Source organism: Mauremys mutica, chromosome 3, assembly GCF_020497125.1.
Source record: "Mauremys mutica isolate MM-2020 ecotype Southern chromosome 3, ASM2049712v1, whole genome shotgun sequence".
Lineage (NCBI taxonomy): Eukaryota > Metazoa > Chordata > Testudines > Geoemydidae > Mauremys > Mauremys mutica.
In genome coordinates, this window is record NC_059074.1 from 13,359,256 (window position 1) to 13,503,434 (window position 144,179).

The 144,179-nt window shown below is 44.4% G+C and overlaps 2 protein-coding genes and 3 long non-coding RNA genes across 5 annotated transcripts; all 5 read right to left on the reverse strand.

Moving 5' to 3' along the window:
- Positions 1-23,374: 23,374 nt before the first annotated feature.
- LOC123366061 (gallinacin-2-like) lies at positions 23,375-28,572 on the reverse strand. Its single transcript, XM_045009153.1, has 5 exons — positions 28,463-28,572; positions 26,320-26,407; positions 24,892-25,015; positions 23,799-23,847; positions 23,375-23,478 (listed from the first exon to the last, which is right to left on the reverse strand). Exons 2-5 carry the CDS (start codon positions 26,375-26,377, stop codon positions 23,455-23,457), a joined length of 255 nt encoding a protein of 84 aa, XP_044865088.1. The 5' UTR covers positions 26,378-26,407; positions 28,463-28,572; the 3' UTR covers positions 23,375-23,454.
- A 7,540-nt stretch (positions 28,573-36,112) lies between these two features.
- On the reverse strand, positions 36,113-44,185 carry LOC123365783. Its single transcript, XR_006577751.1, has 4 exons — positions 43,614-44,185; positions 41,519-41,606; positions 37,659-37,782; positions 36,113-36,228 (listed from the first exon to the last, which is right to left on the reverse strand). It is a non-coding gene; the product is annotated as an uncharacterized LOC123365783 (long non-coding RNA).
- Positions 44,186-52,365: 8,180 nt separating this feature from the next.
- LOC123366115 lies at positions 52,366-59,927 on the reverse strand. Its single transcript, XR_006577933.1, has 4 exons — positions 59,865-59,927; positions 57,770-57,857; positions 53,912-54,035; positions 52,366-52,481 (listed from the first exon to the last, which is right to left on the reverse strand). It is a non-coding gene; the product is annotated as an uncharacterized LOC123366115 (long non-coding RNA).
- Positions 59,928-68,673: 8,746 nt separating this feature from the next.
- On the reverse strand, positions 68,674-75,542 carry LOC123366063. Its single transcript, XR_006577901.1, has 4 exons — positions 75,480-75,542; positions 74,114-74,201; positions 70,254-70,377; positions 68,674-68,822 (listed from the first exon to the last, which is right to left on the reverse strand). It is a non-coding gene; the product is annotated as an uncharacterized LOC123366063 (long non-coding RNA).
- A 55,343-nt stretch (positions 75,543-130,885) lies between these two features.
- Positions 130,886-134,678, reverse strand: LOC123366107 (antimicrobial peptide THP2-like). The gene is made up of 4 exons (XM_045009224.1): positions 134,621-134,678; positions 133,145-133,268; positions 131,225-131,273; positions 130,886-130,948 (listed from the first exon to the last, which is right to left on the reverse strand). The coding sequence occupies exons 1-4, from the start codon at positions 134,676-134,678 to the stop codon at positions 130,886-130,888; spliced, it is 294 nt and encodes a 97-aa protein (XP_044865159.1).
- Between the last annotated feature and the right edge of the window lie 9,501 nt (positions 134,679-144,179).

Sequence of the window (144,179 nt, forward strand, 5' to 3'; positions counted from 1 at the left end):
CAGAAGAGTAGAAAAGTGTTAATGGTCTGCCAATAGGTAACAAGGACAGGTGGGATGATTTGGGTAAGGATTAGCCTGACATCAGTTTCCGGAAAAATAATGGAAAGCTGACTCAATTAAATAAGGATTAAAGATTCCGAATATACTTAACGTCGCTCAGCGGGGCTTTTAGGACTTTAGATCTTGATAAGCAAACCTAGTTTACTTTTAGATGACATTACCTGTTTAGTTTGAGAAATGTAACTGTGAAGGTGTATCAATTATTATTGGAAAGAGTTTGACTTAGCACTGCACAAGTTTCTGACTAAAAACCTAGCACCATAGAACCTCATTAAACACACATTTAATGTACAACCTAAAATAGTTGTCAATGGGGAATCATCATTGTATGTAGGTGTCTCCAGTGACTTGATTAAAGTGTATAAGTGCAGTAACAGGGCAATAATACCAGGTTCTCAAGGACTCTTTAATCTAGCATAGAGGGCAGAACAAGAACCAATGGCTGAAAGCTAAAGCAAGACAATTTGAAGTCAGAAATAAGACACAGATTTTTAACAGTGAGTGTGACTAACCATTGGATCATCGGCCAAAGAAAATAGTGTATTCTCCATCTCTTGGTATCCTCAAATCAAGGCTGGATGCCTTTCTGGATGAATACAGTTGTAACTGGGGGCAATTCTATGGCACGAGGTCAAATAAGATGATCAAATGGTCCCTTCTGGCCAGGGGCGGCTCTAGGATTTCTGCTGCCCCAAGCAGGGCGGCACGCCGCGGGGGGCGCTCTGGCGGTCGCCGGTCCCGCGGCTGCAGTGAACCTCCCACAGATGTGCCTACGGAGGGTCCGCTGGTCCTGCGGCTCCGGTGGGTCCATGCTTGGCGCACTGGGGTCTGGAGCCAGCCCTGCTTCTGGCCTTAGAGCCTGTGAAATTCTGTGAACAAAATGGCTGCTGTCTAGAGAAACTCAATATTTATATGGCTTTAAAGCTGTAATGCTACAGCTTAATGATGAAATAAAACCTAAGAGTTTGGAGGTTACTGACACCTGAGGCTGGATGTAAGTTTGCATGTGTGCAGGGAAGGTAAAAAATTAAATAAGGTGAAGTATTTTAAAAATGGTTAACTCAAAACTGGCAGAACACTGTAACCAGACATGTGACCTGTCCTCACTCAGGGTCCTTCCTGACCAATCCCATGTGACAAATATTTGAGTGGAAACAAATTCATTAAAATTGCAGACAGACCAGCACAGTGCAGCATTTCACCAGAACTGTAGCTGGATGTAAGTCGTGCCTTTGTCCAGAATAGATTTTATAGGCAGCCAGTTCACCTGCTTAGATCCATATGACTATAGCTCTTAAAACTCTGTAACAGAATGTTGCAGTAGGGAAAATGTATTCCATGTGCCATTGTTAACCAGGAACATCTCCACCCACCACAGAGTGACTGGGCAATTCCTCCTTTTGATTTAAAATTCATATTCATATTAGCCCTTTTCTATGGAAAAACATCCACAAATCTGATTCTCTTTTCTTTGTACAGGCAAATTCGTGACTGATTGTCTAGGCAGGATCTCTGGGAATCTGGCAGACAACCACTTGCTTCTAAAATCCTCAGACCCTGCTTCAATGGACTCCTGAAGTGCTGTTTATCTGGGCTGTAAAGAACCTTGTGAGCTGGAGAAATTCCAGAAAGGAGCCCTTGTATCACCATATAAGTTTTGTTACTCTCCTTTTAATAAAAGTAAGTTGGTTTGAAATAATCGTGCTGAAGTGTGTGTATGTTGCTTTTTCCATCATTTATCTCCTTTAGAAAGCCATTTAGTTTTTAAATTAAATATAAAACATCCTAAAAACATGCCTATCACATGTTAGTTCCAGACCTGGGTGTTTGCAGACCATGGTGCACACATCTCTGAAGGTGTCAGTGGGCTCTCTATAGCTTAGCATTGTTACAAATCCTTTCACTTTGTGGTGTCAGAGGCAGGGCTGGCTCCAGGCACCAGCGAAGGAAGCAGGTTCTTGGGGCGGCCAATACAAAGGCACCTCCAGGTCTTTGTCAGGAATTCGGCAGTGGGTCTCTCAGTCCCAAGAGGGAGCAAAGGACCCACCGCCAAGTTGTTGCCGAAGAATGAAGCAGCGTGACTGAGCTGCCGCCAAAGTGCCGCCGATCGGCTTTATCTTTTTTTTTTTTTGGCTGCTTGGGGTGGCACAAAAGCTGGAGCTGACCCTGGTCAGAGGGGCTGGGTTCAGTCACAACTTGAGTGTTCGATGGAGCTCCATGGCACCTAGTCCCTCCCCCCCCCCCCGCCTCTGTTCCAAAACCTTGTCTTCTACATTGAGGAGAAAAGGTAAATTGGGCCAAACTGCGTTCACGTCTCATGCCTGAATCTCTTCCCTGTTACACTGACTGCTGTAAATCAGGAGACACTCCACAGAACCCCTCATAGTTACACTAGCATAAAACTGGTGTAATTGAAATCAGAATCAAGCACATGATTGTCCTTAAAAAAATGACAAATTCCAAAAGGTAAAGATTTCTGGTATTTCAGTTGGTTACATGATATCCCACAATTCATTTCTCAATCCACCTTCAAGTTTCCCTGAAACTCATCTCTGCCATTGGATCATAGATCAGAAATCTCAGGCAGATGTTTTAAGAACATAAGAATTTAACCCTGTAGATGTGCAGGAATTACATTTTGAAAATTGATCACAGCCTTAATTCGTCTGAGACTGTCGCCATTCAGTGGTTGTCTACATTGTCCCTAAAATCCAGCAGGCTGAGCTGTGAGACAGCAAGTTCTCACTTGAAGGATGATGCTCAACTAGAGGGAGCATCTTTCTGATGCTACTGTTGTGGAGTTGTTGAGAGTCAGGAGTGTCAGTGAAAGACACTTTGGACAGGTTGCTAGATCATGGATGATGAGCCCTTGACCTCTCTGTTTCCCAACCATGCAAAGCTTATCCTTCTAAGGAGCCTTTCCATTGGGGCTTGAGGTGTCATCTCCAGCTAAGTTAGATGCACCTGCACTAGTTCTGCTTCAGCTAGGGCACAAAAAGTAGAAATGTAGCTGTGGCAGCACTAGCGGTGGAACTGGCTGGATAACTGGAGTGTGATCCCTTCTGAAACCCTAAACACATACTCAAGGTGGCTAGACAAAGTTGCATCTCTGCCTCCAGTGTAGCCATTCACTTAAGAACACTTGGCAATAGGAGGAGGTGGGGATCAGGTGTAGAGGATCTGGGCAGCCTGGAGTTGTTGAAGCTGTTCTTAGAGTGTAAGGAAAGTTCGATAGCTCAGGAGGTGGGTCTAACTTCAAAGGGAGCTCAGAGGCTGTGGCCATGTCAGATTGAAATTGACTTCTTCTCCAGGTTACATCTCAGGTGTCTTGCTGGCTTGAGGGCTTTACAGCAAACTCAGTGGGTACATTATCTAGGAAGCTTTCCTGTGTAAGTTGGTGTGGACCTCGCCAGACACACCTAACGGCTTTGTGTGATGGAATTATCAAATGTGTGGCTGAGCGGCTCAGCATTGCTGTAATGTGTTGCGATTTCAGCCAAGCTCTTACTACAGCATCGTGTGAACTCTGACCCCAAAAAGGTGAAATCCTGCTTAGCTCATTCACTCAAGTTTTCCCTTTGGCATCTGGCAGACATGTGGGACAGGCCCCCATCTCCAGGTAGCACAAGATGGGATTGGATAATGCTTTTGGGAGCTCATCTGATCAACTATAATAGCTGAAACATTTCCCTTCTGTAAACTTGTTCTAGTATTTTCATAGAAATCATTATCCTGATTCATATCTCCATTATGACACGGTCACACCAGTGTAATGATGATGGCTTCAGGGGAGTCACCCCTGGTTTATACCCATCAGCGTAACTAGGAGCAGACTCAGGCTTTAACCCTTAAAGCAGCTTGGCCTGAATCCTTCTGTTCTCCTCAATGTGGCCTTGTTTTGGGAAGGACTCATGTGCACAGTCCTATGTGCACATGAAACCCCCCCCCCCCAGGATCCCATGTGCACAGTGAAAGGTTTAGAGGTTTGGGGCAGCCATTTTAAGTACTGTGAGTGGAAACTGATGGCTGTAGCCATGTCTGGGTGCCTTGGCACAAGAGAAAGAGTCCTGGGGGTTGGGAGGTTTCAGGACAGCGGGACGAGTGTAGGTGCCACACAGATCTCTGGCAAGGACTACACACTATACGGTCAGGCTGTGACTGAATCCAGCTCTCATAACCACACACATGAAATGGATTTGTAAAAGCCGTAAGGAATACATGAAGATCTGCCCACATGAGATCATTGAAGCATACAGAGATGTGCAGAGCATGGGCTATAAATATCTTTGTGTGGCATTAACAAGCAATAGGGACTTTGTAAGGGTATTTCATTTTATTTCTAATTTTAAAAATATAAAAGAAATAGATTTGTAACGAGAAAAACAGCTCCCACCTCTACCTCCTCCACCCACCACAACACACAAGTACAAGTTTCAGCAATGTGATCTTACACCAACTTCCTTTATTAAAAGGAGAGTAACAGATTTCTTATGGGTGATGCAAGGGCCTCTTTTGCGAATTTCTCTGTTCACTAATTTCTCTGCTGCCCAAATAAACAGTGCTTCTGACTTCCATTGAAGCAGGAGTCAGTGATTTTAGAAGTGAGTGTGTGTCTTCCAGATTCCCACGCATCCTGTCAGGACAATTAGCCATGCCTTCATCTGTAGAAAGAAAAGAGACACTCAGAGGTTTTGTGGCCATCCATAAGAAAGAGGATAATAAAACATTTGATAACAAATGCAAAACAGAACAGGATTTGCCCAATCCCTGATTGCTGAGTGCAGATATTGCTGGTTAACTTCAGAGCAGGGAATTCAGTGTCCCAAAAGCTTCCTTCATAATTCCATTAAAAATTCAGTTGAAATTTGAAATTATATATGAAAATTATGACAAAAACTACTCGGTAGAAGAAGATGAACCCCCATCCCCATACAGTTGTTCTCTCAAACACACCTTTGTCCACAGGTGAAGAGAAAATGAAAAATACTTATTTAGGTGATGAATAACTAAGTCAGAGAAAGCCGGGAAACTCCAATTCTGCCTCAAGATTGACCCTATTCTTGCGACAGTTCCATGCTAGCAGCCCTGCCTGGTGATAGTAGGGATCTCTGGGCATGCTCAGTGAGCCGGCCAGGAGAGAAACCCTGCAGCTGGTAACATGGTCATTCTAGCATAGGTTCCTGGTTCCCATGCTCTGGGACTAAGGGGCTCCCAGCTTTATAACACTGGCCACAAGCTACTGCTCTGGTGTTTCAGTGGGTGGGAAAATCTCTCACCCTCCCAACTGTTTCTCTGGGACCTGTCTCTGTTGTAGCATTAATTTGACCTTGCTGGGTGTCCTTTGTGGTTGTTGGGACATCCAGCAGGTAACAAGAGAATGACAAGGTTCAGACAGTGGCCAGGAAAGAGACTGAGAATGACTCTGTGGCCTAGTGGTTCGGACACTCACCTGGGAGTGGAGCAGCTCAAGATCCAGTCCCTGCTCCAATGGCTAGTCAATTATTCATAGAAAGTGGAAAAACTTCAACAGAGCCCCACCCTAACACCATGCCATGGCTAGGGCACTTTCTGCAGTGCAGGAAGCCCAAGGTCAAATCCCCTCTCTACATCAGGCAGTGAGGGAGTTGAACCTGGGGTTTCTACAGCCCCCATAAGTCCCTAACCCCTGAGTTAAAGGCCGTGGAGGGCAAGAGTACTGCATCCCTTCCTCATCTGGCCATGTTGTGACAGGCATCTAATTCCCCCTCAAAACAACAACAAAAGTTGGCCAAAGTATTTGTGTCAAATTCATGACTAGTTTCAGGTTGACTAAAACTGACTTTTTTGGCGAACAAACTATTCGTCCAAAAATATTTTGCCCAGCTCTCCTTCTGTGCTGATCCAGTGAGGGTGAGAGCCTGTTACAGTTGCCTCAAAGAACTGGGCTCCTCAATCTGTAGAAGCTCCTGCATTTTACTTTGGAGGTCCCTGCTTCCAGTGGGTGAGGAAGATACCTGTGGTCACACATTTTGTTTGACAGCACTCCAATCCCGCAAACTCTTACACAAGAGAGATGCAAACACCATTTTGCTTCTTTACAGATAGAGAACAGAAATATTAACTGAACACTTCTGCCTTTTCTCCGTCATTGTTATTATTTTACCTTCTCCATGAGCCTGTACCATTGTTGGAATCGCTTCCTAAAATACTTAAGAAACTCCTTGTTGTTCTTGGCCCTGCGAGCCATGGAGTTTTCCCCAATGGCCTTAGCTTCCTTTATCATATTTCTGCACTTCATTGCTTCTAATTTATATTGAGGGCTACCTACTTCCCCTGTTTCCCCTTTGTTTTCTATTTTTTTAATGTAGCCTTAATTTCTATGCAGACACATACAGAGGAGACAAACACCTCACATTCCATCCAGGCGACTTTACTTTTGTTCTTCCTGGTTGATTTCCCTATGCTAAAATGAAAAAAAAACAATGCAGACAATGGGTTGTTTCTGGTCCCAATCCTGGTCCAAATATGCTGCTCTGACCATATGGGAGATGTCAAAGGACTACAAGGGGCTTGGGGAGAATGCTTCCGAAACATGAGTAGCACACGGATGCCATAATTGGTCTACACCAGAGGTAGGCAACCTATGGCACGGGTGCCGAAGGCTGCACACGTGCTGATTTTCAGTGGCACTCACACTGCCCGGGTCCTGGCCACCGGTCCAGGGGGCTCTGCATTTTAATTCAATTGTAAATTAAGCTTCTTAAACATTTAAAAAACCTTATTTACTTTACATACAACAATAGTTTAGTTCTATATTATAGACTTATAGAAAGAGACCTTCTAAACACATTAACATGTATGACTGGCACGCCAAACCTTCAATTAGAGTGAATAAATGAAGACTTGGCCCAGCACTTCGGAAAGGTTGCCGACCCCTGGTCCACACTGTTCTTTCAGCAGGCATTGGTGTTGGGGTGGTGCTGACGAGATTGCTGCAGGCTGTTAGGTGTAAGGGAGCAATCTCTGTAGCACTGAGCACTGCAGAGAATCTGGGCTACACCAAGCCGTGAAGTACCCCATAGGCAGCCTCAGTAAGGCAGTTGTAGGTAGGAGCAGCCACTGGGATGGGTCTAAGATCTGCTGGAGCTACTCCAGCCCCCAGGCAGCCTAGAATCTGGGCATCACAAAAGTACCGAAAAGCTTCCTTTGCTGCCTGTTCCTAGGTAGAGCCATATGTACTGCACCTCCAGGAGCACTGAACCATGGCTTGGATATACGAAGAAGAGGAAGGAATATTTCCGTTCACACTACAATGTCTGCCTTGGGGAATGCTGAGCTCATCTGAAACAACCAACATCTGCTACAAATCACGTTGCATATTTTATAAAATTCGGGGTGGCATAGCAGAGTGTAACCGCAAAGTGTCTATGTTACGCTCTGTTGCCCTGAGTCCAGGAGCATCATGTGGAAATAAACTCTTCATTACCATTCAGCAGGGCAGGGGTAAAGAAGAGCTGTGTGTTTTTCTTTAACTGGAGGTAGCTGTGTTTTCACAAAACTATCCCAACGCCACAGAGGGGATTCCAAGCCTTAAACTGATACATTTCTGTACATACTGTCCTGACCTCTGATAATGGCATCTCCAAGAGTGAAGCCAAGCATGCAGATGTGGCAGAGTCTTTCTGAGAGAAAATGGGCCAATACAGTGAGCTGAGGGTCTGCCATTTTACAGATTGGGTCCTATTCCCAGCTGGGTAACCTCTCAGTGGGGAATGAGGCCTGGCTTTATAATTTGCATTGTGGAGGCCAGGGAACAGAATAATTAACACTAGTCAGCAGAAAAAGACACATTTTAAGTCATGGTCTCCTGGCTCCCAGCCAAGTGTACCTTCCCCCGGGAGAAAGGGTATTTCGAAAGGATTTGACCTGACTTTATTTTGTCCGTGACCCATCTGAATGTTCTGTTCTGTGTGGCCTGTGATATGGAGAGCACATGCAGTGCAGATAGAATGTCAGGTGGTTTAAGCAGTAAGCCGTAGCAAGCTCCAGTGAGGAAAAGACCAAGGGGAAATGGTGATGTGTCCAAATTCAATCTAATCTGAATGGATTTTCAGGGAGGTAGCAGAGTCACCTCCCTGACCTCAGGACTATTCCCCTGCCAAATTTCATACATCTGTTCCAAACAATGGAGGTGCTAGAGCTCAGAAGAAAAATAATCAGAAAAATGTTTATAATGGAAGGTGTTGGGCAGCCATAGAATAGGTTCTGAGATGTTCTCTGTATTGTCCCTTATTTTCAATTGCATCTTACAGATGCACTCTGTAACAGCAAGAAGACAACAGCAAAGAGCAGGTAAAGGATCTTCATGGCTGGCGATCAGCCTGGAATTCAGTGTCAGTGGAGAGAAGAGACACCAAGACAGACAGGAGACAGAATCTGTGTATTTATAGGAAACTGGAGATTGTGATATGCTGAACTCTAGAAATATTGATTAATCCAAATAATATTTATAATATATCTATTCTGCAATCTCTTAATGATCATTATCTAGACAGCACAATAGATGTTCTAGGAGCATGTCAGGGAATTCAGTGATGTGAAGGGAGATATATTTTTAAAACCGATGTTTTGCAAGTCTTTTTAATTTGCCAGTTACATATATTAGGTTTCTCACGGCCCTTTGGATCTCTGTTCCATTGCCAAAGCACAGTCTGGAGAATTATTTCAGGGTTATGAGTTTTATTAGTCACAATAGAACAAAGTAATTTGATGCATTTTTTGGTTGACCACAAGTAATATTGATAATAATTACTGGAGTATGAGACAAAATAACTCTGCCCTCTGTACACCAACCTGACTAGTCTCTACACTTCCTTTGCTAGATAGAAAGATGGCTACATACATTATGAGATCTCTTTGGAACTGGCCATCCAACAGATGATTAGGCCAAGTGTCCTACAGGCCTTATAATATTTCAGTGGGATTCTCTTTACAGATTTTCACTTTTCCTCAGCTTCATAACATATAAATTGAGGGTATCACATTCTTTAGTGTAAACTAATGCCTTGTTATAACTTTTTTAATGATTAGTTTTATATATAATTTCTATTTAAAATACACAACACTGTCCAAAATGCTTACAATATTTCTTATAATGAGGACAATGAAATTTCCTCAGACAGCAGGGCTCTGTTGCCAAATACCCAAGATAGATTATAGTTTTCTATTTAGTTTCTAAAATTGTGCATTATGTTGCCATAACAAGTAAAAGTTGATCTACTGTGTCTCTATTATGAAATTCTAGGCATAAAGCAAATAATACAGAAGAAACTGATAAAAGATGAAGTTACTTCAAAACTTAGTAAGAATTTGCGGTTAGCTTAGCTAGCGACGGTTGCTGTTACTCAATCTAACTCCTCTGTGAACCACAGATGCTGCATCTGATATTTGAGATGTTTTAAGAACTTAGGCCAAAATGATTCCAAGGATTCTGGCCTATGCCTGGATGTATAGGACATTATTATCAATAATAAAAACCATAGGTTGTGTGTCACCATTACAGCTGACAAACCCTGGTTTGGAGGCAAATTATAATCTAGAGTGAAATACTGGCCACATGGAAGTCAATGATAGTTTTCTTATTCACTTCCATGGGGCCAGAATCACATCCTGAACATCTATACCAATTAAACATCATCACCTGGGTAGAAAATGTATTTAAGTGAATGGAAAGAGTCTCTTTGACTGCAGTGAGCTTCGGATGAGACCCCATTGTGCAGAAATGCCAAGATAGAGAGGTAACAGAGAGGCCCTGTATTTATGGCGCCGGGAATTGTGATACATTGACTGAAGAAATTTTGTTTTGATCCATGTGATATTTAAAATGTTTGCTTCAATCTGTTAATAATAGTGATTATTATCTATACTGCAGCAGAGTATGTTAGAATGTGAGAGAAATGAAATTTACACGTGCTTGCTGTCTTGAGGAAGTTACAATATGAATACGTACACCTGGCAAACATCTACAGCCTGGTCCAAAACCCTTTGTAGTCAATGAAAATGGTCCCACTGGCCTCAATAATTTTAGGAAAGGCCCCTAGTGCAGACTAAAATTCCAGCAAACAGCTCTTGCTGGAAAGTAATTTGGAAGAAGGAGTTTTGTGTATCAGTTTTATACCATTTTTATCAAGGGGGGGGGTTGTTTGTTGTTTCTTTTTTGCTTTGTTTTTTCTGTTTTTATGCATGCAAACAATAACAAGATTTCCTATCCTTTTAAAAACTGAAAAGAAAGTTCATGATGAAGCCAGAACAGAAACCAAAAAAGGGCTTTGCTGCATGGGAAATGTAGTGGCATAATTCTACCAGTATAATTCTACTGCTATTGTGATACTGGTACTACACCCTGTGTGGATACTGTCATTCCCCAGCAAGAGGGCCTTTTCCCCAGCAAGAGGGCCATCTGGAAGGGGTGTAAGGCAAACTAGAAAAATGCACTCTCAGGGTCGGTGCAACCATTTAGGCGACCTAGGCAGTCGCCTAGGGCGCTGGGATTTGGGGGGCGCCATTTTCTTCGGCAGCGACCGTGGCGGCTGGATCTTCAGCCGCCCTGGTCGCCGTCGGCATTTAGGCGGAGGGAACTGGGGCAGGGGAGCACGGGGAGGGCCGCCTGCAGCACGTAAGGGGGGGTGGAGGGGCGGCACGCAGGGGAACTCCCTGCCCCAGCTCACTCCTGCCTCGCCTCCTCCCGCATGCCATGGCTGCTTCACTTCTCCTGCCTCCCAGGCTTGTGGTGCCTAAGCTGATTGGCGCCGCAAGCTTGGGAGGCGGGAGAAGTGAAGCAGCCACGGCGTGCTCGGGGTGCTTGTGCTCGTGCTCGTGCACGGAGCAGGGGTGAGTGCCTTAGGGCGGAGTGTGGGGAGCTGCCGCGGGGGGGGGGCGCCTCAGGATGGGGGCGCGGGGGGGGAGGGCACAAGGTGGAAGTTTCTCCTAGGGTGCGAAACATCCTTGCACCGGCCCTGGGCACTCTTATTGCAGCATAAGTGTCCCCATAAGGATTTATATCAGTGTTACTATAGCAGTAGAATTATACCAGTATAGATATTCCAGTCAATTTCTCCATATAGACTACACCTTATATTCTTTAAGCAAGAACAAGAGCTTTAGGGACCCAGCCTGGCCTTAGGCCAGGTCTATTCATAAAATGTAGGTTGACCTAGGTACATCACTCAGGGGTGAGAAAAATTCACACAGCAGAGCAACACAGTTAAGCCAATCTGAACCCCAGTGTAGACAGTGCTAGGCCAATGAAAGAATTCTTCTGTAGAACTACCTACCGCCTCTCACAGAGATGGAGTTACTACAGTGGTAGAAGAATCTCTTCCATTGCTGTGGTTAGTGGCCACATTATGGTGCTACAGCAGTGCAGCTGTTTTCATCTTCTCAGGGAAACTCTCTTTTCTTAAAGGCTGATCCTCCACATGTGTGCTGACTCGAGCTACCATACTGATCAGGGCTTTGTTGTTAGAGGTCCTAGGTGCAAAGTCTTCCTTTGCCAGAGATTGCCAGTCTGGGAAAAACAAGCCAGACCATCTAAGTGTATCCACTAGGATGGTAGTTCCATTGTTTGGCCTTCAGACCCAGGCAGTCTTAATGGCTTGAAGTCACAGGCTTTGAGGCTCTTGGGAGTGTGCTAAGACTGTCTTCTCCCCCTGATATTGCCACCCTCCATCCTAGGCAGAAAGCACATGTTGGAGTTCAGATCAACATTCATTACCAGGCACCCCCAGATTCATCTCCATGGAGTTTGAAACTTGTGCTCACTCGAGGTCCAGGTCAAATAAATGGGGGAGAGCAGCTGTATCTCTGCTAGGGGCCAAATTTCACCTAGTGAAAGAGATCTGCTAGTTTTTAAGGACTAGACTCTGCCATATTGACATTAAGCATCTCCTTACTCCACGTTTTCCTATTACTATTGATGGCACAAGAATTACTCAGTGTGAAGGAAGGTGGGAGGGTCTGGACCTGTCTCTAGTCATTGTGCCTCATGCATTTCTTGTGCTACCATTCTGGCTCTGGGAGCAACCCTAGCAAATCCCAGCCTGTCCAAGAAGAGTGGATGCCACCAAATTCATATCCTCCACATCGCAGCTTATTATGGCATGAGCCTGCAGTGACACTACTGGGTGCAGTAAGCACTGGTTGGACATTAGGAATAGCCCATTAAAGCCCATTACTTCCTGCGGGCTCCTGCTCACCATGCAGAGAATAGACGCAAGCAGAAGGAAATTCCTTCTAACCAGGGCTTTGAACCAACGAAATTTGAACCCTGCCACTGAGCTTCCAACCTTCCTTCCCATGGTCAGATTTCCTATCCTCCTTATCACCTTGAGTCCATCTCTCCTGTTTCTTCTGAGCAGGCCCTTTACATCCCCCAGTCCAGCTTTCATGGCATTGCTGCTACTGTATCTCAGCTGGCTAGATCAAAGCTAGTTTGTGTGTGTGTCGATGTGCTGCAGTCACACCTCCGATTGCAGGGCAGACGTAGCCTGAGAGTGGGAGACTTGTGAAATTCCACCCCAGGACACCTCAGTGCCCAAGGCCTAATGCCTGAGTGGGACATTCAGAGACTAGCAAGGGGACAGAGGTGCAAGCAGCCCTGTATCTTGACATCCATCTGTTGTCCACAATTCAGGAATGATGTTGATAAACTGGAGACTGTGCAGTGAAGACCCACAAGAATGATTAAAGAATTGGAAAAAATGCCTTAAAGTGATAGTCTTAAGGAGCTCAATCTAGTTAGTTAAAGAAGAAGGTTAAGGGATCAGTTAATCGCAGTTTTAAAGTTCCTTTATGGGTAAGAAAAAAATCATAATGGGCTCTAGATTCTAGCAGACAAATGTTTGACAAGATCCAATGTCTTGAACTTGACAGTAGATGAACTCAGACTGGAAACACAGTGTAAATTTTTAACAGGCTAATTAAATGTTAGAACAATGTACCAAATGTGGTGCTGAATTCTTCATCATTCAGTCTCAGCAGTGACTGCTGTCCTAGCTACACAGGTGTAAAACTGGCACCTGGGAGATCAGAGTCAGACCCATGATTTCCCATAGAAGACTAGAATAATTTTACAAAATGGAAATATCTCAACCAATTGCCTGATCCCAAAAGCCTGTCCAATGTGGGCCTGTTCCAAGTATCTTCCAGTGTGCCCCTGGGATCACTTGAGTGAGCTGAGCAGGATTGGACCCTTTCAGGGTGAGAGTTCACAAGATGCTGTAGTCAGTGATTTGCTGAAATCCCATAACGTTACACCAATGACGTGCTGCTCAGCCGCTCATTTGGTAATTCTACCACACAAAGCCGTCAGATGTGTCTGACAAATCCTGTTCATTCCATGTCCTGCTCCTGTCCATGGTTCCAGTATCCCCTCCATAGAGACTCTTTTCTTTTACCCTTTGATCTACCAGGGTAAAAGTGACTTCTGGGATAGGAATTCCCAGGATCACTCTCCTTCCCTTTGTTAAAATGCTAGCCAGGAAGGATGGTTTTTGGATCAGTCACTAGAGGAGATTGAGAAAGTCAGGGCTGAGATCCAAGCTCAGCCATAGACTCCATGTGTGACTTTGGGCAAGTCACTCTGGGCCAGATTTGTAAAGGGCCAAAGGAGAAATCTGGGCCCTTTGTTTCTCTGGGCTGCAGCTCTTCCAGTGTCAAACAGGCTTAATAATACTTCATCTACCTCATCTATTTTGATTGTAAGCCGTTTGGAGTGGAGACCATCTTTTCCTGGGTACATGTACAGTGCCCAGCACAATGGGGATCTGATCCAGGTTGAGGCCGCTAAGCAGGAGGACACCAATAATAGTTGAAAATAAAATGTGAGCAAAAAGTAGCCCCGTGCTGCATAACAACAATCAGTCATTGACCACATCCACCTGCATCATGGCAGACTCTTGGGACAGGCCCACAGAACAAGCTCACAGAGGAAAACTTATCAGATAATGTACCCACTGTGTTTGGCACAGGGTCGAATTCATAGCTGTTGCTCCAAAGCCCTCAAGCCAGCGTGAGACACCCAACATGTATCCTATGGAAGAAGTCAATTCTATCAGTTCCACTTGACATGCCCACCACTTCAAAGCACCCTCCAGAGTCTTCACTGAATGGACAACCCTCACACCCACTTCCCCAGCTACCAACTTCTGCCTGCTCCCGAACAGCCTCAACCACCCCTCAGATGCCCAAACCATCTTAATCCCAACCCCTCCTCCTCCTAATGCCAAGTGTCCCTAAAGCTACGTCTACACTGCAAGCAGAGCTGTAATTTCAGCTAGCCACTAGAAGGAGGCATATAGGGTTTCAGACGGGATCATACTCGGGTTGCTAGCCTGTTCCGCCACTTGCGCTGCCATGGCTACACTTCTATTTGTGGTGCACAAGCTCAATCAGAGCTTCTGAGAGCTGGAAATGCCACCTCCACCTCCAGTGTAGACACAGCCTTAGAGGATATGAGAGCTGACAAACTGTGTACAACTGGGAAAGGGAGAGGTCATGGACTCATAATCCATAATCTATCTACTCTTCTAAAGCTTGGCCTGATTTCCTCTGTTCTCCTGCTTGTGGACAATGAAGTTTCAGAGCAAAAGGAAGGTCTAGGTAACAATGGAGCACCAGGAGTGAGTTACCCACACATAGTACAGTCAAGATGGGACTGAACCCAGTTCATGTGATACCAGAAACAGATAGTATTTGCAACAACTGCAAGTAAAAATGTACCCATAAGAGCACATTGAAATCTACTGAGATAAGTGCATCGTGGTTTATAAATACCCTTGAGTGGTATTAACATATGATTGGGGAGTTTTAGGATATTTCATTTTATTTTATGTTTATGTAGCACCCCTCTCCACCTGGTTACCTCCTTTAATGCCAATCTGCTTACAGGTTTTGATGGGCAGGTCTGGGTTCTTTTGGATTCCACCACCCACTCAGCAGGGTGTATCTTCTTTCTTTTGTTTTCTATGAAATTATTTGGCGATGTCTCCACCCCCCTCGCTCCTTCCTGGCAGGGTCACCAGGGCAGCTTGGGTGGAAAAATCTACCTACAGAGTAATCCCCACTTACTTGCCAGATAGTTGGAGACTTCCAAGAAATAACACAAACACATAAAAATATATTCAACACAAAAAAAAATTACATTAAACAGGAGACAAATACAACATAACAGGGTGAAACACTATTTTTAGGATCACCGGTGCCCACACTGAAAATACTCATGACTTGATGTAGCAAATGTAAAATTAGTGTCCTGTTGGTATGCGTACTTTGCTGGGGCCCTTGATGGTCTATAACAACAAAATTCTTCTCTGCAGTGGTTTAGCCGTGTGGCTGACTGGGTTCAGTACAGCCCAAAGGACCCACAAGTGGGAGGAGGTGGTAAATCTCTCCACAGGTGTAATATGCAGCAGGTTATAAAATCCTCAAACCCTCACTCCCTGGCTTGAGGACACAGATCAGGGAGTAGGGGGTCCCCAAAACAAATTCCGTGATTAACTAACTAAAAGCTGGTGCACTTGCAAACTCCATGAATGATCCCCAGGTTTGAAGATGACGCTGGACTCCTCAGTCACTGCAGAGGGGCTGCTGTCTGCTGGCAGGGATCCTCCTCAGGCAGGAATCAGGCTGCGTGGGTCCCAGGATTTCCCCTCACCACAAAGGGGTGCAGGGCTCAAGGTGTAGGTTATACAACTACACGAACATCCAAACTGTAGCCTCCTACCCCAGCCTCCAGTCACACACTCAGCAGGCCGCTTCCTTGGACTAGCAGAACTGACCATGTGGGGACTGGTCTTACCTAGGGAGCTGGAGGGCGAACTCAGCCTGGCTGGGGAAATTTCCCAGCAAACGCTACTGTCATAAGTAGTTAGTTAAGGGTTAAGGTCTACCTGTAAAGGGTTAACACAGACCTGGTGAAACACCTGACCAAAGGACCAATCAGGGAAGAGAATTTGAAAATCCCAGAGAGCGGGAACTTGGGTCTCTGTGTTCTTTGTTCTGAGTTCTTAGCCGTCTGGACCTACACCAGCACAGACGCTTAACCAAGTCTGCTCATCTTTCTGAACTAATTTCTTCTATTCAAGCTAGTGAGTATTAGAAGTACTGGGTAATTGCATATAAGAATCCTGTGTCTGCAATTCTGTGTGTTTGCATTGATTATTCGTAATTTTGCCTGTATTGTTTGTACTGAGGAAAAGGGAGAAATTTCTCCAGGGATTAATAAGATTAGACCCTATGAATGTCTATCTTGGATTCATAGAGATTGTGTATTTTTTTTCTCTTCTTTCTTTTATTCTTTTAATAAACTCTTTTAAGTTCAGGACTTGGTTAAGTTCCTTACCTGTGGATTCAGGGGAAGGAAGCTAGGCGCCACTCTGTGGAGACAAGGATTGTCTCCAAGCAGAGAGAGAGCAGGAGAGGGAGGGGGGAAGTGGGCTGCTTCCCTGTGTGTAGAGATTCAAGGGGTTTGAATCTGGGTTCCCCAGGGGAAGCTTGGGGGACAGGCAGTGCGTCAGACACGTTAACCTGACTGGTGGCAGCGAGAAGGAATCCTACCCTAAGGGTTAGGGTGGGGGGAGAATACCTGCGGGTCCCCATCTTTGAACCCACAAGCTCAAAGTGGGGGTGAGATCCCAGGACATGGTGGCAGCGGAGTTTCGAATCCATTGTTAGAAGGAGTTTTTTCAGCTGGGCTACGCTGAAGGAAGCTATTCTCTTCTTCTAGAGCAGGAAAGCAACCTGAGAGAAGAGGTAGTTTACTAGTCTTCTGTTTCTAAGTGGTATTGTTAGAAGCAGTTCCAGCAGTTTGGCTGGAGGGAATTAAGTTTCCAGCAGGCTTTGTTGAAAGCAGTTTTCTTTCGGGTGGCATAGAAAAGCACCTTGGAGGAAAAGAAAGTGTGTGCATTCCTTGGGTGGGGGGAAGTGCCCTCACAGGTTTGCTGGGCAGATAGGATTCTCAAGCCAGAGGTTTTTAGCTCTGGTTGCAAGGAGGTGTGTCCCTCCTTTGTGTGATCAGGATTCCTTGGGTGGGGGGAGTGCTCCTCCGAGCTCATCCCGTCCAACAGGGAAAACAGGTTTGGTGAGGAGAGAAAGCTCCTGAAGCCAGTTTTTTTGTCCTGTGACTTTTGAAATGCAGAAGCCAGGAAGCTGAGATTTTCACTAGTCTTTTCTCGCAGAGAGACAGAGAGTTTTTTAGATTTTCCCTGTTGCTCAGTACAGAACAATAGAGAGTTGCAACACACAATTTGCTATACACAGGATTAATTACCCTTTCTCTACTCAAGTTATCATAAACAGGGAGGGGGTGTCCAGCACCCCAAGGCACAGATATGACGGAAACAAGTGACCAACTAGAGCTTGCTCGATTGCAAATAAAAATCCTGGAAGCCAAAGAGAGAGAACACCAGATGGCCATGGCAGCCATGAAGGCAGACCAGAAAGCCAGAGAGGCAGACCACATCAGACAAATGGAATTAAGAGAGAAATATCTGGAAATCCAGAGGCAGGCTCTGGAAGTAGAACAGGCTAAGCAGCATAATCCACCACCCCGTCCACCTACTGATCACACTTTTCGGAAAAAATTTCCCGCCTACAAGGCAGGGGATGATGTTGAGGCCTTTTTAGAAAACTTTGAGAGGGCCTGTATTGGATACCATCTTCCTAAAGACCAATACATGATGGAGCTGCGGTCACAGCTCAGCGGACAATTATCCCTTGTGGCAGCTGAAATGCCTAGAGACCAGATGGACGACTTTCCACTGTTCCTAACCAAGGCCAGACTCAGAATGGGCATCACCCCTGATCACGCCCGTCAGCGTTTCAGAGCCCAGAAATGGAAACCAGAGATGTCATTTCCAGAGCACGCTGCTTACCTGGAAAGACACTATTTCTCCTGGATATCAGGATCCAAGGTTGAGGAGCTAGACGACCTACACCTCCTGATATTGATGGAGCAGTTCCTAGATGGTGTTCCTGAGAACATTAGACGCTACATCCAAGATGGTAAACCTAAAACTCTCACTGAGGCAGGAGAGATTGGAGCCAGATGGATGGCATCGGTAGACAACACGAAAGCTACTGCCAAAGGGAGCGATTCACACAAGGTACCCACCGAGACTAAACCGTACCATCGAGGGCCAATCAAGCCCACACCTACAACCCAAGCACAGTCACACCCTACCTCTTCTTCTGCCTCACCAGTTTCCAGTAAACCAACACCACCCCGTGACCCATCAAGTGGGCGATGTTTTGGATGCAATGAACTGGGGCATATCAGAGCCAAATGCCCAAAGAACCTGAACCGGGTCCAACTCCTTGCACCTGCACACCAAGGAAACCCGGAATTAGATATCTCTCAAATACCCATATGCTTTAGGGAAACTTTGAGAGTGGACGGAAAGGAAGTTATCGCATGGAGAGACACTGCAGCACATGTGTCAGCTATCCACCGAACCTTCGTGGACCCCAAATTCATCAACCCGAAAACCAAAGTGACAGTTCGCCCCTTCATGTCAAAACCTGTAACATTACCTACAGTGCGTTTACCTGTCCAGTACAAGGGCTGGTCAGGGACGTGGACTTTTGCTGTCTATGACAATTATTCTGTCCCCATGATACTGGGCAACCACTTGGCCCATCACGTTGAACCGCCAGAAACAGAGGGAGTGGTTACACGCAGCCAAGCCAGACGAGCTGCTGCACCCATACCTGTTCCTGAGCCATCCACCAAGACCCCGTCTGTGTTACCAGAGACCCAGACAGAGGTGGTGGAACCGGATCCCATGCCAACACCTACAGCAGCCATACTACATCCAGTCCCAGAACCGGAACTGGAAGAGCAACCAGCGCCAGCACCGGCGCCAGCGATTACAACTCCACCGCCAGAGGGCGACAATGGGCCTGAACTGGAAAAACCAGCACACAAGCCTACCCTAGAGGCTCAGCCGGAGCCTGAAATAACACCTCGTGGACCAGCGGAGAGCGGTTCACAGTCAACAGAAACAATCTCATCACCTACATCACTTCCAGAGGAACTGGTGTCTCCCGCCTCAAGGGAACAGTTCCAGACAGAGCAGGAAGCTGATGACAGCCTCAAGAAAGCATGGGCGGCGGCACGCAGCAACCCACTGCCTCTCGGCTCCACTAACCGATCCCGGTTCGTTGTAGACCAAGGACTTTTATACAAGGAAAGTCTTTCTGGTGGACACCAGGAGGGCTGGCATCCTCAAAAACGGTTGCTAGTTCCGACGAAGTACCGGGAAAAGCTCTTAAGCTTAGCCCATGATCATCCCAGTGGCCATGCTGGGGTGAACCGAAGCAAAGACAGGTTGGGAAGGTCCTTCGACTGGGAGGGGATGGGCAAGGACGTTGCCAAGTATGTCCGGTCTTGTGAGGTATGCCAAAAGGTAGGAAAACCTCAAGACCAGGTCAAGGCCCCTCTCCAGCCACTTCCCATAATTGAGGTCCCATTTCAGCGAGTAGCTGTGGATATTATGGGTCCTTTCCCAAAAAAGACCCCCAGAGGAAAGCAGTACATACTGACTTTTGTGGACTTTGCTACCAGATGGCCGGAAGCAGTAGCTCTAGGCAACACCAGGGCTCAAACGGTGTGCCAGGCCTTAACTGACATTTTTACCAGGGTGGGTTGGCCCTCTGAGATTCTTACAGATTCGGGAACAAATTTCCTATCAGGAACCATGAAAGACCTGTGGGAAACTCATGGGGTGCATCATTTGGTTGCCACCCCGTACCACCACCAAACTAATGGCCTAGTGGAAAGGTTTAATGGAACATTAGGGGCCATGATCCGCAAATTCGTCAATGAACACTCCAATAATTGGGATCTAGTGTTACAGCAGTTGCTGTTTGCCTACAGGGCTGTTCCACATCCCAGTTTAGGATTCTCACCATTCGAGCTGGTATATGGCCATGAGGTTAAGGGGCCATTACAGCTGGTAAAGCAGCAATGGGAGGGGTTTACACCTCCTCCAGGGACTAACATTCTGGACTTTGTAAGCAACCTTCAAAACACCCTCCGAGACTCTTGGGCCCTTGCTCGAGAGAACTTAAGAGATGCTCAAGCAGAGCAAAAGGTCTGGTATGATCGACATGCCAAGGAGCGGTCCTTCAAGGTTGGAGACCAGGTCATGGTCTTGAAGGCGCAACAGGCCCATAAGATGGAAGCGTCCTGGGAAGGGCCATACATGGTCCAGGAGCGCCTGGGAGCTGTTAACTACCTCATAACATTCCCTGATTCCTCTTTAAAGCCTAAAGTGTTTCATGTTAACTCTCTAAAGCCCTTTTATCCCAGAGAATTACAGGTCTGTCACTTTACAGTTCAGGAAGGAGATGACACCGAGTGGCCTGAAGGTGTCTACTACGAAGGTAAAAGAAATGGTGGTGTGGAAGAGGTGACCCTCACCACAACCCTGCAACGTCTGCAGCGTCAACAGATCAAGGAGCTGTGCACTCACTTCGCGCCCTTGTTCTCAGCCAACCCAGGACGGACTGAGCAAACCTGCCACTCCATTGACACAGGTAATGCTCACCCGATTAGGACCCCACCCTACAGGGTGTCACCTCATGCCAAAGTTGCTATTAAACAGGAGATTGACAACATGTTGGAGATGGGTATCATCCGCCCTTCTACCAGTGCATGGGCATCTCCAGTGGTTCTGGTTCCCAAACCAGATGGGGAAATACGCTTTTGTGTGGACTACCGTAAGCTCAATGCTGTAACTCGTCCAGACAACTATCCAATGCCACGCACTGATGAGCTATTGGAAAAGTTGGGACGTGCCCAGTTCATCTCTACCATTGATTTAACCAAGGGATACTGGCAGGTACCACTAGATGAACCCGCCAGGGAAAAATCTGCCTTCATCACCCATGCAGGGGTGTATGAGTTTACTGTGCTTCCATTCGGACTGCGGAATGCACCTGCCACCTTCCAAAGGCTGGTGGATGGTCTACTAGCAGGATTGGAAGACTGTGCAGTTGCATACCTCGATGATGTGGCCATTTTCTCTGATTCATGGCCTGAACACCTAGAACATTTAAAAATGGTTTTTGAGCGCATCAGGCAGGCAGGACTAACTGTTAAGGCCAAAAAGTGTCAAATAGGCCAAAACAGAGTGACTTACCTAGGACACCAGGTGGGTCAAGGAACCATCAACCCCCTACAGGCCAAGGTGCAGGCTATCCAACAGTGGCCTGTCCCAAGGTCAAAGAAACAGGTCCAATCCTTCTTAGGTTTGGCCGGATATTACAGGCGATTTGTACCACACTACAGCCAAATCGCTGCTCCACTAACTGATCTGACCAGGAAAACCCAGCCAAATGCAGTTAAGTGGACTGATGAGTGTCAGGAAGCCTTTATCCAGCTTAAGGCGATGCTCATGTCTGACCCTGTATTAAGGGCCCCGGACTTTGACAAACCCTTCCTAGTTACCACCGATGCATCTGAACGTGGGGTAGGAGCGGTACTAATGCAGGAAGGACCGGATCACAACTTCCATCCTGTCGTGTTTCTCAGCAAGAAGCTGTCTGAGAGGGAAAGCCACTGGTCCGTCAGTGAAAAAGAGTGTTACGCCATTGTGTATGCCTTGGAAAAGCTACGCCCATACCTTTGGGGACGGCAGTTCCAGCTACAAACCGATCATGCTGCACTAAAGTGGCTTCATACTAACAAGGGAAACAACAAAAAACTTATCAGATGGAGTTTAGCTCTCCAAGACTTTGATTTTGAAATTCAACACATTTCAGGAGCTTCCAACAAAGTTGCTGATGCACTCTCTCGTGACAGTTTCCCAGAATCTAGTGGCTAAAAAGTGTTCTTTACATGTTATATGCTTAGTAGTATATGTAATAGTGCATGTGGTTATTACTCTGTTGGTTTTGCAGTTTAGGAGGAAATCACCGCCAGTGCTCCCACTGTTGGTGATTTGGGGGGCGTGTCATAAGTAGTTAGTTAAGGGTTAAGGTCTACCTGTAAAGGGTTAACACAGACCTGGTGAAACACCTGACCAAAGGACCAATCAGGGAAGAGAATTTGAAAATCCCAGAGAGCGGGAACTTGGGTCTCTGTGTTCTTTGTTCTGAGTTCTTAGCCGTCTGGACCTACACCAGCACAGACGCTTAACCAAGTCTGCTCATCTTTCTGAACTAATTTCTTCTATTCAAGCTAGTGAGTATTAGAAGTACTGGGTAATTGCATATAAGAATCCTGTGTCTGCAATTCTGTGTGTTTGCATTGATTATTCGTAATTTTGCCTGTATTGTTTGTACTGAGGAAAAGGGAGAAATTTCTCCAGGGATTAATAAGATTAGACCCTATGAATGTCTATCTTGGATTCATAGAGATTGTGTATTTTTTTTCTCTTCTTTCTTTTATTCTTTTAATAAACTCTTTTAAGTTCAGGACTTGGTTAAGTTCCTTACCTGTGGATTCAGGGGAAGGAAGCTAGGCGCCACTCTGTGGAGACAAGGATTGTCTCCAAGCAGAGAGAGAGCAGGAGAGGGAGGGGGGAAGTGGGCTGCTTCCCTGTGTGTAGAGATTCAAGGGGTTTGAATCTGGGTTCCCCAGGGGAAGCTTGGGGGACAGGCAGTGCGTCAGACACGTTAACCTGACTGGTGGCAGCGAGAAGGAATCCTACCCTAAGGGTTAGGGTGGGGGGAGAATACCTGCGGGTCCCCATCTTTGAACCCACAAGCTCAAAGTGGGGGTGAGATCCCATGACAGCTACAAATTGGGAATCATCAGCGGGGAAGGAAAAGCCCAGCTGAGGGATCTGCTGTCAGGTCCCTCGAGGCCTGTTCTCAGGGGGAACCCTGCCTGCAGGCCTGGGACTCACTAGCTCCCCACACAGCCAGTCCTGCCCTTGCCCTGGCTGGCTCAGGACTGACTCCAAATTGGCTTCTCCCCTTTCCTGAACAAACTGGGAGGGGGAGCTCACTCCCTATTGGTTGCCAGGCAGACTCTGTTTGCGCCTTGGCTCCCCCTCCCTGAGCTGCCAGCAGACAGAGCTCCAGGAATCTAGGTAATCTCCTTGGGGGTTACATTTAATTTTAGAAAGATAAATCAGATGGATTTCAAAAGGAAAAGAATGATAGAAACAGCTCCCTTGCCTCCCACCAGCACACACACACACTTCAGCATGATGCTCTCACAACAGCTTGCTTTTATTAAAAGGAGGTAACAAATCTTATATGGGTACTGAAAGGGCTCCCTTCTAAATATCTCCAGCTCACAAGGTTCTTTACAGCCCAAATGAACAGCAGCACGTCAGGGTTCCATTGAAGCAGGGTCTGATGATTTTGGAAGTAACTGGCTGTGTGCCAGATTCCCAGAGATCCTGCCTAGACAGTCAATGAGAAAACCTCCTGTACAAAGAAAAGAGAATCAGATTTTTTGACGTTTTCCTACAGAACAAGGACAATATGATGCTTCATTTCAAATTGAATGGCATGGGAGTAATTACCCATTCACTGAATGGTGAATGAAGAGGTTCTTGGTTAACCCAAGCACAGGGAATCCATTGTCCCTACTGCAACACTCTGTTACAGCTGTGGTTCTCAACCGGGGGTCAGGGCCCCGTAGGGGGGCCACGAGCAGGTTTCAGGGGGTCCACCAAAATAAACAGGGCTTCAGCCCCAGGTGACAGGCCACAGGGAAGGAATGCCACCTACACTCCCTGACTCACCTCAGAGGGCCTCCGAGCCTGTGGGGTATCACCAGCAACAAATTTCCCACTGAGTCAGTAAAAGAAAAATAATATTCAGTTTTTCATTGTTGTACTTATATTATCCTTTTCTTTTTTATATTATATGTGTGTGTGTTTAACTATGTAACTATCAATTTAATAGATCTTTTAATCTACTGAAGATGCAGAAAACCACTTGTGCACAGGTGGGTGGTGGAGTTTTTATAGCATGTTTGGGAGAGGAGGGGGGCTTCACACACATCGGTGAAAACCCCGTGTTACAGAGTTTCTAAGTGGATAGTTATATGTATCCAAATGGGAGAACTAGCTGCCTATACAAACCACACTATAGAAAAGCACAATTCACACTCATATAAACACTTGTTCTATTGAACACACCTTGTCTACAGCTGAAGCTAAAATAAGACATACTTACTTTGGTGACAGAAAATTAAGTCTGAAAAAAATACAGGAAACTCCAATTCCACCTGAAGTCTGACTTTGTTCTGCAGCAGTTCAATGCTAGCAGCGCTGCCTGGTGAGATCATGGATCTCTGGGAACACTCAGTGAATTGGCCAAGAGATCAGCACTGCAGCTGGTCGCAAGGCCACTCCAGCCTAGGTTCCTGGCTCCCACTCTGCAGGCCCAAGAGGAGGTGCCAGTATCACATCTCTTTTCCTCAATCTGGCATTTTAGTAGGCTGGAAAGACTCTCACCCTCCCACGTTTCTCTATGACATGTTCCTGCTGCAGCATTAATTTGACCAGCAGAACAGCCTCTATAACATATGGCACATGCAGTCAGCAACAAACAGAACAGGAATAGGACTGGCTGCAGATCTGCAAGGTGGCCGAATAACTTTACGGAAGAACTTTCATGCTTAAAACATTCACATTCATTCTGAACAATGTTAACATTGTCATCACCAAGATTTTTATAATTACCTCCCCTGGTTTGCAAAAGGGGGGAAACACAGGGCTAAGAGCTGAGATGCTTTAAGGACAGAAGGATTCATCAGCTCCTAAATGAAAAGAGAGTACTGAGCAGTTCTGCTCACACTGCAGGGTCTCCCTTATGGAACGCTGAGCTTACCTTCGACAGCAATGGCCAAAAAAGCATTTGTCAAGGTATATAGTATTGGTGGGACATCGCCAAAAGTTACATTCACCCCCAAGGCGTCTACACCCTTTTTGGGTCACCAGAGCATGGGAGAAACCTGACAAAGAAAAAGAGCCTTAATCATCATTCTGCAATGCAGGGTAAATTACAGTTGTGATTCCAAGAAGACAGGCATTTCTCATTCACTGAGACCTGACCAAGTCTGCCCAATTATCTTCCAGTGAAAAAGTTGATCACAGCTTCAGTACAATTTCAGTGGTTGTTCAATGGCAGCCTCTAAGAAGAGAATGGAGTGATTTAATTAAACATTGGCATTGACTTTCCCGCTGCAGATTTTAGAACCACAGCTCTGAGCATGGGCATCCTTCATTGCCCCATGCCTTAAAGGGATGGAAAGCAAGGGGCTGCCTGCATCTCTAACTTCCTTTGTGCCTGGGATTTGGTTTGCATTCCCTCAGTTTCTGACAGTGATGTGCCAGGCAGTATCATCAATGCAATTTGGCTAAGTAGAGTTGAACTGCCTCAGCGGTGGGTTGCATGACTACAAAGATTTGAAAGAGATTGGCTTGAGGGAGTCCCTTCCAGGTCTGAACGCCTGCCCGTCTCTGAGATTCTACAGAGATTTTCTTCACAAGACACACTCAGGAATTGGTACTTCATGACCAATTGCCAGTGTTTCATTATACCCGATTGACCTGCTATTTTGAAAAGGCAGCCCCAATGTGCACAGCCAAATCTTTTAGAATATTTAGTTTAGAACATTTAGGATAGAAACTGCACCCCTACATGATGCACTGTCATGGTTGCAACCACTGTCCCAAACCCAGATGACATCATTTCTCAAAACAAAGCCAAGCATGTTGTTGTGGAAGGTTTTGAGACCCAGTGGGGCTAAGACACTGAGATGAATGGCTGCCATTTTGGAGATCTGAGTTCTGTGCCCAGCAACATAACCTCTGACTAGGACATGAGATCTGATTCATAAGAAGTCAGGTGGTGAAAAGCACAGAATTATTAACTCAAGTCAGAAGCAGAAGTTATATTTCAATACATGGTTTGGTTCCTAGCCCTGTGCATCTTCTCCCAGAACCAAAGGTATATCAGTATCACATCCAGATTCTGTGATTGCCTGTTATAAGAAGGGTACATGGTGTGCAGATAGAATGGGGAGTGGATCAAGCAGGAAGCCTCAGCAAGATCTGAAGAAAACAATAAGGGGACATGGATTTTTTTTGTTTGGACTGGTCATAATTCAGTCAAATCTGAATGTTTTTCTTGGTGACAGGTGCAGGAGTGCCTAAGAAAAGGTAAGAATTTTTTCTACTTGAAAGTGTTAGACAACGTTAGTACAGGCTCCCCAATTTCCCTTTTTATCATTGCTTGTTTTCTTTTACATCTTACCTGGGGCATCCATGAGCACCAAGAAGACAACAGCAAAGAGCAGGTAAAGAATCTTCATGGCTGAAGGTCGGCCAGGAACTGAGCGTCACTGGAGAGAAGAGACACCAAGATAGAGAGGTGACAGAGGACACTGGGACACTGGGGAATGTGACATGCTGAGCTGTACAGATATTGCTTTAATCAAAATAATATTTTAATGTGTGTTCTGATTATTATCCACACACCACCATAGGTGACCTAGGAGGATTTCAGAGAAATACAATTTTATGAGCCAAGATACCTTTTAACAATAGATGTTTTATAAATAATTTTAAGTCACCAATTACTTGCATTGAATTTCTCATGGAAATCTCTTTTTCTTTAGCCAAAGTACAGAGTGGAGAATTATTGCACATTTATGTGTTTTATTGCCCAAAATAGAATAGAAAACAATTAAGAAATTACAGAGAGCAAAATAAAGGTGTTTGGATGCTCATGTTTATGAAAATTCTACAAATTAATTAATCATGTGATGTTACAATTTACCAAAAAGATGATAAATCACATCAATTCATTTAAGGTGTTATATCAATCTTATTACCTAGGAAAACCTTATCCTGGTTCTTTACTATACTGGGGAGGTGACTTTGCTATCAACATTGAAGGAGGAATGCTTAAATGAAGATTCTTATTCATTTTGGATCAGTCTGTTTGACAATGAAATCATGGGAGTGCCTGTGTCACTCCAACCAAAGGAATCAGACAGATTACTTAAGTACTAAGACTGACAATTCAATTAGTTCTCACACATTAAGTCCTAGACATATAATGCAGATAATGGTTTAAATCAGCTAATATCAATGTAACTCAAATTTGGCCCAGATGTTCCTCCATCATGATGGGGAAGGGCAGGTGGCCAAATTTGAGTGAGTGGCATTGTGACACTGTATAATTACTGAATTCCTAGAAGGCTCAATGCTCCCACCTAGAAAATGTGTCTTGCCCCTTCCCTCTCTGAAATTGGAATAGTTGTCATTTTGCAACTATTCCAATTTCTCTGGAATTTTACCAGTAACCTTTGGGCTTAGGCCACTTTTACTAAACATTCAAATAGTGGAACAATGTTTCCTTTACCAGCCAATTCAAAGCTTCTTCCTCTTTCTGTCAGTGTAGAGTGGAGAATTATTGCACAATTACAACTTTATATGATTAACACGGCACTTTAAAGCAATACGAAAATAAGAAAGAAGAAGAAAGGTGGTTAGATTATCATCTTTATGCTATATTCCGGCACTCACGGAGATGGAGGAGGGAACCGGCCCCACTCCTCACTATCTGTACCTGCACTTACAGAGCCCAGGGCTGACAGTGCTTGGAAGCCCTGAAGCAGCACAAAAAAGGCTTCTGTCTCATGCAGAGACAGTCCCTCTTTCTGCATCTGTCCTTCCTTCCTTCCCCTTTTCTCTCCTCCACCCTCCTGTCTGCCTCCTTTCATTCCCTGCCCTCCTGCCTGCTCTCTGTCACTGAACTCCTCTTCCGTCTCCACTGTCCTTTCTCTCCCTCAACCCTTCTCCTTTCAGTCTTCACCTTAAACTTCTTCTCTGTTTCTTTCTTGCCTGTTATCTCTCTCTCTCTCTCCCACACCTTTTCTCTTCTCCGCTACCTTCTCCATCATCCCCCATCCACTCCCTTGTTCTTTGTCCTTATTCTTAACTACAGAAATATTTCCAAATTGTAGGTCCCAGAGGCTTAAGGTTAGTTCATCAATGGGTGATTAACTAACACAGGGCTGCAGGGGGGACACACTGTGAATTTGGATATCTAGGATTTCCCAGTAAAAGGAACTTGGATAACTGGAATTATTCTGTAGATGGTTTTCACTCAGATATCTTTTAAATAACCAACTTTTCATTGTGAGTAAATGTAACGTGTAGCTTTTTACTTCTCCATTCAAAGTGGCATGAAGGCATGTTCTCCAGCTCACCCTCTCAGAATCCTAAGTGGTTTCTCGAGATACCTAGAAATTTCACTCAGGTAGTTCACTCACTCAGGGGGTTATGACAACTGTGTTCTTCTCTTTCTGGATCTCACAGCCATCTTCCTAGACAGGATTTAAAGGAAGAATTAAAAGGGTGATTATGAGAGAAGTTACTATAATACTTACCAGAGAGGGGGTGCTCTCTGAAGCTAGGTGATGACAGTCCTGCTCACAGTCTCCTTTGTCCAGATATTTCAGCTTCAGGGAGTGACACTTTGACCAAACCAGCCTGTTTTATACAGTTACTGAAGGTTTGTTTTCTTGGCAAAGCTGCTGTCGGCCAATCAGAAAGTGACTCCTGCTTCTGGGGGAGAATTGAATTGTCCAGCCACAATGTGGACGTTGGAATTCTTGCAGCTCTGTCTGTGGAAAATTCCATCGTCTTTGTGCAAAACATCTTGTGCCATCCCAGATTTTGTAAGACACGTTAGGCCTCTGTGGTTTGTGCAAAATGTCTTGGGACATATAACGAACTCCTGCTGGTTGAGCTCTGATCAGCAACTTACTTCTGCAGGCCACTTCCCGGGGGCCACCCTGCACTGTGGTGCTTGGCCAACTTGACACAATTTCATGTCAAACCGTCAGTCTCAAGAATAATAGTCAAAAGTACAGACACAAACTGTGCCTACTGCTGCTAAGCACCTCACAGGGTTTGTCTCATTCACATGATTCTGGTAGGAGAGAAAAAGATGTGATTGGGCTTCACACTCTGCCTAGGAAAATGTAAGAAAAGATTCTATGACTGATATCAGAAGTACAGAGCTGCTTGCACCTCTGTGCTCTCACTGTTCTGAGTGTCCCCCTCAGGCATTAGGCCTGGAGCACTGTCCTGTCCTAGAATGGAATTTTACAAGTCTCCCACTCTCAGGATATGTCTGCCCTGCAATCGGAGATCTGATTGCAGCACATCTACAAACACCTGAACTAGCTTTGGTCTAGCCACCCGAGGTAAGAATAGCAGTGATGCCACAGAAGCTGAAGCTTGCAACTCAGATATGTATCCAGGGCCCTAGAAAGACTTTTGCAGCCCATGCTGCTGTCCAAGCTGCCGTGGCTTCACTACTATTGTTATAGTTTATCCGACAGCTAAAAAAAGCTAGCTCAGGTACATCTAAATGGGCTGCAGACACACCTCTGACTGTAGTGCAGACATACCCTGTGACCAGGGTTTATGTACAATGCCCCATCTACACCAACCACTTCTTACCATGCAGGTCTGGCTCACTAGTGCCATTTGCCTTTGGGAGCATGTCACAAGAGATATACACTGGCAAAAAACCATCTGAGAACAAGTGGATCTATTTAGCAAGTGTAAGAAAGAATTAGAGAAAATGATCTAAGACAACCAAGAGCCAACACACATGTTTAAACTCATCTAACCTTATGCTTCACTGCATGTAATGTTAGGCGGGCTTCTCTCCTGAGTGCCTGGTCCAGGTTTATGTGTCTCTTTGGACGGGGTTTTGGAGCAGGGGTGACCTGTCCATCTAATCCCTCAGTCATTACACCCTACTGCAGTTGTCTGTCGTGGGTGGAGGGAGGCAGCAGTCACCTCTTTCTCCACAGAAACAGGACGGGGACACTGGACGCTTCCATGCCCAGTGGGGACACAAGAAACAGACACATCTGCCTGGCTGGCCATCTCAGTCCTCATTTTTCCACAGAGTTGCTGGTTTCCCTCCAGCTGCTGACTGGAACCCAACCATGTGCCTTTAATTGCAGCCTGGCTGTAGCCCTGATGACCACACCAGGGTTTGGGAGGAGCTGGAGACTGTGCGTATCACAGTTCAGCTTTTCTGGAGACCAGGCTCTAGGTCCCTTCAAAGTGGGAGGGTCCCACAGCTCTGGCTGCAGCCCAAGTCTGGAAGTCTACACCACAGTTAAACAGCTCCTTAGTCTGACCCTCGGGAGCCTGAGTCTCTTGACACAGGCCATCAACTGGTGTCTAATTGCAGTGTAGACATACCTTAGACCAGTGGTTATCAAACGTATTGGTGATCCCTCTGAGTGTGACCCCCCCCTTATAAATGAAAAACATTTTTTAATATATGTAACACCATTATAAATGCTGGAGGCAAAGCGGGGTTTGGGGTGGAGGCTGACAGCTCACGACCCCCCACATAATAACCTCGTGACCCCCTGAGAGTGCCGACCCCCAGTTTGAGAACCCCTCCCTCAGACGTAACAGCCCACAGCAATATCTCGAGTACCACCCCAAACCAGTGCCTGGCACAGGGACAATAGAGACCAGTTATGGCAGCTGTATCCCCCTCATGCTTTGGGAAACTTCTTCCCGAGTCTCTTGTGGTGTGGTATCTCCCATAGAATGCCGGAGCAGCACACTGGGGCAGGGTCTGGGGCTGGAAACAACCAGTTGTCTGCACTGTGTTTTCATTTTAGCATAGGAAAATCCGTCAGGGAAAACAAAAGTAAAATCTCTAGGGTAGACTGTAGCGTGTTTGTCTCCCCTATAGCTGCGAGTACAAGATGTCAAAACAACAATTAGAAAATAAGAAATAAAATAGAAAACGAATTGAAATGGGGAAGTAGATAGTAATCACTATCAACTAGAAATAATGAAGAGCACAAGTATGCTCAAGGAAGCTAAAGCCATCTGGGAACAGTCCTTCTCTGGCAGGGCCAAAGATGACAATGACAAGGTTGTGGAGTTTTTTTTGTTTTTGGGGGGGGGGGGTTGTTTGTTTGTTTAGTGTTTCAGCAACAAAAGAAATTCTAACAATGGTCCAGGTCCATTTCTCCCTGGAGATGGAAAAATAATTTTGAATGATGCAGAAAAAGGCAGAAGTGTTCAACAAATATTTCTTTTCTAGAAAGGAGAAGGATGGTGCCTGCATATCACATGGGGATGAGGTAGTACATTAGTAACGAAGGAAGATGTTAAAAATCATCTGCTATAGAAATACATTTAACTGATGATAAAATTGGTGGATGAGACAAAGTTTGGTGTAGTGGTAAATACGTTTGAGGACAGGGTAGTCACTCTGAGTGATTTGGTTTGCTTGGTCAGTTGAGCCCAATTTAAAAAAATGCAATTTAATACAATCAAATGCCAGGTCATATGTCTAGCAAGAAGGAAAGCAATACAGGCCTACAGAATGGGGACTGTATCCTGGAAAGCAGTGATTGGTGTTGGTCCTGCTTTGAGCAGGGGGTTGGACTAGATGACTTCCTGAGGTCCTTTCCAACCCTAATCTTCTATTATTCTATGATTCTAAAAAGGAATAGCGAAGCAATGTGACGCGAACTCCCAGTGCGATGCTGTGGCAGAAAGGGCTAATGTGATCCTTCCATGTATAAACAGGTGAGTAGGGACTTGGAGTAGGGAGGTGAAATTCTTGTGTATTGTGCACTGATATCCCAAAAGCCTGTCCAATGTGGGCCTGTTCCTAGAGTCTTCCAGTGTGCCCAGGGGATCATTTGAGTGAGCTGAGCAGGATTGGGCCCTTTTGGGGTAAGAGTTCACAAGATACTTTGCTGAAATCCCAGCTCGTCACATTGGTGATGAGCCATTCAGCACTGATCCTCCACATCGAAAGGATTAAAAATAAGCTGCCTGAAATTTTGGATGCATGGTCCAATAGCTGAGGGTAATTTCAGGAACCTTTGGGGTGGGATCAGTTACAGCTGTTGGGAGATCATGTGACTAAATGAACTGCAGAAATCTTTTTCTTTTGTAAAATTGTTCTTGTCTTTTATGAACAGTCAGGAGCTTGATTCTGAGCTCACTTACTCCAGTTTACACTAGTAGAACTACGATGACTTCAGTAGAGTTACTCTTGGTTTATCAAAGTCAGTGTAACACTGTAAGATCTTAGAGTCACCTTGGCCTGATTTTGTTCTTTTTTCTCGTTGTGGACAATGACGTTTTAGAGCAGAAGAAAGGGCTGGGTGAATGGAGCACTGTGGTGAGGGCCATACACTGTACAATCAAGCTGTGACTGAACGCGGCTCCTCTGACACCACAAACTGGTAGGTTACGTAATAACTGTATGAAATAAAGATCGGCTCAAAAGAGTTAACTGAAAAACATGCAGAGATGTGGAGACCATGGTCTATCAATACCCTGGTGTGGTATTAACATGTCAAAGGGACTTTTTAATTTAATTTACTTCAATTTTATTTTATTTTAATTTTTTAAAAAATAGATGAGATGGATTTCTAAAGGAGAAGAATGCTAGAAACAGCCCCTTGCCTCCCACCAACACACACACACACTTCAGCATGATGATCTCACATCAATTTGCTTTTATTAAAAGAAGAGTAACAAAACTTATATGGTGACACAAGGGCTCCCTTCTGGAATTTCTCCAGCTCAAAAGGTTCTTTCAAGCCCAGATGATCAGCACTTCAGGATTGCACTGAAGCAGGATCCAATGATTTTAGAAGCAAGTGGCTCGCTGCCACAATCCCAGAGATCCTGCCTAAACAATTAGTCACTCCATATACGCCTGCATGAAGAATGAAGACTCACATTTTTTGCTGTTTCCCATAGAACAAGAAGAATATGATGTTGGATTTCAAATCAAATGTCAGGGGACGAATTGCCCATTCACTGAATGATGTGTGAAGTGGGTTTGGGTTAACTCCAGCACAGCGAATCCATCGCCCCTACTGCAACATTCTATTATAGTGTTTTAACAGACATAATATCTAAACTGCTGAACTGGCTGGCTACAAAAAAGCAATAGTTTAGAAAAGCACAACTCACACCCTTGTACAGTTGTTCTATCAAACACACCTTGTCTACAGCTGAAACTAAAATGACAGATCGGTATTTAGATGATAGATAACTCTTAAAGAATGCAGGGAAATTCTAATTCTACCTGAAGCGTGACTCAGATCTGGTGGCAGTTCAGTGCTAGCAGCCCTGCCTGGTGATAGCACGGATCTCTGGATATGCTCAGTGAATTGGCTAAGAGAGCAGGGCACCCTAACCTAGGTCCCTGGCTCCCACTCTGCAGGCCCAAGGAGCTCACAGCTTCACATCTCTTGCCCCAATCTGCCTCTCTGGTGTTTTCATGGGTGGGAAAGTCTCTCACCCTCCCATCTCTTTCTCTAGGACTTGTTCCTGCTGCAACATTAATGTGACCAGCTGAGCAGGCTCTATAATTTATGGCACGTACAGTCAGAAAGAAGCAGATCAGGAATAGGGCGGGCTGCAGATTTGCAATGTGGCCAAGTTAACTTTACAGAGGGACCTTCATGCTTAAACCAATTCAAATTCATTCAGAACAATGTCATTACTGATGTCACCCAAATTTTTAAAATTACCTGCCCTGGTTTGCAAAAGGGGGAAAATAAAGGCCTAAGAGCTGAGCAGCTATAAGGATTCATCAGCTCTTAAATGGAAGGAGCATAATAAATATTTCTGTTCGTGCCGGAGCGTTGCCCTTTTGGAATGTTGAACTTACCTTTGACAGCAAATGCCACTTTGATAGCACCTGCCAAGGTATTTAGTATTGCAGGGACATTGCCTGGGGAAACAGTCACCCACAATTTGACTTTCTCCACAGAGACAGGACAGGGACACTGGACATTTCCCTGCCCAGCGGGGACACAAGAAACAGACACGCCAGCCTGGCTGGCCAGCTCAGTCCTCTTCTTTCCCCACAGGTGCTGATGCTCCACATGGATCCCCTCCAGCTTCAGAGAGGAACCCAAGCATCTGCCCTTAATTGGCACGTGGCTGCAGCGCTGATGACCACGCCTGGATTTGGGAGGGGCTGGAGAATGAGGCTGTCACAGTTCAGGATGGACGAACTTCTCCAGATAAAATAACAATCGCCCCCTGCACAAACAATTATAAATGCCTCCTCTTCCACTTCCTCTGCCAAAAAACCTCACCTTGGCCTCCTTTTAGAATCAACTGGATGTTGCAGCGAAACCTGGCTAAAATTTGAGGAAGATTCACCTGCCCCCCTAATGCTCTAATGCCCTGCAGTTATTTAACCCAGGTTAAATTCTTCCATCAACCTAGATGCGTATACATCAGGGTTAGTCGGCATAATTACAGTGCTCACAGTTGTTTGTTTTTCACACCCCAGAGCTCTGTAGCTATGTCAACCCAAATTTTCAGTGTAGACAAGGCCTATAGTGGGATAATTACACAGGTATAGATATGCCAGTAAATCTCGTATGTAGAAAAGGCCTTAATTCGGTGTGTTCTTCTCCCTGTACATGCTGAATCATTGTGAAATTCCATCTCTGGACAGGTCAGAGCCTGAGGCCTAATGCCTGAGGGGGGACCAAAAGACCCATGAGGGGTCAGAGGTGCCAGCAGTCCCATAACTCTGACATCCATCATAGAACTTTTTGAATTTTTCTTACATTTTCCTAGCCAGACTGTGAGCCCCATCACTTCTGAGTCTTTCCTCCTTGAATCATGTGACTGAGACGAACCTTGAGAGGTGATTTCAGCAGCATCCCCCATTGGCTTTGCCGGGCATGAGACATCAACAGGTCGTGTCTTTACTGTCATAGTTATGGTGAGGATTTGCATGGCAAAAAAGCATGGAAAACATCACAGCTTGGCTCTAGTGAAATCTGTTCTATTTATCACATTAGTTTTACAACTCCCACAGGTTCATGGCACTCAGGATTATCTATGGTATTAACTTGATTTTTGGTTTTTAAAAGAATATGAAAACTCCATGTTATTATAGAAAAACAGCAGGAAAAAACCCAAAACCAAAATCAATCAACAAACAAACATATAACCCTCCACCTTGTACACACATAGAATACTGATAAAATGCTACAAAATAGATGCACACAACCCCGTTTCTGCCTAGTCACTCTCCAGACAGTGCTGTTTGCTGCAATTTTTATCTGCACTAAGCATCTCTCCAAAGCCCGTTGAAGCCACTGGGAGACTTTCCATTGACTACAAACAACTTTGGACCAGGCTGTAGATGTTTGCCAGGTATAAATATTCATATTGTAACTTCTTCAAGACAGCAGGGACCTGTAAATTTCATTTTTCATGTCACATTCTCTGGTGCTGGATAGATAATAATCATTATACTTATAAACAGCATGCAACTGACATTTTAAATATCACTTGGATCAAAACAAGAGTTCCTCAGCTCAATACTTCATCATCTCTGTGCCCTAAATACAGATGCTCTCTGGCTCCTCTCTATCTTTATCTATTTTTGTCATCTTAAATTTGCACTATGAAAAGGTGGAAGTATGCATACCAACAGAAAGAGTCTACCTTTTCATGTTCTCTGTATGTATAAATATCTCCTGTCTGTGTGTTCCATTCTATGCATCTGAAGAAGTGAGCTGTAGCTCACCAAAGCTCATGCTGAAATAAATGTGTTAGTCTCTAAGGTGCCACAAGTACGCCTGTTCTTTTTGCGGATACAGACTAACACGGCTGCTACTCTGAAACCAGAAACAGCTAGTATTTGCAACAACTGGAAGAAATAAAAATCTACCCATAAGAGCACATTGAAATCTACCGAGATATGAGAATCATGGTTTATAAATACCCTTGAGTAGTATTAACATATGATTGGGAATTTTTAGGGTATATAATTTTATTTTATGTTTAAATTTAGAAAGATAAATCAGATGGATTTCAAAAGGACAAGAATGATAGAAACAGCCCCCTTGCCTCCCACCAACACACACACACACACACACACTTCAGCATGATGCTCTCACACCAGCTTGTTTTTATTGAAAGGAGAATAACAAATCTTATATGGGCTCCATTTTAAATTTCTCCAGCTCACAAAGTTCTTTACAGCCCAAGTGAACAGCAACACTTCAGGGTTCCATTGAAGCAGGGTCTGATGATTTTAGAAGCAAGTGGCTGTCTCCGCGATTCCCTGAGATCCTGCTTAGACAATCAGCCAATAGGTCTGTACAAAGAAAAGAGAATCAGATTTTTTGATGTTTTCCTATAGAACAAGGACAATATGATGCTTCATTTCAAATCGAATGGCATGGGAGTAATTACCCATTCACTGAATGGTGAATGAAGAGGTTCTTGGTTAACCCAAGCACAGGGAATCCATTGTCCCTACTGCAACACTCTGTTACAGCCGTGGTTCTAAACCAGGGGATCAGGGCCCTGTAGGGGGGCCACGAGCAGGTTTCAGGGGGTCCACCAAAATAAACAGGGCTTCAGCCCCAGGTGGCAGGCCTCAGGGAGGGAATGCCACCTACACTCCCTGACTCACCTCAGAGGGCCACCCAGCCAGTGGGTTATCACCAGCAACAATTTTCCCACTGAGTCAGTAAAACAAAAATAATATTCAGCTTTTCATTGTTGTACCTATGTTATCCTTTTCTTTTTTATATTACAGTATATACTGTATGTGTGTGTCTTGAATTGTATAACTATCAATTTAATACAGCTTTTAATCTACTGAAGATGCAGAAAATCAGTTGTGCACAGGTGGGTGGTGGAGTTTTTATAGCATGTTTGGGGGAAGGAGGAGGGCTTCACCCACATTGGTGAAAACCCCGTGTTACAGAGTTTCTAAGTAGATAGCTTTATGTATCCAAATGAAAGAACTAGCTGCCTATACAGACCACACTATAGAAAAGCACAATTCATACCCATGTAAAGACTTGTTCTATTGAACACACCTTGCCTACAGCTGAAGCTAAAATGAGACATACTTACTTAGGTGATAGAAAATTAAGTCTGAAAAAAATACAGGAAACTCCAATTCTACTTGAAGTCAGACTCTTTTCCGCAGCAGTTTAATGCTAGCAGCGCTGCCTGGTGAGATCATGGATCTCTAGGAACACTCAGTGAATTGGCCAAGAGATCAGCACTGCAGCTGGTCGCAAGGCCACTCCAGCCTAGGTCCCTGGCTCCCACTCTGCAGGCCCAAGAGGAGGTGCCAGTATCACATCTCTTGCCCTCAAACTGGCATTTTAGTAGGCTGGAAACACTCTCACCCTCCCAATCGTTTCTCTACAACCTGTTCCTGCTGCAGCATTAATTTGACCAGTTGAACAGCCTCTATAACATATGGCACATACAGTCAGCAACAAACAGAACAGGAATAGGACTGGCTGCAGATCTGCAAGGTGGCCGAATTAACTTTACAGAAGAACCTTCATGCTTAAAACATTCACATTCATTCTGAACAATGTTAACATTGTCGTCACCAAGATTTTTATAATTACCTCCCCTGGTTTGCAAAAGGGGGGAAATACAGGGCTAAGAGCTGAGATGCTTTAAGGACAGACGGATTCATCAGCTCCTAAATGAAAAGAGAGTACTGAGCAGTTCTGCTCACACTGCAGGGTCTCCCTTATGGAACGCTGAGCTTACCTTTGACAGCAATGGCCAAAATAGCATTTGTCAAGGTACATAGCATTGGTGGGACATCGCCAAAAGTAACATTCACCCCAAAGGCGTCTACACCCTTTTTGGGTCACCACAGCATGGGAGAAACCTGACAAAGAAAAAGAGCCTTAATCATCATTCTGCAATTCAGGGTAAATTACAGGTGTGATTCCAAGAAGACAGGCATTTCTCATTCACTGAGACCTGACCAAGTCTGCCCAATTATCTTCCAGTGAAAAAGTTGATCACAGCTTCAGTACAATTTCAGTGGTTGTTCAATGTTGAATGGCAGCCTCTAAGAAGAGAATGGAGTGATTTAATTAAACATTGGCATTGACTTTCCAGCTGCAGATTTTAGAACCACAGCTCTGAGCATGGGCATCCTTCATTTCCCCATTCCTTTAAGGGATGGAAAGCAAGGGGCTGCCTGCATCTCTAACTTCCTTTGTGCCTGGGGTTTGGTTTGCATTCCCTCAGTTTCTGACAGTGATGTTCCAGGCAATATCATCAATGCAATTTGGCTAAGTAGAGTTGAACTGCCTCAGCGGTGCGTTCATAGAATCATAGAATCTCAGGGTTGGAAGGGACCTCAGGAGGTCATCTAGTCCAACCCCCTGCTCAAAGCACGACCAAACCCAACTAAATCATCCCAGCCAGGGCTTTGTCAAGCCTGACCTTAAAAACCTCTAAGGAAGGAGATTCCACTACCACCCTAGGTAACCCATTCCAGTTCTTCACCACCCTACTAGTGAAAATTTTTTTCCTAATGTCCAACCTAAACCTCCCCCTCTGCAACTTGAGACCATTACTCCTTGTTCTGTCATCTTCTATCACTGAGAACAATCTAGATCCATCCTCTTTGGAACCCCCTTTCAGGTAGTTGAAAGCAGCTATCAAATCCCCCCTCATTCTTCTCTTCTGCAGACTAAACAATCCCAGTTCCCTCAGCCTCTCCTCATAAGTCATGTGCTCCAGCCCCCTAATCATTTTTGTTGCCCTCCGCTGGACTCTCTCCAATTTATCCACATCCTTCTTGTAGTGTGGGGCCCAAAACTGGACACAGTACTCCAAATGAGGCCTCACCAGTGCTGAGTAGAGGGGAATGATCACATCCCTCGATCTGCTGGAAATGCCCCTACTTATACAACCCAAAATGCCATTAGCCTTCTTGGCAACAAGGGCACACTGTTGACTCATATTCAGCTTTTCGTCCACCGTAACCCCTAGGTCCTTTTCTGCAGAACTGCTGCTCAGCCATTCGGTCCCTAGTCTATAGCAGTGCATGGGATTCTTCCATCCTAAGTGCAGGACTCTGCACTTGTCCTTGTTGAACCTCATCATATTTCTTTTGGCCCAATCCTCTAATTTGTCTAGGTCCCTCTGTATCCTATCCCTACCCTCCAGCGTATCAACCACTCCTCCCAGTTTAGTGTCATCTGCAAACTTGCTAAGGGTGCAGTCCACACCATCCTCCAGATCGTTAATGAAGATATTGAATAAAGCCGGCCCCAGCACCGACCCTTGGGGCACTCCACTTGATACCGGCTGCCAGCTAGACATGGAACCATTGATCACTACCCGTTGAGCCCGACCATCTAGCCAGTTTTCTATCCACCTTACTGTCCATTCATCCAGCCCAGACTTCTTTAACTTGCTGGCAAGAATACTGTGGGAGACTGTATCAAAAGCTTTGCTAAAGTCCAGAAATAGCACATCCATTGCTTTCCCCTCATCCACAGAGCCAGTTATCTCATCATAGAAGGCAATTAGGTTAGTCAGGCATGCCTTGCCCTTGGTGAATCCATGCTGACTGTTCCTGATCACTTTCCCCTCCTTTAAGTGGTTCAGGATTGATTCCTTGAGGACCTGTTCCATGATTTTTCCAGGGACTGAGGTGAGACTAACTGGCCTGTAGTTCCCTGGATCTTCCTTCTTCCCTTTTTTAAAGATGGGCACTACATTAGCTTTTTTCCAGTCGTCCGGGACCTCCCCCGCTTGCCATGATTTTTCAAAGATAATGGCCAATGGCTCTGCAGTCTCATCGGCCAACTCCTTTAGCACCCTCGGATGCAGCGCATCCGGCCCCATGGACTTGTGCTCGTCCAGCTTTCCTAAATAGTCCCGAACTACTTCTTTCTCCACAGAGAGCTGGTCACCTCCTCCCCATACCGTGCTGCAGAGTGCAGCTGTCTGGGAGCTGACCTTGTCTGTGAAGACAGAGGCAAAAAAAGCATTTAGTACACTAGCTTTCTCCACATCCTCTGTCACTAGGGTCCCTCCCTCATTCAGCAAGGGGCCCACACTTGCCTTGACTTTCTTCTTGTTGCTAACATACCTAAAGAAACCCTTCTTGTTACTCCTAACATCTCCGGCTAGCTGCAACTCCAAGTGTGATTTGGCCTTCTTAATTTCACACCTGCATGCCTGAGCAATACTTTTATACTCCTCCCTGGTTATTTGTCCAATCTTCCACTTCTTGTAAGCTGTTTTCTTGTGTTTAAGACGAGCAAGGATTTCACTGTTAAGCCAAGCTGGTCGCCTGCCATATTTACTTTTCTTCCTACACATTGGGATGGTTTGCTCCTGCAACCTCAATAAGGTTTCTTTAAAATACAGCCAGCTTTCCTCGACTCCTTTCCCCGTCATGTTATTCTCCCAGGGGACCTTGCCCATCAGTTCCCTGAGGGAGTCAAAGTCTGCTTTTCTGAAGTCCAGGGTCTCTGTTCTACTGCTTTCCTTTTTTCCTTGTGTCAGGATCCTGAACTCGACCATCTCATGGTCACTGCCTCCCAGGTTCCCATCCACTATTGCTTCCTCTACTATTTCTTCCCTGTTTGGGAGCAGCAGGTCAAGAAGAGCTTTTCCCCTAGTTGGTTCCTCCAGCACTTGCACCAGGAAATTGTCCCCTACACTTTCCAGAAACTTCCTGGATTGTCTGTGCACTGCTGCATGATTACAAAGATTTGAAAGAGATTGGCTTGAGAGAGTCCCTTCCAGGTCTGAACGCCTGCCCGTCTCTGAGATTCTACAGAGATTTTCTTCACAAGACGCACTCAGGAATTGGTACTTCATGACCAATTGCCAGTGTTTCATTATACCCGATTGACCTGCTGTTTTGAAAAGGCAGCCCCAATGTGCACAGCCAAATCTTTTAGAATATTTAATTTAGAACATTTGTTGTGTTTTCACAAAACTATCTACAGCCAATGGATAGAAACCGAACCCCTACATGATGCATTGTCATGGCTGCAAACACTGTCCCAAACCCAGATGACATCATTTCTCAAAACAAAGCCAAACATGTTGTTGTGGAAGGTTTTGAGACCCAGTGGAGCTAAGACACGGAGATGAATGGCTGCCATTTTGGAGATCTGAGTTCTGTGCCCAGCAACATAACCTCTGATTAGGACATGAGACCTGATTCATAAGAAGTCAGGTGGTGAAAAGCACAGAATTATTAACACAAGTCAGCAGCAGAAATTATATTTCAATTCATGGTCTAGTTCCTAGCCCTGTGCATCTTCTCCCAGAACCAAAGGTATATCAGTATCACATCCAGATTCTGTGATTGCCTGTTATAAGAAGGGTACATGGTGTGCAGATAGAATGGGGAGTGGCTCAAGCAGGAAGCCTCAGCAAGATCTGAAGAAAACAATAAGGGGACATGGAACTTTTTTGTTTGGACTGGTCATAATTCAGTCAAATCTGAATGTTTTTTCTTGGTGACAGGTGCAGGAGTGCCTAAGAAAAAGTAAGAACTTTTTCTACTTGAAAGTGTTAGACAACTTTAGTACAGGCTCCCCAGTTTCCCTTTTTATCATTGCTTGTTTTCTTTTACATCTTACCTGGGGCATCCATGAGCACCAAGAAGACAACAGCAAAGAGCAGGTAAAGAATCTTCATGGCTGAAGGTCGGCCAGGAACTGAGAGTCACTGGAGAGAAGAGACACCAAGATAGAGAGGTGACAGAGGACACTGAGACACTGGGGAATGTGACATGCTGAGCTGTACAGATATTGCTTTAATCAAAATAATATTTTAATGTGTGTTCTGATTATTATCCACACACCACCATAGGTGACCTAGGAGGATTTCAGAGAAATACAATTTTATGAGGCAAGATACCTTTTAACAATAGATGTTTTATAAATAATTTTAATTCACCAATTACTTGCATTGAATTTCTCATGGAAATCTCTTTTTCTTTAGCCAAAGTACAGAGTGGAGAATTATTGCACATTTACATGTTTTATTGCCCAAAATAGAATAGAAAACAATTAAGAAATTATAGAGAGCAAAATAAAGGTGTTTGGATGCTCATGTTTATGAAAATTCTACAAATTAATTAATCATGTAATGTTACAATTTATCTCAATCTTGTTACCTAGGAAAACCTTATCCTGGTTCTTTACTATACTGGGGAGGTGACTTTGCTATCAACATTGAAGTAGGAATGCTTAAATGCAGATTCTTATTCATTTTGGAGCAGTCTGTTTGACAATGTAATCATGGGAGTGCCTGTGCCACTCCAACCAAAGGAATCAGACAGATTACTTAAGTACTAAGACTGACAATTCAATTAGTTCTCACACATTAAGCCCTAGACATATAATGCAGATAATGGTTTAAATCAGCTAACACCAATGTAACTCAAATTTGGCCCAGATGTTCCTCCATCATGATGGGGAAGGGCAGCTGGGCCAAATTTGAGTCAGTGGCATTGTGACACTGTATAATTACTGAATTCCTAGGAGGCTCAATGCTCCCACCTAGAAAATGTGTCTTGCCCTCCCCCTCTGAGAACCTCTCATTTAGCAACTAGTCCAATTTCTCTGGAATTTTACCAGTAACCTTTGGGCTTAGGCCACTTTTGCTAAACATTCAAATAGTGGAAACAATGTTTCCTTTACCAGCCAATTCAAAGCTTCTTCCTCTTTCTGTCAGTGTAGAGTGGAGAATTATTGCACAATTACAACTTTATAGGATTAACACGGCACTTAAAAGCAATAAGAAATTACAGAAAGAAGAAGAAAGGTGATTAGATTATCATCTTTATGCTATATTCCGGCACTCACGGAGATGGAGGAGGGAACCGGCCCCACTCCTCACTATCTGTACCTGCGCTTACAGAGCCCAGGGCTGACAGTGCTTGGAAGCACTGAAGCAGCACAAAAAAGGCTTCTGTCTCATGCAGAGACAGTCCCTCTTCCTGCATCTGTCCTTCCTTCCTTCCCCTTTTCTCTCCTCCACCCTCCTGTCTGCCTCCTTTCATTCCCTGCCCTCCTGCCTGCTCTCTGTCGCTGAACTCCTCTTCTGTCTCCACTGTCCTTTCTTTCCCTCAACCCTTCTCCTTTCAGTCTTCACCTTAAACTTCTTCTCTGTTTCTTTCTTGCCTGTTATCTCTCTCTCTCTCCCACACCTTTTCTCTTCTCCGCTACCTTCTCCATCATCCCCCATCCACTCCCTTGTTCTTTGTCCTTATTCTTAACTACAGAAATATTTCCAAATTGTAGGTCCCAGAGGCTTAAGGTTAGTTCATCAATGGGTGATTAACTAACACAGGGCTGCAGGGGGGACACACTGTGAATTTGGATATCTAGGGTTTCCCAGTAAAAGGAACTTGGATAACTGGAATTATTCTGTAGATGGTTTTAACTCAGGTATCTTTTAAATAACCAACTTTTCATTGTGAGTAAATGTAACGTGTAGCTTTTTACTTCTCCATTCAAAGTGGCATGAAGGCATGTTCTCCAGCTCAGCCTCTCAGAATCCTAAGTGGTTTCTCGAGATACCTAGAAATTTCACTCAGGTAGTTCACTCACTCAAGGGGTTATGACAACTGTGTTCTTCTCTTTCTGGATCTCACAGCCATCTTCCTAGACAGGACTTTAAAGGAAGAATTAAAAGGGTGATTATGAGAGAAGTTACTATAATACTTACCAGAGAGGGGGTGCTCTCTGAAGCTAGGTGATGACAGTCCTGCTCACAGTCTCCTTTGTCCAGATATGTCAGCTTCAGGGAGTGACACTTTGACCAAACCAGCCTGTTTTATACAGTTACTGAAGGCTTGTTTTCTTGGCAAAGCTGCTGTCGGCCAATCAGAAAGTGACTCCTGCTTCTGGGGGAGAATTGAATTGTCCAGCCACAATGTGGACGTTGGAATTCTTGCAGCTCTGTCTGTGGAAAATTCCATGGTCTTTGTGCAAAACATCTTGTGCCATCCCAGATTTTGTAAGACACATTAGGCCTCTGTGGTTTGTGCAAAATGTCTTGGGACATATAACGAACTCCTGCTGGTTGAGCTCTGATCAGCAACTTACTTCTGCAGGCCACTTCCCGGGGGCCACCCTGCACTGTGGTGCTTGGCCAACTTGACACAATTTCATGTCAAACCCTCAGTCTCAAGAATAATAGTCAAAAGTACAGACACAAACTGTGCCTACTGCTGCTAAGCACCTCACAGGGTTTGTCTCATTCACATGATTCAGGTAGGAGAGAAGAAGATGTGATTGGGCTTCACACTCTGCCTAGGAAAATGTAAGAAAAATTGAAAAGATTCTATGACTGATATCAGAAGTACAGAGCTGCTTGCACCTCTGTGCTCTCACTGTTCTCTGAGTGTCCCCCTCAGGCATTAGGCCTGGAGCACTGTCCTGTCCTAGAATGGAATTTTACAAGTCTCCCACTCTCAGGAGATGTCTGCCCTGCAATCAGAGATCTGATTGCAGCACATCTACAAACACCTGAACTAACTTTGGTCTAATCACCCGAGGTAAGAATAGCAGTGATGCCACAGAAGCTGAAGCTTGCAACTCAGATATGTATCCAGGGCCCTGGAAAGACTTTTGCAGCCCATGCTGCTGTCCAAGCTGCCGTGGCTTCACTGCTATTGTTATAGTTTTTCCAACAGCTAAAAAAAGCTAGCTCAGGTCAGTGATGAGCTGCCAAAATCTTAACAACGGGTTCCCTATAAAAAGTTCTGATTTAACAACGGGTTCCCTATAAAAAGTTCTGATTTAAGGGATGTGCGACAGCATGTATTTTTTGTACCAATAGGGTTACCATACGTCCATATTTTCCCAGGAGGTGATTAAGAACCGAAAAGCCTGACATGTCCAGGAAAATACAGATGTATTTTAACCCTACCTAAAGTTCTTTTTTAAAAAGATGGGGCTGAACTAGAAATGAGCTCCGTTTCACATGTGTGGGTGGTGATTAGGGACAGTCTCAATTTTTGGGTCTTTTTCTTATATAGGCTCCTATTACCCCTCACCCCCGTCCCGATTTTTCACACTTGCTGTCTGGTCACTCTAGGGTGTGCACATGTGTGGGTCCCAGCTGCTCCCTGCCCCCCCTCATTAAAGCAGGTGTGCAGGGTTACTGCCCTGGGAACTGCAGGGCACCAGTGGATGTGGGGCTGGCTGCAGATAGGGGCGTGGGGCAGGGCTAGCTGGAGGCAGAGAGTGACACGGGCTGGCTGTGGGCAGGTGATGCAGACGGGCGGGCTGCGGGTGGCTGCGGGCAGGGGGTGGCTGCGGGCGGCTGTGGGCAGAGGCTGGCTGGGGGCAGGGGGTGGCTGTGGCAGGGGCTGGCTGGGGGCAGGGGCTGGCTGTGGCTGGCTGCAGGCAGAGGGCGGCTGCGGGCAGGGGGTGGGGCGGGGGGAGGCAGGGGGTGGCTGGGGGCAGGGAAGGCGGGGGAGGGGCGCAGACACTCACACGGGGGGGGGGGCTGGGAGCAGCAGGAGGCAGCCGGGGACTCACGGGGCAGCAGCCGGAGCCCCAGGGCCAGAGGTCCAAAGAGCAGGAGCAGCAACAGGGCCAGGAGGCAGCTCACATGGCTCTCGCAGCACAGCGCAGCGCCCCCCGGCGGCCGGGAGGAGGAATTACAGGCTTCCCAGGCAGAGCCCATCAAAGCTTCCCTGGCAGGGAAGCCAGTTAACAAGCGGTTCTAAAACCGCTTCTAAATTTAACAACGGGTTCGCGCGAACCCGTGCAAACCGGCTCCAGCTCACCCCTGGCTCAGGTACATCTAAATGGGCTGCAGACACACCTCTGACTGTAGTGCAGACATACCCTGTGACCAGGGTTTATGTACAATGCCCCATCTACACCAACCACTTATTACCATGCAGGTCTGGCTCACTAGTGCCATTTGCCTTTGGGAGCATGTCACAAGAGCTATACACTGGCAAAAAACCAGCTGAGAACAAGTGGATCTATTTAGCAAGTGTAAGAAAGAATTAGAGAAAATGATCTTAAGACAACCAAGAGCCAACACACGTTTAAACTCATCTAACCTTATGCTTCACTGCATGTAATGTTAGGCGGGCTTCTCTCCTGAGTGCCTGGTCCAGGTTTATATGTCTCTTTGGACGGGGTTTTGGAGCAGGGGTGACCTGTCCATCTAATCTCTCAGTCATTACACCCTACTGCAGTTGTCTGTCGTGGGTGGAGGGAGGCAGCAGTCACCTCTTTCTCCACAGAGACAGGACGGGAACACTGGACGCTTCCATGCCCAGTGGGGACACAAGAAACAGACACATCTGCCTGGCTGGCCATCTCAGTCCTCATTTTTCCACAGAGTTGCTGGTTTCCCTCCAGCTGCTGACTGGAACCCAACCATGTGCCTTTAATTGCAGCCTGGCTGTAGCCCTGATGACCACACCGGGGTTTGGGAGGAGCTGGAGACTGTGCGTGTCACAGTTCAGCTTTTCTGGAGACCAGGCTCTAGGTCCCTTCAAAGTGGGAGGGTCCCACAGCTCTGGCTGCAGCCCAAGTCTGGAAGTCTACACCACAGTTAAACAGCTCCTTAGTCTGACCCTCGGGAGCCTGAGTCTCTTGAAACAGGCCATCAACTGGTGTCTAATTGCAGTGTAGACATACCTTAGACCAGTGGTTATCAAACGTATTGGTGATCCCTCTGAGTGTGACCCCCCCCTTATAAATGAAAAACATTTTTTAATATATGTAACACCATTATAAATGCTGGAGGCAAAGCGGGGTTTGGGGTGGAGGCTGACAGGTTGCGACCCCCCACATAATAACCTCGTGACCCCCTGAGAGTGCCGACCCCCAGTTTGAGAACCCCTCCCTCAGACGTAACAGCCCACAGCAATATCTCGAGTACCACCCCAAACCAGTGCCTGGCACAGGGACAATAGAGACCAGTTATGGCAGCTGTATCCCCCTCATGCTTTGGGAGACTTCTTCCCGAGTCCCTTGTGGTGTGGTATCTCCCATAGAATGCCGGAGCAGCACACTGGGGCAGGGTCTGGGGCTGGAAACAACCAGTTGTCTGCACTGTGTTTTCATTTTAGCATAGGAAAATCCGTCAGGGAAAACAAAAGTAAAATCTCTAGGGTAGACTGTAGCGTGTTTGTCTCCCCTATAGCTGCGAGTACAAGATGTCAAAACAACAATTAGAAAATAAGAAATAAAATAGAAAACGAATTGAAATGGGGAAGTAGATAGTAATCACTATCAATTAGAAATAATGAAGAGCACAAGTATGCTCAAGGAAGCTAAAGCCATCTGGGAACAGTCCTTCTCTGGCAGGGCCAAAGATGACAATGACAAGGTTGTGGAGTTTTTTTGGTTTTGGGGGGGGGGTTGTTTGTTTGTTTAGTGTTTCAGCAACAAAAGAAATTCTAACAATGGTCCAGGTCCATTTCTCCCTGGAGATGGAAAAATAATTTTGAATGATGCAGAAAAAGGCAGAAGTGTTCAACAAATATTTCTTTTCTAGAAAGGAGAAGGATGGTGCCTGCATATCACATGGGGATGAGGTAGTACATTAGTAACGAAGGAAGATGTTAAAAATCATCTACTATAGAAATACATTTAACTGATGATAAAATTGGTGGATGAGACAAAGTTTGGTGTAGTGGTAAATACGTTTGAGGACAGGGTAGTCATTCTGAGTGATTTGGTTTGCTTGGTCAGTTGAGCCCAATTTTAAAAAATGCAATTTAATACAATCAAATGCCAGGTCATATGTCTAGCAAGAAGGAAAGCAATACAGGCCTACAGAATGGGGACTGTATCCTGGAAAGCAGTGATTGGTGTTGGTCCTGCTTTGAGCAGGGCGTTGGACTAGATGACTTCCTGAGGTCCCTTCCAACCCTAATCTTCTATTATTCTATGATTCTAAAAAGGAATAGCGAAGCAATGTAACGCGAACTCCCAGTGCGATGCTGTGGCAGAAAGGGCTAATGTGATCCTTCCATGTATAAACAGGTGAGTAGGGACTTGGAGTAGGGAGGTGAAATTCTTGTGTATTGTGCACTGATATCCCAAAAGCCTGTCCGATGTGGGCCTGTTCCTAGAGTCTTCCAGTGTGCCCAGGGGATCATTTGAGTGAGCTGAGCAGGATTGGGCCCTTTTGGGGTAAGAGTTCACAAGATACTTTGCTGAAATCCCAGCTCGTCACATTGGTGATGAGCCATTCAGCACTGATCCTCCACATCGAAAGGATTAAAAATAAGCTGCCTGAAATTTTGGATGCATGGTCCAATAGCTGAGGGTAATTTCAGGAACCTTTGGGGTGGGATCAGTTACAGCTGTTGGGAGATCATGTGACTAAATGAACTGCAGAAATCTTTTTCTTTTGTAAAATTGTTCTTGTCTTTTATGAACAGTCAGGAGCTTGATTCTGAGCTCACTTACTCCAGTTTACACTAGTAGAACTACGATGACTTCAGTAGAGTTACTCTTGGTTTATCAAAGTCAGTGTAACACTGTAAGATCTTAGAGTCACCTTGGCCTGTTTTTGTTCTTTTTTCTCGTTGTGGACAATGACGTTTTAGAGCAGAAGAAAGGGCTGGGTGAATGGAGCACTGTGGTGAGGGCCATACACTGTACAATCAAGCTGTGACTGAACGCGGCTCCTCTGACACCACAAACTGGTAGGTTACGTAATAACTGTATGAAATAAAGATCGGCTCAAAAGAGTTAACTGAAAAACATGCAGAGATGTGGAGACCATGGTCTATCAATACCCTGGTGTGGTATTAACATGTCAAAGGGACTTTTTAATTTAATTTACTTCAATTTTATTTTATTTTAATTTTTTAAAAAATAGATGAGATGGATTTCTAAAGGAGAAGAATGCTAGAAACAGCCCCTTGCCTCCCACCAACACACACACACACTTCAGCATGATGATCTCACCATCAATTTGCTTTTATTAAAAGAAGAGTAACAAAACTTATATGGAGACACAAGGGCTCCCTTCTGGAATTTCTCCAGCTCAAAAGGTTCTTTCAAGCCCAGATGATCAGCACTTCAGGATTCCACTGAAGCAGGATCCAATGATTTTAGAAGCAAGTGGCTCGCTGCCACAATCCCAGAGATCCTGCCTAAACAATTAGTCACTCCATATACGCCTGCATGAAGAATGAAGACTCACATTTTTTGCTGTTTCCCATAGAACAAGAAGAATATGATGTTGGATTTCAAATCAAATGTCAGGGGACGAATTGCCCATTCACTGAATGATGTGTGAAGTGGGTTTGGGTTAACTCCAGCACAGCGAATCCATCGCCCCTACTGCAACATTCTATTATAGTGTTTTAACAGACATAATATCTAAACTGCTGAACTGGCTGGCTACAAAAAAGCTATAGTTTAGAAAAGCACAACTCACACCCTTGTACAGTTGTTCTATCAAACACACCTTGTCTACAGCTGAAACTAAAATGACAGATCGGTATTTAGATGATAGATAACTCTTAAAGAATGCAGGGAAATTCTAATTCTACCTGAAGCGTGACTCAGATCTGGTGGCAGTTCAGTGCTAGCAGCCCTGCCTGGTGATAGCACGGATCTCTGGATATGCTCAGTGAATTGGCTAAGAGAGCAGGGCACCCTAACCTAGGTCCCTGGCTCCCACTCTGCAGGCCCAAGGAGCTCACAGCTTCACATCTCTTGCCCCAATCTGCCTCTCTGGTGTTTTCATGGGTGGGAAAGTCTCTCACCCTCCCATCTCTTTCTCTAGGACTTGTTCCTGCTGCAACATTAATGTGACCAGCTGAGCAGGCTCTATAATTTATGGCACGTACAGTCAGAAAGAAGCAGATCAGGAATAGGGCGGGCTGCAGATTTGCAATGTGGCCAAGTTAACTTTACAGAGGGACCTTCATGCTTAAACCAATTCAAATTCATTCAGAACAATGTCATTACTGATGTCACCCAAATTTTTAAAATTACCTGCCCTGGTTTGCAAAAGGGGGAAAATAAAGGCCTAAGAGCTGAGCAGCTATAAGGATTCATCAGCTCTTAAATGGAAGGAGCATAATAAATATTTCTGTTCGTGCCGGAGCGTTGCCCTTTTGGAATGTTGAACTTACCTTTGACAGCAAATGCCACTTGGATAGCACCTGCCAAGGTATTTAGTATTGCAGGGACATTGCCTGGGGAAACAGTCACCCACAATTTGACTTTCTCCACAGAGACAGGACAGGGACACTGGACATTTCCCTGCCCAGCGGGGACACAAGAAACAGACACGCCAGCCTGGCTGGCCAGCTCAGTCCTCTTCTTTCCCCACAGGTGCTGATGCTCCACATGGATCCCCTCCAGCTTCAGAGAGGAACCCAAGCATCTGCCCTTAATTGGCACGTGGCTGCAGCGCTGATGACCACGCCTGGATTTGGGAGGGGCTGGAGAATGAGGCTGTCACAGTTCAGGATGGACGAACTTCTCCAGATAAAATAACAATCGCCCCCTGCACAAACAATTATAAATGCCTCCTCTTCCACTTCCTCTGCCAAAAAACCTCACCTTGGCCTCCTTTTAGAATCAACTGGATGTTGCAGCGAAACCTGGCTAAAATTTGAGGAAGATTCACCTGCCCCCCTAATGCTCTAATGCCCTGCAGTTATTTAACCCAGGTTAAATTCTTCCATCAACCTAGATGCGTATACATCAGGGTTAGTCGGCATAATTACAGTGCTCACAGTTGTTTGTTTTTCACACCCCAGAGCTCTGTAGCTATGTCAACCCAAATTTTCAGTGTAGACAAGGCCTATAGTGGGATAATTACACAGGTATAGATATGCCAGTAAATCTCGTATGTAGAAAAGGCCTTAATTCGGTGTGTTCTTCTCCCTGTACATGCTGAATCATTGTGAAATTCCATCTCTGGACAGGTCAGAGCCTGAGGCCTAATGCCTGAGGGGGGACCAAAAGACCCATGAGGGGTCAGAGGTGCCAGCAGTCCCATAACTCTGACATCCATCATAGAACTTTTTGAATTTTTCTTACATTTTCCTAGCCAGACTGTGAGCCCCATCACTTCTGAGTCTTTCCTCCTTGAATCATGTGACTGAGACGAACCTTGAGAGGTGATTTCAGCAGCATCCCCCATTGGCTTTGCCGGGCATGAGACATCAACAGGTCGTGTCTTTACTGTCATAGTTATGGTGAGGATTTGCATGGCAAAAAAGCATGGAAAACATCACAGCTTGGCTCTAGTGAAATCTGTTCTATTTATCACATTAGTTTTACAACTCCCACAGGTTCATGGCACTCAGGATTATCTATGGTATTAACTTGATTTTTGGTTTTTAAAAGAATATGAAAACTCCATGTTATTATAGAAAAACAGCAGGAAAAAACCCAAAACCAAAATCAATCAACAAACAAACATATAACCCTCCACCTTGTACACACATAGAATACTGATAAAATGCTACAAAATAGATGCACACAACCCCGTTTCTGCCTAGTCACTCTCCAGACAGTGCTGTTTGCTGCAATTTTTATCTGCACTAAGCATCTCTCCAAAGCCCGTTGAAGCCACTGGGAGACTTTCCATTGACTACAAACAACTTTGGACCAGGCTGTAGATGTTTGCCAGGTATAAATATTCATATTGTAACTTCTTCAAGACAGCAGGGACCTGTAAATTTCATTTTTCATGTCACATTCTCTGGTGCTGGATAGATAATAATCATTATACTTATAAACAGCATGCAACTGACATTTTAAATATCACTTGGATCAAAACAAGAGTTCCTCAGCTCAATACTTCATCATCTCTGTGCCCTAAATACAGATGCTCTCTGGCTCCTCTCTATCTTTATCTATTTTTGTCATCTTAAATTTGCACTATGAAAAGGTGGAAGTATGCATACCAACAGAAAGAGTCTACCTTTTCATGTTCTCTGTATGTATAAATATCTCCTGTCTGTGTGTTCCATTCTATGCATCTGAAGAAGTGAGCTGTAGCTCACCAAAGCTCATGCTGAAATAAATGTGTTAGTCTCTAAGGTGCCACAAGTACGCCTGTTCTTTTTGCGGATACAGACTAACACGGCTGCTACTCTGAAACCAGAAACAGCTAGTATTTGCAACAACTGGAAGAAATAAAAATCTACCCATAAGAGCACATTGAAATCTACCGAGATATGAGAATCATGGTTTATAAATACCCTTGAGTAGTATTAACATATGATTGGGAATTTTTAGGGTATATAATTTTATTTTATGTTTAAATTTAGAAAGATAAATCAGATGGATTTCAAAAGGACAAGAATGATAGAAACAGCCCCCTTGCCTCCCACCAACACACACACACACACACACACACTTCAGCATGATGCTCTCACACCAGCTTGTTTTTATTGAAAGGAGAATAACAAATCTTATATGGGCTCCATTTTAAATTTCTCCAGCTCACAAAGTTCTTTACAGCCCAAGTGAACAGCAACACTTCAGGGTTCCATTGAAGCAGGGTCTGATGATTTTAGAAGCAAGTGGCTGTCTCCGCGATTCCCTGAGATCCTGCTTAGACAATCAGCCAATAGGTCTGTACAAAGAAAAGAGAATCAGATTTTTTGATGTTTTCCTATAGAACAAGGACAATATGATGCTTCATTTCAAATCGAATGGCATGGGAGTAATTACCCATTCACTGAATGGTGAATGAAGAGGTTCTTGGTTAACCCAAGCACAGGGAATCCATTGTCCCTACTGCAACACTCTGTTACAGCCGTGGTTCTAAACCAGGGGATCAGGGCCCTGTAGGGGGGCCACGAGCAGGTTTCAGGGGGTCCACCAAAATAAACAGGGCTTCAGCCCCAGGTGGCAGGCCTCAGGGAGGGAATGCCACCTACACTCCCTGACTCACCTCAGAGGGCCACCCAGCCAGTGGGTTATCACCAGCAACAATTTTCCCACTGAGTCAGTAAAACAAAAATAATATTCAGCTTTTCATTGTTGTACCTATGTTATCCTTTTCTTTTTTATATTACAGTATATACTGTATGTGTGTGTCTTGAATTGTATAACTATCAATTTAATACAGCTTTTAATCTACTGAAGATGCAGAAAATCAGTTGTGCACAGGTGGGTGGTGGAGTTTTTATAGCATGTTTGGGGGAAGGAGGAGGGCTTCACCCACATTGGTGAAAACCCCGTGTTACAGAGTTTCTAAGTAGATAGTTTTATGTATCCAAATGAAAGAACTAGCTGCCTATACAGACCACACTATAGAAAAGCACAATTCATATCCATGTAAAGATTTGTTCTATTGAACACACCTTGCCTACAGCTGAAGCTAAAATGAGACATACTTACTTAGGTGATAGAAAATTAAGTCTGAAAAAAATACAGGAAACTCCAATTCTACTTGAAGTCTGACTCTTTTCTGCAGCAGTTTAATGCTAGCAGCGCTGCCTGGTGAGATCATGGATCTCTAGGAACACTCAGTGAATTGGCCAAGAGATCAGCACTGCAGCTGGTCGCAAGGCCACTCCAGCCTAGGTCCCTGGCTCCCACTCTGCAGGCCCAAGAGGAGGTGCCAGTATCACATCTCTTGCCCTCAAACTGGCATTTTAGTAGGCTGGAAACACTCTCACCCTCCCAATCGTTTCTCTACAACCTGTTCCTGCTGCAGCATTAATTTGACCAGTTGAACAGCCTCTATAATATATGGCACATACAGTCAGCAACAAACAGAACAGGAATAGGACTGGCTGCAGATCTGCAAGGTGGCCGAATTAACTTTACAGAAGAACCTTCATGCTTAAAACATTCACATTCATTCTGAACAATGTTAACATTGTCGTCACCAAGATTTTTATAATTACCTCCCCTGGTTTGCAAAAGGGGGGAAATACAGGGCTAAGAGCTGAGATGCTTTAAGGACAGACGGATTCATCAGCTCCTAAATGAAAAGAGAGTACTGAGCAGTTCTGCTCACACTGCAGGGTCTCCCTTATGGAACGCTGAGCTTACCTTTGACAGCAATGGCCAAAATAGCATTTGTCAAGGTACATAGCATTGGTGGGACATCGCCAAAAGTAACATTCACCCCAAAGGCGTCTACACCCTTTTTGGGTCACCACAGCATGGGAGAAACCTGACAAAGAAAAAGAGCCTTAATCATCATTCTGCAATTCAGGGTAAATTACAGGTGTGATTCCAAGAAGACAGGCATTTCTCATTCACTGAGACCTGACCAAGTCTGCCCAATTATCTTCCAGTGCAAAAGTTGATCACAGCTTCAGTACAATTTCAGTGGTTGTTCAATGTTGAATGGCAGCCTCTAAGAAGAGAATGGAGTGATTTAATTAAACATTGGCATTGACTTTCCAGCTGCAGATTTTAGAACCACAGCTCTGAGCATGGGCATCCTTCATTTCCCCATTCCTTTAAGGGATGGAAAGCAAGGGGCTGCCTGCATCTCTAACTTCCTTTGTGCCTGGGGTTTGGTTTGCATTCCCTCAGTTTCTGACAGTGATGTTCCAGGCAATATCATCAATGCAATTTGGCTAAGTAGAGTTGAACTGCCTCAGCGGTGCGTTCATAGAATCATAGAATCTCAGGGTTGGAAGGGACCTCAGGAGGTCATCTAGTCCAACCCCCTGCTCAAAGCACGACCAAACCCAACTAAATCATCCCAGCCAGGGCTTTGTCAAGCCTGACCTTAAAAACCTCTAAGGAAGGAGATTCCACTACCACCCTAGGTAACCCATTCCAGTTCTTCACCACCCTACTAGTGAAAAATTTTTTCCTAATGTCCAACCTAAACCTCCCCCTCTGCAACTTGAGACCATTACTCCTTGTTCTGTCATCTTCTATCACTGAGAACAATCTAGATCCATCCTCTTTGGAACCCCCTTTCAGGTAGTTGAAAGCAGCTATCAAATCCCCCCTCATTCTTCTCTTCTGCAGACTAAACAATCCCAGTTCCCTCAGCCTCTCCTCATAAGTCATGTGCTCCAGCCCCCTAATCATTTTTGTTGCCCTCCGCTGGACTCTCTCCAATTTATCCACATCCTTCTTGTAGTGTGGGGCCCAAAACTGGACACAGTACTCCAAATGAGGCCTCACCAGTGCTGAGTAGAGGGGAATGATCACATCCCTCGATCTGCTGGAAATGCCCCTACTTATACAACCCAAAATGCCATTAGCCTTCTTGGCAACAAGGGCACACTGTTGACTCATATTCAGCTTTTCGTCCACCGTAACCCCTAGTCCTTTTCTGCAGAACTGCTGCTCAGCCATTCGGTCCCTAGTCTATAGCAGTGCATGGGATTCTTCCATCCTAAGTGCAGGACTCTGCACTTGTCCTTGTTGAACCTCATCATATTTCTTTTGGCCCAATCCTCTAATTTGTCTAGGTCCCTCTGTATCCTATCCCTACCCTCCAGCGTATCAACCACTCCTCCCAGTTTAGTGTCATCTGCAAACTTGCTAAGGGTGCAGTCCACACCATCCTCCAGATCGTTAATGAAGATATTGAATAAAGCCGGCCCCAGCACCGACCCTTGGGGCACTCCACTTGATACCGGCTGCCAGCTAGACATGGAACCATTGATCACTACCCGTTGAGCCCGACCATCTAGCCAGTTTTCTATCCACCTTACTGTCCATTCATCCAGCCCAGACTTCTTTAACTTGCTGGCAAGAATACTGTGGGAGACTGTATCAAAAGCTTTGCTAAAGTCCAGAAATAGCACATCCACTGCTTTCCCTCATCCACAGAGCCAGTTATCTCATCATAGAAGGCAATGAGGTTAGTCAGGCATGCCTTGCCCTTGGTGAATCCATGCTGACTGTTCCTGATCACTTTCCCCTCCTTTAAGTGGTTCAGGATTGATTCCTTGAGGACCTGTTCCATGATTTTTCCAGGGACTGAGGTGAGACTAACTGGCCTGTAGTTCCCTGGATCTTCCTTCTTCCCTTTTTTAAAGATGGGCACTACATTAGCTTTTTTCCAGTCGTCCGGGACCTCCCCCGCTCGCCATGATTTTTCAAAGATAATGGCCAATGGCTCTGCAGTCTCATCGGCCAACTCCTTTAGCACCCTCGGATGCAGCGCATCCGGCCCCATGGACTTGTGCTCGTCCAGCTTTCCTAAATAGTCCCGAACTACTTCTTTCTCCACAGAGAGCTGGTCACCTCCTCCCCATACCGTGCTGCAGAGTGCAGCTGTCTGGGAGCTGACCTTGTCTGTGAAGACAGAGGCAAAAAAAGCATTTAGTACACTAGCTTTCTCCACATCCTCTGTCACTAGGGTCCCTCCCTCATTCAGCAAGGGGCCCACACTTGCCTTGACTTTCTTCTTGTTGCTAACATACCTAAAGAAACCCTACTTGTTACTCCTAACATCTCCGGCTAGCTGCAACTCCAAGTGTGATTTGGCCTTCTTAATTTCACACCTGCATGCCTGAGCAATACTTTTATACTCCTCCCTGGTTATTTGTCCAATCTTCCACTTCTTGTAAGCTGTTTTCTTGTGTTTAAGACGAGCAAGGATTTCACTGTTAAGCCAAGCTGGTCGCCTGCCATATTTACTTTTCTTCCTACACATTGGGATGGTTTGCTCCTGCAACCTCAATAAGGTTTCTTTAAAATACAGCCAGCTTTCCTCGACTCCTTTCCCCGTCATGTTATTCTCCCAGGGGACCTTGCCCATCAGTTCCCTGAGGGAGTCAAAGTCTGCTTTTCTGAAGTCCAGGGTCTCTGTTCTACTGCTTTCCTTTTTTCCTTGTGTCAGGATCCTGAACTCGACCATCTCATGGTCACTGCCTCCCAGGTTCCCATCCACTATTGCTTCCTCTACTATTTCTTCCCTGTTTGGGAGCAGCAGGTCAAGAAGAGCTTTTCCCCTAGTTGGTTCCTCCAGCACTTGCACCAGGAAATTGTCCCCTACACTTTCCAGAAACTTCCTGGATTGTCTGTGCACTGCTGCATGATTACAAAGATTTGAAAGAGATTGGCTTGAGAGAGTCCCTTCCAGGTCTGAACGCCTGCCCGTCTCTGAGATTCTACAGAGATTTTCTTCACAAGACACACTCAGGAATTGGTACTTCATGACCAATTGCCAATGTTTCATTATACCCGATTGACCTGCTGTTTTGAAAAGGCAGCCCCAATGTGCACAGCCAAATCTTTTAGAATATTTAATTTAGAACATTTGTTGTGTTTTCACAAAACTATCTACAGCCAATGGATAGAAACCGAACCCCTACATGATGCATTGTCATGGCTGCAAACACTGTCCCAAACCCAGATGACATCATTTCTCAAAACAAAGCCAAACATGTTGTTGTGGAAGGTTTTGAGACCCAGTGGAGCTAAGACACGGAGATGAATGGCTGCCATTTTGGAGATCTGAGTTCTGTGCCCAGCAACATAACCTCTGATTAGGACATGAGACCTGATTCATAAGAAGTCAGGTGGTGAAAAGCACAGAATTATTAACACAAGTCAGCAGCAGAAATTATATTTCAATTCATGGTCTAGTTCCTAGCCCTGTGCATCTTCTCCCAGAACCAAAGGTATATCAGTATCACATCCAGATTCTGTGATTGCCTGTTATAAGAAGGGTACATGGTGTGCAGATAGAATGGGGAGTGGCTCAAGCAGGAAGCCTCAGCAAGATCTGAAGAAAACAATAAGGGGACATGGAACTTTTTTGTTTGGACTGGTCATAATTCAGTCAAATCTGAATGTTTTTTCTTGGTGACAGGTGCAGGAGTGCCTAAGAAAAGGTAAGAACTTTTTCTACTTGAAAGTGTTAGACAACTTTAGTACAGGCTCCCCAGTTTCCCTTTTTATCATTGCTTGTTTTCTTTTACATCTTACCTGGGGCATCCATGAGCACCAAGAAGACAACAGCAAAGAGCAGGTAAAGAATCTTCATGGCTGAAGGTCGGCCAGGAACTGAGCGTCACTGGAGAGAAGAGACACCAAGATAGAGAGGTGACAGAGGACACTGGGACACTGGGGAATGTGACATGCTGAGCTGTACAGATATTGCTTTAATCAAAATAATATTTTAATGTGTGTTCTGATTATTATCCACACACCACCATAGATGACCTAGGAGGATTTCAGAGAAATACAATTTTATGAGGCAAGATACCTTTTAACAATAGATGTTTTATAAATAATTTTAATTCACCAATTACTTGCATTGAATTTCTCATGGAAATCTCTTTTTCTTTAGCCAAAGTACAGAGTGGAGAATTATTGCACATTTACATGTTTTATTGCCCAAAATAGAATAGAAAACAATTAAGAAATTATAGAGAGCAAAATAAAGGTGTTTGGATGCTCATGTTTATGAAAATTCTACAAATTAATTAATCATGTGATGTTACAATTTATCTCAATCTTGTTACCTAGGAAAACCTTATCCTGGTTCTTTACTATACTGGGGAGGTGACTTTGCTATCAACATTGAAGTAGGAATGCTTAAATGCAGATTCTTATTCATTTTGGAGCAGTCTGTTTGACAATGTAATCATGGGAGTGCCTGTGCCACTCCAACCAAAGGAATCAGACAGATTACTTAAGTACTAAGACTGACAATTCAATTAGTTCTCACACATTAAGCCCTAGACATATAATGCAGATAATGGTTTAAATCAGCTAACACCAATGTAACTCAAATTTGGCCCAGATGTTCCTCCATCATGATGGGGAAGGGCAGCTGGGCCAAATTTGAGTGAGTGGCATTGTGACACTGTATAATTACTGAATTCCTAGGAGGCTCAATGCTCCCACCTAGAAAATGTGTCTTGCCCTCCCCCTCTGAGAACCTCTCATTTAGCAACTAGTCCAATTTCTCTGGAATTTTACCAGTAACCTTTGGGCTTAGGCCACTTTTGCTAAACATTCAAATAGTGGAAACAATGTTTCCTTTACCAGCCAATTCAAAGCTTCTTCCTCTTTCTGTCAGTGTAGAGTGGAGAATTATTGCACAATTACAACTTTATAGGATTAACACGGCACTTAAAAGCAATAAGAAATTACAGAAAGAAGAAGAAAGGTGATTAGATTATAATCTTTATGCTATATTCCGGCACTCACGGAGATGGAGGAGGGAACCGGCCCCACTCCTCACTATCTGTACCTGCGCTTACAGAGCCCAGGGCTGACAGTGCTTGGAAGCACTGAAGCAGCACAAAAAAGGCTTCTGTCTCATGCAGAGACAGTCCCTCTTCCTGCATCTCTCCTTCCTTCCTTGCCCTTTTCTCTCCTCCACCCTCCTGTCTGCCTCCTTTCATTCCCTGCCCTCCTGCCTGCTCTCTGTCGCTGAACTCCTCTTCTGTCTCCACTGTCCTTTCTTTCCCTCAACCCTTCTCCTTTCAGTCTTCACCTTAAACTTCTTCTCTGTTTCTTTCTTGCCTGTTATCTCTCTCTCTCTCCCACACCTTTTCTCTTCTCCGCTACCTTCTCCATCATCCCCCATCCACTCCCTTGTTCTTTGTCCTTATTCTTAACTACAGAAATATTCCCAAATTGTAGGTCCCAGAGGCTTAAGGTTAGTTCATCAATGGGTGATTAACTAACACAGGGCTGCAGGGGGGACACACTGTGAATTTGGATATCTAGGGTTTCCCAGTAAAAGGAACTTGGATAACTGGAATTATTCTGTAGATGGTTTTAACTCAGGTATCTTTTAAATAACCAACTTTTCATTGTGAGTAAATGTAACGTGTAGCTTTTTACTTCTCCATTCAAAGTGGCATGAAGGCATGTTCTCCAGCTCAGCCTCTCAGAATCCTAAGTGGTTTCTCGAGATACCTAGAAATTTCACTCAGGTAGTTCACTCACTCAAGGGGTTATGACAACTGTGTTCTTCTCTTTCTGGATCTCACAGCCATCTTCCTAGACAGAACTTTAAAGGAAGAATTAAAAGGGTGATTATGAGAGAAGTTACTATAATACTTACCAGAGAGGGGGTGCTTTCTGAAGCTAGGTGATGACAGTCCTGCTCACTGTCTCCTTCGTCCAGATATTTCAGCTTCAGGGAGTGACACTTTGACCAAACCAGCCTGTTTTATACAGTTACTGAAGGCTTGTTTTCTTGGCAAAGCTGCTGTCAGCCAATCAGAAAGTGACTCCTGCTTCTGGGGGAGAATTGAATTGTCCAGCCACAATGTGGACGTTGGAATTCTTGCAGCTCTGTCTGTGGAAAATTCCATGGTCTTTGTGCAAAATATCTTGTGCCATCCCAGATTTTGTAAGACACGTTAGGCCTCTGTGGTTTGTGCAAAATGTCTTGGGACATATAACGAACTCCTGCTGGTTGAGCTCTGATCAGCAACTTACTTCTGCAGGCCACTTCTCCCACTCTCAGGAGATGTCTGCCCTGCAATCAGAGATCTGATTGCAGCACATCTACAAACACCTGAACTAACTTTGGTCTAATCACCCGAGGTAAGAATAGCAGTGATGCCACAGAAGCTGAAGCTTGCAACTCAGATATGTATCCAGGGCCCTGGAAAGACTTTTGCAGCCCATGCTGCTGTCCAAGCTGCCGTGGCTTCACTGCTATTGTTATAGTTTTTCCAACAGCTAAAAAAAGCTAGCTCAGGTACATCTAAATGGGCTGCAGACACACCTCTGACTGTAGTGCAGACATACCCTGTGACCAGGGTTTATGTACAATGCCCCATCTACACCAACCACTTATTACCATGCAGGTCTGGCTCACTAGTGCCATTTGCCTTTGGGAGCATGTCACAAGAGCTATACACTGGCAAAAAACCATCTGAGAACAAGTGGATCTATTTAGCAAGTGTAAGAAAGAATTAGAGAAAATGATCTTAAGACAACGAAGAGCCAACACACATGTTTAAACTCATCTAACCTTATGCTTCACTGCATGTAATGTTAGGCGGGCTTCTCTCCTGAGTGCCTGGTCCAGGTTTATATGTCTCTTTGGACGGGGTTTTGGAGCAGGGGTGACCTGTCCATCTAATCCCTCAGTCATTACACCCTACTGCAGTTGTCTGTCGTGGGTGGAGGGAGGCAGCAGTCACCTCTTTCTCCACAGAAACAGGACGGGAACACTGGACGCTTCCATGCCCAGTGGGGACACAAGAAACAGACACATCTGCCTGGCTGGCCATCTCAGTCCTCATTTTTCCACAGAGTTGCTGGTTTCCCTCCAGCTGCTGACTGGAACCCAACCATGTGCCTTTAATTGCAGCCTGGCTGTAGCCCTGATGACCACACCGGGGTTTGGGAGGAGCTGGAGACTGTGCGTATCACAGTTCAGCTTTTCTGGAGACCAGGCTCTAGGTCCCTCAAAGTGGGAGGGTCCCACCGCTCTGGCTGCAGCCCAAGTCTGGAAGTCTACACCACAGTTAAACAGCTCCTTAGTCTGACCCTCGGGAGCCTGAGTCTCTTGACACAGGCCAGCAACTGGTGTCTAATTGCAGTGTAGACATACCTTAGACCAGTGGTTATCAAACGTATTGGTGATCCCTCTGAGTGTGACCCCCCCCTTATAAATGAAAAACATTTTTTAATATATGTAACACCATTATAAATGCTGGAGGCAAAGCGGGGTTTGGGGTGGAGGCTGACAGCTCACGACCCCCCACATAATAACCTCGTGACCCCCTGAGAGTGCCGACCCCCAGTTTGAGAACCCCTCCCTCAGACGTAACAGCCCACAGCAATATCTCGAGTACCACCCCAAACCAGTGCCTGGCACAGGGACAATAGAGACCAGTTATGGCAGCTGTATCCCCCTCATGCTTTGGGAAACTTCTTCCCGAGTCCCTTGTGGTGTGGTATCTCCCATAGAATGCCGGAGCAGCACACTGGGGCAGGGTCTGGGGCTGGAAACAACCAGTTGTCTGCACTGTGTTTTCATTTTAGCATAGGAAAACCCGTCAGGGAAAACAAAAGTAAAATCTCTAGGGTAGACTGTAGCGTGTTTGTCTCCCCTATAGCTGCGAGTACAAGATGTCAAAACAACAATTAGAAAATAAGAAATAAAATAGAAAACGAATTGAAATGGGGAAGTAGATAGTAATCACTATCAATTAGAAATAATGAAGAGCACAAGTATGCTCAAGGAAGCTAAAGCCATCTGGGAACAGTCCTTCTCTGGCAGGGCCAAAGATGACAATGACAAGGTTGTGGAGTTTTTTTTGTTTTTTGGGGGGGGGTTGTTTGTTTGTTTAGTGTTTCAGCAACAAAAGAAATTCTAACAATGGTCCAGGTCCATTTCTCCCTGGAGATGGAAAAATAATTTTGAATGATGCAGAAAAAGGCAGAAGTGTTCAACAAATATGTCTTTTCTAGAAAGGAGAAGGATGGTGCCTGCATATCACATGGGGATGAGGTAGTACATTAGTAACGAAGGAAGATGTTAAAAATCATCTACTATAGAAATACATTTAACTGATGATAAAATTGGTGGATGAGACAAAGTTTGGTGTAGTGGTAAATACGTTTGAGGACAGGGTAGTCACTCTGAGTGATTTGGTTTGCTTGGTCAGTTGAGCCCAATTTTAAAAAATGCAATTTAATACAATCAAATGCCAGGTCATATGTCTAGCAAGAAGGAAAGCAATACAGGCCTACAGAATGGGGACTGTATCCTGGAAAGCAGTGATTGGTGTTGGTCCTGCTTTGAGCAGGGGGTTGGACTAGATGACTTCCTGAGGTCCTTTCCAACCCTAATCTTCTATTATTCTATGATTCTAAAAAGGAATAGCGAAGCACTGTGACATGAACTCCCAGTGCGATGCTGTGGCAGAAAGGGCTAATGTGATCCTTCCATGTATAAACAGATGAGTAGGGACTTGGAGTAGGGAGGTGAAATTCTTGTGTATTGTGCACTGATATCCCAAAAGCCTGTCCAATGTGGGCCTGTTCCTAGTGTCTTCCAGTGTGCCCATGGGATCGTTTGAGTGAGCTGAGCAGGATTGGGCCCTTTTGGGGTAAGAGTTCACAAGATACTTTGCTGAAATCCCAGCTCGTCACATTGGTGATGAGCCACTCAGCACTGATCCTCCACATCGAAAGGATTAAAAATAAGCTGCCTGAAATTTTGGATGCATGGTCCAATAGCTGAGGGTAATTTCAGGAACCTTTGGGGTGGGATCAGTTACAGCTGTTGGGAGATCATGTGACTAAATGAACTGCAGAAATCTTTTTCTTTTGTAAAATTGTTCTTGTCTTTTATGAACAGTCAGGAGCTTGATTCTGAGCTCACTTACTCCAGTTTACACTAGTAGAACTACGATGACTTCAGTAGAGTTACTCTTGGTTTATCAAAGTCAGTGTAACACAGTAAGATCTTAGAGTCACCTTGGCCTGATTTTGTTCTTTTTTCTCGTTGTGGACAATGACGTTTTAGAGCAGAAGAAAGGGCTGGGTGAATGGAGCACTGTGGTGAGGACCATACACTGTACAATCAAGCTGTGACTGAACGCGGCTCCTCTGACACCACAAACTGGTAGGTTACGTAATAACTGTATGAAATAAAGATCGGCTCAAAAGTGTTAACTGAAAAACATGCAGAGATGTGGAGACCATGGTCTATCAATACCCTGGTGTGGTATTAACATGTCAAAGGGACTTTTTAATTTAATTTACTTCAATTTTATTTTATTTTAATTTTTTAAAAAATAGATGAGATGGATTTCTAAAGGAGAAGAATGCTAGAAACAGCCCCTTGCCTCCCACCAACACACACACACACTTCAGCATGATGATCTCACATCAATTTGCTTTTATTAAAAGAAGAGTAACAAAACTTATATGGTGACACAAGGGCTCCCTTCTGGAATTTCTCCAGCTCAAAAGGTTCTTTCAAGCCCAGATGATCAGCACTTCAGGATTCCACTGAAGCAGGATCCAATGATTTTAGAAGCAAGTGGCTCGCTGCCACAATCCCAGAGATCCTGCCTAAACAATTAGTCACTCCATATACGCCTGCATGAAGAATGAAGACTCACATTTTTTGCTGTTTCCCATAGAACAAGAAGAATATGATGTTGGATTTCAAATCAAATGTCAGGGGACGAATTGCCCATTCACTGAATGATGTGTGAAGTGGGTTTGGGTTAACTCCAGCACAGCGAATCCATCGCCCCTACTGCAAAATTCTATTATAGTGTTTTAACAGACATAATATCTAAACTGCTGAATTGGCTGGCTACAAAAAAGCTATAGTTTAGAAAAGCACAATTCACACCCTTGTACAGTTGTTCTATCAAACACACCTTGTCTACAGCTGAAACTAAAATGACAGATCGGTATTTAGATGATAGATAACTCTTAAAGAATGCAGGGAAATTCTAATTCTACCTGAAGCGTGACTCAGATCTGGTGGCAGTTCAGTGCTAGCAGCCCTGCCTGGTGATAGCACGGATCTCTGGATATGCTCAGTGAATTGGCTAAGAGAGCAGGGCACCCTAACCTAGGTCCCTGGCTCCCACTCTGCAGGCCCAAGGAGCTCACAGCTTCACATCTCTTGCCCCAATCTGCCTCTCTGGTGTTTTCATGGGTGGGAAAGTCTCTCACCCTCCCATCTCTTTCTCTAGGACTTGTTCCTGCTGCAACATTAATGTGACCAGCTGAGCAGGCTCTATAATTTATGGCACGTACAGTCAGAAAGAAGCAGATCAGGAATAGGGCGGGCTGCAGATTTGCAATGTGGCCATGTTAACTTTACAGAGGGACCTTCATGCTTAAACCAATTCAAATTCATTCAGAACAATGTCATTACTGATGTCACCCAAATTTTTAAAATTACCTGCCCTGGTTTGCAAAAGGGGGAAAATAAAGGCCTAAGAGCTGAGCAGCTATAAGGATTCATCAGCTCTTAAATGGAAGGAGCATAATAAATATTTCTGTTCGTGCCGGAGCGTTGCCCTTTTGGAATGTTGAACTTACCTTTGACAGCAAATGCCACTTGGATAGCACCTGCCAAGGTATTTAGTATTGCAGGGACATTGCCTGGGGAAACAGTCACCCACAATTTGACTTTCTCCACAGAGACAGGACAGGGACACTGGACATTTCCCTGCCCAGCGGGGACACAAGAAACAGACACGCCAGCCTGGCTGGCCAGCTCAGTCCTCTTCTTTCCCCACAGGTGCTGATGCTCCACATGGATCCCCTCCAGCTTCAGAGAGGAACCCAAGCATCTGCCCTTAATTGGCACGTGGCTGCAGCGCTGATGACCACGCCTGGATTTGGGAGGGGCTGGAGAATGAGGCTGTCACAGTTCAGGATGGACGAACTTCTCCAGATAAAATAACAATCGCCCCCTGCACAAACAATTATAAATGCCTCCTCTTCCACTTCCTCTGCCAAAAAACCTCACCTTGGCCTCCTTTTAGAATCAACTGGATGTTGCAGCGAAACCTGGCTAAAATTTGAGGAAGATTCACCTGCCCCCCTAATGCTCTAATGCCCTGCAGTTATTTAACCCAGGTTAAATTCTTCCATCAACCTAGATGCGTATACATCAGGGTTAGTCGGCATAATTACAGTGCTCACAGTTGTTTGTTTTTCACACCCCAGAGCTCTGTAGCTATGTCAACCCAAATTTTCAGTGTAGACAAGGCCTATAGTGGGATAATTACACAGGTATAGATATGCCAGTAAATCTCGTATGTAGAAAAGGCCTTAATTCGGTGTGTTCTTCTCCCTGTACATGCTGAATCATTGTGAAATTCCATCTCTGGACAGGTCAGAGCCTGAGGCCTAATGCCTGAGGGGGGACCAAAAGACCCATGAGGGGTCAGAGGTGCCAGCAGTCCCATAACTCTGACATCCATCATAGAACTTTTTGAATTTTTCTTACATTTTCCTAGCCAGACTGTGAGCCCCATCACTTCTGAGTCTTTCCTCCTTGAATCATGTGACTGAGACGAACCTTGAGAGGTGATTTCAGCAGCATCCCCCATTGGCTTTGCCGGGCATGAGACATCAACAGGTCGTGTCTTTACTGTCATAGTTATGGTGAGGATTTGCATGGCAAAAAAGCATGGAAAACATCACAGCTTGGCTCTAGTGAAATCTGTTCTATTTATCACATTAGTTTTACAACTCCCACAGGTTCATGGCACTCAGGATTATCTATGGTATTAACTTGATTTTTGGTTTTTAAAAGAATATGAAAACTCCATGTTATTATAGAAAAACAGCAGGAAAAAACCCAAAACCAAAATCAATCAACAAACAAACATATAACCCTCCACCTTGTACACACATAGAATACTGATAAAATGCTACAAAATAGATGCACACAACCCCGTTTCTGCCTAGTCACTCTCCAGACAGTGCTGTTTGCTGCAATTTTTATCTGCACTAAGCATCTCTCCAAAGCCCGTTGAAGCCACTGGGAGACTTTCCATTGACTACAAACAACTTTGGACCAGGCTGTAGATGTTTGCCAGGTATAAATATTCATATTGTAACTTCTTCAAGACAGCAGGGACCAGTAAATTTCATTTTTATGTCACATTCTCTGGTGCTGGATAGATAATAATCATTATACTTATAAACAGCATGCAACTGACATTTTAAATATCACTTGGATCAAAACAAGAGTTCCTCAGCTCAATACTTCATCATCTCTGTGCCCTAAATACAGATGCTCTCTGGCTCCTCTCTATCTTTATCTATTTTTGTCATCTTAAATTTGCACTATGTTAATAGGAAGGATGGAAAAGAAGGGGAGAGAGAGAGAAAATCTAATTTCCAGAGTAGAGAGTCAGGGAGCAGGGGAGACCCATTTTCAGAAGTCTGGCATTTACCCAGTGAGCTGGATAGGCAGGCAGTTCACATGTTTAGTTAGATATGATTATCCCTGTTAAACCTCTGTAACAGAATGTTGCAATAGGGAAAATGAATTATCTGTGCAGGAGGTAACAGGGAATGTCAGCACTCACCGTTCAGTGACTGGCCAATTCCTGTTGTACCTTTTGATCAGAAATCAATCGTCCCATTTACCCTCTTCTTATGGATCTCAATCAAAAATCTGAGGTCTGGTCTACACTGCTGGACAATGTTAGGTCAAAGTTGGCTGATTTGAATGGACCTGGTTCTCCATGTGCCTGCACCTAAATTTCTCTCCCACCGATGTGAGCACTCTAAAGCTCCAATATAGTAACTCCACCTCCCTGAGAGACTCTTGAGCCATGGTCGAGGTGTAGAAGTAAACGCAGAACAAGTGTAGACCCTACATTACCTAAGTTGACCCTAACAGTCCTCCAGCAGCTGTCCCTCAATAGCTGACACTGATTGCACTGGTCACAACTGTAAACTCCATTGTCTAGGATCACATAATTTGGAAGTCCCCCACTCCCCTTAATCCCCCCTCCCGTACAGTTTTGAAATGGTTGTGCATTTCCTGGTTTCCTGGTTGTGCATCTTGCTGAGCACATCTCTATCTGCTCCCTGTTGCTGTGCACAACTGCCTAGCTGACCATGCCAGCTACATGCTCCAGGCATGTCCTTGGCTGGTCTGGACAGGTGATATTGGGTCTCCTGGGCATGTCTTGAGAAGATGCTATGAAAGCACAGCTACAGACCAGTCACAGAAACATGGATATCTATGAGCAGATTGCTCAGGGGATACTGAAGAAGGGGTACAGCAGGGACCAGCAGAAGTGCTGCATGAAAGCCAAGGAGCTGCATTAGGCATACCAGAAGGCCAGGGAGACCAACATAGATGTATTGCCGAGGCGCAGACCTGCCACTTTTACAAAGAGCTGCATGCCGTACTTGGGGGACTACCTACCACCATCCCATAGAACACTGGGGATACCTCCTAGGAACCCGAATCACTTGCTCCTGGTGTGAACAGCAAGGAGGAGAGGAGGGTGGAGGACATGGAACAGGGAAATCCAGCTGTGCCACCAGCCAAGACCTGTTTGAGACACCTCTGCAGTCTAGCCAATCCTAGTGGTTGAGCATGTGTGAGCCCCATGAAAGGGAAGAAGGTCTAGGTGCAATGGAGCACTAGAAGTGGGTTACTCACACATTGTACAGTCGAGATGGGACTGAACCCAGTTCATGTGATACCAGAAACAGCTAAAAGAACAGGAGTACTTGTGGCACCTTAGAGACTAACACATTTATTTCAGCATGAGCTTTGGTGAGCTACAGCTCACTTCTTCGGATGCATAGAATGGAACACACAGACAGGAGATATTTATACATACAGAGAACATGAAAAGGTGGAAGTATGCATACCAACAGAAAGAGTCTACCTTTTCATGTTCTCTGTATGTATAAATATCTCCTGTCTGTGTGTTCCATTCTATGCATCCGAAGAAGTGAGCTGTAGCTCACCAAAGCTCATGCTGAAATAAATGTGTTAGTCTCTAAGGTGCCACAAGTACGCCTGTTCTTTTTGCGGATACAGACTAACACGGCTGCTACTCTGAAACCAGAAACAGCTAGTATTTGCAACAACTGGAAGAAATAAAAATCTACCCATAAGAGCACATTGAAATCTACCGAGATATGAGAATCATGGTTTATAAATACCCTTGAGTAGTATTAACATACGATTGGGAATTTTTAGGGTATATAATTTTATTTTATGTTTAAATTTAGAAAGATAAATCAGATGGATTTCAAAAGGACAAGAATGATAGAAACAGCCCCCTTGCCTCCCACCAACACACACACACACACACACACACACTTCAGCATGATGCTCTCACACCAGCTTGTTTTTATTGAAAGGAGAATAACAAATCTTATATGGGCTCCATTTTAAATTTCTCCAACTCACAAAGTTCTTTACAGCCCAAGTGAACAGCAACACTTCAGGGTTCCATTGAAGCAGGGTCTGATGATTTTAGAAGCAAGTGGCTGTCTCCGCGATTCCCTGAGATCCTGCTTAGACAATCAGCCAATAGGTCTGTACAAAGAAAAGAGAATCAGATTTGTTGATGTTTTCCTATAGAACAAGGACAATATGATGCTTCATTTCAAATCGAATGGCATGGGAGTAATTACCCATTCACTGAATGGTGAATGAAGAGGTTCTTGGTTAACCCAAGCACAGGGAATCCATTGTCCCTACTGCAACACTCTGTTACAGCCGTGGTTCTAAACCAGGGGATCAGGGCCCTGTAGGGGGGCCACGAGCAGGTTTCAGGGGGTCCACCAAAAATAAACAGGGCTTCAGCCCCAGGTGGCAGGCCTCAGGGAGGGAATGCCACCTACACTCCCTGACTCACCTCAGAGGGCCACCCAGCCAGTGGGTTATCACCAGCAACAATTTTCCCACTGAGTCAGTAAAACAAAAATAATATTCAGCTTTTCATTGTTGTACCTATGTTATCCTTTTCTTTTTTATATTACAGTATATACTGTATGTGTGTGTCTTGAATTGTATAACTATCAATTTAATACAGCTTTTAATCTACTGAAGATGCAGAAAATCAGTTGTGCACAGGTGGGTGGTGGAGTTTTTATAGCATGTTTGGGGGAAGGAGGAGGGCTTCACCCACATTGGTGAAAACCCCGTGTTACAGAGTTTCTAAGTAGATAGTTTTATGTATCCAAATGAAAGAACTAGCTGCCTATACAGACCACAATATAGAAAAGCACAATTCATACCCATGTAAAGACTTGTTCTATTGAACACACCTTGCCTACAGCTGAAGCTAAAATGAGACATACTTACTTAGGTGATAGAAAATTAAGTCTGAAAAAAATACAGGAAACTCCAATTCTACTTGAAGTCTGACTCTTTTCTGCAGCAGTTTAATGCTAGCAGCGCTGCCTGGTGAGATCATGGATCTCTAGGAACACTCAGTGAATTGGCCAAGAGATCAGCACTGCAGCTGGTCGCAAGGCCACTCCAGCCTAGGTCCCTGGCTCCCACTCTGCAGGCCCAAGAGGAGGTACCAGTATCACATCTCTTGCCCTCAAACTGGCATTTTAGTAGGCTGGAAACACTCTCACCCTCCCAATCGTTTCTCTACAACCTGTTCCTGCTGCAGCATTAATTTGACCAGTTGAACAGCCTCTATAACATATGGCACATACAGTCAGCAACAAACAGAACAGGAATAGGACTGGCTGCAGATCTGCAAGGTGGCCGAATTAACTTTACAGAAGAACCTTCATGCTTAAAACATTCACATTCATTCTGAACAATGTTAACATTGTCGTCACCAAGATTTTTATAATTACCTCCCCTGGTTTGCAAAAGGGGGGAAATACAGGGCTAAGAGCTGAGATGCTTTAAGGACAGACGGATTCATCAGCTCCTAAATGAAAAGAGAGTACTGAGCAGTTCTGCTCACACTGCAGGGTCTCCCTTATGGAACGCTGAGCTTACCTTTGACAGCAATGGCCAAAATAGCATTTGTCAAGGTACATAGCATTGGTGGGACATCGCCAAAAGTAACATTCACCCCAAAGGCGTCTACACCCTTTTTGGGTCACCACAGCATGGGAGAAACCTGACAAAGAAAAAGAGCCTTAATCATCATTCTGCTATTCAGGGTAAATTACAGGTGTGATTCCAAGAAGACAGGCATTTCTCATTCACTGAGACCTGACCAAGTCTGCCCAATTATCTTCCAGTGCAAAAGTTGATCACAGCTTCAGTACAATTTCAGTGGTTGTTCAATGTTGAATGGCAGCCTCTAAGAAGAGAATGGAGTGATTTAATTAAACATTGGCATTGACTTTCCAGCTGCAGATTTTAGAACCACAGCTCTGAGCATGGGCATCCTTCATTTCCCCATTCCTTTAAGGGATGGAAAGCAAGGGGCTGCCTGCATCTCTAATTTCCTTTGTGCCTGGGGTTTGGTTTGCATTCCCTCAGTTTCTGAAAGTGATGTTCCAGGCAATATCATCAATGCAATTTGGCTAAGTAGAGTTGAACTGCCTCAGCGGTGCGTTCATAGAATCATAGAATCTCAGGGTTGGAAGGGACCTCAGGAGGTCATCTAGTCCAACCCCCTGCTCAAAGCACGACCAAACCCAACTAAATCATCCCAGCCAGGGCTTTGTCAAGCCTGACCTTAAAAACCTCTAAGGAAGGAGATTCCACTACCACCCTAGGTAACCCATTCCAGTTCTTCACCACCCTACTAGTGAAAATTTTTTTCCTAATGTCCAACCTAAACCTCCCCCTCTGCAACTTGAGACCATTACTCCTTGTTCTGTCATCTTCTATCACTGAGAACAGTCTAGATCCATCCTCTTTGGAACCCCCTTTCAGGTAGTTGAAAGCAGCTATCAAATCCCCCCTCATTCTTCTCTTCTGCAGACTAAACAATCCCAGTTCCCTCAGCCTCTCCTCATAAGTCATGTGCTCCAGCCCCCTAATCATTTTTGTTGCCCTCCGCTGGACTCTCTCCAATTTATCCACATCCTTCTTGTAGTGTGGGGCCCAAAACTGGATACAGTACTCCAAATGAGGCCTCACCAGTGCTGAGTAGAGGGGAATGATCACATCCCTCGATCTGCTGGAAATGCCCCTACTTATACAACCCAAAATGCCATTAGCCTTCTTGGCAACAAGGGCACACTGTTGACTCATATTCAGCTTTTCGTCCACCGTAACCCCTAGGTCCTTTTCTGCAGAACTGCTGCTCAGCCATTCGGTCCCTAGTCTATAGCAGTGCATGGGATTCTTCCATCCTAAGTGCAGGACTCTGCACTTGTCCTTGTTGAACCTCATCATATTTCTTTTGGCCCAATCCTCTAATTTGTCTAGGTCCCTCTGTATCCTATCCCTACCCTCCAGCGTATCAACCACTCCTCCCAGTTTAGTGTCATCTGCAAACTTGCTAAGGGTGCAGTCCACACCATCCTCCAGATCGTTAATGAAGATATTGAATAAAGCCGGCCCCAGCACCGACCCTTGGGGCACTCCACTTGATACCGGCTGCCAGCTAGACATGGAACCATTGATCACTACCCGTTGAGCCCGACCATCTAGCCAGTTTTCTATCCACCTTACTGTCCATTCATCCAGCCCAGACTTCTTTAACTTGCTGGCAAGAATACTGTGGGAGACTGTATCAAAAGCTTTGCTAAAGTCCAGAAATAGCACATCCACTGCTTTCCCCTCATCCACAGAGCCAGTTATCTCATCATAGAAGGCAATTAGGTTAGTCAGGCATGCCTTGCCCTTGGTGAATCCATGCTGACTGTTCCTGATCACTTTCCCCTCCTTTAAGTGGTTCAGGATTGATTCCTTGAGGACCTGTTCCATGATTTTTCCAGGGACTGAGGTGAGACTAACTGGCCTGTAGTTCCCTGGATCTTCCTTCTTCCCTTTTTTAAAGATGGGCACTACATTAGCTTTTTTCCAGTCGTGCGGGACCTCCCCCGCTCGCCATGATTTTTCAAAGATAATGGCCAATGGCTCTGCAGTCTCATCGGCCAACTCCTTTAGCACCCTCGGATGCAGCGCATCCGGCCCCATGGACTTGTGCTCGTCCAGCTTTCCTAAATAGTCCCGAACTACTTCTTTCTCCACAGAGAGCTGGTCACCTCCTCCCCATACCGTGCTGCAGAGTGCAGCTGTCTGGGAGCTGACCTTGTCTGTGAAGACAGAGGCAAAAAAAGCATTTAGTACACTAGCTTTCTCCACATCCTCTGTCACTAGGGTCCCTCCCTCATTCAGCAAGGGGCCCACACTTGCCTTGACTTTCTTCTTGTTGCTAACATACCTAAAGAAACCCTTCTTGTTACTCCTAACATCTCCGGCTAGCTGCAACTCCAAGTGTGATTTGGCCTTCCTAATTTCACACCTGCATGCCTGAGCAATACTTTTATACTCCTCCCTGGTTATTTGTCCAATCTTCCACTTCTTGTAAGCTGTTTTCTTGTGTTTAAGACGAGCAAGGATTTCACTGTTAAGCCAAGCTGGTCGCCTGCCATATTTACTTTTCTTCCTACACATTGGGATGGTTTGCTCCTGCAACCTCAATAAGGTTTCTTTAAAATACAGCCAGCTTTCCTCGACTCCTTTCCCCATCATGTTATTCTCCCAGGGGACCTTGCCCATCAGTTCCCTGAGGGAGTCAAAGTCTGCTTTTCTGAAGTCCAGGGTCTCTGTTCTACTGCTTTCCTTTTTTCCTTGTGTCAGGATCCTGAACTCGACCATCTCATGGTCACTGCCTCCCAGGTTCCCATCCACTATTGCTTCCTCTACTATTTCTTCCCTGTTTGGGAGCAGCAGGTCAAGAAGAGGTTTTCCCCTAGTTGGTTCCTCCAGCACTTGCACCAGGAAATTGTCCCCTACACTTTCCAGAAACTTCCTGGATTGTCTGTGCACTGCTGCATGATTACAAAGATTTGAAAGAGATTGGCTTGAGAGAGTCCCTTCCAGGTCTGAACGCCTGCCCGTCTCTGAGATTCTACAGAGATTTTCTTCACAAGACGCACTCAGGAATTGGTACTTCATGACCAATTGCCAGTGTTTCATTATACCCGATTGACCTGCTGTTTTGAAAAGGCAGCCCCAATGTGCACAGCCAAATCTTTTAGAATATTTAATTTAGAACATTTGTTGTGTTTTCACAAAACTATCTACAGCCAATGGATAGAAACCGAACCCCTACATGATGCATTGTCATGGCTGCAACCACTGTCCCAAACCCAGATGACATCATTTCTCAAAACAAAGCCAAACATGTTGTTGTGGAAGGTTTTGAGACCCAGTGGAGCTAAGACACGGAGATGAATGGCTGCCATTTTGGAGATCTGAGTTCTGTGCCCAGCAACATAACCTCTGATTAGGACATGAGACCTGATTCATAAGAAGTCAGGTGGTGAAAAGCACAGAATTATTAACACAAGTCAGCAGCAGAAATTATATTTCAATTCATGGTCTAGTTCCTAGCCCTGTGCATCTTCTCCCAGAACCAAAGGTATATCAGTATCACATCCAGATTCTGTGATTGCCTGTTATAAGAAGGGTACATGGTGTGCAGATAGAATGGGGAGTGGCTCAAGCAGGAAGCCTCAGCAAGATCTGAAGAAAACAATAAGGGGACATGGAACTTTTTTGTTTGGACTGGTCATAATTCAGTCAAATCTGAATGTTTTTTCTTGGTGACAGGTGCAAGAGTGCCTAAGAAAAAGTAAGAACTTTTTCTACTTGAAAGTGTTAGACAACGTTAGTACAGGCTCCCCAGTTTCCCTTTTTATCATTGCTTGTTTTCTTTTACATCTTACCTGGGGCATCCATGAGCACCAAGAAGACAACAGCAAAGAGCAGGTAAAGAATCTTCATGGCTGAAGGTCGGCCAGGAACTGAGCGTCACTGGAGAGAAGAGACACCAAGATAGAGAGGTGACAGAGGACACTGAGACACTGGGGAATGTGACATGCTGAGCTGTACAGATATTGCTTTAATCAAAATAATATTTTAATGTGTGTTCTGATTATTATCCACACACCACCATAGATGACCTAGGAGGATTTCAGAGAAATACAATTTTATGAGGCAAGATACCTTTTAACAATAGATGTTTTATAAATAATTTTAATTCACCAATTACTTGCATTGAATTTCTCATGGAAATCTCTTTTTCTTTAGCCAAAGTACAGAGTGGAGAATTATTGCACATTTACAACTTTATAGGATTAACACGGCACTTAAAAGCAATAAGAAATTACAGAAAGAAGAAGAAAGGTGATTAGATTATCATCTTTATGCTATATTCCGGCACTCACGGAGATGGAGGAGGGAACCGGCCCCACTCCTCACTATCTGTACCTGCGCTTACAGAGCCCAGGGCTGACAGTGCTTGGAAGCACTGAAGCAGCACAAAAAAGGCTTCTGTCTCATGCAGAGACAGTCCCTCTTCCTGCATCTCTCCTTCCTTCCTTGCCCTTTTCTCTCTTCCACCCTCCTGTCTGCCTCCTTTCATTCCCTGCCCTCCTGCCTGCTCTCTGTCGCTGAACTCCTCTTCTGTCTCCACTGTCCTTTCTTTCCCTCAACCCTTCTCCTTTCAGTCTTCACCTTAAACTTCTTCTCTGTTTCTTTCTTGCCTGTTATCTCTCTCTCTCTCCCACACCTTTTCTCTTCTCCGCTACCTTCTCCATCATCCCCCATCCACTCCCTTGTTCTTTGTCCTTATTCTTAACTACAGAAATATTCCCAAATTGTAGGTCCCAGAGGCTTAAGGTTAGTTCATCAATGGGTGATTAACTAACACAGGGCTACAGGGGGGACACACTGTGAATTTGGATATCTAGGGTTTCCCAGTAAAAGGAACTTGGATAACTGGAATTATTCTGTAGATGGTTTTAACTCAGGTATCTTTTAAATAACCAACTTTTCATTGTGAGTAAATGTAACGTGTAGCTTTTTACTTCTCCATTCAAAGTGGCATGAAGGCATGTTCTCCAGCTCAGCATCTCAGAATCCTAAGTGATTTCTCAAGATACCTAGAAATTTCACTCAGGTAGTTCACTCACTCAAGGGGTTATGACAACTGTGTTCTTCTCTTTCTGGATCTCACAGCCATCTTCCTAGACAGAACTTTAAAGGAAGAATTAAAAGGGTGATTATGAGAGAAGTTACTATAATACTTACCAGAGAGGGGGTGCTTTCTGAAGCTAGGTGATGACAGTCCTGCTCACTGTCTCCTTCGTCCAGATATTTCAGCTTCAGGGAGTGACACTTTGACCAAACCAGCCTGTTTTATACAGTTACTGAAGGCTTGTTTTCTTGGCAATGCTGCTGTCAGCCAATCAGAAAGTGACTCCTGCTTCTGGGGGAGAATTGAATTGTCCAGCCACAATGTGGACGTTGGAATTCTTGCAGCTCTGTCTGTGGAAAATTCCATGGTCTTTGTGCAAAATATCTTGTGCCATCCCAGATTTTGTAAGACACGTTAGGCCTCTGTGGTTTGTGCAAAATGTCTTGGGACATATAACGAACTCCTGCTGGTTGAGCTCTGATCAGCAACTTGCTTCTGCAGGCCACTTCCCGGGGGCCACCCTGCTCTGTGGTGCTTGGCCAACTTGACACAATTTCATGTCAAACCCTCAGTCTCAAGAATAATAGTCAAAAGTACAGACACAAACTGTGCCTACTGCTGCTAAGCACCTCACAGGGTTTGTCTCATTCACATGATTCAGGTAGGAGAGAAGAAGATGTGATTGGGCTTCACACTCTGCCTAGGAAAATGTAAGAAAAATTGAAAATATTCTATGACTGATATCACAAGTACAGAGCTGCTTGCACCTCTGTGCTCTCACTGTTCTCTGAGTGTCCCGCTCAGGCATTAGGCCTGGAGCACTGTCCTGTCCTAGAATGGAATTTTACAAGTCTCCCACTCTCAGGAGATGTCTGCCCTGCAATCAGAGATCTGATTGCAGCACATCTACAAACACCTGAACTAACTTTGGTCTAATCACCCGAGGTAAGAATAGCAGTGATGCCACAGAAGCTGAAGCTTGCAACTCAGATATGTATCCAGAGCCCTGGAAAGACTTTTGCAGCCCATGCTGCTGTCCAAGCTGCCGTGGCTTCACTGCTATTGTTATAGTTTATCCAACAGCTAAAAAAAGCTAGCTCAGATACATCTAAATGGGCTGCAGACACACCTCTGACTGTAGTGCAGACATACCCTGTGACCAGGGTTTATGTACAATGCCCCATCTACACCAACCACTTATTACCATGCAGGTCTGGCTCACTAGTGCCATTTGCCTTTGGGAGCATGTCACAAGAGCTATACACTGGCAAAAAACCGTCTGAGAACAAGTGGATCTATTTAGCAAGTGTAAGAAAGAATTAGAGAAAATGATCTTAAGACAACGAAGAGCCAACACACATGTTTAAACTCATCTAACCTTATGCTTCACTGCATGTAATGTTAGGCGGGCTTCTCTCCTGAGTGCCTGGTCCAGGTTTATATGTCTCTTTGGATGGGGTTTTGGAGCAGGGGTGACCTGTCCATCTAATCCCTCAGTCATTACACCCTACTGCAGTTGTCTGTCGTGGGTGGAGGGAGGCAGCAGTCACCTCTTTCTCCACAGAAACAGGACGGGGACACTGGACGCTTCCATGCCCAGTGGGGACACAAGAAACAGACACATCTGCCTGGCTGGCCACCTCAGTCCTCATTTTTCCACAGAGGTGCTGGTTTCCCTCCAGCTGCTGACTGGAACCCAACCATGTGCCTTTAATTGCAGCCTGGCTGTAGCACTGATGACCACACCAGGGTTTGGGAGGAGCTGGAGACTGTGCGTGTCACAGTTCAGCTTTTCTGGAGACCAGGCTCTAGGTCCCTTCAAAGTGGGAGGGTCCCACAGCTCCGGCTGCAGCCCAAGTCTGGAAGTCTACACCACAGTTAAACAGCTCCTTAGTCTGACCCTCGGGAGCCTGAGTCTCTTGACACAGGCCATCAACTGGTGTCTAATTGCAGTGTAGACATACCTTAGACCAGTGGTTATCAAATGTACTGGTGACCCCTCTGAGTGTGACCCCCCCCCTTATAAATGAAAAACATTTTTAATATATGTAACACCATTATAAATGCTGGAGGCAAAGCGGGGTTTGGGGTGGAGGCTGACAGGTTGCGACCCCCCATGTAATAACCTCATGACCCCCTGAGAATGCCAACCCCCAGTTTGAGAACCCCTCCCTCAGACGTAACAGCCCACAGCAATATCTCGAGTACCACCCCAAACCAGTGCCTGGCACAGGGACAATAGAGACCAGTTATGGCAGCTGTATCCCCCTCATGCTTTGGGAGACTTCTTCCCCAGCCCCTTGTGGTGTGGTATCTCCCATAGAATGCCGGAGCAGCACACTGGGGCAGGGTCTGGGGCTGGAAACAACCAGTTGTCTGCACTGTGTTTTCATTTTAGCATAGGAAAATCCGTCAGGGAAAACAAAAGTAAAATCTCTAGGGTAGACTGTAGCGTGTTTGTCTCCCCTATAGCTGCGAGTACAAGATGTCAAAACAACAATTAGAAATTAAGAAATAAAATAGAAAACGAATTGAAATGGGGAAGTAGATAGTAATCACTATCAACTAGAAATAATGAAGACCACAAATATGCTCAAGGAAGCTAAAGCCATCTGGGAACACTCCATATCTGGCAGGGCCAAAGATGACAATGACAAGGTTGTGGAGTTTTTTTGTTGGGGGGGGGGGTTGTTTGTTTGTTTAGTGTTTCAGCAACAAAAGAAATTCTAACAATGGTCCAGGTCCATTTCTCCCTGGAAATGGAAAAATAATTTTGAATGATGCAGAAAAAGGCAGAAGTGTTCAACAAATATGTCTTTTCTAGAAAGGAGAAGGATGGTGCCTGCATATCACATGGGGATGAGGTAGTACATTAGTAACTAAGGAAGATGTTAAAAATCATCTACTATAGAAATATATTTAACTGATGATAAAATTGGTGGATGAGACAAAGTTTGGTGTACTGGTAAATACGTTTGAGGACAGGGTAGTCACTCTGAGTGATTTGGTTTGCTTGGTCAGTTGAGCCCAATTTTAAAAAATGCAATTTAATACAATCAAATGCCAGGTCATATGTCTAGCAAGAAGGAAAGCAATACAGGCCTACAGAATGGGGACTGTATCCTGGAAAGCAGTGATTGGTGTTGGTCCTGCTTTGAGCAGGGGGTTGGACTAGATGACTTCCTGAGGTCCTTTCCAACCCTAATCTTCTATTATTCTATGATTCTAAAAAGGAATAGCGAAGCAATGTAACGCGAACTCCCAGTGCGATGCTGTGGCAGAAAGGACTAATGTGATCCTTCCATGTATAAACAGGTGAGTAGGGACTTGGAGTAGGGAGGTGAAATTCTTGTGTATTGTGCACTGATATCCCAAAAGCCTGTCCAATGTGGGCCTGTTCCTAGTGTCTTCCAGTGTGCCCAGGGGATCATTTGAGTGAGCTGAGCAGGATTGGGCCCTTTTGGGGTAAGAGTTCACAAGATGCTTTGCTGAAATCCCAGCTCGCCACATTGGTGATGAGCCACTCAGCCACTGATCCTCCACATCGAAAGGATTAAAAATAAGCTGCCTGAAATTTTGGATGCATGGTCCAATAGCTGAGAGTAATTTCAGGAACCTTTGGGGTGGGATCAGTTACAGCTGTTGGGAGATCATGTGACTAAATGAACTGCAGAAATCTTTTTCTTTTGTAAAATTGTTCTTGTCTTTTATGAACAGTCAGGAGCTTGATTCTGAGCTCACTTACTCCAGTTTACACTAGTAGAACTACGATGACTTCAGTAGAGTTACTCTTGGTTTATCAAAGTCAGTGTAACATAGTAAGATCTTAGAGTCACCTTGGCCTGATTTTGTTCTTTTTTCTCGTTGTGGACAATGACGTTTTAGAGCAGAAGAAAGGGCTGGGTGAATGGAGCACTGTGGTGAGGGCCATACACTGTACAATCAAGCTGTGACTGAACGCGGCTCCTCTGACACCACAAACTGGTAGGTTACGTAATAACTGTATGAAATAAAGATCGGCTCAAAAGAGTTAACTGAAAAACATGCAGAGATGTGGAGACCATGGTCTATCAATACCCTGGTGTGGTATTAACATGTGAAAGGGACTTTTTAATTTAATTTACTTCAATTTTATTTTATTTTTAATTTTTTAAAAATAGATGAGATGGATTTCTAAAGGAGAAGAATGCTACAAACAGCCCCTTGCCTCCCACCAACACACACACACACTTCAGCATGATGATCTCACATCAATTTGCTTTTATTAAAAGAAGAGTAACAAAACTTATATGGGGACACAAGGGCTCCCTTCTGGAATTTCTCCAGCTCAAAAGGTTCTTTCAAGCCCAGATGATCAGCACTTCAGGATTGCACTGAAGCAGGATCCAATGATTTTAGAAGCAAGTGGCTCGCTGCCACAATCCCAGAGATCCTGCCTAAACAATTAGTCACTCCATATACGCCTGCATGAAGAATGAAGACTCACATTTTTTGCTGTTTCCCATAGAACAAGAAGAATATGATGTTGGATTTCAAATCAAATGTCAGGGGACGAATTGCCCATTCACTGAATGATGTGTGAAGTGGGTTTGGGTTAACTCCAGCACAGCGAATCCATCGCCCCTACTGCAACATTCTATTATAGTGTTTTAACAGACATAATATCTAAACTGCTGAACTGGCTGGCTACAAAAAAGCTATAGTTTAGAAAAGCACAACTCACACCCTTGTACAGTTGTTCTATCAAACACACCTTGTCTACAGCTGAAACTAAAATGACAGATCGGTATTTAGATGATAGATAACTCTTAAAGAATGCAGGGAAATTCTAATTCTACCTGAAGCGTGACTCAGATCTGGTGGCAGTTCAGTGCTAGCAGCCCTGCCTGGTGATAGCACGGATCTCTGGATATGCTCAGTGAATTGGCTAAGAGAGCAGGGCACCCTAACCTAGGTCCCTGGCTCCCACTCTGCAGGCCCAAGGAGCTCACAGCTTCACATCTCTTGCCCCAATCTGCCTCTCTGGTGTTTTCATGGGTGGGAAAGTCTCTCACCCTCCCATCTCTTTCTCTAGGACTTGTTCCTGCTGCAACATTAATGTGACCAGCTGAGCAGGCTCTATAATTTATGGCACGTACAGTCAGAAAGAAGCAGATCAGGAATAGGGCGGGCTGCAGATTTGCAATGTGGCCAAGTTAACTTTACAGAGGGACCTTCATGCTTAAACCAATTCAAATTCATTCAGAACAATGTCATTACTGATGTCACCCAAATTTTTAAAATTACCTGCCCTGGTTTGCAAAAGGGGGAAAATAAAGGCCTAAGAGCTGAGCAGCTATAAGGATTCATCAGCTCTTAAATGGAAGGAGCATAATAAATATTTCTGTTCGTGCCGGAGCGTTGCCCTTTTGGAATGTTGAACTTACCTTTGACAGCAAATGCCACTTGGATAGCACCTGCCAAGGTATTTAGTATTGCAGGGACATTGCCTGGGGAAACAGTCACCCACAATTTGACTTTCTCCACAGAGACAGGACAGGGACACTGGACATTTCCCTGCCCAGCGGGGACACAAGAAACAGACACGCCAGCCTGGCTGGCCAGCTCAGTCCTCTTCTTTCCCCACAGGTGCTGATGCTCCACATGGATCCCCTCCAGCTTCAGAGAGGAACCCAAGCATCTGCCCTTAATTGGCACGTGGCTGCAGCGCTGATGACCACGCCTGGATTTGGGAGGGGCTGGAGAATGAGGCTGTCACAGTTCAGGATGGACGAACTTCTCCAGATAAAATAACAATCGCCCCCTGCACAAACAATTATAAATGCCTCCTCTTCCACTTCCTCTGCCAAAAAACCTCACCTTGGCCTCCTTTTAGAATCAACTGGATGTTGCAGCGAAACCTGGCTAAAATTTGAGGAAGATTCACCTGCCCCCCTAATGCTCTAATGCCCTGCAGTTATTTAACCCAGGTTAAATTCTTCCATCAACCTAGATGCGTATACATCAGGGTTAGTCGGCATAATTACAGTGCTCACAGTTGTTTGTTTTTCACACCCCAGAGCTCTGTAGCTATGTCAACCCAAATTTTCAGTGTAGACAAGGCCTATAGTGGGATAATTACACAGGTATAGATATGCCAGTAAATCTCGTATGTAGAAAAGGCCTTAATTCGGTGTGTTCTTCTCCCTGTACATGCTGAATCATTGTGAAATTCCATCTCTGGACAGGTCAGAGCCTGAGGCCTAATGCCTGAGGGGGGACCAAAAGACCCATGAGGGGTCAGAGGTGCCAGCAGTCCCATAACTCTGACATCCATCATAGAACTTTTTGAATTTTTCTTACATTTTCCTAGCCAGACTGTGAGCCCCATCACTTCTGAGTCTTTCCTCCTTGAATCATGTGACTGAGACGAACCTTGAGAGGTGATTTCAGCAGCATCCCCCATTGGCTTTGCCGGGCATGAGACATCAACAGGTCGTGTCTTTACTGTCATAGTTATGGTGAGGATTTGCATGGCAAAAAAGCATGGAAAACATCACAGCTTGGCTCTAGTGAAATCTGTTCTATTTATCACATTAGTTTTACAACTCCCACAGGTTCATGGCACTCAGGATTATCTATGGTATTAACTTGATTTTTGGTTTTTAAAAGAATATGAAAACTCCATGTTATTATAGAAAAACAGCAGGAAAAAACCCAAAACCAAAATCAATCAACAAACAAACATATAACCCTCCACCTTGTACACACATAGAATACTGATAAAATGCTACAAAATAGATGCACACAACCCGTTTCTGCCTAGTCACTCTCCAGACAGTGCTGTTTGCTGCAATTTTTATCTGCACTAAGCATCTCTCCAAAGCCCGTTGAAGCCACTGGGAGACTTTCCATTGACTACAAACAACTTTGGACCAGGCTGTAGATGTTTGCCAGGTATAAATATTCATATTGTAACTTCTTCAAGACAGCAGGGACCTGTAAATTTCATTTTTCATGTCACATTCTCTGGTGCTGGATAGATAATAATCATTATACTTATAAACAGCATGCAACTGACATTTTAAATATCACTTGGATCAAAACAAGAGTTCCTCAGCTCAATACTTCATCATCTCTGTGCCCTAAATACAGATGCTCTCTGGCTCCTCTCTATCTTTATCTATTTTTGTCATCTTAAATTTGCACTATGAAAAGGTGGAAGTATGCATACCAACAGAAAGAGTCTACCTTTTCATGTTCTCTGTATGTATAAATATCTCCTGTCTGTGTGTTCCATTCTATGCATCCGAAGAAGTGAGCTGTAGCTCACCAAAGCTCATGCTGAAATAAATGTGTTAGTCTCTAAGGTGCCACAAGTACGCCTGTTCTTTTTGCGGATACAGACTAACACGGCTGCTACTCTGAAACCAGAAACAGCTAGTATTTGCAACAACTGGAAGAAATAAAAATCTACCCATAAGAGCACATTGAAATCTACCGAGATATGAGAATCATGGTTTATAAATACCCTTGAGTAGTATTAACATATGATTGGGAATTTTTAGGGTATATAATTTTATTTTATGTTTAAATTTAGAAAGATAAATCAGATGGATTTCAAAAGGACAAGAATGATAGAAACAGCCCCCTTGCCTCCCACCAACACACACACACACACACACACACTTCAGCATGATGCTCTCACACCAGCTTGTTTTTATTGAAAGGAGAATAACAAATCTTATATGGGCTCCATTTTAAATTTCTCCAGCTCACAAAGTTCTTTACAGCCCAAGTGAACAGCAACACTTCAGGGTTCCATTGAAGCAGGGTCTGATGATTTTAGAAGCAAGTGGCTGTTTCCGCGATTCCCTGAGATCCTGCTTAGACAATCAGCCAATAAGTCTGTACAAAGAAAAGAGAATCAGATTTTTTGATGTTTTCCTATAGAACAAGGACAATATGATGCTTCATTTCAAATCGAATGGCATGGGAGTAATTACCCATTCACTGAATGGTGAATGAAGAGGTTCTTGGTTAACCCAAGCACAGGGAATCCATTGTCCCTACTGCAACACTCTGTTACAGCCGTGGTTCTAAACCAGGGGATCAGGGCCCTGTAGGGGGGCCACGAGCAGGTTTCAGGGGGTCCACCAAAATAAACAGGGCTTCAGCCCCAGGTGGCAGGCCTCAGGGAGGGAATGCCACCTACACTCCCTGACTCACCTCAGAGGGCCACCCAGCCAGTGGGTTATCACCAGCAACAATTTTCCCACTGAGTCAGTAAAACAAAAATAATATTCAGCTTTTCATTGTTGTACCTATGTTATCCTTTTCTTTTTTATATTACAGTATATACTGTATGTGTGTGTCTTGAATTGTATAACTATCAATTTAATACAGCTTTTAATCTACTGAAGATGCAGAAAATCAGTTGTGCACAGGTGGGTGGTGGAGTTTTTATAGCATGTTTGGGGGAAGGAGGAGGGCTTCACCCACATTGGTGAAAACCCCGTGTTACAGAGTTTCTAAGTAGATAGTTTTATGTATCCAAATGAGAGAACTAGCTGCCTATACAGACCACACTATAGAAAAGCACAATTCATACCCATGTAAACACTTGTTCTATTGAACACACCTTGCCTACAGCTGAAGCTAAAATGAGACATACTTACTTAGGTGATAGAAAATTAAGTCTGAAAAAAATACAGGAAACTCCAATTCTACTTGAAGTCTGACTCTTTTCTGCAGCAGTTTAATGCTAGCAGCGCTGCCTGGTGAGATCATGGATCTCTAGGAACACTCAGTGAATTGGCCAAGAGATCAGCACTGCAGCTGGTCGCAAGGCCACTCCAGCCTAGGTCCCTGGCTCCCACTCTGCAAATCCAAGGAGGTGCCAGTATCGCATCTCTTGCCCTCAAACTGGCATTTTAGTAGGCTGGAAACACTCTCACCCTCCCAATCGTTTCTCTACAACCTGTTCCTGCTGCAGCATTAATTTGACCAGCTGAACAGCCTCTATAACATATGGCACATACAGTCAGCAACAAACAGAACAGGAATAGGACTGGCTGCAGATCTGCAAGGTGGCCGAATTAAATTTACAGAAGAACCTTCATGCTTAAAACATTCACATTCATTCTGAACAATGTTAACATTGTCGTCACCAAGATTTTTATAATTACCTCCCCTGGTTTGCAAAAGGGGGGAAATACAGGGCTAAGAGCTGAGATGCTTTAAGGACAGACGGATTCATCAGCTCCTAAATGAAAAGAGAGTACTGAGCAGTTCTGCTCACACTGCAGGGTCTCCCTTATGGAACGCTGAGCTTACCTTTCACAGCAATGGCCAAAATAGCATTTGTCAAGGTACATAGTATTGGTGGGACATCGCCAAAAGTAACATTCACCCCCACGGTGTCTACACCCTTTTTGGGTCACCACAGCATGGGAGAAACCTGACAAAGAAAAAGAGCCTTAATCATCATTCTGCAATTCAGGGTAAATTACAGGTGTGATTCCAAGAAGACAGGCATTTCTCATTCACTGAGACCTGACCAAGTCTGCCCAATTATCTTCCAGTGCAAAAGTTGATCACAGCTTCAGTACAATTTCAGTGGTTGTTCAATGTTGAATGGCAGCCCCTAAGAAGAGAATGGAGTGATTTAATTAAACATTGGCATTGACTTTCCAGCTGCAGATTTTAGAACCACAGCTCTGAGCATGGGCATCCTTCATTTCCCCATGCCTTTAAGGGATGGAAAGCAAGGGGCTGCCTGCATCTCTAACTTCCTTTGTGCCTGGGGTTTGGTTTGCATTCCCTCAATTTCTGACGGTGATGTTCCAGGCAGTATCATCAATGCAATTTGGCTAAGTAGAGTTGAACTGCCTCAGCGGTGCGTTCATAGAATCATAGAATCATAGAATCTCAGGGTTGGAAGGGACCTCAGGAGGTCATCTAGTCCAACCCCCTGCTCAAAGCATGACCAAACCCAACTAAATCATCCCAGCCAGGGCTTTGTCAAGCCTGACCTTAAAAACCTCTAAGGAAGGAGATTCCACTACCACCCTAGGTAACCCATTCCAGTTCTTCACCACCCTACTAGTGAAAATTTTTTTCCTAATGTCCAACCTAAACCTCCCCCTCTGCAACTTGAGACCATTACTCCTTGTTCTGTCATCTTCTATCACTGAGAACAGTCTAGATCCATCCTCTTTGGAACCCCCTTTCAGGTAGTTGAAAGCAGCTATCAAATCCCCCCTCATTCTTCTCTTCTGCAGACTAAACAATCCCAGTTCCCTCAGCCTCTCCTCATAAGTCATGTGCTCCAGCCCCCTAATCATTTTTGTTGCCCTCCGCTGGACTCTCTCCAATTTATCCACATCCTTCTTGTAGTGTGGGGCCCAAAACTGGACACAGTACTCCAAATGAGGCCTCACCAGTGCTGAGTAGAGGGGAATGATCACATCCCTCGATCTGCTGGAAATGCCCCTACTTATACAACCCAAAATGCCATTAGCCTTCTTGGCAACAAGGGCACACTGTTGACTCATATTCAGCTTTTCGTCCACCGTAACCCCTAGGTCCTTTTCTGCAGAACTGCTGCTCAGCCATTCGGTCCCTAGTCTATAGCAGTGCTTGGGATTCTTCCATCCTAAGTGCAGGACTCTGCACTTGTCCTTGTTGAACCTCATCATATTTCTTTTGGCCCAATCCTCTAATTTGTCTAGGTCCCTCTGTATCCTATCCCTACCCTCCAGCGTATCAACCACTCCTCCCAGTTTAGTGTCATCTGCAAACTTGCTAAGGGTGCAGTCCACACCATCCTCCAGATCGTTAATGAAGATATTGAATAAAGCCAGCCCCAGCACCGACCCTTGGGGCACTCCACTTGATACCGGCTGCCAGCTAGACATGGAACCATTGATCACTACCCGTTGAGCCCGACCATCTAGCCAGTTTTCTATCCACCTTACTGTCCATTCATCCAGCCCAGACTTCTTTAACTTGCTGGCAAGAATACTGTGGGAGACTGTATCAAAAGCTTTGCTAAAGTCCAGAAATAGCACATCCACTGCTTTCCCCTCATCCACAGAGCCAGTTATCTCATCATAGAAGGCAATTAGGTTAGTCAGGCATGCCTTGCCCTTGGTGAATCCATGCTGACTGTTCCTGATCACTTTCCCCTCCTTTAAGTGGTTCAGGATTGATTCCTTGAGGACCTGTTCCATGATTTTTCCAGGGACTGAGGTGAGACTAACTGGCCTGTAGTTCCCTGGATCTTCCTTCTTCCCTTTTTTAAAGATGGGCACTACATTAGCTTTTTTCCAGTCGTCCGGGACCTCCCCCGCTCGCCATGATTTTTCAAAGATAATGGCCAATGGCTCTGCAGTCTCATCGGCCAACTCCTTTAGCACCCTCGGATGCAGCGCATCCGGCCCCATGGACTTGTGCTCGTCCAGCTTTCCTAAATAGTCCCGAACTACTTCTTTCTCCACAGAGAGCTGGTCACCTCCTCCCCATACCGTGCTGCAGAGTGCAGCTGTCTGGGAGCTGACCTTGTCTGTGAAGACAGAGGCAAAAAAAGCATTTAGTACACTAGCTTTCTCCACATCCTCTGTCACTAGGGTCCCTCCCTCATTCAGCAAGGGGCCCACACTTGCCTTGACTTTCTTCTTGTTGCTAACATACCTAAAGAAACCCTTCTTGTTACTCCTAACATCTCCGGCTAGCTGCAACTCCAAGTGTGATTTGGCCTTCCTAATTTCACACCTGCATGCCTGAGCAATACTTTTATACTCCTCCCTGGTTATTTGTCCAATCTTCCACTTCTTGTAAGCTGTTTTCTTGTGTTTAAGACGAGCAAGGATTTCACTGTTAAGCCAAGCTGGTCGCCTGCCATATTTACTTTTCTTCCTACACATCGGGATGGTTTGCTCCTGCAACCTCAATAAGGTTTCTTTAAAATACAGCCAGCTTTCCTCGACTCCTTTCCCCGTCATGTTATTCTCCCAGGGGACCTTGCCCATCAGTTCCCTGAGGGAGTCAAAGTCTGCTTTTCTGAAGTCCAGGGTCTCTGTTCTACTGCTTTCCTTTTTTCCTTGTGTCAGGATCCTGAACTCGACCATCTCATGGTCACTGCCTCCCAGGTTCCCATCCACTATTGCTTCCTCTACTATTTCTTCCCTGTTTGGGAGCAGCAGGTCAAGAAGAGCTTTTCCCCTAGTTGGTTCCTCCAGCACTTGCACCAGGAAATTGTCCCCTACACTTTCCAGAAACTTCCTGGATTGTCTGTGCACTGCTGCATGATTACAAAGATTTGAAAGAGATTGGCTTGAGAGAGTCCCTTCCAGGTCTGAACGCCTGCCCGTCTCTGAGATTCTACAGAGATTTTCTTCACAAGACGCACTCAGGAATTGGTACTTCATGACCAATTGCCAGTGTTTCATTATACCCGATTGACCTGCTGTTTTGAAAAGGCAGCCCCAATGTGCACAGCCAAATCTTTTAGAATATTTAATTTAGAACATCTGTTGTGTTATCACAAAACTATCTACAGCCAATGGATAGAAACCGAACCCCTACATGATGCATTGTCATGGCTGCAAACACTGTCCCAAACCCAGATGACATCATTTCTCAAAACAAAGCCAAACATGTTGTTGTGGAAGGTTTTGAGACCCAGTGGAGCTAAGACACGGAGATGAATGGCTGCCATTTTGGAGATCTGAGTTCTGTGCCCAGCAACATAACCTCTGATTAGGACATGAGACCTGATTCATAAGAAGTCAGGTGGTGAAAAGCACAGAATTATTAACACAAGTCAGCAGCAGAAATTATATTTCAATTCATGGTCTAGTTCCTAGCCCTGTGCATCTTCTCCCAGAACCAAAGGTATATCAGTATCACATCCAGATTCTGTGATTGCCTGTTATAAAAAGGGTACATGGTGTGCAGATAGAATGGGGAGTGGCTCAAGCAGGAAGCCTCAGCAAGATCTGAAGAAAACAATAAGGGGACATGGAACTTTTTTGTTTGGACTGGTCATAATTCAGTCAAATCTGAATGTTTTTTCTTGGTGACAGGTGCAAGAGTGCCTAAGAAAAAGTAAGAACTTTTTCTACTTGAAAGTGTTAGACAACGTTAGTACAGGCTCCCCAGTTTCCCTTTTTATCATTGCTTGTTTTCTTTTACATCTTACCTGGGGCATCCATGAGCACCAAGAAGACAACAGCAAAGAGCAGGTAAAGAATCTTCATGGCTGAAGGTCGGCCAGGAACTGAGCGTCACTGGAGAGAAGAGACACCAAGATAGAGAGGTGACAGAGGACACTGAGACACTGGGGAATGTGACATGCTGAGCTGTACAGATATTGCTTTAATCAAAATAATATTTTAATGTGTGTTCTGATTATTATCCACACACCACCATAGATGACCTAGGAGGATTTCAGAGAAATACAATTTTATGAGGCAAGATACCTTTTAACAATAGATGTTTTATAAATAATTTTAATTCACCAATTACTTGCATTGAATTTCTCATGGAAATCTCTTTTTCTTTAGCCAAAGTACAGCGTGGAGAATTATTGCACATTTACATGTTTTATTGCCCAAAATAGAATAGAAAACAATTAAGAAATTATAGAGAGCAAAATAAAGGTGTTTGGATGCTCATGTTTATGAAAATTTCTACAAATTAATTAATCATGTAATGTTACAATTTATCTCAATCTTGTTACCTAGGAAAACCTTATCCTGGTTCTTTACTATACTGGGGAGGTGACTTTGCTATCAACATTGAAGTAGGAATGCTTAAATGCAGATTCTTATTCATTTTGGAGCAGTCTGTTTGACAATGTAATCATGGGAGTGCCTGTGCCACTCCAACCAAAGGAATCAGACAGATTACTTAAGTACTAAGACTGACAATTCAATTAGTTCTCACACATTAAGCCCTAGACATATAATGCAGATAATGGTTTAAATCAGCTAACACCAATGTAACTCAAATTTGGCCCAGATGTTCCTCCATCATGATGGGGAAGGGCAGCTGGGCCAAATTTGAGTGAGTGGCATTGTAACACTGTATAATTACTGAATTCCTAGGAGGCTCAATGCTCCCACCTAGAAAATGTGTCTTGCCCTCCCCCTCTGAGAACCTCTCATTTTGCAACTAGTCCAATTTCTCTGTTATTTTACCAGTAACCTTTGGGCTTAGGCCACTTTTGCTAAACATTCAAATAGTGGAAACAATGTTTCCTTTACCAGCCAATTCAAAGCTTCTTCCTCTTTCTGTCAGTGTAGAGTGGAGAATTATTGCACAATTACAACTTTATAGGATTAACACGGCACTTAAAAGCAATAAGAAATTACAGAAAGAAGAAGAAAGGTGATTAGATTATCATCTTTATGCTATATTCCGGCACTCACGGAGATGGAGGAGGGAACCGGCCCCACTCCTCACTATCTGTACCTGTGCTTACAGAGCCCAGGGCTGACAGTGCTTGGAAGCACTGAAGCAGCACAAAAAAGGCTTCTGTCTCATGCAGAGACAGTCCCTCTTCCTGCATCTCTCCTTCCTTCCTTCCCCTTTTCTCTCCTCCACCCTCCTGTCTGCCTCCTTTCATTCCCTGCCCTCCTGCCTGCTCTCTGTCGCTGAACTCCTCTTCTGTCTCCACTGTCCTTTCTTTCCCTCAACCCTTCTCCTTTCAGTCTTCACCTTAAACTTCTTCTCTGTTTCTTTCTTGCCTGTTATCTCTCTCTCTCTCCCACACCTTTTCTCTTCTCCGCTACCTTCTCCATCATCCCCCATCCACTCCCTTGTTCTTTGTCCTTATTCTTAACTACAGAAATATTCCCAAATTGTAGGTCCCAGAGGCTTAAGGTTAGTTCATCAATGGGTGATTAACTAACACAGGGCTGCAGGGGGGACACACTGTGAATTTGGATATCTAGGGTTTCCCAGTAAAAGGAACTTGGATAACTGGAATTATTCTGTAGATGGTTTTAACTCAGGTATCTTTTAAATAACCAACTTTTCATTGTGAGTAAATGTAACGTGTAGCTTTTTACTTCTCCATTCAAAGTGGCATGAAGGCATGTTCTCCAGCTCAGCCTCTCAGAATCCTAAGTGGTTTCTCGAGATACCTAGAAATTTCACTCAGGTAGTTCACTCACTCAAGGGGTTATGACAACTGTGTTCTTCTCTTTCTGGATCTCACAGCCATCTTCCTAGACAGAACTTTAAAGGAAGAATTAAAAGGGTGATTATGAGAGAAGTTACTATAATACTTACCAGAGAGGGGGTGCTTTCTGAAGCTAGGTGATGACAGTCCTGCTCACTGTCTCCTTCGTCCAGATATTTCAGCTTCAGGGAGTGACACTTTGACCAAACCAGCCTGTTTTATACAGTTACTGAAGGCTTGTTTTCTTGGCAAAGCTGCTGTCAGCCAATCAGAAAGTGACTCCTGCTTCTGGGGGAGAATTGAATTGTCCAGCCACAATGTGGACATTGGAATTCTTGCAGCTCTGTCTGTGGAAAATTCCATGGTCTTTGTGCAAAATATCTTGTGCCATCCCAGATTTTGTAAGACACGTTAGGCCTCTGTGGTTTGTGCAAAATGTCTTGGGACATATAACGAACTCCTGCTGGTTGAGCTCTGATCAGCAACTTACTTCTGCAGGCCACTTCTCCCACTCTCAGGAGATGTCTGCCCTGCAATCAGAGATCTGATTGCAGCACATCTACAAACACCTGAACTAACTTTGGTCTAATCACCCGAGGTAAGAATAGCAGTGATGCCACAGAAGCTGAAGCTTGCAACTCAGATATGTATCCAGGGCCCTGGAAAGACTTTTGCAGCCCATGCTGCTGTCCAAGCTGCCGTGGCTTCACTGCTATTGTTATAGTTTTTCCAACAGCTAAAAAAAGCTAGCTCAGGTACATCTAAATGGGCTGCAGACACACCTCTGACTGTAGTGCAGACATACCCTGTGACCAGGGTTTATGTACAATGCCCCATCTACACCAACCACTTATTACCATGCAGGTCTGGCTCACTAGTGCCATTTGCCTTTGGGAGCATGTCACAAGAGCTATACACTGGCAAAAAACCATCTGAGAACAAGTGGATCTATTTAGCAAGTGTAAGAAAGAATTAGAGAAAATGATCTTAAGACAACGAAGAGCCAACACAAATGTTTAAACTCATCTAACCTTATGCTTCACTGCATGTAATGTTAGGCGGGCTTCTCTCCTGAGTGCCTGGTCCAGGTTTATATGTCTCTTTGGACGGGGTTTTGGAGCAGGGGTGACCTGTCCATCTAATCCCTCAGTCATTACACCCTACTGCAGTTGTCTGTCGTGGGTGGAGGGAGGCAGCAGTCACCTCTTTCTCCACAGAAACAGGACGGGAACACTGGACGCTTCCATGCCCAGTGGGGACACAAGAAACAGACACATCTGCCTGGCTGGCCATCTCAGTCCTCATTTTTCCACAGAGTTGCTGGTTTCCCTCCAGCTGCTGACTGGAACCCAACCATGTGCCTTTAATTGCAGCCTGGCTGTAGCCCTGATGACCACACCGGGGTTTGGGAGGAGCTGGAGACTGTGCGTATCACAGTTCAGCTTTTCTGGAGACCAGGCTCTAGGTCCCTCAAAGTGGGAGGGTCCCACCGCTCTGGCTGCAGCCCAAGTCTGGAAGTCTACACCACAGTTAAACAGCTCCTTAGTCTGACCCTCGGGAGCCTGAGTCTCTTGACACAGGCCAGCAACTGGTGTCTAATTGCAGTGTAGACATACCTTAGACCAGTGGTTATCAAACGTATTGGTGATCCCTCTGAGTGTGACCCCCCCCTTATAAATGAAAAACATTTTTTAATATATGTAACACCATTATAAATGCTGGAGGCAAAGCGGGGTTTGGGGTGGAGGCTGACAGCTCACGACCCCCCACATAATAACCTCGTGACCCCCTGAGAGTGCCGACCCCCAGTTTGAGAACCCCTCCCTCAGACGTAACAGCCCACAGCAATATCTCGAGTACCACCCCAAACCAGTGCCTGGCACAGGGACAATAGAGACCAGTTATGGCAGCTGTATCCCCCTCATGCTTTGGGAAACTTCTTCCCGAGTCCCTTGTGGTGTGGTATCTCCCATAGAATGCCGGAGCAGCACACTGGGGCAGGGTCTGGGGCTGGAAACAACCAGTTGTCTGCACTGTGTTTTCATTTTAGCATAGGAAAACCCGTCAGGGAAAACAAAAGTAAAATCTCTAGGGTAGACTGTAGCGTGTTTGTCTCCCCTATAGCTGCGAGTACAAGATGTCAAAAACAACAATTAGAAAATAAGAAATAAAATAGAAAACGAATTGAAATGGGGAAGTAGATAGTAATCACTATCAATTAGAAATAATGAAGAGCACAAGTATGCTCAAGGAAGCTAAAGCCATCTGGGAACAGTCCTTCTCTGGCAGGGCCAAAGATGACAATGACAAGGTTGTGGAGTTTTTTTTGTTTTTTGGGGGGGGGTTGTTTGTTTGTTTAGTGTTTCAGCAACAAAAGAAATTCTAACAATGGTCCAGGTCCATTTCTCCCTGGAGATGGAAAAATAATTTTGAATGATGCAGAAAAAGGCAGAAGTGTTCAACAAATATTTCTTTTCTAGAAAGGAGAAGGATGGTGCCTGCATATCACATGGGGATGAGGTAGTACATTAGTAACGAAGGAAGATGTTAAAAATCATCTACTATAGAAATACATTTAACTGATGATAAAATTGGTGGATGAGACAAAGTTTGGTGTAGTGGTAAATACGTTTGAGGACAGGGTAGTCATTCTGAGTGATTTGGTTTGCTTGGTCAGTTGAGCCCAATTTTAAAAAAATGCAATTTAATACAATCAAATGCCAGGTCATATGTCTAGCAAGAAGGAAAGCAATACAGGCCTACAGAATGGGGACTGTATCCTGGAAAGCAGTGATTGGTGTTGGTCCTGCTTTGAGCAGGGCGTTGGACTAGATGACTTCCTGAGGTCCCTTCCAACCCTAATCTTCTATTATTCTATGATTCTAAAAAGGAATAGCGAAGCAATGTAACGCGAACTCCCAGTGCGATGCTGTGGCAGAAAGGGCTAATGTGATCCTTCCATGTATAAACAGGTGAGTAGGGACTTGGAGTAGGGAGGTGAAATTCTTGTGTATTGTGCACTGATATCCCAAAAGCCTGTCCGATGTGGGCCTGTTCCTAGAGTCTTCCAGTGTGCCCAGGGGATCATTTGAGTGAGCTGAGCAGGATTGGGCCCTTTTGGGGTAAGAGTTCACAAGATACTTTGCTGAAATCCCAGCTCGTCACATTGGTGATGAGCCATTCAGCACTGATCCTCCACATCGAAAGGATTAAAAATAAGCTGCCTGAAATTTTGGATGCATGGTCCAATAGCTGAGGGTAATTTCAGGAACCTTTGGGGTGGGATCAGTTACAGCTGTTGGGAGATCATGTGACTAAATGAACTGCAGAAATCTTTTTCTTTTGTAAAATTGTTCTTGTCTTTTATGAACAGTCAGGAGCTTGATTCTGAGCTCACTTACTCCAGTTTACACTAGTAGAACTACGATGACTTCAGTAGAGTTACTCTTGGTTTATCAAAGTCAGTGTAACACAGTAAGATCTTAGAGTCACCTTGGCCTGATTTTGTTCTTTTTTCTCGTTGTGGACAATGATGTTTTAGAGCAGAAGAAAGGGCTGGGTGAATGGAGCACTGTGGTGAGGGCCATACACTGTACAATCAAGCTGTGACTGAACGCGGCTCCTCTGACACCACAAACTGGTAGGTTACGTAATAACTGTATGAAATAAAGATCGGCTCAAAAGAGTAAACTGAAAAACATGCAGAGATGTGGAGACCATGGTCTATCAATACCCTGGTGTGGTATTAACATGTCAAAGGGACTTTTTAATTTAATTTACTTCAATTTTATTTTATTTTAATTTTTTTAAAAATAGATGAGATGGATTTCTAAAGGAGAAGAATGCTAGAAACAGCCCCTTGCCTCCCACCAACACACACACACACTTCAGCATGATGATCTCACATCAATTTGCTTTTATTAAAAGAAGAGTAACAAAACTTATATGGTGACACAAGGGCTCCCTTCTGGAATTTCTCCAGCTCAAAAGGTTCTTTCAAGCCCAGATGATCAGCACTTCAGGATTCCACTGAAGCAGGATCCAATGATTTTAGAAGCAAGTGGCTCGCTGCCACAATCCCAGAGATCCTGCCTAAACAATTAGTCACTCCATATACGCCTGCATGAAGAATGAAGACTCACATTTTTTGCTGTTTCCCATAGAACAAGAAGAATATGATGTTGGATTTCAAATCAAATGTCAGGGGACGAATTGCCCATTCACTGAATGATGTGTGAAGTGGGTTTGGGTTAACTCCAGCACAGCGAATCCATCGCCCCTACTGCAACATTCTATTATAGTGTTTTAACAGACATAATATCTAAACTGCTGAATTGGCTGGCTACAAAAAAGCTATAGTTTAGAAAAGCACAACTCACACCCTTGTACAGTTGTTCTATCAAACACACCTTGTCTACAGCTGAAACTAAAATGACAGATCGGTATTTAGATGATAGATAACTCTTAAAGAATGCAGGGAAATTCTAATTCTACCTGATAGCGTGACTCAGATCTGGTGGCAGTTCAGTGCTAGCAGCCCTGCCTGGTGATAGCACGGATCTCTGGATATGCTCAGTGAAATTGGATTAGAGAGCAGGGCACCCTAACCTAGGTCCCTGGCTCCCACTCTGCAGGCCCAAGGAGCTTCACAGCTTCACATCTCTTGCCCCAATCTGCCTCTCTGGTGTTTTCATGGGTGGGAAAGTCTCTCACCCTCCCATCTCTTTCTCTAGGACTTGTTCCTGCTGCAACATTAATGTGACCAGCTGAGCAGGCTCTATAATTTATGACACGTACAGTCAGAAAGAAGCAGATCAGGAATAGGGCGGGGCTGCAGATTTGCAATGTGGCCAAGTTAACTTTACAGAGGTACCTTCATGCTTAAACCAATTCAAATTCATTCAGAACAATGTCATCACTGATGTCACCCAAATTTTTAAAATTACCTGCCCTGGTTTGCAAAAGCGGGAAAATAAAGGCCTAAGAGCTGAGCAGCTATAAGGATTCATCAGCTCTTAAATGGAAGGAGCATAATAAATATTTCTGTTCGTGCCGGAGCGTTGCCCTTTTGGAATGTTGAACTTACCTTTGACAGCAAATGCCACTTGGATAGCACCTGCCAAGGTATTTAGTATTGCAGGGACATTGCCTGGGGAAACAGTCACCCACAATGTGACTTTCTCCACAGAGACAGGACAGGGACACTGGACATTTCCCTGCTCAGCGGGGACACAAGAAACAGACACGCCAGCCTGGCTGGCCAGCTCAGTCCTCTTCTTTCCCCACAGGTGCTGATGCTCCACATGGATCCCCTCCAGCTTCAGAGAGGAACCCAAGCATCTGCCCTTATTGACACGTGGCTGCAGCGCTGAATGACCCACGCCTGCGATTTGGGAGGGGCTGGAGATATGATGCTGTCACAGTTCAGGATGGACGAAACTTCTCCCAGCTATAAATAACAATTAGTGCTCTCCGTCCCCCCTGCACAAACAATTCTAAATGCCAGTCCTCTTCCACATTCCTCTGCCAAAAAACCTCACTTGGCCTTCCTTTTAGAATCAACTGGATGTTGTGCACCATAGCGAAACTGACTAAAATTTGAACGGAAGATTCACCTGTCTCCTCCTAATGCTCTAATGCCCTGCAGTTTATTTAAACCCAGGTTAAATTCTTGCCATCAACCTAGAATGCGAATACATCCAATGGTTAGTATTCCGGCATAATTACAAGTGCTCTTCCACACAGTTGTATGTTATTTTCACACCCCAGCAGCTCTGTAGCTATGTCAATCCCAGATTTTCAGTGTAGGACAATGGCCTAATAAGTGGGATAACTTATTCTCACAGGTATAGTACGACTATTCCAAGTAAATCTTCCGTAATGTAAGAAAAGTGCCTTTAATTCCGAGGTGTGTTCTTCTACGCCTGTACATGCTGGAATCATTGTTGAAATTCCCACCCTCTGGACAGGTCAGAGCCTGAGGCGCTAATACGCCTGCAGGGAGGGGATCCAAATCTGCAAAGACCCACATGAGGGGTCCAGAGGTGCCAGCAGTCCCCATAACTCTGACATCCATCATACAGAACTTTTTGAATTTTTACTTACCATTTTCCTAGCTCAGACTTGGTGAGCCTCCATCACCTTCTGATGTCTTTAGCCTCCTTTCGAATCATGTGACTGAGTGTCGAGACACGAACCTTGACACAGAGGTGACATTATCAGCAGACATCACCTCATCTTGGCTATGTTAGCGGACGGGCATGACATCATCTGCAGGTCCGGTGTCCTGTTAACTGTCATAGTTATGGTTGAAAGGAGAATTTAGAATGGCAAAAAAGCAAGGAAAACAGTCACAGCTTGGCTCTAGTGAAATCTGTTTCTAATTATCACATTAGTTTTCACTCTACACACTCCCACAGGTTCATGGCGCAACCCAGGATATCTAACTCTATGGTATTAACTTGATTTTTGGAGTTTTTTAAAAGACACATTTGAAAACTCCATGTTATTTAATAGAAAAACAAACCACAGGTCAGAGGGGGGGGGGGGGGAAAAGAAAAAAAAAAACTAATACCCAAAACCAAAATCAATCAACAAACAAACATATAACCCTCCACCTTGTACAACACATAGAATACTGGATAAAATTGCTACAAAATAGATGCACACAACCACCGTTTCTCTGCCTGAGTCACCTTTCTCCAGACACCAGTTGCTGTTATGCTGAGCAATTTTTTATCTGCACTAAGCATCTCTCCAAAGCCCATTGAACAGCCACTGGGTAGACTTTCCATTTGACTACAAACAACTTTTGTGGACCAGGCTTGTAGATGTTTGCCACGGTTAATAAATATTCATATTGTAACTTCTTCAAGACAGCAGGGACACTGTATAATTCACTCATTTTTAGTTTCACATTCCTCTGGTGCTGGTGGATAGATAACATTAATCATTATACTTATAATACAGAATAGCCAATAACACTGCGACGATTTTAAATATCACTGGGAATCAAAACAAGAGTTCCATCAAAGACTCAATACTCATCATCATCTCGTGTGCCCTAAAATAACAGGTGCTACTCTCGGCTCCTCTCTATCTTTCACAATCTACTTTTTGTCACTCGATTAAACTGCGACTATGTTAAATAGTAAAGGATCATGGAAATTTAGAAGAGGGTAGAGAGAGAAAAAAATCTAATTTCCAGAGTAGAGAGCATTTCCTAGGGAGCAGGGGAAGACCATATTTTCAGAAGTCTGGCAATTATTTACCCAGTAGGAGGTCATGGATGAGGCAAGAGGCAGTTCACATGTTAGTTAGATATTGATTATCCCTGTTAAACCTCTGTAACAGAATGTTGCACATAGGGAAAATGAATTATCTGGTGCAGGAGGTAACAGGGGAATGTCAGCACTCACCGTTCAGTGACTGGCCAATTTCCTGTTGTGCCTTTTCATCAAAAATCAATCGTCCTATTTAACCTCTTCTTATGGATCTCAATCAAAAATCTGAGGTCAGGTCTACACTGCTGGACAATGTTAGGTCAAAGTTGGCTGATTTTGAATGGATCTGGTTCTCCATGTGCCTGCACCTAAATTTCTCTCCCACCGATGTGAGCACTCTAAAGCTCCGATATAGTAACTGCACCTCCCTGAGAGACTCTGAGCCATGGTCCGAGGTGTAGAAGTAAATGCAGAACAAGTGTAGACCCTACATTACCTAAGCTGACCCTAACAGTCCTTCAGCAGCTGTCCCTCAATAGCTGACACTGATTGCACAGGTCACAACTGTAAACTCCATTGTCTAGGATCACATATTTGGAAGTCCCCCACTCCCCTTAATCCCCCCTCCCGTACAGTTTTGAAAATGGTTGTGCATTTCCTGGTTTCCTGGTTGTGCATCTTGCTGAGCACATCTCTATCTGCTCCCTGTTGCTGTGCACAACTGCCTAGCTGGACCATGCCAGCTACATGCTCCAGGCATGTCCTTGGCTGGTCTGGACAGGTGATATTGGGTCTCCTGGGCATGTCTTGAGAAGATGCTATGAAAGCACAGCTACAGACCAGTCACAGAAACATGGATATCTATGAGCAGATTGCTCAGGGGATACTGAAGAAGGGGTACAGCAGGGACCAGCAGAAAGTGCTGCATGAAAGCCAAGGAGCTGCATTAGGCATACCAGAAGGCCAGGGAGACCAACATAGATGTATTGCCGAGGCGCAGACCTGCCACTTTTACAAAGAGCTGCATGCCGTTACTTGGGGGACTACCTACCACCATCCCATAGAACACTGGGGATACCTCCTAGGAACCCGAATCACTTGCTCCTGGTGTGAACAGCAAGGAGGGAGAGGAGGGTGGAGGACATGGACAGGGAAATCCAGCTGTGCCACCAGCCAAGACCTGTTTGAGACACCTCTGCAGTCTAGCCAATCCTAGTGGTTGAGCATGTGTGAGCCCCATGAAAGGGAAGAAGGTCTAGGTGCAATGGAGCACTAGAGTGGGTTACTCACACATTGTACAGTCGAGATGGGACTGAACCCAGTTCATGTGATACCAGAAACAGCTAAAAGAACAGGAGTACTTGTGGCACCTTAGAGACTAACACATTTATTTCAGCATGAGCTTTCGTGAGCTACAGCTCACTTCTTCGGATGCATAGAATGGAACACACAGACAGGAGATATTTATACATACAGAGAACATGAAATGGTGGAAGTATGCATACCAACAGGAAGAGTCTAATTTCATGTTCTCTGTATGTATAAATATCTCCTGTCTGTGTGTTCCATTCTATGCATCCGAAGAAGTGAGCTGTAGCTCACCAAAGCTCATGCTGAAATAAATGTGTTAGTCTCTAAGGTGCCACAAGTACGCCTGTTCTTTTTGCGGATACAGACTAACACGGCTGCTACTCTGAAACCAGAAACAGCTAGTATTTTCAACAACTGGAAGAAATAAAAATCTACCCATAAGAGCACATTGAAATCTACCGAGATATGAGAATCATGGTTTATAAATACCCTTGAGTAGTATTAACATACGATTGGGAATTTTTAGGGTATATAATTTTATTTTATGTTTAAATTTAGAAAGATAAATCAGATGGATTTCAAAAGGACAAGAATGATAGAAAACAGCCCCCTTGCCTCCCACAACACACCACCACACACACACACACACTTCAGCATGATGCTCTCACACCAGCTTGTTTTTATTGAAAGGAGAATAACAAATCTTATATGGGCTCCATTTTAAATTTCTCCAACTCACAAAGTTCTTTACAGCCCAAGTGAACAGCAACACTTCAGGGTTCCATTGAAGCAGGGTCTGATGATTTTAGAAGCAGTGGCTGTCTCCGCGATTCCCTGAGATCCTGCTTAGACAATCAGCCAATAGGTCTGTACAAAGAAAAGAGATCAGATTTGTTGATGTTTTCCTATAGAACAAGGACAATATGATGCTTCATTTCAAATCGAATGGCATGGGAGTAATTACCCATTCACTGAATGGTGAATGAAGAGGTTCTTGGTTAACCCAAGCACAGGGAATCCATTGTCCCTACTGCAACACTCTGTTACAGCCGTGGTTCTAAACCAGGGGATCAGGGCCCTGTAGGGGGGCCACGAGCAGGTTTCAGGGGGTCCACCAAAATAAACAGGGCTTCAGCCCCAGGTGGCAGGCCTCAGGGAGGGAATGCCACCTACACTCCCTGACTCACCTCAGAGGGCCACCCAGCCAGTGGGTTATCACCAGCAACAATTTTCCCACTGAGTCAGTAAAACAAAAATAATATTCAGCTTTTCATTGTTGTACCTATGTTTATCCTTTTCTTTTTTATATTACGAGTATATTTTTTATATTTTTTTACTGTATGTGTGTGTCTTGAATTGTATAACTATCAATTTAATACAGCTTTTTAATCTATCTGAAGATTGCAGAAAATCAGTTCGTGCACAGGATGGGTGGTTGGAGTTTTTATAGCATGTTTGGGGGAGAAGGAGGAGGGGCCTTTCACCCACATTGGTGAAAACCCGTGTTACAGAGTTTCTATAAGTTAGTATAGTTTTATGTATCCAAATGAAAGAACTAGCTAGCTGCCTATACAAGACCTACAATATAGAAAAGCACAATTCATACCCATGTAAAGACTTTGTTCTATTGAACACACCTTGCCTACAGCTGAAGCTAAAATGAGACATACTTACTTAGGTTGAAAAATTTTTTTTTTTAGGGGGAAAAAAAATTAAGTCTGAAAAAAATACAGGAAACTCCAATTCTACTTGAAGTCCTGACTCTTTTCTGCAGCAGTTTAATGCTTAGACAGCTGCTGCCTGGTGAGATCATGGATCTCTAGGAAACAACTCACGTGAATTGGCCAAGAGTATCAGCACTGACAGCTGGTCGCAAGGCCACTCCAGCCTAGGTCCCTGGCTCCCACCTCTGCAGGCCCAAGAGGAGCCCCGGTTACCCAGTATCACATCTCTTGCCCTCAAAACTGGCATTTTAGTTAGGCTGGAAACACTCTCACCCTCCCCATCGTTTCTCTACAACCTGTTCCTGCTGCAGCATTAATTTGATCCAGTTGAACAGCCTCTATAACATATGGGCACATACAGTCAGCAACAAAACAGAACAGGAATAGGACTGGCCTGCAGATCTGCAAGGTGGATCCGAAAGAATTAACTTTACAGAAGAAACCTTCATGCTTAAAACATTCACATTTCATTCTGAAACAATGTTAACATTGTCGTTGTCACCAAGATTTTTTATAATTACCTACCCCTTGGTTTGCAAATAGGGGGGGAAATACAGGGACTAAGAGCTGAGGATGCTTTAAGGACAGACGGATTCATCAGCTCCTAAATGAAAAGAGAGTACTGAGCAGTTCTGCTCACACTGCAGGGTTTTTCTCCCTTTGGAACGCTGAGCTTACCTTTGTCGTCAGGCAATGGCCAAAATAGCAATTTGTCAAGGTACATAGCATTGGTGGGGACATCGCCAAAAGTAACATTCACACAAAGGCGGTTCCTACACCCTTTTTGGTGTCACCACAGGAATGGGAGGAATACCTGACAAGAGAAGAAAGAGCCTTTAATCATCATTCTGCTATTCAGGGTAAATTACAGGTGTTGATTCCAAGAAGACAGGCATTTCTCATTCACTGAGACCTGACCAAGTCTGCCTCAATTATCTTCCAGTGCAAAAGTTGATCACAGCTTCAGTACAATTTCAGTGGTTGTTCAATGTTGAATGGCAGCCTCTAAGAAGAGAATGGAGTGATATTTAATTTTAAACATTTGGCATTGACTTTTCCAGCTGCCCAGATGTTTAGAACCACTAGCTGCTGAGCATGGGCCATCCTTCATTTCCCCATTCCTTTAAGGGGATGGAGAAGCAAGGGGCTGCCTGCATCTCTAATTTCCTTTGTGCCTGGGGTTTGGTTTGCAATCCCTCAGTTTCTGAAAGTGATAGTTCCAGGCCAATATCATCAAATGCAATTTGGCCGAAGTAGAGTTGAACTGCCTCAGCGGTGCGTTCATAGAATCATAGAATCTCAGGGTTGGAAGGGACCCTCAGGAGGTCAATCTAGTCCAACCCCCTGCTCAAAGCCACGACCAAAAAAAAAAACCCAGACTAAATCATCCACAGCCAGGGCTTTGTCAAGCCTGACCCTTAAAAAACCTCTAAGGAGGAGATTCCACTACCACCCTAAGGGTAACCCATTCCAGTTCTTCACCACCCTACTAGTGAAAATTGTTTTTCCTAATGTCCAAACCTAAACCTTTCCCCCTCTGCAACTTGAGACCATTACTTCCTTGTTCTGTCATCTTCTATCACTGAGAACAGTCTAGATCCATCCTCTTTGGAACCCCCTTTCAGGTAGTTGAAAGCAGCTATCAAATCCCCCCTCATTCTTCTCTTCTGCAGACTAAACAATCCCAGTTCCCTCAGCCTCTCCTCATAAGTCATGTGCTCCAGCCCCCTAATCATTTTTGTTGCCCTCCGCTGGACTCTCTCCAATTTATCCACATCCTTCTTGTAGTGTGGGGCCAAAACTGGATACAGTACTCCAAATGAGGCCTCACCAGTGCTGAGTAGAGGGGAATGATCACATCCCTCGATCTGCTGGAAATGCCCCTACTTATACAACCCAAAATGCCATTAGCCTTCTTGGCAACAAGGGCACACTGTTGACTCATATTCAGCTTTTCGTCCACCGTAACCCCTAGGTCCTTTTCTGCAGAACTGCTGCTCAGCCATTCGGTCCCTAGTCTATAGCAGTGCATGGGATTCTTCCATCCTAAGTGCAGGACTCTGCACTTGTCCTTGTTGAACCTCATCATATTTCTTTTGGCCCAATCCTCTAATTTGTCTAGGTCCCTCTGTATCCTATCCCTACCCTCCAGCGTATCAACCACTCCTCCAGTTTAGTGTCATCTGCAAACTTGCTAAGGGTGCAGTCCACACCATCCTCCAGATCGTTAATGAAGATATTGAATAAAGCCGGCCCCAGCACCGACCCTTGGGGCACTCCACTTGATACCGGCTGCCAGCTAGACATGGAACCATTGATCACTACCCGTTGAGCCCGACCATCTAGCCAGTTTTCTATCCACCTTACTGTCCATTCATCCAGCCCAGACTTCTTTAACTTGCTGGCAAGAATACTGTGGGAGACTGTATCAAAAGCTTTGCTAAAGTCCAGAAATAGCACATCCACTGCTTTCCCCTCATCCACAGAGCCAGTTATCTCATCATAGAAGGCAATTAGGTTAGTCAGGCATGCCTTTGCCCTTGGTGAATCCATGCCTGACTGTTCCTGATCACTTTCCCCTCCTTTAAGTGGTTCAGGATTGATTCCTTGAGGACCTGTTCCATGATTTTTCCAGGGACTGAGGTGAGACTAACTGGCCTGTAGTTCCCTGGATTCTTCCTTCTTCCCTTTTTTAAAGATGGGCACTACATTAGCTTTTTTCCAGTCGTGCGGGACCTCCCCGCTCGCCATGATTTTTCAAAGATAATGGCCAATGGCTCTGCAGTCTCATCGGCCAACTCCTTTAGCACCTCGGATGCAGCGCATCCGGCCCCCATGGACTTGTGCTCGTCCAGCTTTCCTAAATAGTCCCGAACTACTTCTTTCTCCACAGAGAGCTGGTCACCTCCTCCCCATACCGTGCTGCAGAGTGCAGCTGTCTGGGGAGCTGACCTTGTCTGTGAAGGACAGAGGCAAAAAAAGCCATTTAGTACACTAGCTTTCTCCACATCCTCTGTCACTAGGGTCCCTCCCTCATTCAGCAAGGGGCCCACACTTGCCTTGACTTTCTTCTTGTTGCTAACATTACCTAAAGAAACCCTTCTTGTTACTCCTAACATCTCCGGCTAGCTGCAACTCCAAGTGTTGATTTGGCCTTCCTAATTTCACACCTGCATGCCTGAGCAATACTTTTATACTCCTCCCTGGTTATTTGTCCAATCTTCCACTTCTTGTAAGCTGTTTTCTTGTGTTTAAGACGAGCAAGGATTTCACTGTTAAGCCAAGCTGGTCGCCTGCCATATTTACTTTTCTTCCTACACATTGGGATGGTTTTGCTCCTGCAACCTCAATAAGGTTTCTTTAAAATACAGCCAGCTTTCCTCGACTCCTTTCCCCATCATGTTATTCTCCCAGGGGACCTTGCCCATCAGTTCCCTGAGGGAGTCAAAGTCTGCTTTTCTGAAGTCCAGGGTCTCTGTTCTACTGCTTTCCTTTTTTTTCCTTGTGTCAGGATCCTGAACTCGACCATCTCATGGTCACTGCCTCCCAGGTTCCCATCCACTATTGCTTCCTCTACTATTTCTTCCCTGTTTGGGAGCAGCAGGTCAAGAAGAGGTTTTCCCCTAGTTGGTTCCTCCAGCACTTGCACCAGGAAATTGTCCCCTACACTTTCCAGAAACTTCCTGGATTGTCTGTGCACTGCTGCATGATTACAAAGATTTGAAAGAGATTGGCTTGAGAGAGTCCCTTCCAGGTCTGAACGCCTGCCCGTCTCTGAGATTCTACAGAGATTTTCTTCACAAGACGCACTCAGGAATTGGTACTTCATGACCAATTGCCAGTGTTTCATTATACCCGATTGACCTGCTGTTTTGAAAAGGCAGCCCCAATGTGCACAGCCAAATCTTTTAGAATATTTAATTTAGAACATTTGTTGTGTTTTCACAAAACTAATCTACAGCCAATGGATAGAAACCGAACCCCTACATGATGCATTGTCATGGCTGCAACCACTGTCCCAAACCCAGATGACATCATTTCTCAAAACAAAGCCAAACATGTTGTTGTGGAAGGTTTTGAGACCCAGTGGAGCTAAGGACACGGAGATGAATGGCTGCCATTTTGGAGATCTGAGTTCTGTGCCCAGCAACATAACCTCTGATTAGGACATGAGACCTGATTCATAAGAAGTCAGGTGGTGAAAAGCACAGAATTATTAAACACAAGTCAGCAGCAGAAATTATATTTCAATTCATGGTCTAGTTCCTAGCCCTGTGCATCTTCTCCCAGAACCAAAGGTATATCAGTATCACATCCAGATTCTGTGATTGCCTGTTTATAAGAAGGGTACATGGTGTGCAGATAGAATGGGGAGTGGCTCAAGCAGGAAGCCTCAGCAAGATCTGAAGAAAACAATAAGGGGACATGGAACTTTTTTGTTTGGACTGGTCATAATTCAGTCAAATCTGAATGTTTTTTCTTGGTGACAGGTGCAAGAGTGCCTAAGAAAAAGTAAGAACTTTTTCTACTTGAAAGTGTTAGACAACGTTAGTACAGGCTCCCCAGTGTCCCTTTTTATCATTGCTTGTTTTCTTTTACATCTTACCTGGGGCATCCATGAGCACCAAGAAGACAACAGCAAAGAGCAGGTAAAGAATCTTCATGGCTGAAGGTCGGCCCAGGAACTGAGCGTCACTGGAGAGAAGAGACACCAAGATAGAGAGGTGACAGAGGACACTGAGACACTGGGGAATGTGACATGCTGAGGCTGTACAGATATTGCTTTAATCAAAAATAATATTTTAATGTGTGTTCTGATTATTATCCACACACCACCATAGATGACCTAGGAGGATTTCAGAGAAATACAATTTTATGAGGCAAGATACCTTTTAACAATAGATGTTTTATAAATAATTTTAATTCACCAATTACTTGCATTGAATTTCTCATGGAAATCTCTTTTTCTTTAGCCAAAGTACAGAGTGGAGAATTATTGCACATTTACAACTTTATAGGATTAACACGGCACTTAAAAGCAATAAGAAATTACAGAAAGAAGAAGAAAGGTGATTAGATTATCATCTTTATGCTATATTCCGGCACTCACGGAGATGGAGGAGGGAACCGGCCCCACTCCTCACTATCTGTACCTGCGCTTACAGAGCCCAGGGCTGACAGTGCTTGGAAGCACTGAAGCAGCACAAAAAAGGCTTCTGTCTCATGCAGAGACAGTCCCTCTTCCTGCATCTCTCCTTCCTTCCTTGCCCTTTTCTCTCTTCCACCCTCCTGTCTGCCTCCTTTCATTCCCTGCCCTCCTGCCTGCTCTCTGTCGCTGAACTCCTCTTCTGTCTCCACTGTCCTTTCTTTCCCTCAACCCTTCTCCTTTCAGTCTTCACCTTAAACTTCTTCTCTGTTTCTTTCTTGCCTGTTATCTCTCTCTCTCTCCCACACCTTTTCTCTTCTCCGCTACCTTCTCCATCATCCCCCATCCACTCCCTTGTTCTTTGTCCTTATTCTTAACTACAGAAATATTCCCAAATTGTAGGTCCCAGAGGCTTAAGGTTAGTTCATCAATGGGTGATTAACTAACACAGGGCTGCAGGGGGGGACACACTGTGAATTTGGATATCTAGGGTTTCCCAGTAAAAGGAACTTGGATAACTGGAATTATTCTGTAGATGGTTTTAACTCAGGTATCTTTTAAATAACCAACTTTTCATTGTGAGTAAATGTAACGTGTAGCTTTTTACTTCTCCATTCAAAGTGGCATGAAGGCATGTTCTCCAGCTCAGCATCTCAGAATCCTAAGTGATTTCTCAAGATACCTAGAAATTTCACTCAGGTAGTTCACTCACTCAAGGGGTTATGACAACTGTGTTCTTCTCTTTCTGGATCTCACAGCCATCTTCCTAGACAGAACTTTAAAGGAAGAATTAAAAGGGTGATTATGAGAGAAAGTTACTATAATACTTACCAGAGAGGGGGTGCTTTCTGAAGCTAGGTGATGACAGTCCTGCTCACTGTCTCCTTCGTCCAGATATTTCAGCTTCAGGGAGTGACACTTTGACCAAACCAGCCTGTTTTATACAGTTACTGAAGGCTTGTTTTCTTGGCAAAGCTGCTGTCAGCCAATCAGAAAGTGACTCCTGCTTCTGGGGGAGAATTGAATTGTCCAGCCACAATGTGGACGTTGGAATTCTTGCAGCTCTGTCTGTGGAAAATTCCATGGTCTTTGTGCAAAACATCTTGTGCCATCCCAGATTTTGTAAGACACGTTAGGCCTCTGTGGTTTGTGCAAAATGTCTTGGGACATATAACGAACTCCTGCTGGTTGAGCTCTGATCAGCAACTTACTTCTGCAGGCCACTTCCCAGGGGCCACCCTGCACTGTGGTGCTTGGCCAACTTGACACAATTTCATGTCAAACCCTCAGTCTCAAGAATAATAGTCAAAAGTACAGATACAAACTGTGCCTACTGCTGCTAAGCACCTCACAGGGTTTGTCTCATTCACATGATTCAGGTAGGAGAGAAGATGTGGTGATTGGGCTTCATACTCTGCCTAGGAAAATGTAAGAAAAATTGAAAATATTCTATGACTGATATCACAAGTACAGAGCTGCTTGCACCTCTGTGCTCTCACTGTTCTCTGAGTGTCCCGCTCAGGCATTAGGCCTGGAGCACTGTCCTGTCCTAGAATGGAATTTTACCAGTCTCCCACTCTCAGGAGATGTCTGCCCTGCAATCAGAGATCTGATTGCAGCACATCTACAAACACCTGAACTAACTTTGGTCTAATCACCCGAGGTAAGAATAGCAGTGATGCCACAGAAGCTGAAGCTTGCAACTCAGATATGTATCCAGAGCCCTGGAAAGACTTTTGCAGCCCATGCTGCTGTCCAAGCTGCCGTGGCTTCACTGCTATTGTTATAGTTTATCCAACAGCTAAAAAAAGCTAGCTCAGATACATCTAAATGGGCTGCAGACACACCTCTGACTGTAGTGCAGACATACCCTGTGACCAGGGTTTATGTACAATGCCCCATCTACACCAACCACTTATTACCATGCAGGTCTGGCTCACTAGTGCCATTTGCCTTTGGGAGCATGTCACAAGAGCTATACACTGGCAAAAAACCGTCTGAGAACAAGTGGATCTATTTAGCAAGTGTAAGAAAGAATTAGAGAAAATGATCTTAAGACAACGAAGAGCCAACACACATGTTTAAACTCATCTAACCTTATGCTTCACTGCATGTAATGTTAGGCGGGCTTCTCTCCTGAGTGCCTGGTCCAGGTTTATATGTCTCTTTGGATGGGGTTTTGGAGCAGGGGTGACCTGTCCATCTAATCCCTCAGTCATTACACCCTACTGCAGTTGTCTGTCGTGGGTGGAGGGAGGCAGCAGTCACCTCTTTCTCCACAGAAACAGGACGGGGACACTGGACGCTTCCATGCCCAGTGGGGACACAAGAAACAGACACATCTGCCTGGCTGGCCACCTCAGTCCTCATTTTTCCACAGAGGTGCTGGTTTCCCTCCAGCTGCTGACTGGAACCCAACCATGTGCCTTTAATTGCAGCCTGGCTGTAGCACTGATGACCACACCAGGGTTTGGGAGGAGCTGGAGACTGTGCGTGTCACAGTTCAGCTTTTCTGGAGACCAGGCTCTAGGTCCCTTCAAAGTGGGAGGGTCCCACAGCTCCGGCTGCAGCCCAAGTCTGGAAGTCTACACCACAGTTAAACAGCTCCTTAGTCTGACCCTCGGGAGCCTGGAGTCTCTTGACACAGGCCAGCAACTGGTGTCTAATTGCAGTGTAGACATACCTTAGACCAGTGGTTATCAAATGTACTGGTGACCCCTCTGAGTGTGACCCCCCCCCCCTTATAAATGAAAAACATTTTTAATATATGTAACACCATTATAAATGCTGGAGGCAAAGCGGGGTTTGGGGTGGAGGCTGACAGGTTGCGACCCCCCATGTAATAACCTCATGACCCCCTGAGAATGCCAACCCCCAGTTTGAGAACCCCTCCCTCAGACGTAACAGCCCACAGCAATATCTCGAGTACCACCCCAAACCAGTGCCTGGCACAGGGACAATAGAGACCAGTTATGGCAGCTGTATCCCCTCATGCTTTGGGAGACTTCTTCCCCAGCCCCTTGTGGTGTGGTATCTCCCATAGAATGCCGGAGCAGCACACTGGGGCAGGGTCTGGGGCTGGAAACAACCAGTTGTCTGCACTGTGTTTTCATTTTAGCATAGGAAAATCCGTCAGGGAAAACAAAAGTAAAATCTCTAGGGTAGACTGTAGCGTGTTTGACTCCCCTATAGCTGTGAGTACAAGATGTCAAAACAACAATTAGAAATTAAGAAATAAAATAGAAAACGAATTGAAATGGGGAAGTAGATAGTAATCACTATCAACTAGAAATAATGAAGAGCACAAATATGCTCAAGGAAGCTAAAGCCATCTGGGAACACTCCATATCTGGCAGGGCCAAAGATGACAATGACAAGGTTGTGGAGTTTTTTTGTTTTTTGGGGGGGGGGGGGGGTTGTTTGTTTGTTTAGTGTTTCAGCAACAAAAGAAATTCTAACAATGGTCCAGGTCCATTTCTCCCTGGAGATGGAAAAATAATTTTGAATGATGCAGAAAAAGGCAGAAGTGTTCAACAAATATGTCTTTTCTAGAAAGGAGAAGGATGGTGCCTGCATATCACATGGGGATGAGGTAGTACATTAGTAACTAAGGAAGATGTTAAAAATCATCTACTATAGAAATATATTTAACTGATGATAAAATTGGTGGATGAGACAAAGTTTGGTGTAGTGGTAAATATATTTGAGGACAGGGTAGTCATTCTGAGTGATTTGGTTTGCTTGGTCAGTTGAGCCCAATTTAAAAAAATGCAATTTAATACAATCAAATGCCAGGTCATATGTCTAGCAAGAAGGAAAGCAATACAGGCCTACAGAATGGGGACTGTATCCTGGAAAGCAGTGATTGGTGTTGGTCCTGCTTTGAGCAGGGGGTTGGACTAGATGACTTCCTGAGGTCCTTTCCAACCCTAATCTTCTATTATTCTATGATTCTAAAAAGGAATAGCGAAGCAATGTGACGCGAACTCCCAGTGCGATGCTGTGGCAGAAAGGGCTAATGTGATCCTTCCATGTATAAACAGGTGAGTAGGGACTTGGAGTAGGGAGGTGAAATTCTTGTGTATTGTGCACTGATATCCCAAAAGCCTGTCCAATGTGGGCCTGTTCCTAGTGTCTTCCAGTGTGCCCAGGGGATCATTTGAGTGAGCTGAGCAGGATTGGGCCCTTTTGGGGTAAGAGTTCACAAGATGCTTTGCTGAAATCCCAGCTCGTCACATTGGTGATGAGCCACTCAGCCACTGATCCTCCACATCGAAAGGATTAAAAATAAGCTGCCTGAAATTTTGGATGCATGGTCCAATAGCTGAGAGTAATTTCAGGAACCTTTGGGGTGGGATCAGTTACAGCTGTTGGGAGATCATGTGACTAAATGAACTGCAGAAATCTTTTTCTTTTGTAAAATTGTTCTTGTCTTTTATGAACAGTCAGGAGCTTGATTCTGAGCTCACTTACTCCAGTTTACACTAGTAGAACTACGATGACTTCAGTAGAGTTACTCTTGGTTTATCAAAGTCAGTGTAACATAGTAAGATCTTAGAGTCACCTTGGCCTGATTTTGTTCTTTTTTCTCGTTGTGGACAATGACGTTTTAGAGCAGAAGAAAGGGCTGGGTGAATGGAGCACTGTGGTGAGGGCCATACACTGTACAATCAAGCTGTGACTGAACGCGGCTCCTCTGACACCACAAACTGGTAGGTTACGTAATAACTGTATGAAATAAAGATCGGCTCAAAAGAGTTAACTGAAAAACATGCAGAGATGTGGAGACCATGGTCTATCAATACCCTGGTGTGGTATTAACATGTCAAAGGGACTTTTTTTAATTTAATTTACTTCAATTTTATTTTATTTTAATTTTTTAAAAAATAGATGAGATGGATTTCTAAAGGAGAAAGAATGCTACAACAGCCCTTGCCTCCACCAACACACACACACACTTCAGCATGATGATCTCACATCAATTTGCTTTTATTAAAAGAAGAGTAACAAAACTTATATGGGGACACAAGGGCTCCCTTCTGGAATTTCTCCAGCTCAAAAGGTTCTTTCAAGCCCAGATGATCAGCACTTCAGGATTGCACTGAAGCAGGATCCAATGATTTTAGAAGCAAGTGGCTCGCTGCCACAATCCCAGAGATCCTGCCTAAACAATTAGTCACTCCATATACGCCTGCATGAAGAATGAAGACTCACATTTTTTGCTGTTTCCCATAGAACAAGAAGAATATGATGTTGGATTTCAAATCAAATGTCAGGGGACGAATTGCCCATTCACTGAATGATGTGTGAAGTGGGTTTGGGTTAACTCCAGCACAGCGAATCCATCGCCCCTACTGCAACATTCTATTATAGTGTTTTAACAGACATAATATCTAAACTGCTGAACTGGCTGGCTACAAAAAAGCTATAGTTTAGAAAAGCACAACTCACACCCTTGTACAGTTGTTCTATCAAACACACCTTGTCTACAGCTGAAACTAAAATGACAGATCGGTATTTAGATGATAGATAACTCTTAAAGAATGCAGGGAAATTCTAATTCTACCTGAAGCGTGACTCAGATCTGGTGGCAGTTCAGTGCTAGCAGCCTGCCTGGTGATAGCACGGATCTCTGGATATGCTCAGTGAATTGGCTAAGAGAGCAGGGCACCCTAACCTAGGTCCCTGGCTCCCACTCTGCAGGCCCAAGGAGCTCACAGCTTCACATCTCTTGCCCCAATCTGCCTCTCTGGTGTTTTCATGGGTGGGAAAGTCTCTCACCCTCCCATCTCTTTCTCTAGGACTTGTTCCTGCTGCAACATTAATGTGACCAGCTGAGCAGGCTCTATAATTTATGGCACGTACAGTCAGAAAGAAGCAGATCAGGAATAGGGCGGGCTGCAGATTTGCAATGTGGCCAAGTTAACTTTACAGAGGGACCTTCATGCTTAAACCAATTCAAATTCATTCAGAACAATGTCATTACTGATGTCACCCAAATTTTTAAAATTACCTGCCCTGGTTTGCAAAAGGGGGAAAATAAAGGCCTAAGAGCTGAGCAGCTATAAGGATTCATCAGCTCTTAAATGGAAGGAGCATAATAAATATTTCTGTTCGTGCCGGAGCGTTGCCCTTTTGGAATGTTGAACTTACCTTTGACAGCAAATGCCACTTGGATAGCACCTGCCAAGGTATTTAGTATTGCAGGGACATTGCCTGGGGAAACAGTCACCCACAATTTGACTTTCTCCACAGAGACAGGACAGGGACACTGGACATTTCCCTGCCCAGCGGGGACACAAGAAACAGACACGCCAGCCTGGCTGGCCAGCTCAGTCCTCTTCTTTCCCCACAGGTGCTGATGCTCCACATGGATCCCCTCCAGCTTCAGAGAGGAACCCAAGCATCTGCCCTTAATTGGCACGTGGCTGCAGCGCTGATGACCACGCCTGGATTTGGGAGGGGCTGGAGAATGAGGCTGTCACAGTTCAGGATGGACGAACTTCTCCAGATAAAATAACAATCGCCCCCTGCACAAACAATTATAAATGCCTCCTCTTCCACTTCCTCTGCCAAAAAACCTCACCTTGGCCTCCTTTTAGAATCAACTGGATGTTGCAGCGAAACCTGGCTAAAATTTGAGGAAGATTCACCTGCCCCCCTAATGCTCTAATGCCCTGCAGTTATTTAACCCAGGTTAAATTCTTCCATCAACCTAGATGCGTATACATCAGGGTTAGTCGGCATAATTACAGTGCTCACAGTTGTTTGTTTTTCACACCCCAGAGCTCTGTAGCTATGTCAACCCAAATTTTCAGTGTAGACAAGGCCTATAGTGGGATAATTACACAGGTATAGATATGCCAGTAAATCTCGTATGTAGAAAAGGCCTTAATTCGGTGTGTTCTTCTCCCTGTACATGCTGAATCATTGTGAAATTCCATCTCTGGACAGGTCAGAGCCTGAGGCCTAATGCCTGAGGGGGGGACCAAAAGACCCATGAGGGGTCAGAGGTGCCAGCAGTCCCATAACTCTGACATCCATCATAGAACTTTTTGAATTTTTCTTACATTTTCCTAGCCAGACTGTGAGCCCCATCACTTCTGAGTCTTTCCTCCTTGAATCATGTGACTGAGACGAACCTTGAGAGGTGATTTCAGCAGCATCCCCCATTGGCTTTGCCGGGCATGAGACATCAACAGGTCGTGTCTTTACTGTCATAGTTATGGTGAGGATTTGCATGGCAAAAAAAGCATGGAAAACATCACAGCTTGGCTCTAGTGAAATCTGTTCTATTTATCACATTAGTTTTACAACTCCCACAGGTTCATGGCACTCAGGATTATCTATGGTATTAACTTGATTTTTGGTTTTTAAAAGAATATGAAAACTCCATGTTATTATAGAAAAACAGCAGGAAAAAACCCAAAACCAAAATCAATCAACAAACAAACATATAACCCTCCACCTTGTACACACATAGAATACTGATAAAATGCTACAAAATAGATGCACACAACCCGTTTCTGCCTAGTCACTCTCCAGACAGTGCTGTTTGCTGCAATTTTTATCTGCACTAAGCATCTCTCCAAAGCCCGTTGAAGCCACTGGGAGACTTTCCATTGACTACAAACAACTTTGGACCAGGCTGTAGATGTTTGCCAGGTATAAATATTCATATTGTAACTTCTTCAAGACAGCAGGGACCTGTAAATTTCATTTTTCATGTCACATTCTCTGGTGCTGGATAGATAATAATCATTATACTTATAAACAGCATGCAACTGACATTTTAAATATCACTTGGATCAAAACAAGAGTTCCTCAGCTCAATACTTCATCATCTCTGTGCCCTAAATACAGATGCTCTCTGGCTCCTCTCTATCTTTATCTATTTTTGTCATCTTAAATTTGCACTATGAAAAGGTGGAAGTATGCATACCAACAGAAAGAGTCTACCTTTTCATGTTCTCTGTATGTATAAATATCTCCTGTCTGTGTGTTCCATTCTATGCATCCGAAGAAGTGAGCTGTAGCTCACCAAAGCTCATGCTGAAATAAATGTGTTAGTCTCTAAGGTGCCACAAGTACGCCTGTTCTTTTTGCGGATACAGACTAACACGGCTGCTACTCTGAAACCAGAAACAGCTAGTATTTGCAACAACTGGAAGAAATAAAAATCTACCCATAAGAGCACATTGAAATCTACCGAGATATGAGAATCATGGTTTATAAATACCCTTGAGTAGTATTAACATATGATTGGGAATTTTTAGGGTATATAATTTTATTTTATGTTTAAATTTAGAAAGATAAATCAGATGGATTTCAAAAGGACAAGAATGATAGAAACAGCCCCCTTGCCTCCCACCAACACACACACACACACACACACACTTCAGCATGATGCTCTCACACCAGCTTGTTTTTATTGAAAGGAGAATAACAAATCTTATATGGGCTCCATTTTAAATTTCTCCAGCTCACAAAGTTCTTTACAGCCCAAGTGAACAGCAACACTTCAGGGTTCCATTGAAGCAGGGTCTGATGATTTTAGAAGCAAGTGGCTGTCTCCGCGATTCCCTGAGATCCTGCTTAGACAATCAGCCAATAGTCTGTACAAAGAAAAGAGAATCAGATTTTTTGATGTTTTCCTATAGAACAAGGACAATATGATGCTTCATTTCAAATCGAATGGCATGGGAGTAATTACCCATTCACTGAATGGTGAATGAAGAGGTTCTTGGTTAACCCAAGCACAGGGAATCCATTGTCCCTACTGCAACACTCTGTTACAGCCGTGGTTCTAAACCAGGGGATCAGGGCCCTGTAGGGGGGCCACGAGCAGGTTTCAGGGGGTCCACCAAAATAAACAGGGCTTCAGCCCCAGGTGGCAGGCCTCAGGGAGGGAATGCCACCTACACTCCCTGACTCACCTCAGAGGGCCACCCAGCCAGTGGGTTATCACCAGCAACAATTTTCCCACTGAGTCAGTAAAACAAAAATAATATTCAGCTTTTCATTGTTGTACCTATGTTATCCTTTTCTTTTTATATTACAGTATATACTGTATGTGTGTGTCTTGAATTGTATAACTATCAATTTAATACAGCTTTTAATCTACGGAAGAGGCAGAAAATCAGTTGTGCACCGGTGGGTGGTGGAGTTTTTATAGCATGTTTGGGGGAAGGAGGAGGGCTTCACCCACATTGGTGAAAACCCCGTGTTACAGAGTTTCTAAGTAGATAGTTTTATGTATCCAAATGAAAGAACTAGCTGCCTATACAGACCACACTATAGAAAAGCACAATTCATACCCATGTAAACACTTGTTCTATTGAACACACCTTGCCTACAGCTGAAGCTAAAATGAGACATACTTACTTAGGTGATAGAAAATTAAGTCTGAAAAAAATACAGGAAACTCCAATTCTACTTGAAGTCTGACTCTTTTCTGCAGCAGTTTAATGCTAGCAGCGCTGCCTGGTGAGATCATGGATCTCTAGGAACACTCAGTGAATTGGCCAAGAGATCAGCACTGCAGCTGGTCGCAAGGCCACTCCAGCCTAGGTCCCTGGCTCCCACTCTGCAAATCCAAGGAGGTGCCAGTATCACATCTCTTGCCCTCAAACTGGCATTTTAGTAGGCTGGAAACACTCTCACCCTCCCAATCGTTTCTCTACAACCTGTTCCTGCTGCAGCATTAATTTGACCAGTTGAACAGCCTCTATAACATATGGCACATACAGTCAGCAACAAACAGAACAGGAATAGGACTGGCTGCAGATCTGCAAGGTGGCCGAATTAACTTTACAGAAGAACCTTCATGCTTAAAACATTCACATTCATTCTGAACAATGTTAACATTGTCGTCACCAAGATTTTTATAATTACCTCCCCTGGTTTGCAAAAGGGGGGAAATACAGGGCTAAGAGCTGAGATGCTTTAAGGACAGACGGATTCATCAGCTCCTAAATGAAAAGAGAGTACTGAGCAGTTCTGCTCACACTGCAGGGTCTCCCTTATGGAACGCTGAGCTTACCTTTGACAGCAATGGCCAAAATAGCATTTGTCAAGGTACATAGCATTGGTGGGACATCGCCAAAAGTAACATTCACCCCAAAGGCGTGTCTACACCCTTTTTGGGTCACCACAGCATGGGAGAAACCTGACAAAGAAAAAGAGCCTTAATCATCATTCTGCAATTCAGGGTAAATTACAGGTGTGATTCCAAGAAGACAGGCATTTCTCATTCACTGAGACCTGACCAAGTCTGCCCAATTATCTTCCAGTGAAAAAGTTGATCACAGCTTCAGTACAATTTCAGTGGTTGTTCAATGTTGAATGGCAGCCCCTAAGAAGAGAATGGAGTGATTTAATTAAACATTGGCATTGACTTTCCAGCTGCAGATTTTAGAACCACAGCTCTGAGCATGGGCATCCTTCATTTCCCCATGCCTTTAAGGGATGGAAAGCAAGGGGCTGCCTGCATCTCTAACTTCCTTTGTGCCTGGGGTTTGGTTTGCATTCCCTCAGTTTCTGACAGTGATGTTCCAGGCAGTATCATCAATGCAATTTGGCTAAGTAGAGTTGAACTGCCTCAGCGGTGCGTTCATAGAATCATAGAATCTCAGGGTTGGAAGGGACCTCAGGAGGTCATCTAGTCCAACCCCCTGCTCAAAGCATGACCAAACCCAACTAAATCATCCCAGCCAGGGCTTTGTCAAGCCTGACCTTAAAAACCTCTAAGGAAGGAGATTCCACTACCACCCTAGGTAACCCATTCCAGTTCTTCACCACCCTACTAGTGAAAATTTTTTTCCTAATGTCCAACCTAAACCTCCCCCTCTGCAACTTGAGACCATTACTCCTTGTTCTGTCATCTTCTATCACTGAGAACAGTCTAGATCCATCCTCTTTGGAACCCCCTTTCAGGTAGTTGAAAGCAGCTATCAAATCCCCCCTCATTCTTCTCTTCTGCAGACTAAACAATCCCAGTTCCCTCAGCCTCTCCTCATAAGTCATGTGCTCCAGCCCCCTAATCATTTTTGTTGCCCTCCGCTGGACTCTCTCCAATTTATCCACATCCTTCTTGTAGTGTGGGGCCCAAAACTGGACACAGTACTCCAAATGAGGCCTCACCAGTGCTGAGTAGAGGGGAATGATCACATCCCTCGATCTGCTGGAAATGCCCCTACTTATACAACCCAAAATGCCATTAGCCTTCTTGGCAACAAGGGCACACTGTTGACTCATATTCAGCTTTTCGTCCACCGTAACCCCTAGGTCCTTTTCTGCAGAACTGCTGCTCAGCCATTCGGTCCCTAGTCTATAGCAGTGCATGGGATTCTTCCATCCTAAGTGCAGGACTCTGCACTTGTCCTTGTTGAACCTCATCATATTTCTTTTGGCCCAATCCTCTAATTTGTCTAGGTCCCTCTGTATCCTATCCCTACCCTCCAGCGTATCAACCACTCCTCCCAGTTTAGTGTCATCTGCAAACTTGCTAAGGGTGCAGTCCACACCATCCTCCAGATCGTTAATGAAGATATTGAATAAAGCCGGCCCCAGCACCGACCCTTGGGGCACTCCACTTGATACCGGCTGCCAGCTAGACATGGAACCATTGATCACTACCCGTTGAGCCCGACCATCTAGCCAGTTTTCTATCCACCTTACTGTCCATTCATCCAGCCCAGACTTCTTTAACTTGCTGGCAAGAATACTGTGGGAGACTGTATCAAAAGCTTTGCTAAAGTCCAGAAATAGCACATCCACTGCTTTCCCCTCATCCACAGAGCCAGTTATCTCATCATAGAAGGCAATTAGGTTAGTCAGGCATGCCTTGCCCTTGGTGAATCCATGCTGACTGTTCCTGATCACTTTCCCCTCCTTTAAGTGGTTCAGGATTGATTCCTTGAGGACCTGTTCCATGATTTTTCCAGGGACTGAGGTGAGACTAACTGGCCTGTAGTTCCCTGGATCTTCCTTCTTCCCTTTTTTAAAGATGGGCACTACATTAGCTTTTTTCCAGTCGTCCGGGACCTCCCCCGCTCGCCATGATTTTTCAAAGATAATGGCCAATGGCTCTGCAGTCTCATCGGCCAACTCCTTTAGCACCCTCGGATGCAGCGCATCCGGCCCCATGGACTTGTGCTCGTCCAGCTTTCCTAAATAGTCCCGAACTACTTCTTTCTCCACAGAGAGCTGGTCACCTCCTCCCCATACCGTGCTGCAGAGTGCAGCTGTCTGGGAGCTGACCTTGTCTGTGAAGACAGAGGCAAAAAAAGCATTTAGTACACTAGCTTTCTCCACATCCTCTGTCACTAGGGTCCCTCCCTCATTCAGCAAGGGGCCCACACTTGCCTTGACTTTCTTCTTGTTGCTAACATACCTAAAGAAACCCTTCTTGTTACTCCTAACATCTCCGGCTAGCTGCAACTCCAAGTGTGATTTGGCCTTCCTAATTTCACACCTGCATGCCTGAGCAATACTTTTATACTCCTCCCTGGTTATTTGTCCAATCTTCCACTTCTTGTAAGCTGTTTTCTTGTGTTTAAGACGAGCAAGGATTTCACTGTTAAGCCAAGCTGGTCGCCTGCCATATTTACTTTTCTTCCTACACATTGGGATGGTTTGCTCCTGCAACCTCAATAAGGTTTCTTTAAAATACAGCCAGCTTTCCTCGACTCCTTTCCCCGTCATGTTATTCTCCCAGGGGACCTTGCCCATCAGTTCCCTGAGGGAGTCAAAGTCTGCTTTTCTGAAGTCCAGGGTCTCTGTTCTACTGCTTTCCTTTTTTCCTTGTGTCAGGATCCTGAACTCGACCATCTCATGGTCACTGCCTCCCAGGTTCCCATCCACTATTGCTTCCTCTACTATTTCTTCCCTGTTTGGGAGCAGCAGGTCAAGAAGAGCTTTTCCCCTAGTTGGTTCCTCCAGCACTTGCACCAGGAAATTGTCCCCTACACTTTCCAGAAACTTCCTGGATTGTCTGTGCACTGCTGCATGATTACAAAGATTTGAAAGAGATTGGCTTGAGAGAGTCCCTTCCAGGTCTGAACGCCTGCCCGTCTCTGAGATTCTACAGAGATTTTCTTCACAAGACGCACTCAGGAATTGGTACTTCATGACCAATTGCCAGTGTTTCATTATACCCGATTGACCTGCTGTTTTGAAAAGGCAGCCCCAATGTGCACAGCCAAATCTTTTAGAATATTTAATTTAGAACATCTGTTGTGTTATCACAAAACTATCTACAGCCAATGGATAGAAACCGAACCCCTACATGATGCATTGTCATGGCTGCAAACACTGTCCCAAACCCAGATGACATCATTTCTCAAAACAAAGCCAAACATGTTGTTGTGGAAGGTTTTGAGACCCAGTGGAGCTAAGACACGGAGATGAATGGCTGCCATTTTGGAGATCTGAGTTCTGTGCCCAGCAACATAACCTCTGATTAGGACATGAGACCTGATTCATAAGAAGTCAGGTGGTGAAAAGCACAGAATTATTAACACAAGTCAGCAGCAGAAATTATATTTCAATTCATGGTCTAGTTCCTAGCCCTGTGCATCTTCTCCCAGAACCAAAGGTATATCAGTATCACATCCAGATTCTGTGATTGCCTGTTATAAAAGGGTACATGGTGTGCAGATAGAATGGGGAGTGGCTCAAGCAGGAAGCCTCAGCAAGATCTGAAGAAAACAATAAGGGGACATGGAACTTTTTTGTTTGGACTGGTCATAATTCAGTCAAATCTGAATGTTTTTTCTTGGTGACAGGTGCAGGAGTGCCTAAGAAAAAGTAAGAACTTTTTCTACTTGAAAGTGTTAGACAACTTTAGTACAGGCTCCCCAGTTTCCCTTTTTATCATTGCTTGTTTTCTTTTACATCTTACCTGGGGCATCCATGAGCACCAAGAAGACAACAGCAAAGAGCAGGTAAAGAATCTTCATGGCTGAAGGTCGGCCAGGAACTGAGCGTCACTGGAGAGAAGAGACACCAAGATAGAGAGGTGACAGAGGACACTGAGACACTGGGGAATGTGACATGCTGAGCTGTACAGATATTGCTTTAATCAAAATAATATTTTAATGTGTGTTCTGATTATTATCCACACACCACCATAGATGACCTAGGAGGATTTCAGAGAAATACAATTTTATGAGGCAAGATACCTTTTAACAATAGATGTTTTATAAATAATTTTAATTCACCAATTACTTGCATTGAATTTCTCATGGAAATCTCTTTTTCTTTAGCCAAAGTACAGCGTGGAGAATTATTGCACATTTACATGTTTTATTGCCCAAAATAGAATAGAAAACAATTAAGAAATTATAGAGAGCAAAATAAAGGTGTTTGGATGCTCATGTTTATGAAAATTTCTACAAATTAATTAATCATGTAATGTTACAATTTATCTCAATCTTGTTACCTAGGAAAACCTTATCCTGGTTCTTTACTATACTGGGGAGGTGACTTTGCTATCAACATTGAAGTAGGAATGCTTAAATGCAGATTCTTATTCATTTTGGAGCAGTCTGTTTGACAATGTAATCATGGGAGTGCCTGTGCCACTCCAACCAAAGGAATCAGACAGATTACTTAAGTACTAAGACTGACAATTCAATTAGTTCTCACACATTAAGCCCTAGACATATAATGCAGATAATGGTTTAAATCAGCTAACACCAATGTAACTCAAATTTGGCCCAGATGTTCCTCCATCATGATGGGGAAGGGCAGCTGGGCCAAATTTGAGTGAGTGGCATTGTAACACTGTATAATTACTGAATTCCTAGGAGGCTCAATGCTCCCACCTAGAAAATGTGTCTTGCCCTCCCCCTCTGAGAACCTCTCATTTTGCAACTAGTCCAATTTCTCTGTTATTTTACCAGTAACCTTTGGGCTTAGGCCACTTTTGCTAAACATTCAAATAGTGGAAACAATGTTTCCTTTACCAGCCAATTCAAAGCTTCTTCCTCTTTCTGTCAGTGTAGAGTGGAGAATTATTGCACAATTACAACTTTATAGGATTAACACGGCACTTAAAAGCAATAAGAAATTACAGAAAGAAGAAGAAAGGTGATTAGATTATCATCTTTATGCTATATTCCGGCACTCACGGAGATGGAGGAGGGAACCGGCCCCACTCCTCACTATCTGTACCTGTGCTTACAGAGCCCAGGGCTGACAGTGCTTGGAAGCACTGAAGCAGCACAAAAAAGGCTTCTGTCTCATGCAGAGACAGTCCCTCTTCCTGCATCTCTCCTTCCTTCCTTCCCCTTTTCTCTCCTCCACCCTCCTGTCTGCCTCCTTTCATTCCCTGCCCTCCTGCCTGCTCTCTGTCGCTGAACTCCTCTTCTGTCTCCACTGTCCTTTCTTTCCCTCAACCCTTCTCCTTTCAGTCTTCACCTTAAACTTCTTCTCTGTTTCTTTCTTGCCTGTTATCTCTCTCTCTCTCCCACACCTTTTCTCTTCTCCGCTACCTTCTCCATCATCCCCCATCCACTCCCTTGTTCTTTGTCCTTATTCTTAACTACAGAAATATTCCCAAATTGTAGGTCCCAGAGGCTTAAGGTTAGTTCATCAATGGGTGATTAACTAACACAGGGCTGCAGGGGGGACACACTGTGAATTTGGATATCTAGGGTTTCCCAGTAAAAGGAACTTGGATAACTGGAATTATTCTGTAGATGGTTTTAACTCAGGTATCTTTTAAATAACCAACTTTTCATTGTGAGTAAATGTAACGTGTAGCTTTTTACTTCTCCATTCAAAGTGGCATGAAGGCATGTTCTCCAGCTCAGCCTCTCAGAATCCTAAGTGGTTTCTCGAGATACCTAGAAATTTCACTCAGGTAGTTCACTCACTCAAGGGGTTATGACAACTGTGTTCTTCTCTTTCTGGATCTCACAGCCATCTTCCTAGACAGAACTTTAAAGGAAGAATTAAAAGGGTGATTATGAGAGAAGTTACTATAATACTTACCAGAGAGGGGGTGCTTTCTGAAGCTAGGTGATGACAGTCCTGCTCACTGTCTCCTTCGTCCAGATATTTCAGCTTCAGGGAGTGACACTTTGACCAAACCAGCCTGTTTTATACAGTTACTGAAGGCTTGTTTTCTTGGCAAAGCTGCTGTCAGCCAATCAGAAAGTGACTCCTGCTTCTGGGGGAGAATTGAATTGTCCAGCCACAATGTGGACGTTGGAATTCTTGCAGCTCTGTCTGTGGAAAATTCCATGGTCTTTGTGCAAAACATCTTGTGCCATCCCAGATTTTGTAAGACACGTTAGGCCTCTGTGGTTTGTGCAAAATGTCTTGGGACATATAACGAACTCCTGCTGGTTGAGCTCTGATCAGCAACTTACTTCTGCAGGCCACTTCTCCCACTCTCAGGAGATGTCTGCCCTGCAATCAGAGATCTGATTGCAGCACATCTACAAACACCTGAACTAACTTTGGTCTAATCACCCGAGGTAAGAATAGCAGTGATGCCACAGAAGCTGAAGCTTGCAACTCAGATATGTATCCAGGGCCCTGGAAAGACTTTTGCAGCCCATGCTGCTGTCCAAGCTGCCGTGGCTTCACTGCTATTGTTATAGTTTTTCCAACAGCTAAAAAAAGCTAGCTCAGGTACATCTAAATGGGCTGCAGACACACCTCTGACTGTAGTGCAGACATACCCTGTGACCAGGGTTTATGTACAATGCCCCATCTACACCAACCACTTATTACCATGCAGGTCTGGCTCACTAGTGCCATTTGCCTTTGGGAGCATGTCACAAGAGCTATACACTGGCAAAAAACCGTCTGAGAACAAGTGGATCTATTTAGCAAGTGTAAGAAAGAATTAGAGAAAATGATCTTAAGACAACGAAGAGCCAACACACATGTTTAAACTCATCTAACCTTATGCTTCACTGCATGTAATGTTAGGCGGGCTTCTCTCCTGAGTGCCTGGTCCAGGTTTATATGTCTCTTTGGATGGGGTTTTGGAGCAGGGGTGACCTGTCCATCTAATCCCTCAGTCATTACACCCTACTGCAGTTGTCTGTCGTGGGTGGAGGGAGGCAGCAGTCACCTCTTTCTCCACAGAAACAGGACGGGAACACTGGACGCTTCCATGCCCAGTGGGGACACAAGAAACAGACACATCTGCCTGGCTGGCCATCTCAGTCCTCATTTTTCCACAGAGTTGCTGGTTTCCCTCCAGCTGCTGACTGGAACCCAACCATGTGCCTTTAATTGCAGCCTGGCTGTAGCCCTGATGACCACACCAGGGTTTGGGAGGAGCTGGAGACTGTGCGTGTCACAGTTCAGCTTTTCTGGAGACCAGGCTCTAGGTCCCTTCAAAGTGGGAGGGTCCCACCGCTCTGGCTGCAGCCCAAGTCTGGAAGTCTACACCACAGTTAAACAGCTCCTTAGTCTGACCCTCGGGAGCCTGGAGTCTCTTGACACAGGCCAGCAACTGGTGTCTAATTGCAGTGTAGACATACCTTAGACCAGTGGTTATCAAATGTACTGGTGACCCCTCTGAGTGTGACCCCCCCCTTATAAATGAAAAACATTTTTTAATATATGTAACACCATTATAAATGCTGGAGGCAAAGCGGGGTTTGGGGTGGAGGCTGACAGCTCACGACCCCCCACATAATAACCTCGTGACCCCCTGAGAATGCCGACCCCCAGTTTGAGAACCCCTCCCGCAGACGTAACAGCCCACCGCAATATCTCGCGTCCCACCCCAAACCAGTGCATGGCACAGGTACAATAGAGACCAGTTATGGCAGCTGTATCCCCTCATGCTTTGGGAAACTTCTTCCCGAGTCCCTTGTGGTGTGGTATCTCCCATAGAATGCCGGAGCAGCACACTGGGGCAGGGTCTGGGGCTGGAAACAACCAGTTGTCTGCACTGTGTTTTCATTTTAGCATAGGAAAACCCGTCAGGGAAAACAAAAGTAAAATCTCTAGGGTAGACTGTAGCGTGTTTGACTCCCCTATAGCTGTGAGTACAAGATGTCAAAACAACAATTAGAAATTAAGAAATAAAATAGAAAACGAATTGAAATGGGGAAGTAGATAGTAATCACTATCAACTAGAAATAATGAAGAGCACAAGTATGCTCAAGGAAGCTAAAGCCATCTGGGAACACTCCGTCTATGGCACGGACCAAGATGACAATGCCAAGGTTGTGGAGTTTTTTTGTTTTTTGGGGGGGGGGGGGGGTTGTTTGTTTGTTTAGTGTTTCAGCAACAAAAGAAATTCTAACACGGGTCCAGGTCCATTTCTCCCTGGAGATGGAAAAATAATTTTGAATGATGCAGAAAAAGGCAGAAGTGTTCAACAAATATGTCTTTTCTAGAAAGGAGAAGGATGGTGCCTGCATATCACATGGGGATGAGGTAGTACATTAGTAACTAAGGAAGATGTTAAAAATCATCTACTATAGAAATATATTTAACTGATGATAAAATTGGTGGATGAGACAAAGTTTGGTGTAGTGGTAAATATATTTGAGGACAGGGTAGTCATTCTGAGTGATTTGGTTTGCTTGGTCAGTTGAGCCCAATTTAAAAAAATGCAATTTAATACAATCAAATGCCAGGTCATATGTCTAGCAAGAAGGAAAGCAATACAGGCCTACAGAATGGGGACTGTATCCTGGAAAGCAGTGATTGGTGTTGGTCCTGCTTTGAGCAGGGGGTTGGACTAGATGACTTCCTGAGGTCCTTTCCAACCCTAATCTTCTATTATTCTATGATTCTAAAAAGGAATAGCGAAGCACTGTGACGCGAACTCCCAGTGCGATGCTGTGGCAGAAAGGACTAATGTGATCCTTCCATGTATAAACAGGTGAGTAGGGACTTGGAGTAGGGAGGTGAAATTCTTGTGTATTGTGCACTGATATCCCAAAAGCCTGTCCAATGTGGGCCTGTTCCTAGTGTCTTCCAGTGTGCCCATGGGATCGTTTGAGTGAGCTGAGCAGGATTGGGCCCTTTTGGGGTAAGAGTTCACAAGATGCTTTGCTGAAATCCCAGCTCGCCACATTGGTGATGAGCCACTCAGCCACTGATCCTCCACATCGAAAGGATTAAAAATAAGCTGCCTGAAATTTTGGATGCATGGTCCAATAGCTGAGAGTAATTTCAGGAACCTTTGGGGTGGGATCAGTTACAGCTGTTGGGAAATCATGTGACTAAATGAACTGCAGAAATCTTTTTCTTTTGTAAAATTGTTCTTGTCTTTTCAGAACAGTCAGGAGCTTGATTCTGAGCTCACTTATTCCAGTTTACACTAGTAGAACTACGATGACTTCAGTAGAGTTACTCTTGGTTTATCAAAGTCAGTGTAACACAGTAAGATCTTAGAGTCACCTTGGCCTGATTTTGTTCTTTTTCTCGTTGTGGACAATGACGTTTTAGAGCAGAAGAAAGGGCTGGGTGAATGGAGCACCGTGGTGAGGGCCATACACTGTACAATCAAGCTGTGACTGAACGCGGCTCCTCTGACACCACAAACTGGTAGGTTACGTAATAACTGTATGAAATAAAGATCGGCTCAAAAGAGTTAACTGAAAAACATGCAGAGATGTGGAGATCATGGTCTATCAATACCCTGGTGTGGTATTAACATGTGAAAGGGACTTTTTAATTTAATTTACTTCAATTTTATTTTATTTTTAATTTTTTTAAAATAGATGAGATGGATTTCTAAAGGAGAAGAATGCTAGAAACAGCCCCTTGCCTCCCACCAACACACACACACACTTCAGCATGATGATCTCACATCACTTTGCTTTTATTAAAAGAAGAGTAACCAAACTTATATGGTGATACAAGGGCTCCCTTCTGGAATTTTTCCAGCTCAAAAGGTTCTTTCAAGCCCAGATGATCAGCACTTCAGGAGTCCACTGAAGCAGGATCCAAGGATTTTAGAAGCAAGTGGCTATGTGCCAGAATCCCAGAGATCCTGCCTAGACAATTAGGCACTCCATATATGCCTGCATGAAGAATGAAGACTCAGATTTTTTGGTGTTTCCCATAGAACAAGAAGAATATGATGTTGGATTTCAAATCAAATGTCAGGGGACGAATTGCCCATTCACTGAATGATGTGTGAAGTGGGTTTGGGTTAACTCCAGCACAGCGAATCCATCGCCCCTACTGCAACATTCTATTATAGTGTTTTAACAGACATGGTATCTAAACTGCTGAACTGGCTGGCTACAAAAAAGCTATAGTTTAGAAAAGCACAACTCACACCCTTGTACAGTTGTTCTATCAAACACACCTTGTCTACAGCTGAAACTAAAATGACAGATCGGTATTTAGATGATAGATAACTAACTCTTAAAGAATGCAGGGAAATTCTAATTCTAAGTGAAGCATGACTCTGACCTGGTGGCAGTTCAGTGATAGCAGCCCTGCCTGGTGATAGCACAGATCTCTGGATATGCTCAGTGAATTGGCTAAGAGAGCAGGGCACCCTAACCTAGGTCCCCGGCTCCCACTCTGCAAGCCCAGGGAGCTCACAGCTCCACATCTCTTGCCCCCAGTCTGCCTCTCTGGTGTTTTCGTGGGTGGGAAAGTCTCTCACCCTCCCATCTCTTTCTCTAGGACTTGTTCCTGCTGCAACGTTAACGTGACCAGCTGAGCGGGCTCTATAATTTATGGCACGTAGGGTCAGAAAGAAGCAGATCAGGAATAGGGCGGGCTGCAGATTTGCAATGTGGCTGAGTTAACTTTACAGAGGGACCTTCATGCTTAAACCAATTCAAATTCATTCAGAAAAATGTCATCACCGATGTCACCCAAATTTTAAAAATTACCTGCCCTGGTTTGCAAAAGGGGGAAAATAAAGGCCTAAGAGCTGAGCAGCTATAAGGATTCATCAACTTTTAAATGGAAGGAGCATAATAAATATTTCTGTTCATGCCAGAGCATTTCCCTTTTGGAATGTTGAACTTACCTTTGACAGCAAATGCCACTTGAATAGCACCTGCCAAGGTATTTAGTATTGCAGGGACATTGCCTTGGGAAACAGTCATCCACAATTTGACTTTCTCCACAGAGACAGGACAGGGACACTGGACACTTCCCTGCCCAGTGGAGACACAAGAAACAGACACGCCAGCCTGGCTGGCCAGCTCAGTCCTCTTCTTTCCCCACAGGTGCTGATGCTCCACATGGATCCCCTCCAGCTTCAGAGAGGAACCCAAGCATCTGCCCTTAATTGACACGTGGCTGCAGCGCTGATGACCACACCTGGATTTGGGAGGGGCTAGAGAATGAGGCTGTCACAGTTCAGGATGGACGAACTTCTCCAGATAAAATAACAATCGCCCTCTGCACAAACAATAATAAACGCCTCCTCTTCCACTTCCTCTGCCAATAAACCTCACCTTGGCCTCCTTTCAGAATCAACTGTATGTTGCAGCGAAACCTGACTGAAATTTGAGGAAGATTCACCTGCCCCCCTAATGCTCTAATGCCCTGCAGTTATTTAACCCAGGTTAAATTCTTCCATCAACCTAGATGCGTATACATCAGGGTTAGTCGGCATAACTACAGTGCTCACAGTTGTTTGTTTTTCACACCCCAGAGCTCTGTAGCTATGTCAACCCAAATTTTCAGTGTAGACAAGGCCTATAGTGGGATAATTACACAGGTATAGATATGCCAGTAAATCTCGTATGTAGAAAAGGCCTTAGTTCAGTGTGTTCTTCTCTCTGTACATGCTGAAGCATTGTGAAATTCCACCTCTGGACAGGTCGGAGCCTGAGGCCTAATGCCTGAGGGGGGACCAAAAGACCCATGAGGGGTCAGAGGTGCCAGCAGTCCCATAACTCTGACATCCATCATAGAACTTTTTGAATTTTTCTTACATTTTCCTAGCCGGACTGTGAGCCTCATCACTTCTGAGTCTTTCCTCCCTGAATCATGTGACTGAGACGAACCTTGAGAGATGATTTCAGCAGCATCCCTCATTGGCTTTGCCGGGCATGAGACATCAACAGGTCGTGTCTTTACTGTCATAGTTATGGTGAGGATTTGCATGGCAAAAAAGCATGGAAAACATCACAGCTTGGCTCTAGTGAAATCTGTTCTATTTATCACATTAGTTTTACAACTCCCACAGGTTCATGGCACTCAGGATTATCTATGGTATTAACTTGATTTTCGGTTTTTAAAAGAATATGAAAACTCCATGTTATTATAGAAAAACAGCAGGAAAAAACCCAAAACCAAAATCAATCAACAAACAAACATATAACCCTCCACCTTGTACACACATAGAACACTGATAAAAATGCTACAAAATAGATACACACAATCCCGTTTCTGCCTAGTCACTCTCCAGGCAGTGCTGTTTGCTGCAATTTTTATCTGCACTAAGCATCTCTCCAAAGCCCATTGAAGCCACTGGGAGACTTTCCATTGACTACAAACAACTTTGGACCAGGCTGTAGATGTTTGCCAGGTATAAATATTCATATTGTAACTTCTTCAAGACAGCAGGGACCTGTAAATTTCATTTTTATGTCACATTCTCTGGTGCTGGATAGATAATAATCATTATACTTATAAACAGAATGCAACTGACATTTTAAATATCACTTGGATCAAAACAAGAGTTCCTCAGCTCAATACTTCATCATCTCTGTGCCCTAAATACAGGTGCTCTCTGGCTCCTCTCTATCTTTATCTATTTTTGTCATCTTAAATTTGCACTATGTTAATAGTAAGGATGGAAAAGAAGAGGGGAGAGAGAGAAAATCTAATTTCCAGAGTAGAGAGTCAGGGAGCAGGGGAGACCCATTTTCAGAAGTCTAGCATTTACCCAGTGAGCTGGATAGGCAGGCAGTTCACATGTTTAGTTAGATATGATTATCCCTGTTAAACCTCTGTAACAGAATGTTGCAATAGGGAAAATGAATTATCTGTGCAGGAGGTAACAGGGAATGTCAGCACTCACCGTTCAGTGACTGGCCAATTCCGGTTGTGCCTTTTGATCAAAAATCAACCATCCTATTTACCCTCTTCTTATGGATCTCAATCAAAAATCTGAGGTCTGGTCTACACTGCTGGACCATGTTAGGTCAAAGTTGGCTGATTTTGAATGGATCTGGTTCTCCATGTGCCAGCACCTAAATTTCTCTCCCACCGATGTGAGCACTCTAAAGCTCCGATATAGTAACTGCACCTCCCTGAGAGACTCTGAGCCATGGTCGAGATGTAGAAGTAAATGCAGAACAAGTGTAGACCCTACATTACCTAAGCTGACCCTAAAAGTCCTTCAGCAGCTGTCCCTCAATAGCTGACACTGATTGCACTGGTCACAACTGTAAACTCCATTGTCTAGGATCACATAGTTTGGAAGTCCCTCCGTCTCCTTTAATCCTCCCTCCCATACAGTTTCGAAATGGTTGTGCATTTCCTGGTTTCCTGGTTGTGCATCTTGCTGAGCACATCTCTATCTGCTCCCTGTTGCTGTGCACAACTCCCTAGCTGACCATGCCAGCTACATGCTCCAGGCATGTCCTTGGCTGGACTGGACAGGTGATATTGGGTTTCCTGGGCATGTCTTGAGAAGATGCTATGAAAGCACAGCTACAGACCAGTCGCAGAAACATGGATATCTATGAGCAGATTGCTCAGGGGATACTGAAGAAGGGGTACAGCAGGGACCAGCAGAAATGCTGCATGAAAGCCAAGGAGCTGCATTCGGCATACCAGAAGGCCAGGGAGACCAACAATAGATGTATTGCCGAGGCGCAGACCTGCCACTTTTACAAAGAGCTGCATGCCATACTTGGGGGACTACCTACCACCATCCCACAGAACACTGGGGATACCTCCTAGGAACCCGAATCACTTGCTCCTGGTGTGAACAGCACGGAGGAGGAAGGAGAAGAGGAGGGCGGAGGACATGCGACAGGGCAGTCCAGCTGTGCCACCGGCCAAGACCTGTTTGAGACACCTCTGCAGTCTAGCCAGTCCTAGCAGTTGAGCATGTGTGAGCCCCAAGAAAGGGAAGAAGGTCTAGGTGCAATGGAGCACTAGGAGTGGGTTACTCACACATTGTACAGTCGAGATGGGACTGAACCCAGTTCATGTGATACCACAAACAGCTAAAAGAACAGGAGTATTTGTGGCACCTTAGAGACTAACAAATGTATTTCAGCATGAGCTTTGGAGAGCTACAGCTCACTTCTTCAGATGCATGGAATGGAACACACAGACAGGAGATATTTATACATACAGAGAACATGAAAAGGTAGACTCTTTCTCTTGGTATGGGTACTTCCACCTTTTCATGTTCTCTGTATGTATAAATATCTCCTCTCTGTGTGTTCCATTCTATGCATCTGAAGAAGTGAGCTGTAGCTCACCAAAGCTCATGCTAAAATAAATGTGTTAGTCTCTAAGGTGCCTCAAGTACTCCTGTTCTTTTTGCGGATACAGACTAACACGGCTGCTACTCTGAAACCAGAAACAGCTAGTATTTGCAACAACTGGAAGAAATAAAAATCTACCCATAAGAGCACATTGAAATCTACCGAGATATGAGAATCATGGTTTATAAATACCCTTGACTAGTATTAACATATGATTGGGAATTTTTAGGGTATATAATTTTATTTTATGTTTAAATTTAGAAAGATAAATCAGATGGTTTTCAAAAGGACAAGAATGATAGAAACAGCCCCCTTGCCTCCCACCAATACACACACACTTCAGCATGATGCTCTCATACCAGCTTGTTTTTATTGAAAGGAGAATAACAAATCTTATATGGGCTCCATTTTAAATTTCTCCAGCTCACAAGGTTCTTTACAGCCCAAGTGAACAGCAACACTTCAGGGTTCCATTGAAGCAGGGTCTGATGATTTTAGAAGCAAGTGGCTGTCTCCGCGATTCCCTGAGATCCTGCTTAGACAATCAGCGAGCAATTCTCCTGTACAAAGAAAAGAGAATCAGTTTTTTTGATGTTTTCCTACAGAACAAGGACAATATGATGTTTCATTTCAAATCAAATGGCATAGGAGTAATTACCCATTCACTGAATGGTGAATGAAGAGGTTCTTGGTTAACCCAAGCACAGGGAATCCATTGTCCCTACTGCAACACTCTGTTACAGCCGTGGTTTTCAACCAGGGGGTCAGGGCCCAGGGCCATGAGCAGGTTTCAGGGGGTCCACCAAAATAAACAGGGCTTCAGCCCCAGGTGGCAGGCCTCAGGGAAGGAATGCCACCTACACTCCCTGACTCACCTCAGAGGGCCACCCAGCCAGTGGGTTATCACCAGCAACAATTTTCCCACTGAGTCAGTAAAACAAAAATAATATTCAGCTTTTCATTGTTGTACCTATTGTGGCAAATTGCTGGCACAATTATGATGGGTCTCGCGCTTTCTCTTCTTTAGGGGGGGTTCAGGGCACCATTTCTTGCCCCTGAATCAGAATATTAATTGCCCCACTAGTGTCTTTGAGGAGGGGAGTGGAGAGGGAGGGACCTGGGCCCGCCCTCTACTCCAGGTCCCAGCCCAGGGGCCCTGAGGATAGTGGTGAATCACTTGAACTGGCGGTTCCTTCTCCTGGGCTACTTCCCTCTCCTGCCCTTCAGCTTGTGGGGGGCTTCCTGCCCTCCCTCTGCACAAGCCAGATGCCCCTTACCTAGGGTCTTGGACTTCTTAGCCCACCACAGCACTCCTCCAGACTTTCCTCTGCTTCTCTTCAAACTGTTCTCTGTTCCAACCAAACCTTCCTGCTCCAACAACCCACACTGTCTGACCTGAAGCAGGGGGTTTATATCATGTGACTCACTGCTGGTACTCTAATTGGCTTCAGGTGCTCTAGTTAATCTATAGCAAACGTTCCACCCCTTGCAGGGAATAAGGCTCCCTGATAACACTCTCCTGCTGCCATCTGGCCATGCTGTATCATGCTATATTATCCTTTTCTTTTTTATATTATGGTATATACTGTATGTGTGTGTCTTGAATTGTATAACTATCAATTTAATACAGCTTTTAATCTACTGAAGATGTAGAAAACCAGTTGTGCACAGGTGGGTGGTAGAGTTTTTATAGCATGTTTGGGGGAAGGAGGAGGGCTTCACACACATTGGTGAAAACCCCGTGTTACAGAGTTTCTAAGTAGATAGCTTTATGTAGCCAAATGAGAGAACTAGCTGCCTATACAGACCACACTATAGAAAAGCACAATTCATATCCATGTAAACACTTGTTCTATTGAACACACCTTGTCTACAGCTGAAGCTAAAATGAGACATACTTACTTAGGTGATAGAAAATTAAGTCTGAAAAAAATACAGGAAACTCCAATTCTACTTGAAGTCTGACTCTGTTCTGCAGCAGTTTAATGCTAGCAGCGCTGCCTGGTGAGATCATGGATCTCTGGGAACACTCAGTGAATTGGCCAAGAGATCAGCACTGCAGCTGGTCGCAAGGCCACTCCAGCCTAGGTCCCTGGCTCCCACTCTGCAGGCCCAAGAGGAGGTGCCAGTATCACATCTCTTGCCCTCAATCTGGCATTTTACTAGGCTGGAAACACTCTCACCCTCCCAATCGTTTCTCTACGACCTGTTCCTGCTGCAGCATTAATTTGACCAGTTGAACAGCCTCTATAACTTATGGCACATACAGTCAGCAACAAACAGAACAGGAATAGGACTGGCTGCAGATCTGCAAGGTGGTCGAATTAACTTTACAGAAGAACCTTCATGCTTAAGTATCAGAGGGGTAGCCGTGTTAGTCTGGTTCTGTAGAAGCAGCAAAGAATCCTGTGGCACCTTATAGACTAACAGACGTTTTGCAGCATGAGCTTTCGTGGGTGAATACCCACTTCTTCGGATGCCCACTTCTTGCATCCGAAGAAGTGGGTATTCACCCACGAAAGCTCATGCTGCAAAACGTCTGTTAGTCTATAAGGTGCCACAGGATTCTTTGCTGCTTCATGCTTAAAACATTCACATTCATTCTGAACAATGTTAACATTGTCATCACCAAGATTTTTATAATTACCTCCCCTGGTTTGCAAAAGGGGAGAAATACAGGGCTAAAAGCTGAGATGCTTTAAGGACAGAAGGATTCATCAGCTCCTAAATGAAAAGAGAGTACTGAGCAGTTCTGCTCACACTGCAGGGTCTCCCTTATGGAACGCTGAGCTTACCTTCGACAGCAATGGCCAAAAAAGCATTTGTCAAGGTATATAGTATTGGTGGGACATCGCCAAAAGTTACATTCACCCCGAAGGCGTCTACACCCTTTTTGGGTCACCAGAGCATGGGAGAAACCTGACAAAGAAAAAGAGACTTAATCATCATTCTGCAATGCAGGGTAAATTACAGTTGTGATTCCAAGAAGACAGGCATTTCTCATTCACTGAGACCTGACCAAGTCTGCACAATTATCTTCCAGTGCAAAAGTTGATCACAGCTTCAGTACAATTTCAGTTGTTGTTCAATGTTCGGTGGCAGCCTCTAAGAAGAGAATGGAGTGATTTAATTAAACATTGGCATTGACTTTCCAGCTGCAGATTTTAGAACCACAGCTCTGAGCATGGGCATCCTTCATTGCCCCATGCCTTAAAGGGATGGAAAGCAAGGGGCTGCCTGCATCTCTAACTTCCTTTGTGCCTAGGGTTTGGTTTGCATTCCCTCAGTTTCTGACAGTGATGTGCCAGGCAGTATCATCAATGCAATTTGGCTAAGTAGAGTTGAACTGCCTCAGCGGTGGGTTGCATGACTACAAAGATTTGAAAGAGATTGGTTTGAGAGAGTCCCTTCCAGGTCTGAACGCCTGCCCATCTCTGAGATTCTACAGAGATTTTCTTCACAAGATACACTCAGGAATTGGTACTTCATTATACCCAATTGACCTGCTATTTTGAAAAGGCAGCCCCAATGTGCACAGCCAAATCTTTTAGAATATTTAATTTAGAACATTTGTTGTGTTTTCACAAAACTATCTACAGCCAATGGATAGAAACTGAACCCCTACATGATGCATTGTCATGGCTGCAAACACTGTCCCAAACCCAGATGACATCATTTCTCAAAACAAAGCCAAGCATGTTGTTGTGGAAGGTTTTGAGACCCAGTGGGGCTAAGACACCGAGATGAACGGCTGCCATTTTGGAGATCTGGGTTCTGTGCCCAGCAGCATAACCTCTGAGTAGGACATGAGACCTGATTCATAAGAAGTCAGGTGGTGAAAAGCACAGAATTATTAACACAAGTCAGCAGCAGAAGTTATATTTCAGTTCATGGTCTCCTGTTTCCTAGCCCTGTGCATCTTCTCCCAAACCCAAGGGTATATTGAAAGGAGTTGGCCAGACTTTGTTTCTCAGAATCACATCCAGATTCTGTGATTGCCCATTATAAGAAGGGTACATGGTGAGCAGATAGAATGCGGGGTGGCTCAAGCAGGAAGACTCAGCAAGATCTGAGGAAAACACTGAGGTGATGTGGATTTTTTTTTTTGGACTGGTCATAATTCAGTCAAATCTGAATGTTTTTTCTTGGTGACAGGTTCAAGAGCTCCTAAGAAAAGGTAAGAACTTTTTCTACTTGAAAGTGTTAGACAACGTTAGTACAGGCTCCCCAATATCCCTTTTTATCATTGCTTGTTTTCTTTTACATCTTACCTGAGGCATCCATGAGCACCAAGAAGATGACAGCAAAGAGCAGGTAAAGAATCTTCATGGCTGAAGGTCGTCCGGGAACTCAGTGTCACTGGAGAGAAGATACACCAAGATAGAGAGGTGACAGAGGACACTGAGACACTGGGGAATGTGACATGCTGAGCTATACAAATATTGCTATAATCAATCAAGATAATATTTTTAATATGTGTTCTGATTATTATCCATACAGCACCAGAGATGTCCCAGGAGGATTTCAGATGAATACAATTGTATGAGGAAGATATCTTTTAAAAATAGATGCTTTGTAAATCATTTTAATTCATCGATTACTTGCATTGCATTTCTCATTGAAATCTCTTTTTCCTTAGCCAAAGTACAGAGTGGAGGATTATTGCACATGTAAGTGTTTTATTGCCCAAAATAGAATTTAAAACAATTAAGAAATTGCAGAGGGCAAAATAAAGGTGGTTGGATGCTCATGTTTATGAAATTTCTAATAATTAATTCATCAAGTGATGTTACAAATAACCAAAAAATAATAAATCACATCAATTCATGTCAGGAGTTTTCTCAATCTTATTACCTAGGAAATCCTTATCCTGGTTCTTTACTATACTGGGGTGGTGACTTTGCTACCAACATTGAAGTAGGAATGTTTAAATGCATGTACTTATTCATTTCAGATCAGTCTGTTCGACAATGGAATCGTGGGAGTGCCTGTGCCACTCCAACCAAAGAAATCAGACAGATTACATAAGTACTTTGACTGACAATTCAATTAGTTCTCACACATTAAGCCCTAGACATATAATGCAGATAATGGTTTAAATCAGCTAACATCAATGTAACTCAAATTTGGCCCAGATACTCACCTGTCATGATGAGAATGGGCAGCTGGGCCAAATTTGAGTGAGTGGGGTTGTGACACTGTATAATTACTGAATTCCTAGAAGGCTCAACACTATCCCCTAGAAAGTGTGATATGCCGCTCCCCCAGTCTGAGAACCTCTCATTTTGCAACTATTCCAATTTCTCTGGAATTTTACCAGTAACCTTCGGGCTTAGGCCACTTTTACTCTACATTCAAAGGTAAATAAATATTCAAATAGTGGAAACAATGTTTCCCTTTCCAGCCAGTTCAAAGCTTCTTCCTCTTTCTATCAAAGTGCAGAGTGGAGAATTATCGCACATTTACATACTTTATATGCTTTAACACAGCACTTAAAGGCAATAAGAAATTACAGAAAGAAGAAGAGTGCTTAGATGATCAACTTTATGCTATTTTCCAGCACTCACAGAGATGGAGGAGGGAACTGGCCCCACTTCTCACTATCTGTACCTGTGCTTACAGAGCCCAGGGCTGATAGTGCTTGGAAGCACTGAAGCACTACAAACGAGGTTTCTGTCTCATGCAGATAAAGCCCCTCTTCCTGCATCTCTCCTTCTTTCCTTCCCCTTTTCTCTCCTCCACCCTACTGTCAGCCTCCATTCATTCCCTGCCCTGCTTTCTTCTGTCTCCACTGTCCTTTCTCTCCCTCAACCCTTCTCCTTTCAGTCTTCACCTTAAACTTCTCTGTTTCTTTCTTGCTTGTTATCTCTCTCTCTCTCTCTCCCGCACCTTTTCTCTTCTCCGCTACCTTCTCCATCATCCCCCATCCACTCCCTTGTTCTTTGTCCTTATTCTTAACTCCAGAAATATTCCCAAATTGTAGGTCCCAGAGGCTTAAGGTTAGTTCATCAATGGGTGATTAACTAACACAGGGCTGCAGGGGGGACACACTGTGAATTTGTATAACTAGAATTTCCTGATAAAAGGAACTTGGATAACTGGAATTATTCTGTAGATGGTTTTAACTCAGGAAGCTTTTAAATAGAATCATAGAATCATGGAATATTAGGGTTGGAAGAGACCTCAGCAGGTCATCTAGTCCAACCCCCTGCTCAAAGCAGGTCCAACACAAACTAAATCATCCCAGCCAGGGTTTTGTCAAGCCGGGCCTTAAAAACCTCTAACGAAGGAGATTCCACCACCTCTCTAGGTAACCCATTCCAGTGCTTCACCACCCTCCTAGTGAAATAGTGTTTCCTAATATCCAACCTAGACCTCCCCCACTGCAACTTGAGACCATTGCTCTTTGTTCTGTCATCTGCCACCACTAAGAACAGCCTTGCTCCATCTTTTTTGGAACCTCCCTTCAGATAGTTGAAGGCTGCTATCAAATCCCCCCTCACTCTTCTCTTCTGCAGACTAAGTAACCCCAGTTCCCTCAGCCTCTCCTTGTAAGTCATGTGCCCCAGCCCCCTAATCATTTTCGCTGTCCTCCACTGGACTCTCTCCAATTTGTCCATATCCCTTCTGTAGTGGGGGGACCAAAACTGGACACAATACTCCAGATGTGGCCTTAACAGTGCTGAATAGAGGGGAATAATCACTTCCCTCGATCTGCTGGCAATGCTCCTACTAATGCAGCCCAATATGCCGTTGGCGCTCTTGGCAACAAGGGCACACTGCTGACTCATATCCAACTTCTCATTGACTGTAATCCCCAGGCCCTTTTCTGCAGAACTGCTGCTTAGCCAGTCGGTCCCCAGTCTGTAGCGGTGCAACTTTTCCATTGTGAGTAAACATAACATGTGTAGCTTTTTACTTCTCCATTCAAAATAGTATGAAGGCGTTTTCTACAACTCAGCCTCTCAGAAGACTAAGTGGTTTCTCAAAATACCTAGAAAGTTCACTCAGGTAGTTCACTCACTCAAGGGGTTATGACAACTGTGTTCTTCTTCTCTTTCTGGATCTCACAGCTGTCTCCCTAGACAGGACTTTAAAGGACGAATTAAAAGGGTGATTATGAGAGAAGTTACTATAATACTTACCAGAGAGGGGGTGCTCTTGGTGGCCGGGTGATGACCGTCCTGCTCACTGTCTCTCTCTCTCTCGTCCAGATATTTTAGCTTCAGGGAGTGACACTTTGACCAAACCAGCCTGTTTTATACAGTTACTGAAGGCTTGTTTTCTTCTTGGCAAAGCTGCTGTCGGCCAATCAGAAAGTGACTCCTGCTTCTGGGGGAGAATTGAATTGTCCAGCCACAATGTGGACGTTGGAATTCTTGCAGCTCTGTCTGTGGAAAACTCCATGGTCTTTGTGCAAAACATCTTGTGCCATCCCAGATTGTGTAAGACACGTTAGGCCACCGTGGTTTGTGTAAAATATCTTGGGACATATAACGGACACCTGCTGATTGAGCTCTGATCAGCAACTTACTTCTGCAGGCCACTTCCCGGGGGTCTCCCTGCAGTGTGGTGCTTGGCCAGCTTGACAAGATTTCATGTCAAACCCTCAGTCTCAAGAATAATAGTCAAAAGTACAGACACAAATTGTGCCTACTGCTGCTAAGCACCTCACAGGGTGCCTTAATCCAAATGATATTTGTAATATATGCCCTGTAATCTCTTGAAAATAATGATTATCAACACAGCACCAAAGCTGTCCTAGAAGGATTTCAGAGAAATATAATTGTGTGAGGCAAGATATCTTTTAAAAATGGTCATTTTGTAAATAATTTTATTTAACCACTTACATTAGATTTCCCATGGAAATCACCATTTCCTACGCCAAAGTACAGACTCAAGAATTATTGCACATGTGTTTTATTACCCAAAGTAGAATTAAAGCAATTAAGAAATTATAGAAAGCAAAAGAAAGGTGGCTGGATGCTCATGTTTTTGAAATTTCTAAGAATTAATTCATCATGTGGTGTTACAACTTACCAAAAAAATAATAAATCACATCAATTCATTTAAGGTCTAATTGCAGTCTTATTACCTAGGAAAACCTTATCCTGGTTCTTTACTACACTGGGGAAGGGACTTTGCTACTAACATTGAAGTCGGAATGTTTAAATGCAAATTCTTGTTCATTTCTGATCAGTCTATTCACCAATGGAATTATAGGACTGCCTGTCTCACTGCAATTAAAGAACTCTAACCTTAGAATTTAGAAAATCAGACAAGTTACGTAAGTACTAAGACAGGCAGTTCAGTTAGTTCTCACACATTACACCACAGACATTTAATACATTTTTTTTACCTGCACTTGTTCTCTGCTCTTTTACAATAATAGGAAGAATACTGCCACCTAGCTGTGGTGATGCATTTGTGGTATCAGGAGGGCTTTTCAAAGCACATGCCTCAGTAGCCACAAAGTTTTCCAGGCCATATTCCTTAATTTCAGCATAAAAGACTGCTAGTGGGTGTTGTGACCCCATGCGCCAGGTCGCAATGTCACTCACTGATGGGGTTGCAAATGTTTAGTCATGATGGACGGCCATATGTGAATGAGTGGCCTTGTTACCAGGAACACGGGGGCTCCACACCACTCACTCTAATTTGGTTTGGCTATCCTCAGTGCCACTCAAATTTGTCCCAGATGCCTCCCCATCATGATGAGGAAGGGCAACCAGGCCAAATTTCAGGGAGTGGCGATGCAGCTCCATATAATGACTGAATTACTAGAAGGTGCAACACTGCCCCCTAGAAAGTTTAACATGCCCCATCCCCTGGCTGAGATCCTCTCATTGAAACCATTCTAGTCTCGCTGGAATTTTATCAGAAACCTTCAGTCTGAGGCCACTTTCACTAAACATTCAAAGAAAACAAAATATTCCAATAGTGGAAACTGTTTCACTTACCAGGAATCAAAGGTTTTTCCTCTTTTTGTCAAAGTGTAGAATGGGGAATTATTGAACATTTATTTGCCATGACAGCTCTATAGCTTTTAAGAAATTGCAGAAAGAAGAATAAAGGTGGTTAGACGCTAATCTGTATATTTCCCAGCACTCACACCAATAGACGAGGAAGCCAGCCCCACTGCTCCCTATTTGTACCAGCTCTTGCAGAGCAGGGCTGACAGTGCTTGGAAGTGCTCCAGCTGCACAAAGGAGGCTCCTGTCTGATGCAGAGACAGCCCCTCTTCCTGCATCTCTCCTTCTTTCCTACCCCTTTCCTCTGCTCCAACCTCCTCTCGGTCTCCCTTTGTTCCCCTCCCTCCAGCCCTGCTATCTTTCCCTGTACTCTTCTTGTATCTCCCCCTGTCCTTTCTCTCCCTGAATCCTTTTCCTTTCAGTCTTCACCTTAACCCCTTCGTCTGTTTTCTTCTCTGTGTGTCTGTTATCTCTCTCCCCACCTTTTCTCTCCTCTGCTTCCTTCTCCCTCATTTCCCCCCACCCTTTCTCATCGTCTTCATCTCCGATTCTGGAATCCTCCCAAATTGTAGTTCCCACAACCTTAAGGTTAGTACATCAATGGGTGATTAACTAACACAAGATTGCCGCAGGGACAAGCTGCGCATTTAGATAACTAGGATTAAAAGGAAGTTGGATAACTGGAATTAATACATGTAGTTTTGGTACTTCTCCAGTCAAACTGGTATGAAGGTGTGTTCCCCAGTTGTACCCTCAGTCTTAATAATAATAGTCAAAAGTACAGACACAAAATTGTTGATGTGCCAACCCTGGTGAAGGCAATGGTGCCTGCTGGTGCTAATAGGATGACCAGACAGCAAGTGTGAAAAATCGAAACAGGAGGTGGGGGGGTAATAGGAGCCTATATAAGAAAAAGACTCCAAAATTGGGACTGTCCCTATAAAATAGGGACATCTGGTCACCCTAGGTGCTAAGCACCTCTCAAGGTTCATCTCATCCACATGATTCAGGTAGGAGAGAAGGAGAAGTGGTTGGGCTTACACTCTGCCTAGGAAAATGTAAGAAAAGTTTGAAAGGTTCTAGGATGAATGTCAAGATTAGAGGGCTGCTTGCTCCTCTGTCCCCTTGCTGGTCTCTGAATGTCCACCTGAGGCATTAGGCCTTGGGCACTGACCTGTCTTGGGGTGGAATTTCACAAGTCTCCCACTCTCAGAATATGTCTACCCTACAATCAGAAGTGTGACTGCAGCACATGGACACACACCGGAACTAGCCAGCTGAGATACTGTCAGGGTTCCCTCATCACTCTGAACTCTAGGGGACCCTCATGAAAGACCCCTTAAGCTTATTTCTACCAGCTTAGGTTAAAAACTTCCCCAAGGCACAAATTTCTGATGCATGGTGCAATGGCTCAGGTTAGTTTCGGGGAACCTTTGGAGTAGGATCAGATATATCTTGTGACAAGCTGAAATAACTGAAACCTTTTTCTTTTGTTCTCATCGCTTTATGAACAATCTTGTGCTTGAGTTTGATCTTACTTACACCAGTTTACATGAGCATAGCTACAATGACTTCAGTAGAGTTACTCCTGATTTACAGCACTCACTGTAAAAGGAAGGAGAATTAGGGCTCAGAGCCTAAAAGAAGCTTGGCCTGATTTCCTCTGTTCTCTTCAGTTTTGACTATGAGGTTCAGAGCAGAGGGTAGGGCTGGTGAATGGAGCACCGTGGTGAGAATTACACACTGTACAGTCAAGCTGGGACTGAACCCAGCTCCTCTGATACCATAAACTGAAAGGATTTGTAACAATTGTAAGAAATAAAGATCTACCCATAGGAACTCGATGGAACCTACAGAGATGTGTGGGCCATTGTTTATAAATACCCGTGTGTGGTATTAACATGTGATAGGGATTTTTTTAGGGTGATTTATTGTATTTTTAATTGTAAAAAATATAAACCAGATGATTTCTAAAGGAGAATGATAGAAGCAGCTCCCTCGCCTCCCATCCACATACACACACTTCAGCATGATGATCTCACACCAACTTGCTTTTATTAAAAGGAGAGTAACAAATCTTATATGGGTGATGCAAAGGCTCCCTTCTGGAATTTCTCCAGCTCACAAGGTTTTTTTCGATGATCTGGACAGCACTTCAAGGTTCCATTGAGGCAGGATCTGATGATTTTAGAAGCAAGTGGCTGTCTGCCAAATTCCCAGAGACAATCAGTCAAACTATTGCCTGTACATAGAAAAGAGAATCAGATTATTTGATGTCTTCCAATAGAACAAGAATAATACAATGTTCTATTTCAAATCAAATGGCATGGGAGGAATTGCCCATTCACTGAAAGTTGAGTGAACAGCTTCTTGGTTAACTCCACCACAGGGAATCCATTGTCCACATTGCAACATTCTGTTAGCGTTTCAAAATGGATAGTTATAGGTATATAAATGGGTGAATTGGCTGCCTACAAAGATTATACTCTACAAAAGAATGACTCACATCCATATACAGTTGTTCTATCAAACACTCTTTGACCACAGCTGAAGCTAAAATGAGACATCATTATTTAGGTGATAGATCACTAACTCTGAAAGAACGCAGGGAAACTTTAATTCTGCCTGAGGTCTGACTCTGTTCTGGAAGCAGTCCAATGCTAATAGCCCTGCCTCCTGAGAGCAGGGATCTCTGGGCATGCTCAGTGAATTGGCCAGCGGATCAGCAATGCAGTTGGTAGCATGCTAGATCCTGGCTCCCACTCGGAAGCCCAAGGACCTCCCAGCATCACATGTCTTCTTCCCAATCACCTTCTCTGGTGTTTTAGTGGGTGGGAAAGTCTCTTATCCTCCCGACTCTTTCTCTAGAACCTGTTCCTGCCGCAACTTTAATTTGACAAGCTGAACAGCCTTTATAATTTATTGCACATGCAGTTGGAAACAAACAGAATAGGAATAGAAAGGGCTGCAGATTTGCAAGCCGAAACTAACTTTAGAGAGGAACCTTCATGCTTAAAACATTCAAATTCTTCTGAACAATATAAACATTTAAATCCCCAAGATTCTTATAATTACCTCCCCTGGTCTTCGAAAGGGGGGGAAATAAAGGGCTCAGAGCTGAGCTGCTTTAAGGATGGAAGGATTCATCGGCTCTTAAATAGAAAGAGAGTAATGAACAGATCTGTTCACACTGCAGGGTCTCCCTTGAGGAATGTTGAGCTTACTTTATACAGCAATGGCCAATTGGAATGCATTTGTCAAAGTATGTAGAAGTGGCGTCACATCGCCAAAAGTGGCAGGAACCCCCACGGCGTATACATTCCCTCGGGGTCACCAAGGCCTGGGAGAATCCTGAGGGGAAAAAAAAGAGTCTTAATTTTCATTCTGCAGAGCAGGGTAAATAAGGGCTGTGATTCTAGGGGGGATGCCAGGCATTTCTCATTCACTGAGACCAGGCCAAGTCAGCCCCAATATCTCCAAGTGTAAAAGTTTATTGCAGTGTTAATACTATTTAAATGGTTGTAGTTCTCTCCAAGTTCAATGGTAGCCTCTAAGAAGAGAATGGAGCGATTTAATTAAAAAGGGGCACTGAGTCTCCATCTGGAAATTTTAGAACCATAGCTCTGAGCATGGGCATCCTTTGCTGCCCCATGCCTTTAAGGGATGGTAAGCAAGGGGCTGCCTGCATTGTTAACTTCCCTTTGTGGATGGGGTTTGGTTTTGATTCCCTCTGGCTCTAACAGTGATGTGCTATGTGGTATCATCGAGAATATTTGATTAAGTAGGGTTGACTGGCTTAGTGTTGGGTTGGATAACTATACCTTTCTGGAAGAGAGGAGCATGAAAAAGTCCATTCGGGTTTGAATTATTGCCTGTCTGTGATACTGGGCTCAAATTTTCTTTGCAAGATTCACTCGGGGATAGTTTCTTTCTAATTGCCAATGTTTGGTTTTACCTGATTGGCCTGTTATTTTAAAAAGGCAGCCCAAATGTGCACAGCCAAATCTTTTAGAATATTTAGTTTAGAAGCTTTGTTGTGTGTTCACAAATTTATCTACAACCAACTGGTAGAAACTGAAACCCTAAATGATTCATTGTCATGTCTGCAAACACTGTCCCACCCCCCGAGATGATATTATTTCTCATAAAAAAGCTAAGTACGGTTTTGAGATCCAGTGGGGCTAAGACATAGACGTGAGTGGCTGCCATTTTCTAGGTCTGGGTTCTATTCCCAGCAGTATAACGTCTCAGTGGGAAATGAAGCCTGATTTATAAGAAGTCAGATTGTGAAAGGCACAGAATTATTAACACTAAGAAACAGCAGAAGTTATAATTTAAGACATGGTCTCCTGGCTCTTAGCTCTATGCACCATCTCCGAAAACCATCAGTATATAAGGGGTTGGCCAGACTACATTTGTCAGCATTCCATCCATACGTTCAGTACTGTGATTGCCCGTTCTAAGAAGAGCACATGCTGTGCAGATAGAATGTGAGGTGGCTTACACAGCAAGACTCAGCAAGATCTGAGGAAAACACTGAGAGGACGTGGATTTTGTTTTGAGTGGTCATAATTCAGTCAAATCTCAATGGTTGTTCTTGGGGACAGGCCCTAGAGTTCATAAGAAAAAGTTAGAATTTTTTTTCTAATGGAACGCACCAGACAGCCAGATATCCCTCTGCATCACTGATTGTTTTCCCTGACATCTTACCTGGTGCATCCATGAGCACCAAGAAGACAACAGCAAAGAGCAGGTAAAATATCTTCATGGCTGAAGGTTGGCTGGGAACTCAGAGTCACTGGAGAGAAGAGGCACTGAGACAGAGAGGAGACAGAGAACACTAGGACACTGGGGATTA

Coding starts and splice junctions, on each gene's coding strand:
- LOC123366061 (XM_045009153.1), bottom strand. CDS start 26,377: ATGAAGATTCTTTACCTGCTCTTTGCTGTTGTCTTCTTGGTGCTCATG. Junction 23,848..24,891: donor TTTGGCCATTGCTGTCGAAG/GTAAGCTCAGCG, acceptor TTACTGACTCAG/TGGGAAATTTGTTGCTGGTG. Junction 23,479..23,798: donor AGGCTCGGAGGCCCTCTGAG/GTGAGTCAGGGA, acceptor TTCTTTGTACAG/GAGGTTTTCTCATTGACTGT.
- LOC123366107 (XM_045009224.1), bottom strand. CDS start 134,678: ATGAAGATTCTTTACCTGCTCTTTGCTGTCATCTTCTTGGTGCTCATG. Junction 133,269..134,620: donor GGTGCTCATGGATGCCTCAG/GTAAGATGTAAA, acceptor TTTCTTTGTCAG/GTTTCTCCCATGCTCTGGTG. Junction 130,949..131,224: donor TGGCTGGGTGGCCCTCTGAG/GTGAGTCAGGGA, acceptor CTTGTTCTGTAG/GAAAACATCAAAAAAACTGA.